The sequence below is a fragment of the Ascaphus truei genome, chromosome 1, assembly GCF_040206685.1.
Source record: "Ascaphus truei isolate aAscTru1 chromosome 1, aAscTru1.hap1, whole genome shotgun sequence".
Taxonomy (NCBI): Eukaryota; Metazoa; Chordata; class Amphibia; order Anura; family Ascaphidae; genus Ascaphus; species Ascaphus truei.
Window position 1 is genome coordinate 414,928,866 of NC_134483.1, and position 128,131 is coordinate 415,056,996.

Consider the following 128,131-nt stretch of genomic DNA (forward strand, 5'->3'; position numbering starts at 1 on the left):
TCTGTCCTGTACCGTTTACAATCTAGTTTTGGTGCCTAATACAGAAGGAGTGCTAAAGAATGGACATGGGATTCAAATCAAGTTAATGCCTAAGGTTTATGAAGCAGCAACAATTAGCAACCCCAACACATTACTTTAAACATCTATCTTTCATTTAATGGAACTTAAAAGCATTACATTTCTGTATTATTAACACCACATTGCATATTTTTTTTTGTAATTAACAATTTCATAATTGTAGTTCCAAAAAAGAGTTTTACTTAGGAAGTATTCGTGGATTTGCTTTGGTGTTCAGATCAGGGAATTAGTGTACATTCACACTCTCTGAGGTGCCTTAACATTGCTTAGGACATATTGTCGGCACATCAAAGGTTGTGTTCCCTCCTCAGGGACACTTTTTACTTCACTTCATACAGTGTGTCGATATGATGCAGCCTCTGTTCTGTTGACAGAAACTGCATCTATGCTGCTATTGCTCTAGAGCTGTGTATCACTCTGGGTTGTCAGTGTCTGCACGGATCTGTTACTTAGATCCTAGCTCACATATATTTATGGTACTCCATGCTATTATGTTTTAGCTATCTAGGCTAATCTGTATCTATGTATAACATAGCCTTCCGGCAGTTACTTCTTTTCCCTGGGCCTTTCCTCTGTCAGTCCTGTTAGTGCAGGCAGTGGAAAGGTTCATTCCTTTAAGCCTGTGTGTGTGTCTTACAGCCTTGAATGATGTATCAGTATTCAAGGGCGGGCCTAGCAACTTCTGAGGGTGTCAATCTGAGGGGTGGATATTGGTTGGAACGCCCCCTGTAGTGTGTGGGCCAATCTGTATATGGCTCTGGCATGCTATGAGTTAGAGACACTCCCCAAAGATACTAAATTGTGAAATCCTCCCAAATTAAGTAGTTTAGTTCTGGAAAGAGTGTTAGAAAGAGACGTTCAGTCAAGACAGAGAGAGAGAACAGTCTCTCCCTCCCACCCATGAGGGGTTGGGAGGGAAGGGAATTATGCTACCTGAGTCAGGGCTCTGATTTAGAGAAAAGGAGAGGAAGAAGCCTATGATTATGATGGATATGTAAGAACTCTAATCTATGTTCTTTGAGCTGACTGCCAAATAAACATCAGAAAAGACATGCTGTGTATTCCTGTCTCTGCTGAATGGAGAAGTGTCAGTAGGGGTCCATTCCCTGAATATCTAAAGGGGATTCCTACTGGCTGGAGGCGTTGCACCAAGTGAGACCAAGGTAATCTGTCCTTCCTGTCCTGTTTCTCCCCACATCACCGTGGAGCGCCCAGCCCTCCTGTTGCCTACAGGTACGCAGCCGACACCTAGAAGTTGCTGAAAAGAGCATACCCCCCCCCCCCCAATCTCACTTAGGGGTGGGGGGTAGATGGGCTACATACGTATCAGCTACAGTAATTTACAGTGATCTGCTGCCAACCACTCTCCACTTGGTTCTCCTATTCCGTTGTTGCTCTGAACTACTACTACAAGTGGGTAGACTTTAACCCACTTGTTGTACCTTACAGTCAATGTTTACCAGTGGTTTACCCAGACCAGCTCTCGCATTTTGTCCTTGGCTAATAAGTAATTATCCCCCCCCCCTTACCTGTACCTTATAATTCCTTGGTAGTTGGCCTATTGAGCCATACACCTATGCACAGTGTTTTAAATATAAACACTGTACTCAGGAATTATTCCTCACTTGGGGTTATCACACAGTGGTTTTCAATGCGCCATTGCATTATTTGTTTTTAAAGCCCTCTATTTTAGCAGTTGTCTAATAAAACTTTCATTTTAAACTCTACATACAACATCCAAGACTTGGGAGAGAGTGCTATCTAAATGGGGTTCCTTTTCCTTCATAGTTGTTATTCCCCCCTTGCCCCATAAGCACCTTCACCTCTCTACTACTTCACTATATATCTAGCTGTAGCGGGCGTCTCTCCCTAGTTTGTCCACAAAAAATATGGAAAGCCTTCCAGCTTTGCCACAGCAAACCCCTAAAGACAGGGCATACACTGACAATAAATATTTACTTTGTCACATACGCTGAATGTCCCCTGGTCCTCTCTTTCATTATTAATGTGAAGAACACACATTCCAATGATTTGATGGCTGCCAAATAGACGAATAAATAGGGGGATGGGGGGAAGAAGAAGAATAACAGTCCCTTCACCAAATAATTATATAAAGTTGTGATTAAATTAAATAGCCTTACTCAAAAACAGCAAGATTGACCCTACCTGTCTATCTAATTATTGCCCTGTCTCCCTCCTGCCTTTTGCTTCTAAACTCCGTAAATGTCTTCTCTCGCTTGTTCCATTTTCTCACCACCTATTCTCTCCTAGACCCTCTACAATCTGCTTTCCGCACTGCTCATTCCACCAATACAGCCCTCACCAAAATAACTCATGACCTCCATACTGCAAACGACAAAGGTCATTACACTCTGCTCATATTACTCGACCTCTCTGCAGCCTTTGATATTGTGGACCACCCTCTTCTCCTTCACATCCTCCATATTATTGGTATCCATAACAAAGCCCTGTCCTGGATTTCCTCTTACCTCTCGTATCAAAAACCTCTGAATGTATCTCCGCTATATCATCCTGGATGGCCCTCTGCTGACTCAAACTTAACATGTCAAAGTTGGAGCTCCTCATGCTTCTTCCCAAGCCTGGCCCTATTGTCACTCCATCATTCATTTTGGCAGTACTATCAAACATCAAGTCTCATTAACATACTGCCTAGGGGTCACATTTGACTCCTCCCTCACATTTGTCTTTCACATTTGCAATGTAGCTAAAACCTGTTGTTTCCCCCCCCCCCCCCCCAGTAGCATTGTAAAGATACACCCTTTCCTCTGTCGCTCTACTGCAAAAACTCTAACGCAGGCCCTCATTCTCTGCTGTATTGACTATTTTAACCGTCTACTGTCCATCCGTCCTGCCTCTCACTTGTCTCCTCTACAATCTAAGATAAACACTGCTGCTAGAATCTCTTTACTCCTAAATCTGTATCAGTATATCCCCTGCTGAAATCACTCTCCTGGCTTCCTGTTAAATACCGTATCACTTACAAAATTCTCCGCCTCTCTTTTAAGGCTTTACACTCTTCTGCCCCTCCTTACATCTCAGCCCTAATTTCTCGTTACACACCTGCCCGACTCTTGCGTTCTGCTCAAGGATTTCTTCTGTCTACCCCTTTTGAATCTAATGTCTTCTCCCACCTAAAACCTTTCTCACTGATTTCCCCACACCTCTGGGATGCCCTTCCCCTCAATATCATACTAGCACCCTCTCTCCACCTTAAGGACTTTTCTTAAAACAAACCTCTTTAACAAAGTATATGGGTAGCTCCGCTGGCTTATACTGTACTATACATCTCAAATGTACTGACCTTTGCCCCTTGCAGACGTTCTTACCAGAACCCCCTCCTGTTCTTCCCACTTAGATTGTAAGCTCTTCGGGACAGGGACTCCTTTTCCTGTTGTTTTATGTCTGAAGCGCTGAGTCCCGTTGTGTTATAATATTATGTCACGTGTACTACTGCTGTAAAGCGCTGTGCCTGGATGGTGCTATATAAATAAAGATATACGGTACTTACATACAATTGTAAATTAGACTCTCTACCACAAACTTAGAATATTGTCTCAGCTGGCCCCCCTAGTGTTCCTCTTTGTAATTGCTAAGACATTGATAGGGCTTTATTGAAAACCACAACTGAGACAAGCAGTCCCCATGTTCTCTCTCCTTGGAGGGAGATTGCTTGTCTCAGTTGTGGTTTTCAATAAAGCCCCCCTTTTTTTCCTGACCGTGGGTTTTGACTTTCAATCATTGCAGTCTTGTGTGCTGCTGCTGCTGCTGCTCCGGATGCTGGTCGCTTCTTCTCTGTCTTCCATTGATCAGATCCAGGACGCGCACAGGAGAGTGTGGGAGGTTTCATCACAAGCAGCTGCCTGGACGGGGCTGTCTAAGCCACAGTGTCTCACAATCATCCGCTTGTCAAAGCAATACAGGAGCGGGGTGCCCAGGACAGAGGTAAGGAGATGTACCCTCCATGCCTCTGGGTTCCCCTCCCCTTGTAAAGCGGCACCATATATTTACCTCTCCACAATTGGGCACTTTCACACAGGTAAGACTGTGTGGCAGCACTTACCCAGGGCGCAAGACAGTGCACACATACCAGTGGTGGCTTTTGTGAGCACATTATTTTTTTTTATTTTTTAAAGAGGGGTTTCAGGGCTCTTACTTCTTAGCATATATTATGTATATGCACAGGTTACATATAATTAAAGAAATTTGAAAGACTCCCTTATCTTAGTCATTATATACTTCTTTAAATGAAATACTATCAATCGACTCCATTGTGCTTCTGTTTAAATGTAAAGAACACAAATGCTCCAACTATTCCAGTAGCCATTAATGTGGACTGTAGTAGACACTTTAAATACAAAAGTTTAAGTAATATCTACTGTAAAGGCGTTTGATGGGAAGTAGACGTGGAGGTGAAATCAGGGCATAGTACCATCATGAGACCAGTGTTCTCCTGCCTCAGCACGAGAGACTCACTTACAGGACTGACACTGCTCAATAACAGCGCACACATTGTGTGAGTAATTAGTGTCTTCTTTACACAAACATGTGTAGTGCAGCAGTGATTTCCTACTGTGCTTTGGCACTCCCGAGGTATGACAATTTCCATTCATGGCATTTGGTCTACTGTAAAACAATCATTGTCATCACTGCTGTGGGTTGTGTGACAATTACTACATTTCCTAGAGTACTTTTCAATGAACTTGCCCTTTTCAAAAACATATAGTGGGGGCTCGTCTAGCAGAGGGTAAAGTAATACGAATACTAGCTGTCCATAATCAGTATATATTTAAAATAATTATGAACGGCGTCTATATACTATGCTGGTCCCTCTCTGGCAGCGATGTGACTTTAACATTGATAGGGTGGCGACCTTTAGGGGTCAAAATAGGTGAAGGGACTAAATGACTGGTCTCCGGATAGTGGCAGCAGCAGCAGCAGCCTGAGTGCTCACAGGAGCCAGTCTGCAAACGCTCCGGATTTACCTCCCCTTTCCCTGGAGGAGAGGAGCGCGGCGTGTGTTCAGGGTGGGATTTGAGGAGGGCTGGGGTTATGTGGGGTGGGCGTGTGACTGGGGGGGGGTGGACATTGAGGCCACCCAGCCCCTCCCCGTTATACTATTACCTGCAGCAGCTACCCCCTGTCCCGCATTGTACTCATGTGTGTCTCAGGGGAGAGACGGATCCGGAGCAGAAACACTGAGCCTTGATAGTCTCCTGCAGGATCTGGGGACTTTGGAGACATTATTTTGCAGTGTCCCGGGACCTTGCCGCAATACCCCACTGGGGATCATTCATAGGACTGTTTTTTTCTCCCGGAAAATTTCCTTCATATTGGGACTTGGACTTTGCCTAAGCAGAAGATCAGACTGGGCAGGACATGAGGATGACCAGGTGCTCGCAGCCTCCAGGCGCCCGCAGGGGATCCGCAGATTTAAGCTCCTTGACCATTGCTGCCCTGGCCCTTTTTGCCTCTGTGGCGGGGCAGCTGGACCCCCGCTTAACCAACCCCGACCACGTCCTGATCGCCAACCGCGGGATCCGCGTCCCCTTGGGCAGATCGGTCTCCCTGGACCCGGTGCAAGACCTGGTCATCCAAGTGCAGCCCGGCGATAAATGCGTCCTGAGCGTCCTGGACACTGATGCCCTGTCTCAGAGGCCGGGGTCCCTGATGCCCAAGAGGTTCCCCTGCGACTTCGGCCCCGAAGAGGTGAGGTACACTCACCTGGGATCCCGCAGCCCCGCCAAGGACAGGGTGAGGCTGCAGATGAGGTACGACTCGCCCACCGACACTCTCATTTTGCCCTTCGTGCTGGAGGTGGAGGTGGTCTTCCAGCAGCTGGACATAGTGACCCGCAACCTGCCCCTGCTAGTTGAAAGACTTCACGGGCTCAGCCATCCCATCGACAAGAAGACGCTGGGCTTCACCTACGACCCCTCCAGGGAGTCCTGCAAGGTCACCCCGCTGGTGGGCACGGGGGGGCTGCCCAGGTACGGCCACTTGCTCAACCTGACCACTGGCTACCAGCAAGGCGTAGACTGTCACACCTTCATCAGCTCCGGGCTGCGCTACAAGCACACCGCCCCCCACAACTCACCCAACCGGGACTACCTGCCAATGCTAGTGGAGCTGTGGGGTGGAGCTGGTCCCGGCAGACAGGAGCACTTCCACCTCACTGTCAGGATCAAAGAAGGTGCAGAGAACACCCCTCCCCGCCCCAGCTTTGTGTCGATGATGATGATGGAGGTGGACCAGTTTGTGCTGACCGCCCTCACCCCGGAGATGCTGGCAGCCGAGGACTTGGAGTCGGACCCCGGGGACCTCATCTTCAACCTCACAAGCCCCCTGGAGGCAGCCACCTCTGGCTACCTAATCACTACCGACGACCAGCACCTGCCCATCACATCCTTCTACCAGAGGGATCTCGCGGATTTAAGGATTGCCTACCAGCCCCCAGCCAGCGAGTCCGGACACGAGAGGATTCTCCAGCTAGAGATGCAGGTGCTGGACACCGAGGGTGCATCCTCCGACCACTTCGCCTTCATGATCGTGGTGAAGCCCATGAACACCTTGGCACCACTGGCCACGCGTAACGCAGGTCTGTGGCTGCTGGAGGGTCAATCACGCTCCCTGTCCGGGCCGGGGTCTGGAGTGGACAATCTGGTCATCAGCGACGAGGACAACCTGGAAGAGGTGAGGCTGAGCGTGGTGGAGGGTCTCCGGCACGGGCAGCTCTTTTTGGCCCAGGGGAGCAGTGCCAGGAACAGCGGCGCCAAGGGCTTCACCTTCACCCCTCACGAGCTGCACTCGGGGCTGGTCTTCTACCAGCACGATGGAAGCGACACATATAGCGATAACCTCATCCTGAGGCTGGACGACGGCAGGCACCTGGTGGAGCTGCTTTACCCCATCACCGTGTCCCCCACAGACGACGAGCCACCGGTGCTAAACGCAAACACCGGGCTCGGCTTGCCCGAGAAAGGCCTGGCCCTCATCTCCCCCTTCATGCTTAGCGCCACCGACATTGACTCAGAGGACTCCTCCATCCTATTCCTGCTGCAAGAGCCCCGCAGCGGGCTGGGGGAGCTGCTCCTGAGGCAGCCGGAGGAACCTGCAGAAGTGGAAGGCTGGACACACCTGCCCGAAGAAGGGCTCTACGAGAAGGTGGTGAGCGAATGGTACCAGAGGGACATCCTGGATGGGAGGCTCTACTACCGACACGTGGGAGCGCACAGCGCGCAGACTGTGTTGGATAGGGTGCTGTTCGTGGTGCTGGATGACAATGATCCACCCAACCAGTCGGTGGAGCAGGTGTTCATGGTGCGGGTGGAGCCTGTAGATGACATCCCTCCTGAACTGTATCAGGGCACTACCCTGCACATGACCGTCAAGGAGTATGAAGTAACCCTTTTCAAGAAAAAACACCTGCGTTACACAGACCTGGACACGGATGACAGATACATCAGGTACACCTTGCACAGCCAACCCAGGGATACCGACCCAAACCACCCTGCTTTAACCGGCCAGATAGTGCTGAGCGACCTCCAACAAGTGCAAGTGACCCAGTTCACCCAAGCCCAGATTAACCACCACAAGATCTCCTACAGACCTCCAGACAAGGAGCTGGGGATTGCCCCAAAGGTTCTGCAGTTCAACTACACCGTGGACGATGCTGCGGGCAACTCGGTGCAAGGGACCTTTACTATCTTCTTGCAGCCGGTGGACAACAAACCTCCTGAAATCACCAACACCGGCTTCACAGTTCCAGAAATGGGCTCCTTCACCATTACCAAAGCCGAGCTTGATGCCACAGACGAAGACACAGACACTGAGAACATCGTTTTTAGCCTGTCCCAAGCCCCTCGGCATGGGGAATTGCGGTATCATGGGGTGGCAGTGTCTTTAAAAGAGTCCTTTGTGCTACATGATATAAGCCAGGGTCGGGTATCATATATCCACAGTGGGGACGAGTCCAGAAGCGATTCTTTCTCCCTGGTGGTCGGTGATGGAGTGCACGAAGTTCCAATTACAATCCGGATCAATGTAAAGCCCGTTGACGACGAGGCGCCCATTCTGATGCTTCCAGGTGGCCTATTGGGATCTTCCATAGAGGTTTTGGAGAGAGGGGGCACTGAGATCACCACCAGTGTCATCCAGGGTACGGACCCAGATACCGACGACCTGATGCTCACCTTCATTGTCGAGGAGCCGCCCAGGAGAGGGAACATCTTAGTCAATGGGGCACCCTCCGAGAGTTTCACTCAGCAAGACCTCCTCAGCGGCGCAGTGGTCTATGCACATAACTCAGGAGAGATCGGACTCCAGAGGCAACAGGACTCTTTCAATCTCACCATCTCGGACCTCTCTAATGAGTGGGTTATCGGAGGCAACAAGGTGCAGGGAGTCAGGGTGCATGTCACCATCCTGCCAGTAGACAGCGAAGCCCCAGAGGTGACGGTGGGGGAGCAATTCTCAGTACTAGAAGGGGAGAAAAATGTCATTACTCCTCAGCATTTGGATGCAGAAGACGAGGATACACCCAACGACGAAATCCTGTGCACCATAATTGTCCAACCCACCTCTGGCTATGTGGAAAACATTTCCCCAGCCCCTGGTTCAGAAAAGTCCAGGTCTGGAACCCCAATCAGCGCTTTTACCATGCGAGATATTCGCCTTGGACACATATACTATGTTCAGAGCATCCACCAGGGGGTAGAGCCCTTAGAAGACCGGTTCACCTTCCGCTGCTCGGATGGAATCAGTTTCTCTCAGCGCCACTTTTTCCCTGTGGTCATCATTCCAACTAATGATGAGAAACCTGAGATCTTTATCCGGGAGTTTATAGTTATGGAAGGCATGAGCCTGGTAATAGACACTCCAATTCTCAACGCCGCAGATGCAGATCAGCCTGCGGACGAACTTCTCTTCATCATAACCAAGCCCCCACAACACGGTAGGGTAGTGCAGCAACAGACAACAGGCACCGTTCCCATTCTGAACTTCACTTTGGAGGAGATAAAAGAGAGCTCCAATATTGTCTATGAGCACGATGACTCAGAAACCAAGGAAGACAGCTTTGAAGTTATTTTGACCGATGGGCAGCACAGCGTGATAAAGAAGGTCCTTATCATGGTCATCCCAGTGGATGATGAGACCCCAAGAATGACAATAAATGATGGACTTGAGGTTGAAATCGATGAGTCAAAGTTAATCACAAATAAGGCCCTGAAAGCCACAGATTTAGATTCAGATGACAAATCTCTGACTTATGTCATTCGCTTTGGCCCAAGGCAAGGACTCTTGCAGCGCCTAGACCAGGATGGGTCAGTTGTAGGTAATATCACCTTGGGGATGAATTTCACTCAAGAGGACATTGACCAGGGATTTATCCAGTATACCCACACAGGTCAAGAAGGTATCCGTGACCTCATCAAGTTTGATATCACTGATGGGATAAACCCTTTCATAGACAGGTACTTTTACATTAGTATTGGCAGTATTGACGTTTTTTTCCCAGATGTCATCAACAAAGGGGTCACACTTAAAGAGGGAGGAAAGGTGACACTTACCACAGACCTTCTTAGCACAAGTGACATCAACAGCCCAGACGAAAATCTGAGATTTAGCATCACCAGGGCACCAAGTCGTGGTCACCTAGAGTGCACAGACATCCCTGGAGTTCCCATCACCTCGTTTACTCAACTGCAGCTGGCCGGAAACAAGATATACTATATACACACCTCAGAAGATGAGATGAAGATGGACAGCTTTGAGTTTGAGGTGACAGATGGCTATAACCCAGTTTTCCGCACTTTCCGCGTCTCCATCACTGATGTGGACAACAAGAAGCCAGTCCTTACCATCAGTGACCTAGGGGTAAACGAAGGGGAAAACAAGCTCATCACTCCTTTTGAGCTCACTGTAGAGGACAGGGATACGCCTGACACCTTTCTGTGTTTTACAGTCACCCAAGTGCCAGTTCACGGTCAGATTTTGTTCAATAACAGCCAACAGGTCACAACGTTCACTAAGCAAGACCTAAACGAGAACCTGATCAGCTACAAGCATGATGGAACCGAGTCTTCTGAAGACAGCTTCTCCTTCACTGTCACGGATGGGACACATACTGAGTTTTACAGATTGCCTGACGCCACTTTCGAGACACGAAAGCCCCAAATGATGAAGATCCAGATACATTCTCTGGATAACGGCATACCCCAAATTATTGTAAACAAGGGAGCACCAACTCTGAAGAGCCTCCACTCGGGACATTTGGGATTTATGATCACTAGCAAATCTCTGAAGGCAGAAGATCGAGATAGCCCACACAAGCTGCTCAAATACAGAGTTGTAGATGGACCACGGCACGGGGTTATTATCAATATGGTTCGCGGCAATGACTCTATCAAGACATTTACACAGGGTAAGTGCTATCAAATGTGTATTTATTCATTTGCTTTTAAATTACATTTAAGTGGTAAACGTGATTGAAAACAGCCCTGTACTGTAGTTATCAAACACAAAGTTTTATGGTTTTCTTTTTATACATGTGCTATTTGCGCCCCAGTTTATTTAGCAGTAGGCATTATTATGTAAACATCCTAGCATCATCTGTTACTGTAAGTAATGATGTTGCACTGATTGGGAGGCAGATGAGGTGGCTGCTACTGTATATACAAGAATATTGTGCATTTGTTTCGCTTCTCTTGGGGGAGATGAAAGGAATTCTGTGCCAATGCGTGGTTGATCAGCTAAGAAAGTATACATTGCCCTTTGGAAAGTTAAAAAAAAACTAACTAACATTTAATCTCATACAATGTGTTGACATCACTGTTAAATAACGTAAAGCTGTAAGAAAAACGTGTTTTCTTTGTTTCCATTTAAACACACATTTCCTGTTGTGTAGTATGTCATACACCCCAGAAGAGGCTTTGGTACTTAAATAACCAAGTACTATGTTGCTCTGTTTTTATCAGGTGATGTTGATGACATGAAGATCTGCTATGTTTTAAAAGATGGTGACAATGCCACAAATGACATATTTCATTTCTCAATAGAAGACAGTGGTAAGTTCTTGTAAATATTTAGCTTGTTTGTTGAACTGTATTTCTTTGTTATCAAGCTTTGGGGTTTTTTTCAAGCACGTTTTCTGTGGCTCTAATCTTAGTGCTGTGCCCCTTCAATGGCTTTTATATTTAATTGATAACTATCATACATTTCAGATCAGTCCTGCAGCAATAGATTTCATATCAGCCTCATATACAATGTATCTGGTAGAGACTGCACTTCAGTGTCATCTTGCTTCAAAGCCCTAACTTCATAACATATGTACTACATTTGATTGGAAGTGGCATGTCTGGGTTTGTAGAGGTGCAGTAGCTTTAGCCAGGGGGCAATACAAACTCTACTAAAGTCATTCATTACTTATTTTTGTATTGTGTTGTCATCTCTAATGTATGCACATGTCACATATTGCTTTATTCATATAGCATCATGTATGTAGCTATTTACAAAAATAGCGCACTAAACACAGTTAATCACTGAGACAGTGATACAAATAGAGATGTGTCCATAAAACATGAAACTAAACTTACAATGGGTATGACACAACAAAGACAGTAGTAGTGCACCAAAGTGTGTTGGGTCACAGACCTGTGGTGGGTTTATCACCAATTAAATGGTGTGTGTAAAAACTGAAATGCTCACGTAAAATGAAATAACACTGTGGACCACACAAGATATCAGTCTTCATAGTAGCATTCCTTCCAGCAGTTTCAAGACACTTCTGCTACTTACTTATATTCCATTCTGCTTCTGTCATAAACATGATTCAAGGGCAAGAAAGTAGGGAACGAATATGCAATATTTGTTTGTATTTTTAGAAGTAAGGATTTTACAGTTAAGTTTGAAAAAATAATTATAATAAACAGCTAATCAAATGTGGGAGGATGTTACATTCAACATACTGCTGGACCCTCTGCCATCAAAGGGGTTAAAATGTATTTCTCCTTACAATGCATGTCATACATATGGCTTGAATGTAAAAAAAAAAAAACTGTTCAGAGGAAGGCTATATTTTACAAAATATTTTGCCCTATCTAGAAATGAAAGATTTAAATACAGAACTGATATTTACACAGAGGCTGTTACCATGGTATCTTCATATAATTTAGTGCATTACATTCCAAGATTTGAGGCTTGGGAGGTTATTGTCACAGTGTTAGAAATGTGAATAAACTGGTGTGTTTACCACCTTTAACATGCAACTGACCAATATATTCATGCCTTGCTTGTGTTTTTTTCTTTATTTCATCTGATGATACAATGATGTTTGACTTGCACCATTATACAACGGTACAAATAAGCTAAACATCCTACATAATTAGGCTTAGTTTATTTAATTGAATTGACAGACAATATTAAAAAATAGTATGGAGAGGCTTATGTACATAGATCATATTTTTTTTAATTGTACATAAAAAAAAAGATGGGGTGTGAATGGCGCTGGCCACGTATGCGTATGCGCAAATGGCGCTGCCTGGTTCTGAGCAAGCGCGGGTAGCGCTGGCTACTTCTGCGCATGCATGAGCAACACTGGTCACTTCTGCGCATACACTCGGGCTGCGCTGGCCACTGCTGCGCGAGCATCAGGTAAGGGGCTAGTGCATTCGTGCATGCTCATGAACACGCCTGAACACTTTTTCGTCTTAAGCAACAATTTTTAGTGCTGTGAGATTAGCCTGTGGGGGTGCGCGTGCATGCGCCTTAGGCCTCATTCAGGGTGGAAACAGGCACCCTGGCGCTCCAGCGCTGCGCCCTGCTAGGCCGGGTGATTCCTGGCCGGCTAGGTGCACGCGCATCTGGGGGCGCAGCCATGATGTCACAGAGCTGGTTCGCCCAATGCTTGCAAGCAGCAAAATCAATTTTGCTTTCTCGGCAAGCAGCTGAGCACTGAGGAGGTGCACCCGCCCGCTCACGCAGGCCACGTGCATTGTCGCAACGTGTCCAGCATGAGCGCGTCCGCTCAGCACCACCCTGGGCGAGGCCTTACTTCCATTACACATTTTCGTCTCCATGAAGGGATTTTGTCCTATGAAAATTTAGTAGGTGCCAGCACAAAATATACAAAAACTATAGTGCGAAAAAATTGTACATAACAAAAATTGTACAAAACATCATAAAATATGCATTGTGTGTACAATATGAAGGCTTCATACATGCGATGCATTACTCGTTGTTTGAAATTCATTTTGATGCATTTAGCTATGATGAATACCTGGCACAAAATGTAAATTTAAAACAGAATTATGTATATTTTTCATTTATAACTAGTATTAGTAAATATAAATTATTTGTGTAATATTGAAGTGAAACTTCTTTGCTGGCACCTACTGTATTCTCATAGGACAAAACTCCTGCATGGAGACGAAAATGCATAATGGAAGTAAGGCGCGTGCACGCGAGCCCCCGCAGGCTATTCTCACAGCACTAAAAATCGTTGCTGGAGACAAAATGTGGTCAGACACGTTCACGTGCGCGCATGCACACGCTATCCCCTTACCTGATGCTCGCACATGCGCAGTAGCGGCCAGTGCTGCTCGAGCATGCACAGAAGAGATCAGCGCTGCTCGCATATGCAGAGAAGTGTCCAGCGCTGCTCGCGTATGTGCTAAAGCGGCCAGCTCTGCCCACGCTTGCGCAAAAGGCCAGCTCCACCCGTGCAAGTGCAGAAGTAAGAAATGCCGCTGGCGCATGCGCAGAAGTGGCCAGCGCCATTCGCTAATGCACAGAGAAATTTCTCTTGCAACGTACGTGCTCGGCACACACCCCGTCTTTTTTTTTTTTTTAATTTAATAATAGCCATACTGTGAAAAGAATACATTTTGTTAACCTATATAATGAAACATCCATACCGCATCAAATACATTTCTGGTTGATACATACTTTAGCAACTTAATTCTGTGCAAACATTAACTGACTTTTGAGGGTTTTTGCCCAACTTGAACTTGGTTGGCGATTTTGATTGCCTTTCTACTTATTATGTATACAGTATAAACCTTATTTTTTAGTACATAGCATTAACATCTGTGCCCCTAAGGCACTCCCCCCGAAAAATCTAAATCAAATTTTTGACACTGAAAGTTCAGGTTAATGATAGACACACACAAGCGCAATTTAACATGAAATCTCCATGTGCCTATTTTGCATTTAAAAAAGCTACTTGCAACGCTTAGTAACCTAGCCCAAAAGTTTTCTAACACCTTTTATTTACGCTTGTCCCATTAGATTGTGTTTTTTGTATAGTGTGTTCCCCTGTTACCCTGGTGGTTTAGAATACATTGCTGGGGGTGGGATAAGGGGAGTCAGTAGGAGTGACCAACTAATTATTGGAATGAGGCAAAACTGTCTTTGGGCTATTGTTCCCACTGACTTCAAATGCGCTGTTATTGTGTTGTACTGCATTCTTTCATGCTTACTTGTAGACAAGTAATATTATATTGCTTCATTTCTTTTTCTACAGTATATAACTAAAAATAGGGGCCTGGTGCTATTGGGGAACTCTCTTCTAGTACCTACATTCAATATGGCTGTAAGTCAGAAGTGAGTGTTGCACTTCAGTGTATTTTGTGCTTCAGATTCTCAAAGAAATTGCTGCCTGTGGTCGACTCACTGAATGTCTAGCTCCCAGGGTTCGTAAATTGTTGCAATGGAAAGATTTCTGCATTTGTGTGAGGGGCACTAAAAAGGTCTGTTCGGAATGGCTTTATTTCCTTAGGCGTGTTTAAACAAGCACAGTTCCAAATTCACAAGTTCCCATGAACAGCAAGAGTAGTGAGAAGAGTCAATTGCATTGTAGAATGTGTGTAGATAACAAAACAAGTGATGACGAGTGAGATGTGAAACTGATTTCTAGCGCCGTCATCAGTTACAATGCTTGTAATTACTGCTTTGCTAATTCACTCTCAAATGTAAACGATGGCCGGAAATAATTATATGAAGACCAGGAAAAAAAATGATCTATCATTCCCTTTGTTACTTGGGGAACTTGTACTTGTAATGACTTTTTGAATTACTCACCTGCATAAGTGTAGGGTTTATTGGAATTATGATGGAGAGGGCGTCAAGAAAGCATAACGGATAAAGGAAGTGTCCATAAGTGACATTATATTGGACACACGAAGGATATAACATTGAATAGCTTGCAGTTGTCATGTAATACAACTTGGTAAAATATCATCTTACAGTGCATAGTTTAGTTAGTGCTGAAAAATTAGGTTTATTATAATAATAATAGCATGTTCTTGTATAGCGCTGCTAGTTTTTTACGTAGCGCTTTACAGAGACATTTTGCAGGCACAAGTCCCTGCCCTGTGGAGCTTACAATCTATGTTTTTGGTGCCTGAGGCACAGGGAGATAAAGTGACTTGCTCAAGGTCACAAGGAGCAGACACCGGGAATTGAACAAGGTTCCCCTGCTTCAGACTCAGTGCCAGTCAGTGTCTTTACTCACTGAGCCACTTTTGGGAAATATGTGCATCATTTCCATTCAGATCCTTTTTATGTTAATGCGAAACAGTGCGTTTTGGCATATTGAATTAGTAAACGTGCTGAGTTAAATGTTAAATGTTGAATTTAGTTGTATACCAGAGATTTATAAATTGACTAAAGTAACACACTATTTCCCATTATTTTCATCGGGACAACAAAAAGCTTATCGTAATGAAATTATCACAAGTTTGCAAAAGAAAGAGAGGCGTCTTCTTCAAACTTCTATTACTCATGGGAAAAAAAATGTGTAAATTCCCTGCAGACCCCAAATGATCACAACCTGCATGATGTTCAAACGAAGAATAAATATTCTATTCAATAAATAATATTACAAGGCAATGAGGAGGATGAGCATCTGACTACATACTGTATCAGTTAAAGAATGCACTACACATACCACTGTGTTGGCATTTGGTAACCCTGGCTAAAGTACAGCTGGAAAGATATTCTCTTGTTGGAGCCAGTAGAGTAATCAATTGACAAAGCAATGACAGGATGCAAATGGCCTTTGGCCGGAACCTCCTATGATCGCAATTAAAGAGCCGAGTCCAAGCCAGCTGGAAAGGAATTGGCAGGAAACAAATACATTTCTTTCACCAGTTCTTTTACATCCTCTTCTGTGTAGCACACTAACTGATGCTGCGGCAGGGCTTTTAATGCACAGGCTAGGATTGGATGTGCTGTCACTTTTGCAGCTGTTGTACATTGGCACACTGTTAGGCAGGAAGTGAGCCACCATAGACCCACGATTAGTCCAGTATGCAGATTTTGCCTACTGATTTATTTTGCAGTTCATTTCCTCTGAGGCCCCTATATAATTTGCTGTAAATCCGCCTTCTCCATCTCGGGGAAGAACTTTCTCAAGTGATAAGGTTGCATAGGAAGAAGAAAACAGCTGTTGAATAGGAGCCTTATCTTATTGCTCCTAATAATATTAATAAAGTTATTTTCTTTAGATTCTTTACACCTGGACCTAAAGTATTTGACCTTTTGTGTCAGGGGCTCCTGCTGGACATTATTCTGCATGTAGTTTGATTCCAGTTATCACAGGGAGCTGCGATTTCACTCTATTTTTTACTCTAGATGGCCCTGCAACACGTTGTTGATCATATTAAATATTTGATGGGATCTAAAGTAATTTGCAATCCCTTATAACATTTGATAGATGTCATGCCTTATGATTACTTTTCTCAAAGGAAAATGTAAAAAATAACTAAATGTTTTCAAAACTACATTTCATTCCTGTGTTTTTTCAATAGTTTTGTGGAATGATTGCTTCTTTCGTCAAATAATAATAATAATTACAACTTTATTTCATATAACACTCTTCTCTGGATGGGACTCAAAGATCTTCACAATTACAGTATAGTGCACAGCACGCAGCACACAGATATTATTACAGACACAGTCCCTGCTCAGATGATCTTACAATCTATGTTTTTGGTGCCTGTGGCACATGGAGATAAAGTGACTAGCCCAAGGTCACAAGGAGATGACACCAGGAATTGAACCAGCTTCCGCTGATCCAAACTCAGTGACATTGTTTGCAGAGTCAGTGCCGTTCCTCACTGAGCTAATCCTGATATATATCAGTGGTAAAGGGGAGGAACAAGAATTCAGTAATCCCTTTCTTTTGCATTTTGGAACAAAGTGCTGCAAGGCTTGGTTGTATGTAAACCTCTATAAAGAAATGCTTGAATGACCTTGAAATTACTGGCAGCTAAAATGTCCACAATGCTCTTGGCATTAACTAAGGGAAAAAAAGTAATCATTATAAGTGCAGGATTCCAGTTTCATAGTTTTCACTTATTCAGAGGTTCTGGAGTTGTCTTGAAGCATATTCCAAAAACAATTCTGGTGGTTATTAAAAACTGCATTACAGCCATGTAATATGCATACTTGAAATCCTATTTTGTGCAGCCTGGGTATTTGGGCAGTTATTGTTTTTATTGTTTTAGCCATGTTTCTTTTGTGCTCTCAATCCAAATAGACAGAACCCCCCAACATCAGGAATTATTTTCTATCCTCTCTGATGTAAAATAGGTTAACAGCTTCACAACGCCTGGAGGTTTCACCTATTATTTAGAGTTTTCAAACCTTTGCACTCTTGACATTTGTATCAGCCCTGCCCCGAAGAGCTTGTCTTTCTTTATTTTAAAATGTTGAGAAGAGTGATTAGTATTATCCTGCAAGAAAGGTTAAAGGTCATCAGCAAAATCCTAGTGTAGGTTCAGACTAATCCACACATTTTCTACGCTTTGAAAATCTGCAAATCCCATGACATTTTGAGTTCTATATTGAATAAATGTTTCTAGAGAAAAAACACCTCTATTAAGTCGCCATGAAGTGACTGTGTCTGTATATTGCTGTAACGGTCATATTGTGATGTGATACAATAATTAAGCATGTCACCAATTTAACATGTTCCATTCCGGGGAGGCCAGTAGCACCTGCATGTTTTTAAGACTAGTTCTTTAACACGTGTTAGAGGATTGCTAGGCCCCAAAATTAAACCATCACACTGACAAACAAAATGTCAATTCCTTGTCAACATTTTGGAGCTCAACATTGCTTTTTTTTTTTTTCAAGACAAGCTGCACAGAAAACATGACCCTGGTAATTAACAAGAATATAGGTGACCCCAGGCACTCCTTTCAGATGTAAATAACAGATGATTATTGCTGGTGCTCAGTGCTTCAGGGGTCATTCTGCTGGATCCTCAAGAATCTTAATTAGGAAAGTAAAAGTTGAGTGGGACACAATGGACTTGATCCAAAGAAGATTTATTTAGCCATAAAAATGTAATGTTCCGGCTGACTGCTGCAGCCTTTCTGCCACTATCTAAGGAAAGCTGCGGTCAGCCGAAACGTTGGATTATCATGGCTAAATAAATATATCTTTAGGTAAAGTCCATTGTGTTCTGATAAATACCCCCACTTAAAAAAGAAAAGTGGAGGCAGAAAAGTCTTGTTGAAGTTATTGTGAAGTCATTGATACACAAAGCTAAAACACAACGGGACACAAATAACCAAAGCAAATAGTTCACAGTGAATACAAAACCACGGTTACACGTGAGTAAAAATGGAGACAGAAGTCTGGTTGCATAAATATTACAGTGACTGAAGGGGGATTGAAAAATACCTACATAGTATCAACTAAAGAACATGAATTATAACAGCAGATATACATTTTTAATACAAAGTAGAAAATTGGCAATCAGCATTTAAAGTAATATGTATCAACTAGGAAAATTGTAAATATTACATTTCTCTGAAACGGTTCATGCAAATTATCTAAAAATGTAGTACAAGTTGCAAAATAATAGATTTAATGTTTTTTTTTTATCAAGAATACAGTTGATGAGATGTATTTTTAATTCTATTAGCATAAAATAAATCCAAGATGGGGGCTGCACGGATGTGGTTGAAACTTCTGGCAGATCTAAGTTACCCTCAAAATTTCATCAGCATCAGTTATAATAATAGCATGTTCTTGTAAAGCGCTGCCAGTTTTATGTAGTGCTTCACAGATAAATTTTGCAGTCACAGTTCCTGCCATGTGGAGCTTACAATCTATGTTTTGGTGCCTCGGGCACAGGGAGATAAGCTGACTTGCCCAAAGTCACAAGGAGCTGACACCAGGAATTGAGCCAGGTTCCCCTGCTTCAAACTCTCAGTGTCAATCAGTGACTCTACTCACTGAGCTGCTCCTTCTCCCAGTTAAAGCCATTTGCCCTGTGGAGAGAGAACACACAAACAAAAACAGACAAAAAAAACCACATCCAAAGTGTCCACGGTCTAGTTGATGTCTTCGCTTGGCTCACTCATCCATTGAGCATGTAGTGAGGGGTTTCTCTACTAGGCCATGGAACCAATAGCTAAAACATCGAAAACATTCATTAAAGACATCAGATATTCCCTCCCAATGTTTAACAGGTTACATTTAGGTACTTTTCACCTTCAAATAAAAAGACAACTATAAATATTTTTAAATATAATTTTTTAATTCTTATTGTTTCCACGATAAACAAATGCTTTGGAGGGTTCTTACAAACTTTACCTGTCCTCTTTCAGTGACAGTCTGTCAATCCTCAAATCTTCATGTCAATTATTATATTTTATTCTTTAAGTAATTCCTTGTCTAGTCAAACAGATAAACATAAGTTTGTGTAGTCAGCGGTGCGCAAAGTGGGGGGCGGGAGATTTTTCTGGGGGGTGCGGACCGTTGCAGGGGCCCGGTGCTCTTCGGGGTCATGTGACATCACACGCGTCAAGTGACGCTGCGGGGCAGTGACATGACGTCACATGACCCTGCAGCGTCATTTGATGCTGCATCAAGGTAAGGGAGGGGGCGCAAGTACCAGCGGAGGGAAGGCAGATGGGCACAGCTGCCAAAGTGTGCACTCCCCTGGTGTAGATGATAATTCTTTATTCAGTGAAACCAGAAAAGCAACATAACAAATACATTCAGTTTTCTCAGGATACAGTACTAATAGTTGAAAATATCCCTCTGCATGGTACTGTTCTTTTAAAGTAGGATTCTTCTAGGTAAAACCCCTAGTAGCCGACCAAAAAACAACATTTTGTAATGTCCTTAAAGACTACGTGAATTCTTAATCATGTTGCTGCTTTTGTTTCTTTTATTAATTAAGCACAAAACCCTTTTCTTTGTGGCCTCTGGGTAGGGCAGTGTTTGTCAGTCACTAAAATTTAAGAAAGGAAGACTTTGCCCGGACAGTGACATCACACAAAGGGAATGGTCAGAGGCAATGAAACCCTTCACCATGTTCACAAGTCATACTTTAATACTTATAGTGAATAACTGAGAAAAACCTTCAGCTCGCTCTTAGATGTTTTAGATATTAATTTACCTTCAAATTTAAGCTTGGATACTTTGGTGCATAGGGAGAATAAAGACTATTTATATAACAACTTGTTGTATGAGATACTAGTGTGAGAGCTGTATCTCATACAACAAGTTGTTACTTTAATACTTATAGATATGGGTTTCGGGATTCAGTGTTTATTTTCTGTGTTAATTGTTTTTGTTTTCCCATTTGATTAAAAATCAGTGTTTATCCGTTTTAAGTTAATGGGGGGGAAATGGAGACATTTGAATTTGGTGTTTATCCTTTTTTTTCGTTTCCATACTCACCTTGTGGCGTCTTTGTCTCCTAACTGTGGTTGGGCTGCGACAAGAGGTGGAATTCAATGGATTATGCTACATTTCCGGTTTTATTAGTTTCAAATGGAAGTATTAGATCAGGACGGCCAACTCCAGTCCGCAAGGGCCACCAACAGGTCAGGTATTATGGATATCCCTGCTTCAGCACAGGAAGTTCAATCAGTGGCCCAGCTCATTTGAATGAGCCACTGATTGAGCCACCTGTGCTGAAGCAGGGATATCCTGAAAACCTGACCTGTTGGTGGCCCTTGAGGACTGGATTTGGCCACCCCTGTGCTAGATGATCAGTCTGTAGGGTCTCCCCACTGTTTTTTAGTTAAAACCTAAAACCAAATTCCTTCTTATAGATGTTGGACTTTGGAAAAAGAAAAAAAGGCATCGATCTCTCAGATGTAACTACCGTACTTAAACATGTCTCTGCTACCAGTACACCTTAATCCTAGAGGCACCGCCCCTTTAAATGAAACCCCACATAAACCTTTGCACCATTCAGTAGCCTAAATAATGCCATTGTGAGGCGTTCAGTGAGCCTCCTATAGTCACAAGCAGTGCCTGGGCTTCCAGTTTTTTCTAGATGTATCTAGAAATTTAAATCATTACTAATGTCCAAAATCCAAGTGCTGTGCATAATGAGGTCTATTAGGCCTCGGATATAGTACAGATGCATGGGCGCGACAGAGTGCATGATGTCACGCACACCTGTACTAGAAGCAATACGTGGCCTGTAGGGTTGTGCGACGGGGGGCGTTGCGAGGGTGTGCCGGAGGCGTGCCCGTGACGTTACATGAGCGGTTCACCCTCATTGGCTGAGCCGCGCATGTTACCCGGCCGCCGTGCAGCAAAATAAAAAATTGTCCTACCAAGCATCGTCCGCCTCGTTACTTTCGTACGCGCATGCGCACGTGCCCTCTATGGCCATGCTCATTGCCTTCCTGCCTTTTGTTTTCACTCGTGCCTTCTATCTTACTATGGACGGGCTTAGGCTTTCCCAGTCACTATACCCTACCTCAAATTTGTTGAGTAACATACAGTGCTATTTTCCATAGTATTAAAATGAAGGAATGTGAATGTTATCTTTTCAATAGCTTAAAGCCAGGCCATGGAGTCTTTGCTAAAAATCAGGCAAATATGTATCTTTAATCAATTTTGAAGTCAAGTCATACATGTATGTTTAATTACATTAACACTGGGGACCGGGACTGGGAAGTGAGTGGATGTGAGCTGTGTGTGCCCCAGTTGTTTACATATACACACACTTGTAGGTAAAGCATCCATCATTCAAGTAATGAATTCATGCAGTGCAATGCACTCACAGGGCCTGCGCACTGAAGGGTGCAAAGCTTTAGCACATATTAATTCCTATTCGTTACAATGGGAATTAGCATGTACTAAAATGTAGCACCATTTAATTCATATGGGCCAGAGGATATAGGGCTATATTCACGAAATAGTGCTACTCCATAAGAGACCTTCCAGCATGGCTTAGTAAATACAGAAAGGGATTTTTAGCTGCGGCCGTTTTTCCGCGGCCGCTCAACCACCGAGGGACAGTTGGCCGTGGCCTTTTAGCCGCTGGCTGTTTCGGCCCTGAGGTAGGTTATTAGTGTCGGGAGTATGGGGTTAAGCTTTTTAGGCTAAGGGGTTAAAGTTAGTGTTTTCGGGGTAAGGGGTTAAGGTTAGGATAAGGGGTTAGGGGATACATAACCTGCTGCTGCAAACTGCCCCTATGGAAAAATATCCCGGTGGAGAAAGGGCCATGGCTAATTGTCATAGACTGTAGTAAATATGTCTCTTTACGTCCCATTCAAGTGAATGGCCCTTTAAGTGTCTTCTGACATGGAAGGTGTCTTATAAAGTAACACTTAGTAAATATGGCCTCAATATGTCACAGTAATTAGTTCATTTTGATCCTATGTGGGATTGCAGCCTTACCTTGAGTAATAGTCATTATTTATCATTTTTGTAAAGATGGCATTAACCCACATTAGCCACATTAAGATACACTTGCCACTGTCATAGGCGGGTCTGCCCCTTGAAAAATAAAGCTATAAAAAGAGGCGTTTCACATTATTGGGGTATCTGCGATTGTCATTTTTGATGTAACCTAAACCTGCCAGCTACATTCATAGTAAACTGCATCACAAGACTTCATTTTTCAAGTACAGTATTTGCTTTCTGTCAGCAGGCTTTCAACTGGGAATCAAAGAGCAGGGCTAATTGGTGCTGTGCGTGCACTGCGCTGCTTTGTCTTGTCTGTAATCTCATTGTCAATCAGAATCTGTTATCCTGTCCTGAGCAAAGAAACTAAGTGGTTCAAAATCTGCTCTTCTCTGAGCTATTATATTTTAGAGTAAGACAATTGGAACATGTAATAGGGGAGATGGACAGACACCGCCTGTAACACTGACAAACAGCAAGTCAATGTTTGGAATTAGGCAGCATTAGGAATCAAAAAGTAATTGTGATTGTTCTTTCAATTTGGTCCAATCAATCGATCTGAGAAATCATTTTGTGGGTAGTCTCGCTGATCGGGTTTGAATTTGCTAATCGATTGAAATATTTCCATGTTATATTTGATGTTACAGGGTGTAAAAGTGTCACCTTTGATTAAAAATCAGCATGGGAAAAAGCGTTGAAGAGATCTATGAAAGATAAATGCAGAATCAATGCAGCCTTGTTTGGGTTTCTTTTGAGGGGGGATTAAGTCTGGTATTTAAACGGTCAGCTTTCTGCTCCAATGCTAAATCGCAGTAACATATTGGTAATATTAGCACACAGTTTGTAGAGTTGCAGTATGCAATGGTGTTTGTTTTGCTGATTGACAACATGTTACATACACTTTATTTCTGGGCTGCACTTAATCATTGTGTGCAGTATTGTTTCCTTTAAAATGACAGAGGATGAGCATGTGAAAACATCCAGGCATGCCTTTCATGACATTGCTAAATCGACCTGACGCTGTTTGAAACTTTAGAATCCATTGTCTCCAGTGACCTTATGATACCAATCCTGTGTGCTGGATACAATAATCATGGCTATGTGCCTGCAGGTAGACTGGCTGTCTGGAAGTGAAAACTGATTAGCTTTAAATGATCAGGATCATCACTTTGCCTATTGAACAAAGCCTCTATAAGGAAGTGTTAATCTCTGCTGTACTGTAAATATGCTTTTTGCACTCTAGTGCACAATTAGAGCAGATGGATGCATATTAGATACTTATTCTAATGGGTTAATGTTGTGAATGTGATTTATAAACTTGCTGTGTTCTAATTATTAGAGGCAATCAACTCCACATATACAGTACAGTATTCCGCAGAGGAATTAACAAGGGAAAAACACTAACCGTTTGTTTTACAAAGTTAGAAAGCCACATGTTGGTCAATTTAGGAATTTGATTTGAGAATCTTCTTCTTTGTGCCACAATAACTTTATAAGACTATTAGTTACAGATGTGTTCTTTGTGGTCTAGTGTAATTTAACTGTTTTACCATTGGCAATTTCAACAAATTACTTTGAAATAAAAGTGTTCAGCTTATGGATAATATTGTTTTATGTTACCATTTCTAATAGTCAGTAAAACACCCTCCTGTTAATAGAATAGTCTCGCTTATAAAAATTCATTATTTTAGTTATAGTATAGTACAGCTGGACAATACTCAACCCTGAGGTATACTCCTTCCAACAATCAGCAGCCACTTTACCCTTTATTTTAACATTGCACCTTATTCCCTATAGAGAAGTGGTGTTCAACCTTTTTTTATTTTTTTTGCTCAAGGAACCCTATAATTATATTGTGAAAATCTGCGGAACCCTAACCCTCTCTAAGGCTGCGTCCATAGTTAAGCAGACCTCGCGGGCACGTGAGCGGTTCGCCCAATGAGGGCACACCAGCTCCGTTAAGTCACTGGCCCGCCCATAGACACGCCCCCGGACGGCAAGCGTACTAAGATCAGGGTAAGCACCCGCTTTCCCTCAGCCTCCGCGCGCCTCCACACGGCTGCAGTGTCTATGGACGCAGCCTAATAGTGCGACTGAGATCACATGTACTGTAAGGAACCTCAACTTTGTCTAATAGTGTGTCTGAGATCAGATGCATTGTAAGGAACCCCAACCCTCACTAATAGTGTGTCTGAGATCAGATGCATTGTAAGGAACCCCAACCCTCTCTAATAGAGCGTCTGAGATCAGATGCATTGTAAGGAACCCCAACCCTCTCTAATAGCGCGTCTGAGATCAGATACATTGTAAGGAAACCCAACCTCTCTAATAGTGTGTCTGAGATCAGATGCATTGTAAGGAAAGGTATAGACAGCAAAAATGCCTCCTAAATCGTCAGTGTTTTGTTTAAATAAAATGTAATCGATTACAATTTAAAGCTGCCCCCGAGAAATCCTAATATACACTACAAAATCACTTTGATATCCTTTCAAGCATGGTGCTGCATATCTGACCAAGAATTAAAGAAGTTACACAAAAAATCTAGCAAGTGATAGTGTAATTTAGTAACATCTCTCAACCCATCTCAGCGCCATTGTGCTGCAGGACTCTCTGGAACTGAAGGGGTTAAGGATGTCACTTGATGCTGTTTCCCGTTTAGTAAATAGCGAATCCCCAATTGCTAGCTTGTGTAAACCTGCCCAAGTTGAGCCGTCCAGAAATGTGAAGAAAAAGGGCAGTGCACTGCCTAGAAAAACAGGAGGAGGCTCGCGGAAGCAGAAAAAATCTTTATGCCATAAAAAATGATCAGACAAGGTCCCCCAGAGCCGCAGCAGGTATCCCACCTACGCATTTCAGGCTGTATGCCCTTTATCACACAGCCCGAAACGCGTAGGTGGGATACCTGCTGCGGCTCTGGGGGACCTTGGCTGATCATTTTTATGGAATAAAGATCTTTTCTGCTTCCGCGAGCCTCCTCCTGTTTTTCTTGGCAGTGCACTGCCCTTTTTCTTCACCTGTTCCTGCTTTGCCTTGGTGGACTGCACGCTATTGAATTTACTGCTGCTGGTTACTCCTATGGACCTTGGATACAAACAGTGAGTTACTTCTGTGGGTATTTATACACTTATTTCTCACTGTATGGGACAATGTTTGTACTACTTATTGGTGCTTTATAGCATTAGGTACTAGTCCCCTAACCCTATTAGGGCAATTGTATTATATACACATTATTCACTGGGAGTGGTCCTGCTACAGACCTTTATATGTTCAAGGGACTTGTTCATTCGGGTGCACCGATACTCTACAAATCTTCCAGAAATGTGGTAAAGAGGCCTAAGACCAACATGTTTCCTGCACAATGCAATGGAGCATCAAGAAAGGTGTACATACAATATGAACGTGCCAACAAAAAGAAACAGCATCAAATAATATATTAATACCAACATACACAGATACAGCTCCTCTACAGTACCTATCAGATTAAAATGTTGCATATACACAGATAAAGCCCACAGGACTCCTATTCCTTGTATTCCTATGCTGACTTTATTGGTGTTTGCGCACAATTTAAGTTGCCATACATTGCCAATTTTTGGTGTCCTTATACTGTTGTTACTTTGGAGAGTTAGACTTCCTTTTTCTGTAGATAAGCTGCTCACTTGACACTGCCCAGCTATTAATATTGGCTCATCACCTTGAACGCAGGCATATCAGAGCGGGTAAACTGAACTCTGAGCCAGGGAAATAACAGATAAGTGACATACATTTTTACTTTTTTAGACCCTTTCATTTTCCACTGGCTTTATTTTCAATCCATTCTTGCTTTTCTGTTTTTCTTAGATTTAATGCTGGTTTATTTGGTGCTTTGGTACAGGTGCTTCCACAAAAGTATTTAATTAAAAAAACTCTCATACTCAACAGAATCAATGAAGAATTCTCATGTTATTCAAATACAATGTGTCATCAATTATTGATACTTAAAAGACTTATAGTAACTATTAAAGTATCCAGGAAAACACTTGCTGTATACTTTCTCAAACATATATAATCAGCCATCCGATACACCCCTTTAACATTGTTCCCTTTATAGTTATTTATTATTCTGTTACACACTAGGGATATTCATTAAACAACGTTGTTGTTTTTTTTTATCCTAGTCATTCTTAAGGGATTAAAACAATTTGTGGTACACGTTTATTCCATGTGTCTTATTCTTCCACTTTATTGGTTATTTCCAGGCCTTTTTCTGTATCTCTTTGAAAAACAAAGAGCTCTCCCAATGTCTGAATTGGAGGTGGTGAACGGGGTTAAACCTTTGATTTGTTAACTAGCTGGGATAAGTCCCTGAGCTCATTTCTCAGAGTGCCTGACACAATCAGTAGGAGTGGGCAGCATAGGCAGCCTTTTATCCGTCCTTGTCTCCATTTGACTCCAATCTATTGTTTATATTCAAAGGCCCTTATTGTAAACTGCTTACCAACACTGCTTCATTTGTCAGATTTACTTCCCTACCCGCTTTCATGAATCTTTATAAAAGTTTGTTGTTCTGCACACAATTTAGAGAAAAGACTACCTGAATGGAGATTTTAATCACCTTGACAAGAGGTCTGAGGGCTGTACCCTACAACTTGAATGCTAAATAGAGCACTTTTGTACAAAAATAACTGTGCACATTGAATCACATCTTAATATAATAAAACAGATGTTATAGAACATGCCGTTTATTAGTGTTTGCATTTCTGAAATCCCATATTTTGTCGCTGTTACATGTGTTTGAGAAAGTACACAGTAAAAATAAAATAGTGCGGAAGCGTAGGTCTTATACAAATTTTAGATTTGGCGCTCGCCGGAGCGCAGGACCGGTCACGTGAGCGGTTCGCCCAATGAGGGTGAACCAGCTCCGTGACATCACTGGCCCGCCCCCCGACACGCCCCCGGACGGCGTGTGGACCAAGGCCAGGGAAAGCACCCGCTTTCCCTCAGCCTCCGCGCGCCTCAGCACGCGAGAAGGCACCCTGGACAGAGAATAATAGACATTAAAGCAGCAAATGGCACCAAAATCAGATTTGTTTGGTTCTTCACCTCCGAAGCTCCGATGCCCCCCAAAACAAAAATGGCTGTGGGGGCATCTAGTCGGAAGCTGCAATGTCACCTCGTGATGATTTCACAGCTTTCTATTGGCTGCCAGAGCGAGGGTGATCCCGTCATATTGTTTTGTCCAGACAAGAATTCCTGCTAGACAATTTAAAAATAAAATATCACATCCTACCTCTCCCATCGTACTTTTAGTGTCTCTTCTGCTAACACCTCCTCCTCCTCTATTGATCTCTCTGTGGGGGTACCCCAGGGCTCTGTCCTGGGACCTCTTCTCTTTTCTCTGTACACACTCTCTCTAGGTGACCTAATAACATCTTTTGGGTTTAATTATCACCTCTATGCCGACGACACACAAATATACTTTTCAACACCTGACCATACACCTGCTGTACAAACCAAAGTTTCTGAATGTCTCTCTGCTATATCATCCTGGATGGCCCTCCGCCGCCTTAAACTCAACATGGCTAAAACAGAGCTCCTCATACTTCCTCCCAAACCTGGCCCTACTACCTCCTTCCACATTACTGTTGGAACTACAATCATTCACCCAGTAGCCCAAGCACGCTGCCTAGGGGTCACATTCGACTCCTCTCTCACATTCGCCCCTCACATTCAAAACATTTCTAAAACTTGTCGCTTTTTCCTCCGCAATATAACTAAGATACGCCCTTTCCTCTGTTGTTCGACTGCTAAAACTCTGACTCAGGCCCTCATTCTCTCCCGTCTTGATTACTGTAACCTCCTGCTGTCCGGCCTTCCTGCCTCTCACCTGTCTCCCCTACAATCTATCCTAAATGCTGCTGCCAGAATCACTCTACTCTTTCCTAGATCTGTCTCAGCATCTCCCCTCATGAAATCCCTCTCCTGGCTTCCGATCAAATCCCGCATCTCACACTCCATTCTTCTCCTCACTTTTAAAGCTTTACATTCTTCTGCCCCTACTTACATCTCATCCCTAATTTCTCGGTATGCACCATCCAGACTCTTGCGTTCTTCTCAAGGATGTCTTCTTTCTACCCCCTTTGTATCTAAAGCCCTCTCCCGCCTTAAACCTTTTTCACTGACTGCCCCACACCTCTGGAATGCCCTTCCCCTCAGTACCCGACTAGCACCCTCTCTAGCCACCTTTAAGACCCACCTTAAGACACACTTGCTTAAAGAAGCATATGAATAGCACTGTGGATATTCTAAACACGATACATAATGCTTGGCCCCCTGCAGACGCACTTACCAGAACTCCCTTCTACTGTCTCTGTACGTTCTCCCTACCTACCAATTAGACTGTAAGCTCCTCGGGGCAGGGACTCCTCTTCCGAAATGTTACTTTTATGTCTAAAGCACTTATTCCCATGATCTGTTATTTATATTATCTGTTATTTATTTCATTACCACATGTATTACTACTGTGAAGCGCTATGTACACTAATGGCGCTATATAAATAAAGACATACAATACAATACAATACAGGGACTGGGGGATCCCTGTAGCTTGAAGTGCCGTGGTTCAGTCTATGGTACTCCTTGTTTCAAATACGGTAATATATATGTATATAAAAAAAAACAAGAAGCACAGATTGCTGCTTTAGGGTAATTTTATTAACCCTTTTCATGCTGAAGAGAACATTGCCGTAAAATATACTTCAGGTTTCTTCATTGCTGAAAATATTAAGAAACTGGTGATTGGAAAGGAAAAATGGTAGAACTGTGTTCTCTTCAAAATATTATCATGTTTAGCATCCAAGTCAACGTAGAAGGAAAATTATCAATATCTTTTTTTTAATATATATATATATATATATATATATATATATTTAATATATATACAGGCATACCCCACATTAACGTACGCAATGGGACCGGAGCACGTATGTAAAGCGAAAATGTACTTAAAGTGCAGCACTACCTTTTCCCCACTTATCGATGCATGTTCTATACTGCAATCGTCATATACGTGCATAACTGATGTAAATAACATGTGTAACAGGCTCTATAGTCTCCCCGCTTGCGCACAGCTTCGGTACAGGTAGGGTGCCGGTATTGCTGTTCAGGACGTGCTGACTGGCGCATGCGTGAGCTGCCGTTTGCCTATTGAGCGAGATGTACTTACTCGCGAGTGTACTTAAAGTGAGTGTACTTAAGGCCGGGGTATGCCTGTATAGTATATATATACTATCTTAAATTGTTTACACATACGTGTAATTTGTAAGTTACTGTATATTGTATCCCTGCTTTGGCATCTACATTTCTGATTACACAGAACAGGAATGTCACATTTAGAAGTAATTATTATGAAAAGGTATTATGTTCATGTCGTTCCAATTAATTCATTACACTTGGCTACAAGCTCATTAGCATTTCACATTGATTTACAGTTAAACCAATGTAAAGATTTCAGGTCTTTTAAGAAGATTATTTCACTGACTGCCACCCAGTAATATAGTATAGACTACACAAGCATAATTAGGCATAAATATAATTAGTTCTGAAGTGGTGCTAAGAATTTGGTGTTCCAAGCCAAAGACATAAGTCTTCTGCATGGTATTGTAAAGGCCATTAATTGCCATGTGAATTCACAAACATATTTTCTCGGAACCCTAGTTATATTGAGGAATACCAATGAGTATGTTATATAATAATAATAATAATAATAATCCTGTTATATTTCATTTTCTGTGTATTAGCCCAAAATACATTTTAAGACGACAACACCATTTAAAGTATGTTTTTTTTCCCCAGAATCCCTTACTGCAGTGGAAGCACTGTATGCTAGGAGATAATAGTGAAAAGCAGGATTGCAGACCTGTCTTAAACATGTAAATATGCTCACAAGTGATATTTATAATAGCTGTTGTTTAATGAAGTTAGTTGGTTTGCCCCAGTCTTACAGATTGGAGACTTTGTCAAATAACCCCCAAACAGTTGTAATTTTAAAAAAAATGTTCTATTGAAAACAGCATGCTTTTTATGCTTTTTTTTATATACTAAATGTAATTGTATATTTGAACCCATTGACAACATGAGCCCCTGCACACAACAAATCTGCTAACATTTTCTTATTCCTATATATATATATATATAGACCATACGATACCGGTTGCAACACGACATCAAGGGACAGCACGCAGGTAAGTAAATCAAAAATGTTCTATATTTGATAGGAGACACAAAAACCGACGTTTCGGTCCCCCAGTGGGACCTTTCTCAAGGTGGTGCCTAGAGCACCATCAAGCACCACCTTGAGAAAGGTCCCACTGGGGGACCGAAACGTCGGTTTTTGTGTCTTCTATCAAATATAGAACATTTTTGATTTACTTACCTGCGTGCTGTCCCTTGATGTCGTGTTGCAACCGGTATCGTATGGTCTGTTATTGCTTTATGGGATAAGCACCAAAACTTATTTACTTGCATATGGTGTGCCGGCTGTGCATTGGATTCTATATATATATATATATATATATATACAAATATAGCTGTATGCTCATCTGCATGTCTTAGGCAGGTCTGCAACCCCGCCTTTCCCCATTATCACCCAGTATACAGCACTTCCACTGCAGCAAGGGATTCTGGGAAATGACATGCAAATGAGCACACAGTGTCACTTTTTGCCTCAATAACCATTTTTAACATGGTTCCCTATAGGCTTAAGCTTGCTGCATGGCCACAGCTTTGAGCACAGCCATATATATATAGCAACTGTAAATATTACTGTATATTCATTTGCATGTCTTAAACAGGTCTACAACCCTGTCTTTCCCCATTATTGCCCAGCATACAGCTGTGCACTGCAGCAAGGGATTCTGGGAAATGACATGCAAATGAGCACACAGTAACACCTTTTGTCTCAAGCTCGTATTACACAAGCAAATCCTCAAGTCAATGCATACTGTTTTAAACACAGCTTTTAAACAGAGGCTGGGACGAGATGCAAAGCCAGTAAACCCACTCACAGACATGTTTCAACCTTGATGGGTATCATCAGTGTGAGGTTGGTTGCTGGCTAAGCTGGTTCTCATCTCATCCCAGCCTCTGTTTAAAAGCTGTGTTTAAAACAGTATGCATTGGCATATTTATATATATATAAATAAATGCCACCCAATGGTGACTTTACAGATGTTTTCAAACAACTTCCTCGCAAAGCGCATAAAATAAATGCATTTCTATTGATCACAGCATATAGCATATAGTGATTTAAATAGCAGATATAAAACAAGTATCTATGTATACAATACAATAATTACCCGCTAAATGTCAGACTGTTTTCTTGCAAGCTTTATGTTTTAGATTTGTTTATGTCATTAACTGGAACCTATAATAATTCAGTAGATATTTAAAGGGACAGTCTCACATACGAGTCATAAATATATCAATGCATTGATTGACTACATTAAAAAAAAACACCCTTCAAATAAAATGTTTACTTTTTATTTACTTTCTTAAAAAGCCTAAATATGACAGAGGCTAGATAAAAAATAACCTAAAGCCTTTTGGTTACCATCAAAATATTACAAGTTTAAAACTTTCTTTAAAATACTTTACAAATATTTCTATTTGTGTATATTTTTTCTTAGAAAAGGCATCAATCGCCACCATTTAACCTATGAAACATGCCACTTCCATTAGTTAAGTGCGGTCCTAAGAGAAGCCATCTCTTTAAATGCACTATCCTTCTTAATTCTTCTTTTTTAGATTACACCGCCAATATTTTAGACTTTTAAAGGATTTGTTATTTGACATGGCTTATGTAAATACTTTTGTGAGGTTGTGATTTTTTCATTTTTCCTCTGAGTTTGTTAAGCATATTTACAAGTAGAATAAATAACGCTATCAGGAAGCATAATGGGCCAAATCCTCACAAGAATCGTAACTTTAATGCACATGTAAACAATTTTGGTTGACGCATGTCAACTGCTAGTAGGGGATGCATTGATATGTTTGTTTGAACAGACTCTTTGAAGGATCCAGAAGAATTAGACTACGCTTATAATGACGACGACGGGCGCGCAACCGCGTGACGTCACACATCACACATCGCCGTCGCTATAGCGATAGTTGCACTTTGGGACAGGAGACCTCTGGAGGGCAAGGGGGGGCGTGGCGGAGCCGTGGCCCATGACGTCACGCGAGCGGTTCGCCATTATTGGCTGAACAGCTTCACATGATTCTTACGTCACGCGCTGGCCACACACCAACACAAAATCCTCTGACTTCGGTGATTTTGGTTGCCATGTCGCTGCACAGCACTGTCGCTGTCGTGCCCGCTATGTGCACCCTGTCGCCGCTACTAGAAGTGCGGCCTTAATATTCTAAAGGCTATATTCTATTGTTCTTCCTAATTCCAAGTAATCAGTTTACTCGTAATAACATATAGTCAAAGACAAAGAGTTAAAGTCTTTGCTGCCAAAGGGGCCAGCTACAGATGGCACAGCATGCGCTAGTGACCCCTCGCGCCATAAAAGAGTTCACTTGTGTCAATTTAGAAGATGCAGTTGCCAACCTGGCTCCATGTCACTATTCTGGCTCCATCTCATCTAGTTCTGGTTTTCCACATCACCATTATGTATAGAGATAGAAGGCTATTACTAAGAACAATGCACTGGGGTTAGTATTAGAATACTAAGAATACTAAATTAGTATTAGAATAACTCTTATCCTGCCTTCCTTGACTTATTTTCCTCTGTCACAGAGGAGGATGTGTCGCTACTCATCTCCTCTTCTCCCTCTAACACCTGCCCTCTTGACTCTATTTCCTCCCATTTCCTAAAACATCTTTCTCCTACACTTACACATATTTTCAACTCCTCCCTCTACTCTGGTATCTTTCCCTCCTCCTTCGAAGCATGTAACAATTATACCCTTACTCAAAAACATCCAGCTTGACAATACCTGTCTCTGTAATTATCACCCGATCTCCCTCCTGCCTTTTGCCTCTAAACTCCTTGGGGCCGATTCACTAAGCTCCGATAAGTGGTTTTAAGAGCGCAAAGTATCCTTTTGCGCCCAAGCTATTTTTCCCACTTCAGCGCAAATAATCGGAGCTTAGTGAATCACCCCCCCCTTGAATGCCTTGTGTTCTCTTGCTTGCTCCATTTTCACACCACCTATCCTCTCCTAAACCCCCTACAATCTGGCTTCTGCACTGCTCACTCCACTGAAACAGCCTTCACCTAAATAACTAATGACCTCCATGCCGCAAAAGACAAAGGGCATTACACTTTGCTCATATTACTCCACCACTGTGCAGCCTTTGATACTGTGGATCACACTGTTCATTATGTGTTATATTATTATGTCACGTGTATTACTGCTATGTACATAAATGGCGTTATGTAAATAATGATATACATACATACATAGAATACAATTTGATGACCTGGAGACAGGTTGCTAATATTGCAGGTGTCCTCCCAGAGCAAACTCACCTCTTGAAAAACACTCATTGTAATGCTAATATGCATAAATATCAGACAATCAATATAGGGAATTATGAAAATGACCTTAAAATGGATTGGAATTTGACAAACACATGTACTAATAGCCAAACCATATGAGGACATCTGACAGTTACTCTCTTATCAAATCTTCCATACTTTTTAAACATGAAAATAATATGGTGTTTTTAAACTCCTGCTTGGGATATTATGCTGACAAAGTGTTCATGCAGCTCAGTATCTAGGAAAATATTTATTGTCAAACCCACAAAACATATGTGCAGTTTACAGGGCAAATCATTATTTTGAAGGGACAGTTGTAAATTGTTACTGTATAGTACAGATACTTTTATTCTAGAATAAAAATCTGAAATAGCAGCCAAATGTCTCCGTCTAATGTTAGGTGATATTAATATGAAACCTATTGCATATTGTGACTGGGATACAGAAAAGAAGGGGGAGCACAGGGTGAGGAACCCTACTGTGGTATGTTTAGCCTCTAAAGGATGAAAATGGGTGTAGTGAAAATATACAAAAACACTTACACGGCCTTGTGTAAATGCTATCACATCAAGGTATCTTTACGTTTTTCTTTTTTCTTTTCCTCTGCTGGAAAGATTTTCCTTCTTCCTTCTCTTCAGGTCTGGTTCTCTTCTTACGTTCGCCGACCGCTTGCAGTGGTAGTTTCCCCCTCAGAGCAAAATGAACATAAAAACAGATATGTGAGGGTAAAGATAAATCACAGACTATGATAAAAAAGGCAACCAAAGCTGCAATCACTCACACGGGCAAGTGTGAGTGCAATCCTGGGGGGAATGGTATCTTATCTTGCTTCTGGTATTTCAGCGTTTAAATGACATGGGGATGGTATATAAATAATAAAAATGTGTATACAGGATAATACTCACACAGCCCCGTGTGAGCAGGCACACATAAAAATATCCTTTTGTTCTATTTGGGTTTCCAGTGTTAACTCCCAAAAGTGGGAAGTATAACAGGTAGCACCTCCTTGATGATGGTGTAGAAATGAAGAAAGTCTGCGTTAAAACAGACTGCAGTTTATTAAACCATACGTGGCACTTAAAAACATATCATGAAGATTGATATAAAACCAGCAACATGAAAACAACCATAAAATAAAGATAAATAAATAAATAAAAAGAACAGCCAGTCATTCGGAGATGGATCGTGAGTCCGTGGAGTGCAGCTAACAGTGTCAGCGTCCCGAAATAGTGCTGCGTCCTCTGGATTCACTCCTTGACGGTGGCTGTGTAGGCACAGATTGCTTAGTGGAAAGAGCAACGCGTTTCGCCCGCTTATGGGCTTCCTCAGGCTCCGTAGAAGGCAGGTGAGGCTTAGAATGAGTATATATGCAAATATTAGCCATCCCCTGTCCAACTAAGCGACGTTTTTTCTGTTAAAGTCCATTTTCCAATAGATGCTAATGAGTGCTATCTTGCACTGCACTTTGGCAATAATGTTTTAGCCCCATGGTTCTGATTTCGGCTGAAGTTCCGAATAAAAGATATTTTTGCACATATAAATGTACGGAACCAATGCAGACTAGTATAATACTTATGTGAAAATCCTGTGTAATGTGTAACCCTGTGCTCCCCCTTCTTTTCTGTATCCGGGTACCAACAAGGATCCTGGATAGATCCGATTGGGGTCAGAGTCACAGGACGAGACGACGAAACCGAGGGGACCCTTGTACATGTTTTCAAGGTCGTTATTATCTGTTTATTTGTCCCCGGTCATACATCTTTCAGGGAGCGCCCGGGTTTCCCCCTGTCCTATTGCATATTGTGACTGTTACATTTCATGAAACATACAAACTCATTCAGCAGCATCAAGAAGCTTCAGGCTACGGCCATGGTGATCGCGACGGCGCGCAGATGGGCGAGCGCGGTGTGATCACATAGATGTGCCTCTATGAGGCTGTCCATAGAGTGCGCGAACGCGCCCGGGATCAGAGACGCCGGCGCTCGCGATGCAGGAGAAAACAGAAAAAAAATCTGTTTTCATGCGCAGCGGCTGGGGCGGCATCCGGGTCATGTGAGCGGTTCGCCCAATGAGGGCGAACCAGCTCCGTGACGTCAGAGCCAAGCCCCCCGACACGCCTTCCCGTCTCCAATGCATGCAGGACACAGAGCACTCCTGCAGCAGGCGGCGGGGAGAAGCCGAGTGAACGCAGGCGTCCTCTCCAATGTTCAACATGGCCGCAGCCTAACTGTTTAAAACATTTTTTAATAAGGTGGAAACTTGAAATTCAATGTTAATTATTATATGTACATTAAAACAACAAGACTTAAGACTGATTAAATTGCCCAAATAATTGTATTGTTGTAATATTTATGGTTCATAGCACCATCCGTTCTAATATCTGGGGGGAGAGGCGGGGTTCACTCAGCACCTGCTTCTTGAAGCAGAGTTATGAAAAGCAACACCATCATTACAATCATGTGTGTGTTATGATGACTTCCCATATTCCAGGTACATGTAAATGAATCCTACAAATGAACTTATTAAACAAAAACAAAAAAAGGAGTTTCCTTTTGCAGCTACAACCGCGGTATATATCCGTAGATCGTTTAAATACACCTAAAAGTGGCAGTGCAGCTGTTAAAGACTTTGTTACATGAGGACATCAGATCTCCATAATTAAGCAAATCTTTTTTAGCAGCAACATTCTCATCTGCTGATGTTTAGTATTCAATTTCAGCATGTTTAAAAATGTAATGACTATTTTTAAAACATTTCTTAGCAACACATGGACAAGATGACATTGAGCACACAAAGGTATATGTTGGCCTTTTCCAACTGTTTAGTTACAATAACCCTTAAATCAAACCAACGGTGCTAAAAAATAAAAAAAAAATAACATCTACAGAGCTATCCACACTCTAAACATAATTCGTGTAATGTTACCATTTGCAACAAAAAAAAGATAGTGACTTTTTTCTTTCTAGTGGTAACGCAGCCAGATTTTTGCAATAGGTCCAAACTTTAAAGCAGCAATCCCTCCACTTGTGGGATTTACCGAATTCAAACTTGGGAGTGTCTTGAAGCTGAACAGCACTATCCTATCCGCCTGAATCCCAATCATTAATTGCCGGGAAAATGAATGGAAAATGAAAGATAGCTACTGGGGTCGTCCAGTAGGAAGTTGCCTTCCCATGCTCGGATGATATTGCAACTTTCTGTTTACCCGTGGGATTGCCGCTTGGGTGTCAGCCATATTGAATTCCCAAAAGGGACCAGAAAGACTGATACATAAAGAGGTAAATATCTCATTACTAGGGGGAAGCTCCCAAGAGCTAAACATAGCACTACTTAGCTCCAGCAGATCAATCCATTAGAAAAAAATAATAAATAATCAGGGAACAAAATATTTCAGATGGGGTATTGCTGCTTTAAATAATTTTGGGGGGGGGAGTGTAAAATAAAATATGGGCTTGGTGTCATTCTATTATGGAGTATGGTTCCAAGTTAAACTGCTACCAAGCCCACATTTATATTAGAATGAATTTACAACTAAGCCAACTACAATGTTTCAGTATGTTAGATTAGGCTGGTGTAACATGCTGGGCCATTTGGAGAAGTGGATTTTGAAATAGACGAGGTGCTCAAGTCCTAAATTACTTTCATATTTCTACTTCTCGCTACATGAACTCTACTGCTCTCCCCATGTCAGCCTCATTCTTTTGACATAGTTGTATTATCATTGCAAGAGATACCATGCAAAGGGGAATGTACAAAGTAGTACTTTGGGATGCTTATTGCACGCAAGATTTATTATTTTAGTAAACTCACAAAGACAACTTTCACCACATTTAGTATTGATTGAAAGATGTTAGCAGAGAGCTTTGATATAACTGCCTGATCCACCCTGTATGGAACAATGGGCTTCCTGCACAGTGGTGACCAGTGAGCAGGTCAGTGGCCTGAAACCTGCAGCCTCCATACTGCTCCTCTCTCGCTTTATCATTTTTGCCTGTTCTTCCCAGTTCCAAATTGGACCTCACAACAGTACATCTCAAATTAATATCCAATAAATGATCACTGCTGCACAGACTTCTGTTGTGCCTGCATGCCAATATTGAACTTAGATTGCAAGCTCTTAGGGTTAGGAATTTCAACCTCACACTGTTCGCTTTATGTCTGGAGATCTTATTACTAAGGATATATCAAACAACAGTAAAATGCTATGTCCACACTCTCTCCCGAAGAAACAGAACACACAAAATAGTTCCAGAAACATTACGTGGCTGTGAATCACATATTTGCCACTGCTACAATCATAGAAGTGTATTTATCTTTTTGCTGTGCTAATATATATATATATATATATATTTTTATATACACAAAAAAGGAGAACACATCAGATACCTGGGATATGTGCTAATAGAGGTCATTTAAATATATCTATTAGCATATCTCCCATGTATCTCAGTTGTGCTCCTTTTTATGCACAGCTGTCTCTCCACGTGTTTGAAGGTGGATTTCTCTCTCTCTTTCTCCCTTCCATAATTAGTAGTTCAAATATTGATACATTTGTCCCATGTCTAAGCAGGAGACCTGCAGGGCACTAGGCGAATTGAAAGGGCTACAGGGGTGGGCGCTTGCAGGTTTAGGCTGCGGCCAGGTAGGGAACGGGTGCGCTGGCGCTTGTGCGCTGCGCCCTGCTCAGCCGGGTGATTTGTGGCCGCTAGGTATGCACGCGGGGGAGACGTCACAGAGCTGGTTCGCCCTCATTGGGCGAACCGCTCACGTGATGCGTGAGCGAGCGCCAAATTGAAATTTGCTTGCTTGGCAAGCAGGTAAGCGCCGCACATGCTCAGGCGCTTGCTCTCGCTGGCTACACACATTGCCGCAATGTGTTTCATCTCTGCCGGCAAGAGCGTGCCCGCCCGCTCAGCACCACCCTGGCCGAGGCCTAAGGAGCAGCAGTGCAGTTAATAAGTACATTAAGTAACTGGCAAATTGCCGGGTGTGCCCAGAGAAGTTTTTATAGTCATAGCATTAATATGGTTAAAAGTTTTATATTATATTTAAGTTTTGTGTAAATAAAGCAGTGGCTGTATTTTTCGCCAAAGAGGGCGTAATGGTGGTCATTTGCAGGTTGTAACATGGAGGGAGGTTAGTCAGGACCATTTGCTCCATAAGCTCTTTACTTTCAAAATGGCTATGGCAGGCATGAGCTATTGCTATTGATTGGGTAGGATTACTCTTAATGCATTGCAGACCCCTCTGGTAATAAAGGAGTTAAGCTGAATAAGGTGTACACATGGAATACATAGTTAGTATTAACTTGTGTCAGTGTTGTAGTTCCTATGTCTTTTAACAAATACTGTATGAATGATGAATCACTTAAGCTGACACACAGAAAGCAAGAGTCACTTTAGGCAACCTCAGTTAATGGCATACAAAGAATGCTAGCGCATACAAAGAATGCTAGCGCATACAAAGAATGCTAGCGCATACAAAGAATGCTAGCGCATACAAAGAATGCTAGCGCATACAAAGAATGCCAGCGCAGTTTCAGCATATCTGGGTCTGGAGCCTGTTGCCAAAATAGAAAGTGAGCCAGTCCAGCCTACAGCCACTAATATGAGGTCTAACAATATCCAACACATGCTGTAGCATCTAAGAAAAGAAAGTGTCAGCATGCTAGAGGCATAGCGTTAAAGCCAAGTTTAAAGTTTATTTATGTCAAGACCCACCCCTGATAGGATCCCGCTGCCATAAATCAAACACTGGATGATTATTTTAATTATTCATTCATTTGGGAAATATTTTACTGTAACTGAAATTGCCCCACAGTCGTATATTGTTCTTAAAGTGAAAAAGACATAGGCAACAGAGCAGTTGATAACTGCAGGATAGCCACAGAAAAGGCAATGGTTACATTTTAGCCTGAAATTGAGGTAATTTTTCCCTATTGATTAATATTGCTATTGAATTTGATGCCAGTGCTGACAACATTTACAGCATGTTATACAATTATTGTGAGGAAAGACACAGGAGGAGATGTATTAAGGCAACTTTGGAGCAAAATTGATGCAAATTGTATCACTTTTATCTTGAGTCTAAACGTATCAAGGTCTTTGCTTCAAGTTTTGTGCTGTGTGCATTAGCTCAGGGGTGCGCAAACTGGGGCGAGTGGTGATTAGAGGCCCCGCGCTCTTCAGCGCAAGGCCCCTGTAACTCACTTACCTGAATTGAGCCGACTTCGGGAACACGCGTCGCCATGGCAACATGGCGTCATTTCATGCCGCATTAAAGGTAAAGGCTGAGTCGCCAGTGCGTTCTGTGACACGCGCGCCCGGCGGGGGGGGAGGCGCGTGCACAGCGCTAACCGCAATCTGCTGTCTCCAGGAGAGAGGTAAGCTTGCGACGGGAGGGGGCATGGTCGGGGATTTGCAGGGGCGTGGCCATTACGTCACGCGGCTGGTTCGCCCTCATTGGGTGAACCGCCTGTGGGGGAGTGGCCACGCCTCCGTCGCAAGGTTTGAACTCAATTTGTTTGAGTTGTAAAAAAACCTTGCAGCACTGCGCGGCTGCACCTTCAGCGTGACGGTGTCTACTGGGCCCAGCCCCGTTGTGGGGCGGTGCCTACACGCACAGCGCACGCCGCGCCGTGCGCACAGGCAGTTACTGGGACTGTAGCCTAAGGGGGGGTGCGACACAGGGGGGCACAGTGCAGGAAGTTTGCGCACCCCTGCATTAGCTTACGATTTTAGGGGCGTGTCAATAGAAGGAGTTAGTGAGGAGTTACATGATGCACAGATTATAATGAGATACATAAACACTAAGGGGCCTATGCAGAGAGCAGCGGTAGAATAAAATGGAGAGTTTAAGAAAAAGTAGCTTTAATGGAGAGTTTTATTCTCCATATGCAGAAATGGGCGAAATCCGCTAGTTTTAGCATTACTGCATGTGGAGAATTGTAAAGGAGGAGATTCACGCAGCTGAAAGGGGGGGGAAAAAATCGCGCATTTTTTTTTTTTCCCTATAGCCGGCGACCTCCTGTTTCTTGCCAACTTTAGTTGGCGGAGAAAATTGACGAAAATCGCACCAAAAACAGCCGCTAGATGGCGAGCGCGCCTTTCTGAATTCGGCTATTTTTCAGACTGGCGAGATGTAGTTTCTCGCCAGCCGCGCGGCGAAATTTTGAAATAGAAAAAAAAAATGGCGCGTTTTCCCTAACTCGCCATTTTCAGCTGTTTTTAGCGCGATTTTCTCCTAAAAATGGCGAGATTGCAAATAGCGCTGCTCTCTGCATGAGGCCCCAAAGCCCTTATTCTGTAATAGGGCGTTCTGTATGATGGCGCTGGGTCAGTGCTATCACAGCTTACATAATAGGGGCCTAAGTCTCTATCCATCACTTTTATTTTATCTTGTGCTTGCATCAAAAAACAATTGCCAAGTCTGAGTGGGTGTAAAACGTTGCTGGTTAATGTTTTGCATCACATTTAAGAATCCCTTTCTAAAATTTGACACAAACGCAAGCAGAAATTGCAGCAATTCGTCAAAGCAAACTTTTATTCACACATTGATGCATCAAAATACAAGAAAGTGCATGTACAAGGCAGTGATACATGGGGGCGTGGGGGCATGGATATTTTTGTGGTGTAAGTCAGGAGAACTCTTTATTTAAAGTAAAAAAAATATGTATTGTAAACAAGATATAAACCAGAGGCATCTCTCCAGCACTAGAAATGAGTGTTATTCTAGCCTTACCTTGTGAGAAAAGACTTGCGGTGAGACTGGAGGGCCAGAGATTACAGGGCTCCTGTAACAGAGTTTGTAGGCAAGTTTCACTTGGCTCATGGGAAATGGAAACAGGGAGAAGAGAATGAGTGTTTGCAGTTCCATTGCCTGTTTAAAAAGATTGGGCATTGATTCACATTATCACTGCTTGTTTTATACAGTTTCAAACACTGTTAGGATGGAAGCTAATGTCTTCTGCACAAGCTCCCTCGCCAGACAAATAAATGAGCTTTGCATGATATTCTAGCAAAGAGGACTAAGCAAATGCCGTACATTTGTCACATAACGCCTGCATGAGGCAGCCACGGAATAAGGGCTCAGAACCGAAAGGAAGTCACAACCCTCATTAACTGTAACATCTTGGTGGAGTATCATCAATTAATTGTGAGCTTGTCAGCTGTCAGCTGACCTAATTTGAGTTACTCAGACGTGAGCTGGCAAGACAGAACGTGCCTCCTATTTATTCTAGTATTGTGGTTATAACTTGGCCAAACAAGACCAAAAAAAACATACTGGACTATAACAACTCCTCCAATGCTTAGGACACTTCATAAGCTCATATTTTGCAGTATCATTAATGTTGTACATTACTTCACTTAAGAGATAAGTTATCATTGCAGAAGCTTATACTTGGGTGACCACTAGTAACTTTGTTAGAGTGCAGTACAACAAATGCAGTTCCTGCTTGTCGGAGTGTGGATGAGAGAGGAATGTGCCCTTGTGCCTGCTAGAAAATAATGACGCTTCACTGTATAATGAATACCAAATATGCAATTTGAAACATTCCATTCTTATTATTTCGGCGACAAAGTGTAACTGAAAACTAGGTTTTCTCTCCAAATTTGGTGTCTCAGTTGACTAAATAATCCATGACCATTTCCAAAATACCTTCTCCTCTTGGCCAACCGCTACAAACCACTGCACTTACAACTGCTCCTACTGCCTCTGTAAATCTGTGAACATACCACGTGTAAGCCCTCAGAAGTAGGGATTCCTTATTTATAAGGTTTAAATTTATATTTAGTGCACTTATCTCTGTACTGTGTTATTAGTCTAATGTCTCTGTAAAGTGCTGTGTACATGGTTGGAACTATATAAATAAAATAGGTTTATAACTGTATGTGCGTGTTGTATGGGAGTTAAAGAGATGTCACAAATATCTTCTTCAGAAGGGAAGTCTTCGTCCGACATGCAGAAGAGAGTAAAATAATATTAGGAGTTTATATATCAAAAAAACTTCTAAGAAGAAAGCTGTAAAATGGGTTTAATCAGATTTGCAAACATTTGGAGATTACCAACATGAAGAAAAAAGTACAGCACATTAAGAGAACATATTTGTTCTGAGGTGGTAGACTATTGGTTTACTGTATGTTAATAGTTTCTTAAACTTTACTCCCACATTGCAAATAGTTAAATATTATCCATGAGCATATTACTACATAAAATATTTTTACATCACTTTATATAGCAAATCCTAAATCCGCAAGACTTTTATATGACAAAAAGTGGTACCTTTGTAGAATCAGCATAAACTCCAGGGTGAATTACCTATAAATTGTTTGGGGCAGGGACCTCTGCAGCACGTTATAAGAAAAAAATACATGTTGTATGCATATTATATGGGGCATTCAAGTATTTCATTATTTCTTTATGGTTATATCTTAGCTTGTATAATAATCCAATAAACCAATAATTGTCTACTGAATATCTCAGTATCATTTCTATAAATGTTTAACTTGATTGACTTACAACAAATTATTGATCTTAGGCCCAGATTAACTAAATGGTGCTAAACTTTAGCATTCCTTAACTCCTATTCCCTTGAATAAGAAATGTTGTGGGCTTTGATGCTTTTTAATTTAATATAATATAAAATATTAGCAATATATATATATATATAATATTGATCTGCAACCCCCTGTTTTAAAATAAATACCCCACCCTGCCTTTATTAGTGATCTTTGGTATGTTTTGAATATCAAAATGTGGTTGTTTTTTTTTGTTATTTGTTTTTAACTTTGGTCTGCTAATTTTCCACTTTGTAACAGGCAGATTTATTGGGGGGGGGGGGAGTCATGTGACTGCTTAGATGTATAAAAGTAACACCACTTTATGGGAGGCATTAGCAGGGTTTGGCATTAGCATCTTAAGATGTTATGCATTTTAAAGTGATCATCTTTAAGTGAGAATATATAGTTAGACTATAGTTTGACTAAAGGTTGACTGGGGACTGCATCTTTCTGCAAACTCTTCTACATGAGGCAACAAACGGTGAGCTTCTCTGACCACACTATGATCCCGTGCTTGTTAGCCTGCACACTTAACCCCCCTCCTTTATATCTTATTTTACTGCAGCCTCTCCCAACACTGACTGCACACAACTGCCCTCCCCCTTAACCCCTCACCCCACAAACCCTCTGCAAACCCTAATAGACCCTAGCATTTCAATGCAGCAAAACATTTTGACAAGGAAAAGGCACACTCCTGCTATTTAGTCTGCACACACTCACTTGGCTCACAACAGCTACATGCAACATTACCTACCTCTGTGATAATGAACCTGGTATGTACCTCAACTTTGTTCTTTCTCGTGGCCTCATTGAAATGTTACTCTCTCTATCCACTACAAACTCCTCCCTCCTGGCCCACACCCAATATCACCATACACTCTGGATTACTCCAAAACCTTGCACTATCTACTGAATGTTGCTGGAGAACTATGAAAACTAGCACACACCAACCACTGCTCATTCTAATGGCAAACATCACAAATTTACATCTTGCAAACAACTACTCAAATTTCTACTGATACTATTACTGCAATCTAAGTTCCTAAGATTTGGTGCCCCAGCAATTGCCAAACCAATTGCTTCCATAGTCAACTTTATTCTGTCGGTAGGCCATGTCCCTAAAAACTGGAAAACTGCCAAAGTTGTCCCAATCTTCAAAAGTGGGGACAAAAACACTGTCTCAAACTACAGGCTAATCTCTCTTCTCCCAATACTATCCAAAGTCATGGAAAAATGAGTTCACTCCCAATTAAGCGATTACTATACCAAGACACATTTCCCCAGCCAATTCCAATCTGGCTTTCGCTCCAAACTCTCCACGGTAACTACCCTGCTAAAAGTTTGCAATGAAATCCAGTGGATCGGGGGCAACTCACTGGTGCAATAGTCCTAGATTTTGCAAAGGCTTTTGATACTGTTGATCATGTTATCTTGCTTAACAAACTCCAGTGCTCTGGAATAGGGAAGCATGCTTTAAACTGGTTTCATTCCTACATATCAAGATGATCCCAACATATGTGCATCTCAGGCTCTAGCAAGGCTCTCTTCTGGGCCCCCTACTCTTCTCAATGTACATCAATGATCTTCTTACAGCTTGTAAGGGAGCTTCAATACACATGTATGCAGATGACACAATCTTATATGCATAAAGCCCTAGCCTCTCTGACCTTGAACACATACTTCAATCTTACTTTTTGAGACTTGAAAATTGGATTTCCCAAAACAAACTGTTTTTAAACACTGACAAGACTGTAACAATGGCATCCGGGACCAAGGCTACATTTTTAAAGCTTCCAGTGACTGAGCTCCAGATCAGAACCAATGATAAAACCACCCTAACTAAAGTTACTAGTTTTAAATACTTGGGCATATGGGTTGACTCCCATTTAACATTCGGGATGCACATTGATACCCTGACATCCAAAACCTACAGTATGCCAAACTAGGTGTACTTTACAGGAACAAATCCTCCCTAAGTCTGCTGGTCAGAAAGCGTATCGCACAGCAGATGCTAATGCCAATGATCAACTATGGGGACATAGTATATGGCTCGGCACCCCAAACCCACATTAGCAAACTTGACACCCTCTACAATTCAATATGCCGTTTTGTTCTCCATTGCAACTACAACACACATCACTGCGAAATGCTCAAAGAACTAAATAGGTCATCACTTGTGTCTAGGCGCAAAGTTCATCTTTCCTGTCTTGCCTTCAAATACTTTCTGGGCAAGATACCCATCTATCTGAACAAGCTCCTCACCCCTACCACATGCAGCACTTATCATCTGAGATCTGACTCCAAAAGACTGTTCATGGTCCCAAGGTTCAGCAAAGTAACCGTCCGCTCCTCCTTCTCTTACTGTGCACCCCAAAACTGGAACAATCTACCGGAGACTCTCATAGCAGCCACCAGTCTAAGTTCTTTCAAAGGTTCCCTAATGAAGTAGTGCTATACTACGAAACGCATAGGATCTAGTTTATACCTATGTGTAGTAGGTTTTTGCTGCTAAATCTCATTGCATTTTGGCATTTTTGAGACTATTTTCATCCCTGTGCCTTGGTTTTTCAAATCGCGATTGTGACGTCATTTTACGACGCACTACAACGGAGCAACGGCATCTCTAACCAGAGCCACTGTTGTGTGAGTGACCGCTCCCAGCTGTTGCTGTGCCGGTTTCTGAGCACACTCTGTATGGTTGGAGTCCCCCTCACTGCTCAATCTGGGGACCGCTGCCGTGCCAATACCATTTAAAGAACTTTGGACACTCCTGATACCATCCGATCAAAGTGAGGGTTTCTGCAGAGGCGGCATAACTATTCCCGGTTACTCTTATAAAGGAGAAATCCTACAGTTGCAACCTGAGATGCCCGCCAGAGAGACCAGTTCCTGATTCCTGAACCCCTACCTGTCGATTGGTAACTTGTGTGCTGTGCACACTCAATGCTTATGTTCTAACTTTTTGATGTACGCAGAATATTTATCCCTACTTTTTATGCAATAATATTTTAATTTACTTCACTATTTGCGTTTTGCGCTGTTTTTTGTTTCCATTTCTCCAGTGTTTAGGGGGGTGCCGAGCCACCCCCTTATATACAGCTGCAGACGCCATTATTAACCACTCGTCATGGTTATGTACAATTTTTATTTATCACACTGTGGTATTATGTGGTTTTAACTATTTAGTTTAATTAGAAGGGTTTATTGTAGTATTCACTTACCTTTAATCACTGTTATCACTATTAGTGGTTATTTAGTTGCCCACTTTAAATTTGTTTCATTCTTGTCACAACCCTTCCACAAATGACAACTTTTGTTTTGACGCTATGTACTACAGGTGGTAATAAACTAAGGAGCCAGCCGTTCCGTCTGAATTGGGCTTGGATTTCACTAGAGAGAGATTACTACATTGTAGATGAAGATGCCAAGTTCTTGGAAGTGACCCTTAGACGCCGTGGATACCTTGGAGAGACGTCTTTTATCAGTAAGTAACCGCATCTGAAGTTTGTACGGGCTGAAGAGGTATTTAGTCTTCTCGGCAATAGTCTATTGCCTTGTATCCTGGTATTAACTATATCAGACAGCAACAACATGCGTGTACTCCATACACTATCAATGCTTAACAAGAATAAAATAATTGCATGCTTCATGGTGAGAACAGAACACACACAGTAACGAGACATCACAAAAAATTACTTTCCAAGGTAAAATATCTTTGAAAGAACCAGCCAGAGAATTCTTTATAGATTAGCTTTTCAAACCTCGCGTTTTTCTTCTTATGTGTATGGTTGTAGACATTCAAAAGACATTCCACATATGACATATCTGTTCTTCTCCAGGATTACTAGAAAAAGCTACTGAAGATTTAACTGGTTTCCAAAATTCTGTAAAGCAAAATGCAGATGTACAGTCACGCCACATGTTTCAGCATAATCGTGGTCAGCTACTGCAGGGTAAACTAGCATCACACGAAACAGAAAACAGGAATTAAGACAATATTAAGACGAGTTCATCATATACATTGCAATTGGATGGATCTCAGGATTTGGTGTGTCTTTTTTTCAAACAGTATAGCAGAGGAAGCTGTAGATATATGATATATACTTTTTTTTTTGTCTTCACCAGCCATTTATCAATGGTTCTGATGTGTGTTGTAAGCAGAAAGAGACCTAAATCTGAACTGATTTCACACCTCAAAGCATTTAGAAGTTCTTTAGAGTATCATATTTTCCCATTAGCTGGTTAGGAATTCAAATTTGACATGTATTTATTGTCCTCCAACATAGAAAATAAAATGTTTTTATAATCGCTAGTGTCGAGATCCTATACATGTACCTTCAAATGGTAATTTTTTTCCCCAGACACTGCACAGTAATTCAATACTACAAGAACATTTACAACACAGTCACCTGCTCCATTGCACACATAGATCTCCTAAAACAGTACAATAAAAATAAAGAATGTAAGGACACATTGTGTAGATGTTGGTGGAAGTGTCATAGTATGGTGGCAATATGAAGCACTAAACGACTTCTTCTCTTGACCCTAGTACCCTTGATTCTTGCCCATTCTATTTTCTAACCCACCAAAACAAATACAACTTTGGTTGGAATAAATATAGACTATTTTGTTGGCTTTTATTAATGATAAACCAACACTCCTGACCTGTCAGCAAGTAGCCCCACCCATTGAACCTGATTATTCTCACCGCTGCTACATGACCCAGTGAGCACTCCTGGCCCGTAACAACTGTAGTCCCTCTTAGGAGTACACCCCTAGGCTCGCAGCACCTGACCCAGGAGTGGATCCTTTAGAACCCTCCCACATCTCAACATTGACCGCCGGAGAAAAACTGACCAGTCCGCACCTCTCCAAGTGTGACAAACGTAATAACACCACCAACACCTTTACCATATCCTCTTTTAATTCTTTTAAATATAATATAACATTTCCAAATACAATCATAACAATAAACATAAAACATAACATTATCCCATAAACATGAAACCCCTAAAGGGGTGGGTGAGGACCTTTTGGAGAGGCTTTAAGAGGATGAGAGAGGTAGGCCACATGATAACCTTAAATAACCTAGCCCTCATCCACCCTCCAGAGCAGCACTGCACAGCCCTCAGACCAAGGGACATGCTCCCTTTCCCTTATTTGGTCAGGGGTTCCTTTCTATAGATAACAGGGTCTTCCTTTCTCTTTCTAATATATAAATATAGCATAAACCTTTCACAAGGCAAGTTAAGGGCTATGTGACTGTGTTTAAACAGATTGTGCTCCCCTGTAATGACACTCAATACCACTATTTTCGTAATTGAAGAATTGAACATCTGCTCCCTTCTATCATATTACTTTAAATCAGACCTATCTTTATATAACTACAATAAACAGAAACCGTTCAAAGCAGATATTAATTTTATTTTTCCATGGTTGAGTCCAGTGGCGTAGCTAGACATGGACGGCCCCCCAGACAAAAAAAAATTCAGGGCCCCATGAATATTAATAGTGAATATTTTTTTTTATCCCTCCCCATCCACTCCCTGATCCTCTCTCTAATCATCAACTCATCATTGCCTCTGTGTTTACCAGGGAAGAATCAGGTTCAATAGTAGTGCTGCAGGAGGAAGCCACAACCTCCATATTAATGAACAATTGGTTAACTGAGGAAGAAGTTCATAAGCAACTTGAAAAAATTAAAGTTAATAAGGCACCTGACCCCGATGGCATACATCCAAGAGTTCTCAAGGAGTTAACCTTAGTAGTAGCAAAACCATTATATTTAATATTCAAGGACTCCATTTCCACAGGCTCAGTACCACAAGATTGGCGTAAAGAAGATGTGGTGCCTATATTTAAAAAGGGAGCTAGATGACAACCAGGAAATTACAGACCTGTAAGCCTGACTTCAATAGTAGGGAAACTACTTGAAGGTTTAATACGGGATAATATTCAGGAATACCTAATGGAAAATAAAATTATTAGTAATAGTCAGCATGGATTTATGAAGGATAGATCTTGCCAAACTAACCTTATTTGTTTCTTTGAGGAGGTAAGTAGGAATCTACACCAGGGTAATGCTGTTGATGTGGTCTACTTAGATTTTGCAAAGACTTTTGATACGGTTTCACACAAGAGGTTGGTGTACAAAATAAAGAAAGTTGGACTCTCTAATAATATATGCACCTGGATTGAAAACTGGTTAAAGGACAGACAACAGAGGGTTGTCATAAATGGAACTTTTTCAGGTAGGGCTAGTGTCGTGAGTGGAGTACCTCAGGGATCGGTACTGGGACCCCTGCTTTTTAACTTGTTTATTAATGACCTTGAGGTTGGGATCGAGAGCAAAGTCTCCATCTTTGCTGATGATACTAAATTGTGTAAGGTACTAGAATCAGAGCAGGATGTAATTTCTCTTCAGAAGGACTTGGAGAGACTGGAAACCTGGGCAGGTAAATGGCAGATGAGATTTAATACAGATAAATGTAAGGTTATGCATTTGGCATACAAGAATAACTTGTTATTGGGGGATATATATTGGAGATATATTGGGGGAATCCTTGATGGAGAAGGATTTAGGAGTGCTTGTAGACAGCAGGCTTAGCAATAGTGCCCAATGTCATGCAGTAGCTGCAAAGACAAACAAGATCTTATTTTGCATCAAACGGGCAATGGATGGAAGGGAAGTAAATATAATTATGCCCCTTTACAAAGCATTAGTAAGACCACACCTTGAATATGGAGTACAATTTTGGGCACCAATCCTAAGAAAAGACATTATGGAACTAGAGAGAGTGCAGAGAAGAGCCACCAAATTAATAAAAGGGATGGACATTCTAACTTATGAGGAGAGGCTAGCTAAATTAGATTTATTTACATTAGAAAAGAGGCGTCTAAAAGGGGATATGATAACTATATACAAATATATTCAGGGACAATACAAGGAGCTTTCAAAAGAACTATTCATCCCACGGGCAGTACAAAGGACTCGGGCCATCCCTTAAGGTTGGAGGAAAGGAAATTTAACCATCAACAAAGGAAAGGGTTCTTTACAGTAAGGGCAGTTAAAATGTGGAATTCATTACCCATGGAGACTGTGATGGCAGATACAATAGATTTGTTCAAAAAGAGGTTGGACATCTTTTTAGATGGGAAAGGTATACAGGGATATACCAAATATGAATACATGGGAAGGATGTTGATCCAGGGATTAATCCGATTGCCAATTCTTGGAGTCAGGAAGGAATACATTTTTCCCCTTAATGGGGTTTTTTGTTTGCCTTCCTCTGGATCAATAAGTATAGATATAGGATAAAGTATCTGTTGTCTAAATTTAGCATAGGTTGAACTTGATGGACGAAAGTCTTTTTTCAACCTCATCTACTATGTAATTATGTAACTCCCCATCACCAGCTCTCCCTACTCATCATCATCAGCTCTCTCCCTTCCCCTCAGCTTTCTCCAACACCCTCAGCTCTCTCTCAGCTTTCTCTCTTATCCTTAGCTGTCTCTCTCTCTCCCCCTCAGCTCTCTCTCTCTTCCCCTTCAGCTCTCCCTCTCTTCCCCCCATAAGCTCTCTTCCCCTCTCAGCTCTATCGCTCTTCCCCCCTCAGCTCTCTCTCTTCCCCCCTCAGCTCTCTCTCTCCACTCAGCTCTCCCACATGCCTACCTTTGGCGAGAGGAGATGATCAGAGGAGCAGCTGGTAGAGGAGTTAGGAGTTGCGCTGTGGCGGTAGATACCGGAAGTAAGAAAGACTTCCGGGTCAGACTTCTAGAGGGTACTCCACCCCTGCCGTCCTGCTCTGCCTTGCTGATTCCTCTACCGTCTTCTGTTAAACGCCGGTGTCCGCTGCTGCATACCATCTCCCCCCGCGTGTCCCAACATGGGGGGGGGGAGAGAGCGGGTCCCCTAAGAACACCGCCCCCCAGGCTTTGCCCGGGCTATATCTATGCCCCTGGTTGAATCTAGTCTATGTCTATGTATGTCTCTCAGGGGCTTATTCAAGGCACCATACATGACTGCACTCTAAAATTAGTATTATTATGTTTCCCCCACCCTGTGGGAGATTCTGCCATTACTGGTCGTGTGGTGCATGTTACATTCTGGTAACAGGAGGGCTGAGTCATCCGTTGATGGGGTGGGGACACAGGACTAAGCTTCTGAGGTTCATACCATACATATCTTTAGCAGTGCAGTGCCTCCATCTGCCGTAGGCTCCAGGGAACTGAAGATGATCTCCCACGGTAGAACCGATAACCTCTCCCCCCAGTAAGATCACACACCAGGACGGAGGTATAACAACAGGAACGTGTTATTGTCCCTACACCAACAACAGTACACGTCAATCTTCTGACTAATGTAGTCCCACGCTCAGCTAACCACTGAAGGATGGTCCCTGGACCTTCACTACAGGCCAAGGGCACCCGCAGCAGTCCCAGCTCTTCCCTGCCCCTCTAGCAGAGGCAGGGTATGGTCCACACTCACACTCCCCCAAAGGGAAGAGGACCAGAATAGTCAGGCTCTTGGCTGTGTGACCTGCCTCTCTCAAGGGGGTTGAGGCACTACCAAATTTGGGGCGGCACCTCCCTTAATTACAGCTAGAAAGAGGGCATCAGGTCTGTCCCATGATTGGACATGCTTAGGCCTGATGTCACCGCCTCCCCCTGTCACTCAAGTGCAGCACCAGTGAGTAGGGAAAACCCATTGTGACAGAAACCAGGGGATGGTAATAAATTCCGTATATAGGGCTCCCAGGATACTAGACAGTTTCTATCCTGTTTGGCCTGGGAGTGCAGCCTTATAATACATACACTCCATCCCACAGTTTGGAAAGCGCTGGAACTGAGGGATGAGAGATCCAGACCAGAGTTTGTCTGCTGCCTGATTTCTGTCACCTGTCATGCTAATTAGGAATCAGGTATGAAAGACTGATTTCCTGTTTGCTCTGGTCTCCCCACAAGAGCCAGGAGGCTGGAAGGCTGCTGAACTACAGAGGGGAGAAGCCTCTTCCCCAAACAGGTTCAATCTTTCTGTTCATTTGTGTAAGACTGCAAAAGTACCGTGTTTTGATGTTGGAAGTGGAAAAGCCACTTCCAACCCTGAGTCAGGGATATCTAAGTTAAGTTATCGCTCAGGTGAGCAGCTTTTGTTTTGATCTGTTTTCTGTTGTATGCACTGTGGCAGTCTCAGTGCCTGGGACTGAATAAACCAGGCATAGCCTGTTTAAAGGAACAGTACGTGACGCCTCATCATTTAACCTACCCTAAAAGACCGTGTTCTAAACAGTCCCGGACAAACGACGGAGCCCCGGAGTAAGCCGTTTGTCACATATGGTGGAGAATGCGGGCAGAGCACTAGGGGGTCTGCGGGTTGAAGAACTTTGAAAAAAAAAAAAAAAAAAAAAAAGTTTTTTTCATCCTCTGCAAACAAGATGGAAGACGTGGTGGGTGCGCTGGTACCAGAAAGACGCGAATGAAACCCAGCAACAACTGTTAATAGCCCAGCAAGAAACTAATGCAAACCAGCAGCAGACGAATGCAGCCCATCAACAGCTGCTAATAGCCCAGCAAGAGATTAATGCCAACCAGCAACAGGCGAATGCCAACCAGCAACAGGCGAATGCAAACCAGCAACAGACGAATGAAGCCCTGCAAAACGCGAATGCAAACCAGCAAGAGACAAACCGCTTGCTGAGAGAGGAGCAACAGCGGTTCGCTCAGGGCTTACAGCAGGAACTCGAGATCCTGAGGGGGACTATCAGTAACCTTCCACTGGCAGCGGCAGCCCCAGTACCGAAAATGACCAGGGCAAGCCACTACCTTCAGAAGATGGGACCCTCGGATGATGTGGAAGCCTATCTTCTCACGTTTGAACGCACGGCACAGAGAGAGGGATGGCCAGAAGCTGAGTGGGCTGGTCTAATCGCACCCTTCCTAAGCGGCGAACCCCAGAAGGCTTACTTTGATCTAGAGCCAGCCGAAGCTAACGTCTATGCAAAATTGAAGTTCGAGATCCTCGCCCGCCTCGGCGTAACCACGGCTGTTCGCGCCCAAAGGTTTCACGCATGGTCCTTCACGATGGATAAAGCCACCCGAAGCCAGATGTATGACCTCATCCACCTCGCCCGGAAGTGGCTACAACCCGAGATCAACTCAGCCAGCCACATCGTGGAACGGTTGGTCATGGACCAGTTCTTGAGGAAACTTCCCTCTGCCTTACGCTGTTGGGTCAGTCGGAGTGACCCCCACAATGCGGATGAGCTTGTGGCCCTCGTAGAAAGGTACAATGCAGCAGAAGAGCACCCGCAACCCACAGTCGTGGAGCAACCCCACTACCCGAGGTTCCAGGACTCTTCCAGAGACGGTAAAAGGGTACCGGGGTTAAGGGGCGCTGAAGAGCGGCGACCACCTTCACGCAGCACCAGCAACAGTGGTTCGCACACTAAGGGCAATAGCCAACATGGGGAGCCGGGAAAAGGCTCTAAGTGGGACACAGACTATGTACCTAAATGTGTAAATTGTCATGAGAGGGGCCACACAGCAAAAATCTGCCCACTAAATGATGAGCCCATGCAATGCAACAGCGTGGAACCTTATTCGCTGTTGTCCCAATGTATGGGCCCTAGCCCAGAGGACCCCTTGAATAACCATCTGTGGGCATTTGTAAAGGTTAATGGTAAGAGGGTTCGGGCACTTCTTGACTCTGGGAGCATGGTCACACTAGTGTCCGAATACCTCTTGCCCATTAAGAAGAAACAGGGAAACAGTTCACAAAGAGTGGCAATTTGTTGTATACATGGGGATAATCATGAATATTCCACTGTTGATGGTTTTTTTGAAACAGAGTTTGGTTCTTTAGATTTCAAGGTGGGTATTGTACCCAAACTGGCACATGATGTGTTAATAGGGACCGACTTTCCCCATTTTCTAAAAATGTGGTCCCCCGCTCAGAATAGCACCCAGAGTTCAATAGCGGACCATAATGAAGTATTAGAAGAAACAAATCCTTTCCCTTTTTCAGAAATGGAGGTTGACGAGGGCCCAAATAAGAAGGGGGAAAAGGAGGAGTGCTGTAAAATTCCCTTCCCCATCACTACTTTGGTAGGGAATACCCCAAATCAAGATGTTGAGCAGACACTTACCACCCCAGAACCGGATAAGACCCTCGCTGACATAGAGGTCAGTCCTGGGAGTTTTAAGAAGGCCCAGTGGGAGGACCCCACATTAGCGGTAGCAAGGGGAAATATACGGGACCAGAATAGTACTCCTGGCCAACCAGATAGGTCACTTGCTTACCCCTACTTGAGGTAGAGAACGACCTAGTATATCGGGTTGATAAAAGGAAATCAGTTACAACTAAACAATTGTTGGTACCACGGACATTCCGTAACGTAGTATTACACCTCGCACATAGTCATCCATTGGGGGGACACCTAGGGGTGGAAAAGACAAAAGAAAAGGTTCTTCGAAGCTTCTATTGGCCTGGGGTTCTGGCAGAAATTACGAATTATTGTTCCTCATGCCCAGAATGTCAGATCACCGCCCCGTTCAAGGCGTACCGCAGCCCATTGGTACCCCTTCCCATAATAGAGGTACCATTTGACCGGATTGCTATGGATCTAGTAGGACCCCTAATAAAGTCTGCTAGGGGACATCAGCATATATTGGTAATATTAGATTATGCCACCCGATATCCGGAGGTAGTTCCCCTACGTAGCACCTCAGCTAAAAACATAGCAAAAGAGTTAGTAGTTCTGTTTTCCCGGGTCGGGATTCCTAAAGAGATTCTATCTGACCAGGGAACACCATTTATGTCCCAAGTAACGAAAGAGCTATGTAAACTCCTAAAAATCAAGCATCTCAGAACCTCAGTCTATCATCCACAAACAGATGGTTTAGTGGAAAGGTTCAATAAAACCTTAAAGAGCATGTTACGGCGGGCGGTTGATAAAGATGGGAAAAACTGGGATTGTTTGTTACCGTACCTGTTATTTGCCATTAGGGAAGTTCCCCAATCATCCACTGGCTTCTCCCCGTTTGAACTATTGTATGGCCGACACCCAAGGGGCTTACTGGATATAGCCAAAGAGACTTGGGAACACGAGGTTACCCCTTACAGAAGTGTAATAGAGCATGTTGACCAGATGCAGGACCGCATTGCTGCAGTCCTACCCATAGTGAGGGAACACATGGAGAAAGCTCAAGAAGCACAGAGGAATACATATAATAAGGGTGCTAGGGTCAGAATTTTTTCTCCAGGTGATAGGGTACTAGTTCTGGTTCCCACCGTGGAGAGTAAATTCCTTGCTAAATGGCATGGGCCATATGAGGTCTTGGAAAGAGTGGGAGAAGTAAATTATAAGGTAAGACAGCCAGGTAGGAGGAAACCTGAGCAAATTTACCATATAAACCTACTCAAGCCCTGGAAAGATAGAGAAGTCTTGTTAACCCTAGTACCCCCAGGTCCGTCAGAGAATCAAGAAACTGACCCAGAGGTTAGCATAGCTGAAACCCTGTCTGTTCATCAGAAACGAGAGGTTCAGAATTTAGTGAAAAGAAACAAAGAAATCTTCTCTATACGGCCAGGTAGAACTAGCGTAATTGAACATGACCTAGTCTCTGAACCGGGGGTCCGAGTTAACCTTAAACCGTACCGAATCCCAAAAGAAAGGCTATAAGTTTAGAGGTTAAAAAAATGCTAAAACTAGGTGTAATTGAGGAATCCCAAAGTGGGTGGAACAGCCCTATAGTCTTAGTCCCAAAGCCAGATGGTACAACAAGGTTTTGTAATGACTACCGGAAACTAAACGCGGTGTCAAAATTTGATACTTATCCTATGCCCAGGGTAGATGAACTTGTAGAGAGACTGGGCAAAGCCCGATATCTCACAACCCTAGACCTAACAAAAGGGTACTGGCAGGTTCCCCTCACAGAAAGGGCAAAAGAAAAGACAGCCTTCTCAACCCCAGACGGCCTCTTTCAGTATAAGGTGTTGCCTTTTGGCTTACATGGAGCTCCCGCCACATTCCAAAGAATGATGGATAAAATTTTAAAACCACATGCTCGGTATGCTGCCGCCTACCTGGATGATGTGGTAATCCATAGTGAAGATTGGCAATCCCACCTTCCAAAGGTCCAAGCTGTGCTTGACGCAGTCCGGTCTGCTGGACTAACTGCTAACCCCGCTAAATGCACTATTGGTCTGGAGGAGGCCAAGTATCTGGGATATTCTATTGGCAGAGGTTTACTCAAACCCCAAACACTCAAAGTGGAGGCGATACAAAATTGGCCAAGGCCAGTTACAAAAAAACAAGTAAGGACCTTTTTGGGGTTAATTGGGTACTATAGAAGGTTTATTCCCAATTTTGCAACTAAGGCAACCCCACTAACTGACCTCACAAAAGCAAGAGGACCGCTAATGGTAAAGTGGTCCCCCGAAACCGAACAGGCCTTTAGAAGCCTGAAAGAAGCTCTCTGTGCCCAACCAGTGTTGGTCACACCTGACTTCTCCAAAGAGTTCGTAGTCCAAACCGACGCATCTGAGGTAGGGCTGGGGGCGGTACTCTCCCAGGAGTCTCAAGGTGAGGAGCACCCCATCCTTTATTTAAGTAGGAAACTAAATCCCCAGGAGAAAAATTACTCCATAGTAGAGAAAGAGTGTCTCGCAATAAAGTGGGCTGTAGAGACACTCAAATACTACCTGTTGGGGAGAAAATTCCGGTTGGTCACAGATCATGCACCCCTTACCTGGATGTGTCAAAACAGGGGAAAGAATGCTAGAGTGACCAGGTGGTTCCTAAGCCTACAACCCTTTAAATTTTCTGTGGAACACAGGTCAGGGCACAAACATGGCAATGCTGACGGGTTGTCAAGGATGCACTCCCTAATATCCATGGTCGCTCATCCCTCGAGGTCTGAGCTGGGGGGGAGGATATGTGACAGAAACCAGGGGATGGTAATAAATTCCGTATATAGGGCTCCCAGGATACTAGACAGTTTCTATCCTGTTTGGCCTGGGAGTGCAGCCTTATAATACATACACTCCATCCCACAGTTTGGCAAGCGCTGGAACTGAGGGATGAGAGATCCAGACCAGAGTTTGTCTGCTGCCTGATTTCTGTCACCTGTCATGCTAATTAGGAATCAGGTATGAAAGACTGATTTCCTGTTTGCTCTGGTCTCCCCACAAGAGCCAGGAGGCTCGAAGGCTGCTGAACTACAGAGGGGAGAAGCCTCTTCCCCAAACAGGTTCAATCTTTCTGTTCATTTGTGTAAGACTGCAAAAGTACCGTGTTTTGATGTTGGAAGTGGAAAAGCCACTTCCAACCCTGAGTCAGGGATATCTAAGTTAAGTTATCGCTCAGGTGAGCAGCTTTTGTTTTGATCTGTTTTCTGTTGTATGCACTGTGGCAGTCTCAGTGCCTGGGACTGAATAAACCAGGCATAGCCTGTTTAAAGGAACAGTACGTGACGCCTCATCATTTAACCTACCCTAAAAGACCGTGTTCTAAACAGTCCCGGACAAACGACGGAGCCCCGGAGTAAGCCGTTTGTCACACCATATTGACTACTGGCAGGCCTGCTTTACCAGGGCTTACTGCCAGGAGTAGGGCAGGTTAGTAGCCATAGGTGGCATGGCTACAATTAAAAGGTAATAATCCCGTAATACAGGATTAAAGTGCATGTTAAGAAGTTACATCAATTGATATAACAATGGAGGCGATTAAACAAATCAATTCTTTAATTATTTCTTCTTTCTAGGAATGGCTTAGTTAAATACACTTTCATTTTCCCTCATTTAGGCATCACAACCAAAGATGGCACAGCGATTAAAGATAAAGACTTTAAAGGAAAAGCCCAGAAACAGGTTCAGTTCAACCCTGGCCAGACGATAGCCACATGGAAAGTCAGGATAGTAGCAGATTATGAATATGAGGCATCAGAGACCTTTCAGATTATTTTATCAGATCCTGTCATGGGTGCACTGGAGTTCCCCAAAGAGGCAACTGTTGAGATTTTGGATCCTGGAGATGGTATGAATACTTCTGCTACTTCTTCTGGTGATAAAGACTCATATGTGGTGCTACTCTGTAAGACAACTTTCTGTGCTGGAAGATACCTTATATTGTAGCTCTCTTTCAAGTATTTTTCAAGTGTCTTATTGCATAGCCCCACTTGGTGAATATCGGTCTAAATACACTAATGACTCCATGTTTAGAAAGTGTGTCCTGTTTGGAATCTGCTAACAGAGATTAAATTAATCACACTGTAAAACAGCTCTGATTAGTGAATGAGGCCTTATAAAAAATATTATTTAATATGAAGTGGGTCACACTAGACATAATAAATAACAGTTGCGTATGAGTTTTCACAATGACAGAAGATCTTTCTTTAGATATAATTTCTATATTGTCTTAAAAATAAATTTCTGATGTATGACTTTCTTTTGTAGATTGATCCAGTAAAAGAACTCATGATTTTCAAAGCACCATATTTTCTGTGTAATCAATACGTGTACTAGTATTTCATGCCCATATTAATGCATATATTATCATCTCTTCTTTAGAATCCACTGTTTTCATACCTCAGCCAGAATATAAAATTGAGGAAGACATTGGTGAACTATTGATCCCTGTTAGAAGATCAGGAGATGTTAGTCAAGAATTTATGGTTATTTGCTCAACACATCAAGGTAAGTCACAACATCCCATACATAAAATGATTCCCCTTTTAATTAACTTAAGCCAGAAGTATGGAATTGTGGACACATTCTTACAATTCTATTGTAAATAAGTATAGTGCCGTAACATAATAATATTGAATACTATATATATATTGTATTATACAGTGCTCCAGTATAATCAGTGCTATACTTTATATATACTACTGTTCTATATCATTTTTGATGGGGTATAAAATGAATAGGAAACTTTCTAGAGGTCACAAGGACCAAACACCAAGCTCACCTGCCCCCAAAGGAAGTTACACACACTGATAGCATTACTGGGAGTTTAAAATACAATGGAATCTTCTCAACCATCACAGCATGTTCAATAAAGGTTGCAGTGCTTATGTGGAACCACTCCTCATTTTCTTCTCTAACATATAAGACACTACCTGTATGAAAGCATCGTAACATTCATGTTGAAGACAAGGTTAAGAAGCAATTAAAAACGACATTGACAACCCAAACATATTGTTGGCTATGTATCAAAGTCCCCACTTCAGAAGTGGGGCAAAACAATAGCACCAAATTTATCAAATAAACAACTCATCACTACTTTCAATAGAAATGTTTCCTTTGATAAATTTGGTTCACTTTTTTGCACAACTTTTGCTCAAATTTCATATAGAGGAGATGTTGCTACATAGCCCCTACTGCTTTATCTGAGGGTAACTCCCAATGTTTCTAAAAGGTTCATTGAAATCTAACAAATGGCAACTCTATGGCCCTATTCATTATGCCATGAAACTGCTTCCTAAATCCTGGAGAACACATTAGTCCCATTCATTTGAATGGAGCTGATCTGGTCCCCAGTCGTGGGAAACAGCTTAATAGCATATTTAATATCTGCAAATGTATCCACAGTATGACTGTGCCATCTGCATCATTCTTGACCTGTCTTACATGATCCTTCTCACAATGTACACAATGGGGTATGCTGCACACCAAATTGAAAAAACTAATACATACAGTTTACCGGTGCTGCTGGTTCAAGGAGTACCTGTCAGGATTATTCCAAGGCAATATTCAGGAAAAAGGGTGATCCAACACTCATCAAGAAAATGTATTGGTGCCACACAACGTTTCGACCTAGATAGGTTTTCTCAAGTGACTAGGCACTTGAGAAAGACCTATCTAGGTCAAAACGTTGTGTGGCACTAATACATTTTCTTGATGTCAAATCCGTAGAGCGTTGGATCACCATTTTTCCTTCTCACAATATCTCTGCTCTTTTTTTTGCTATATTCAAGAAAAAAACAAGAGAGTCATGGGAGGCTGTGAAACTGCCTGAATTTGGTAATGTCTCCCTGAAACTCAGGGAGCCCTTTTCGATATACAGAGAAGCAGGGTAATGTGCATTTAACAATGCGGTAACCTACATTTACTTGAAGGGATCTTAATGCATTATTAACTGTGGTTAGGCTCTTCTCATCGTTCTAAGGGCCAGTAAGATTTGCCAACTTTGTAATTCTATAATTTTCCAGCATATTAACATTATGACATTCAAAGTAGTCCCCTCACTCTGAAAGACCACATCATGTAACTCCATTGTTACTTTACATCATGTACGGCTGTTTTAAAATACACTACAATAAAGTGTGATGACAAACCGTGAGTGAGAAAAGACCAGGCGTAAAGAAGTGCAGCAACAAATAGTCTGCTGCTGAAAGATCTATGTCTCCAGACAGAGGGAGTCAGGCTGTGGAAGACAGGTCAGCTGCTGGGTGCAAGCGATAAAACTTTTGAAGTTTGAGCTAGGAAGGGATTGTGGTGGGGAGTACAACAGCTGTAGGCTGTTATGACAAGATTAAAGTGTTAGAAAAGTGTGCTACCACTCTGGAGAGATTAGGATAATTTACTATTATTGAGTCCTGCCATGGCATTTTTCCCAAGGACTTCAAAAAGGGCACGTTTGATGGCTTAATTTGCATTCATGCTTTCATTGTTCATAATCTTTCATAATAGCTGACTATTGAAAAAAGCAGTCTCTCATTTGTAGCCTTTACACTAAGCAGACACACACAGTGCAATATTTTAGCTTTTCTTTGTAACCTTGTTTCACTTGGACAAAGTAGCACTAAATACACCACATGAAAACATCCCAATATTTTCAGTTGACCAAGTAGACACCGTTTCCAGTGTTTGCATGATGATGGTCAGTAAATTGGCACAGTTTCACAGCCCAGAATTGCTGTGCCTCCAATGTACCATATGTACCATATGATAATCCATGTTCACAATGGCATCTCCACAGCATAGATGGGATCAAATAGCCCTACACATGTTGTCCTCTCAAATTCCCAAATATTTTCCTATAAGAGAACACTTGTGCAATACATATCAACTCAACACCTTTCTATCTCACAGAGAGAGAGAGAGAAAGACTTGTTGTCTCTGTTCTGTTATACCGTAGCCACCTCTCGCATAGCCGTCATGTAGCACCTTTTCCCTCCCTCCCGAAAATTGATTCTTAATCTGTGTTCAGATTAATGAAAATTTGTCCAGAAGCGGATTTCTCTCTGTCCAAAAAATACGAAATTGTGGATTGGCCGAGAGATCTGCGGAAATTCGCCGACCAAAGGAACTGGCGGCTCAAAATCTGCAAACAAAATGTGCACATCTCTTCAAATAACATTATGTTACCTAAATAGGTAACGGACACTATTTTCCCTTCATTTATTGGGATCCTCAAAGCTAATCATATGCATAAATAAAGTCTGTTAGCAAAACCACTATCCTTATGTTATGTGCGTCTTCCAATACACTGCACATGCGCATTGGTCAAACTTTAATGTGACGCTATTAACATAAGTTTTAATGTGTGTTACCAAAAGCTAAAGCAAATCTTATTATAATATTATAAATCTATCATTTTTAGACTAATTCACCTTAATATATGGTATATATAATAATAACTTTATTTCATATAGTACTTTTCTCCCAATGGGATACCAAGCACGTCACAGTTACAGCACAGAGGAATGTTACAGACACAGTCCCTGCACAGATGAGCTTACAATCTGTTTTAGTGCCTGAGGCACAGGGAGGTAAAGTGACTTGCCCAAGGTCACAAGGAGCTGATACCAGGATTTGAACCAGGTTCCCCTGTGCCATTGTTATCAGAGTCAGTGCCTTTAAGTGTATATTAATATAAATTCAATATGAATTAATATTGTTGGGGTATGTATGGATATACATTATTGTACACCCATACATTTTGTACAGTCATTATTACATTATATACCAGATTAGTTCACACAAACATAACCTTAATCAGTTAAAACCATAATATAGTTTATATGTTTCAAACATTTATATGATCCATCATATATATCTTTGTATGACACGTATAACTTTATGTAATGAAATAGTTAAGTCCTATACTTATTACATTGCTTTTAAGCTATTCCCAGAAAAAAGAAACTAAATGAATATCAGTATCTGGATGGGATTAACGGCAGCTTTTGAAAGGTTCTAAATATCGTAGCGTTCTTCCCAAGCTCTAACATGAACGGAGGTCTGAGGATTTACAATATTAGGTAAACTGTTCATTACCATATGATTTGCAAATGAGTAAGCCCATCGTCCGTTTAAATGTAAGGATCAGTTATTTTTAAGGAAAATGCCAAGACATTGTTGGGCTAAGCACTTTTGGGGATAGGCGTTACGGATATGGATACGTTAAATTGACATTAATGGAACATTAAAAAATTAGCGACATTCTGAGGATTGACCCCTTAGTTATAGTATGTGCCAGCCTGAGATAAAATTCAGCCGCATTTAATTCAGTTGCTCCCTACTCCAACAGGAGTATTTCAAATCCCCCCTTCCCCCTTCTGCCCCTCTAATTAGTCTATGTACACTGCTCTATTAAGGGAAGACTCGACTGGTGTTTGCATTTGTGCTATATATTTGTTAATACACCATCTATATTTGTTTGTTAATACACCATATATACATTTATAATGCCATTATTTAATGCTAGTGTTTAGATGATGGTGAAGTCTAACACCTTCGTTGTCAGATTCCCCTGGCAGGAAAGAGGTTAACAACACATTATTTGTTAAAAATGAATCCCAAGTTCAGATCTTGGCACTAAGCCTGGAGCAGTGATATGTGAAGATAATAGAGGGGATCTTGTTTCATGTTGAAGAGTCTTAGACATCTCTTAGCTAATCACGATCTGTGATATTAACATTCTACATGCTCTATGAGCAGGAAAAATGGGAGCTCTCTCTCTCTCTATTTTTGAAGCCTTGCTTATGACTACAGCTTCAGTATCCCTTTTCAAGTCTTCAATTCCTGTCTCTTCCTCTTCCCTTGGCTGCCACATTAGGACGGCCATGAGAGAACATGGGATTCAAAGGTCTTTTGTTCCCTTTTCAGACAGACGTTTGGGATTATGCATTTCTGTTTTATTCATTTATTGTAGTTGGGAGGGCAACAAATAAAAGTGACCCAGAGCCCTGCACACTATAGCTCAATGCCACTTTGAAGATCAGTTTATGGTTAGAAATACCTCGTTTTAATTGTATCATTTCACAAAGAAATCTACGATTGATATCAGGTGCTGTTACATATTTTTACATACTGGACACCTAACAAGCTCCTATTGAACATACAATACACATTGCTGTTTGATGTAATTGTAAACCTCCCTTTGCCACATTTTTATTTAATAAAGTAACATTTATAGCAATTTTATAAATAGTTTTTAAAAAGCATTAGAGCATTTTTTTCACTTTTTTAAACGTAATTTATAGCTTTGTTTTAATACATGTTAATAAAAGTTATGTTCTAGATCTGTTCCAAAATTGGCGGCAAAGAAAATATTTAACAATGTATCAATGTAATATGCTTCCCTTGGCTGAGCTCAGACAGGGAGAGTTGCGACGTGCGCGTGCTAACGTGCGCGCACACGTCCGTCGCACATTTGGGTTGTGCGGTGGGAGTTTTAAAACTGAAAACTCCACCGGCGGCAAAGTGCAGCCAGTGTTGTCGCTGCGACATTTTGCCAGCACAACTCAAATTGAAATTTGGGGCTACAGTCGCGTGACGCGAGCTGGTTCAGCCAATAAAGGCGAACCAGCTCCGTGACGCGCTCATTACACGCCCCTGCCACGCCCCCAAACACCGCGATCTGCCTCCTGCAGTTTGAGCACAGATCGCTGTGCTGCAGGAACATGCGGCGGGGGCTCGAACGCTAGCAAGCTGCCGTAGCAGCTGGTCTGAGCGAACCCTTAGAAAGATTGTCATCCTTAAAGTAAAGATTGCACTTGTTTGCATCCAATGTAAAAGGAATCTTATTTTTCCATAGGTCAGTGTAATTATAATTATATTTGATACTTATTGTTTTTCTCTTTATCTAGTTGGTTAATGATGGAAACATTTTTTTTAGTTTTTATACAAAAACCCAAAACATTGTTACATTTAATTTTTTTTTCCAAAGCACTTAGATACCATGGAGCTATTACAAGTTCTTTTTTTTTTTTAAATGGATACAAAAATACTTATATTTATATTAAACAGTATCCAATAGTATCTAATCACCATAGCAGAGATTGGCCAGGAATGTTATTATTATAAAACAGACATGGCCAGCTCTGCATCACACTACATTTTCCTAAATGTTACTGTTATGTCTGAAACACGTCTCCCCTTTGTGTGTTATTTATATTATTTGTTATCTATAGTATATGATTGTCACGTATATTACTGCTGTGAAGCACTATGTACATTAATGACGCTATATAAATAAAGACATACAATACAAAGTAGTTAAAGGAAACATATTGTTGAAGCTGCAGGCCAAGCAAAATCCTACATGTGTGTTTTTTTTTAATAAATCAGTTCTGTACTATGAGAAAATACTTGTAGCATTTAAAAAATTAAAAAACAACAACTATGAATTACATTTTTAATGTATTATGATGGAACAAGCATTTTTTCTTTCTATTGCAACCATTTACAAAGTCACATCCCCTTCCAATTCTGAAACAGGCTCTGGCACACCCTTTTTGAGCCCTGCCCTCTCTCTAGCAGTGCACCAATTGTATCTAGTGGCTGCCTGGTCACATGATCTTCCCAACAGAACTTTGCATCTTTGGTCCTCTTCTGCTGCACTGACAGCCATTTAGTGAACCCCTGAGCCGAATCTTCGTCGATTGATCACAAGAGAATGGATTGATCGGCAACTTAGCTAATTACTTATCATTGTGTGGATTGTATTGATGCACATATTACAGGGAATTTTTTTTTAATGGCAGCTTGGACTGCTGCTTTAATGGCTACATCCAATCAGGCCATTTGATTTTCTAACCTTTGCCAGGTTTTCAATTTATATTTCTTGGTCCCTTACATAGGTTCAGCTACCGGCACTGTTCCCTCCTCAGTGTTATCTTACTCTGACTACATCACCCGACCAGACGACCACACCAGCATTATTCGCTTTGACAAAGATGAGACTGAAAAAAGTTGTCGAATTATCATCATTGATGACTCCCTGTACGAGGAAGATGAGACATTCAATGTTACACTCAGCATGCCAATGGGTGGACAACTGGGAGCTGAATTCTCAAGTGCTAAAGTGGCCATCCTTGCTGACACAGATGATGGTAAGAGAGCATCTAGGACTGCTGGGAAAATTGATAGATAAATGTTATGTTCCAAGGCCAAGATCTTATGGTGGATTACTATAATGTCATAAAAATGTGGTATAAAAAGCCCCATTGTATTGCCATTTTTGGGAATTTCACCACAAATAATGAAGCTGGTTTAAGATTAACATAGTTTATCTCTTTAGCTATGTAAATCAATTTTATTGCACAAACATGCACATTATCCATATGTCATTATAACACTGTATATAGAGTGTACATAGTTCCTTTCAGTTCCAGAACACATTAAAATGACAATAGCCATCTACTGTGGAGGTTCCTTGTAGCATATTCATGGCACCATGATCTGCATAGCTGTCCATTGAGAAGTCTGAGTACATCTATTGTTATGTGAGTGGGACTGAATAACTCACCCTATCACAATATTTATTTTAAACATATTGCACTATATTTTCTCTTTTCTTTCTTTCTGTACCCTGGCAACAATTGCGCTCTGGAGTTTTTCTTATGGCTGTCCTTAAAGAAAATGTACTAAAGGCGGTTTCAAATCCTCACCTGTGATTCAAGTAAAATACTCTAACCACTTGCTTACAAATCCTCACAATAATATATTATAATATGTTTCTTATATAGTACTGACAATCTATGCAGTTCTGTACGTAGAATTTTGCACTGCCCTGGAAAACTTACCATCTCATTGTGGTACCCGAGGCACATTAAGTTAGTGTCTTGCCCAAGTTCACAGGGATAGCCGACACTGGGTTTACTTTTGAAATGGATTCAACCACTTCAAAGACAGTGTTCTTACCACTGAGCTAGTCCTTCACTCACATATAAAGAAGGGACCTCTGTTTTGATGGACAATTATTTACAATTATGTTTAAATGTTCATCCACTAAGTACTAGAAATACAAATAAAATATACACATAAATCAAGACAGTGGTTTAATTACAGTTTAAGAATATTAAACAATAATTTATTGGATTTGATGATATTCATAAAAATATAGAAAACAGTATCTGCAAGGTAAAACGGTTCATAAAACATTGTGTAATTAATTGTTCTTCATGCATACTGTAGTTTACTTTCTGTAAGAGTAATATTTGTATTATTCATTTGTAACACAACAGGCAAATCTATTTTGTATTTTTGCTGGGACTAAAAATAAAATATCTAGAATTCTTTCAGGTTAATATGGGAAATTAACATTCTAAAACACTATTATTTCATTTAAAAAGCACTGTATTAAATATAAAGATTTACCTGTTGGAAAAAGGAACACAACAGCAAATGTAATCAAAATGTCATTACATGGGAGGGGTGCGGGTGGCTAAGACATCATTATAACGTTCAAAGGCCAGTCCTTAACGTTATCTTGCTCTGAGAACAGGAAGAGGGAATAAAAGAGGACTTAAAGTGACAAAGAAAATAACTGTTTTTTTTTCCCTCTGAGCTAAATAGCTCATTTTGTTTTACATTTGTGAAATGAGAAATCCACTTAGCAGATCAGGAACTCCTCCAGACAGAGTCAGCTTCCCATGGCAAACTCTCATCTCAAGTCTTAATGGTATTACTGAGGAAGAAATAAGATCATGCAGCACAGAACGGCTGCCATTTGGTACCATACCTATCAACTCTCTTTAATTTGGCATTAGATTAATTCTATCAGCAGCTGGGATTAATATCAAACACTACAATTTCCTTAACAAGCTCCAGCCACATTTGTAATGTTTTAAAGGGCTGCTATTCATTTCCACAGACTGTTACTGCAAGCATATCTATACTCAAGCTTGTTTGTCAAATCCCCTTTAATCCGACATTCTTCCACCTGTGCAGCTTTCACATCCATCTGAAACAGCAGTCTCCATTTAATTCATATATTACCTCCTTCACATACTAACAGTCCTTTATTAATGGGATATGTGTCAGCATTCACCTCAAACTGTACTTTATATATACATTTACATAAAGTAGATATTGATAGAAATATCCATTGAAATTAATTGTTCTTTATGCATACTGTAGTTTAGTTTCTTTAAGTGAGTCATATTTGTATTACCCATTTGTAACACCACAGGCAAAACAATCTTTTTTTTTTTGCTGGGACTTCCCCCAAATACATACCAAAACACGCCACCATTACATACCAAACCACCCCCCTAATACATATTAACCCCCAATACATACCAAATCACCCCCCAAATACATATAATTTAAAAAAAACACCCCCCAAATACATATTAAAAAAACACCCCTCAATATTAAATTAATACATATAAAACAAAAACCCATGTCCCAAATACATATAAGCAGCAAATAAATACAAACTTTCCTAACTTGGGTATGGTCTCAGACCACTGCTGCCCGGCACTCCCCCAACTGCTTTGCCTGGCTGCCGGCCCTCCACCGGGCCCAGCTCTCCCCCAACTTTTTAGTGAGGGAAGGAAGAGGCTTTGTGAGAGGGAAAGGACTTGGAGAGATTCAAAAATAAAGAGGGGGGGGGATCTGTTTCCGAACTCTGATTGCTTTGAGAAATAAATTAAAACAGGACTGGCTTAGTCTGTTTCAGTTACCAGGAAACACCTGGAGAGTTATTTACTCTCTTGTTGCAAAGCTTGGCCAAAAGCAGGGGGAGAAAAACAAGCACCAGATTTATCAAGGAGAAAACTACTGTTGAACTTGCAATGCTTTCATTTGATAACTATGGTGCTGTGTTCTGCACTGTTCCTTTCCCAGGTTTTCAGCTAGGAGACATAAGTAAAAAAAAAAAAACATTTGTTTCTTAATAACAATGCAAAATTGTCATCATACGTCATGGTCCTACTATGAAATGTTCTGCAGGTGTCAAACACAGGGAGTAATTCATTAAACTGGGATAGTGCACTAGGGCAGGGGAGCGCAAACTTTTGAAGCTGCGCCCCACCGTCTTCCCTTCCCCGGCTCTCGCACCCCCCTACCTTGTATCCGCGTCAAATGACGCTGCGGGGTCATGTGACAATACGTGACCCGCGGTGTCATTTGTTGCGTGTGACATCACATGGCCCTGATGTCGCGTTGCCATGGCGACGCGCCACACCGCTGGCTGAATCCCGGTAAGTGGAGTGTTGCAGGGGCCTCACGCGTTCCCCCGGCATTTGATGAGCGCGGGGCCTATGCAACCGCCCGCGCCCCCCATAAAAATTTCCCGCCCCTATCTCACAGAAACTTACGTTCATGTGATAGTTCTGCATTTGCAGAACACTGTGCCCCCCCCTCCCAAAATGTGTTTATGGTTAACACATAAATGTACAAAAGACCTAATAGAAAGGCAAGCTAAAAGGTTTGTGTATCCTGCAGGCAAACAATAAAGGTAAGGTTTCCTAGGACTCTTTCATAGACTCATGAGCATTAGTGTAATTGACCCTGTAAAGAAAGAAAGACAAGGTAACATGAGAATACGCTGTAGATAGGTCACATGACAGCAGTGACATAAACTAAACTTGTTCCATAGAAGAACACGCAAATCGCACTCACTTCTTCCAACACAAAGACTGCAGAATTCCACAAACACAGGGGCCTATGCACTAAGCAGCGAAAGGCCACTTTTCGACACCTTATCGCAAAAAAGCCGACTGCTATTCAGTACGCAGCGCTAAGTCGGCGATAAAAGACTTTTTCGTCAAATCTTTATGCCGAAAAAAACCCGCCAAACGCGCGGCGATAAGCCACTTTTCGGCACTTATTGCAAGTTTTTCAAACTCGCTCAATTCTAGTAGCCCTGATTAGCTTTTCGAGGCTGATCACCGCTCTAGAATGGAGATTTCCATTCTCCACAAAAAGTTGGCAACAAGGTGGCGAGAAGAGGCGAGACGGCACTTAGAAAAAAAAATGAATTTTTCCTGCATCGGATTGATGCCGGGAGACTCCGGAGCTGATACCGATTAAGATCAGCACTGAAGATCCCCGGCATGAATCGATGCATGAAAAATGCATTTACAGGCGACTTCATTACCTTAGTGGCTAACCGCTAAGGCAATGAAGGGGTTAACCACCAGTGCCATGCTTATTGTGGGTAGCGGGGGTGGGTGAAGGTGGTATTTGCCCCTTGGTGGGTGCTTAGGCCTTGCGGGGGGCTTGCAGGTGGACTTAACCCCTTCATTGCCTTAGCAGTTAATACCGCTTAGGTAATGAAGGGGTTAACCACTCCCGTTACCCACTCGGTAGGCCTATAATTGGGGCTAATACCCCTTTCACCCACCACCGCTACCCACAATACAAAAAAATACACACAGCAGCCATACTAACCACCTCCTAGGCCACCAAAAAGCCTTACAATATTTAATAAACAATAATACACAACCCACCCCCAGTGCCCCATATAAAACCATTATTTATTTTTTTAGACACAGGATTAATACAACAGGCCAGTTGGGGTCCCCGGAGGGTCCCAACGGGTGTCTGGGGGACCTTGGGTGGTCCTTGCTAGGCTCTGTGGGCCTCCAGGTGGTCCCCGCAGGTGTCCGTGTGACCCAACAGGGTCAATGGGTGGTGACCGCGGGTCCCTGGGGGCCCTCGGGTGGTTCCCACGGGTGTCTGTGGGCCCTCGGATGGTCCCCGAAGGTGTCCGGAGGTCCTCAAGTGGTCCCTGGGGGCATCCGTGGGTCCTCGGGTGGTCCCCGTGGGTCCCCGCTGGCCTGTGGTACCATTCCTGTATTTAAAAATAACAAAACCATGGCCTACATTTCAATAAATACACCTCCCCCCCCACCACCAAACACATACAGTACAGTTATGTGCAAAATAACTATTATCCAGATATGGATAATAGATTATTTGCCCATTATTAATCACAACATTAGCCAGCCAGCATAAATAAAGTAATTAAAAACCGTTCTACATACCCATGCCAACATGAAGGGTGTCCTCGTCAGCATACTGCAAGGCCATGTCCTCTGATGCCAGCAACAATACATACCAAATATATAATCTAATGGCCCCTAACCCCTTAATCACCGTAGCGGTTAATAGCCGCTATAGTAATTAAGGGGTTAACCAACCCTGCCCCACTACCCACCCGGGAGGCTTAACCACCCATCCCGGACCGACTATACCCACCCTGTACCCATTGAGTGGCTTAGTAGTACATCATACCCATATAATATGGGCATGATAAGCTACTATAGCAGTCAATTGTCACACTAATACAAAAGCATGAATGTCAAAAATACACAATACTAAAACAGATACAACAAGCACCTAAATGCACAGAAACAAAAATTAAAAGCACTAGCCAACCAAGCAATTAACTAACTAAAATTGCTAGCCAATCAATTAAAAAAATAAAACAACTAGCAAATCAATTAAAGAAATAAAACCACTAGGCATTCAATAAAATAATTAAAACCACTATGCAATCAATTACATAAATCAAAACCAATACTTAAAAATACATTTAATACCTAAAACAGTACCAACACAACAATTAATTCATACAACCACTAGGCAACACATTAATTAAAACCAGTAGCCACCAAAATACATTATTAAATAAAATCGCTAACCAATCTGTATAAAGAAAAAAACAAGCCATTACAATTCAAATCAATTTAATCTAAACAATAAAAAGACATAGAAAATAAAACAGTCAATAGAAGAAATGCATTTGCCAAAAAATGCATTGACTCCCACTGTATTCATCTGTACCATAAACAGGAACAGATTAATACATTAGCAGTCAATGGGCAATAAAAAACATAAAAAAAAAAAAAATCCAATAAAAAAACCTTTAAAAATAAAACTACATACATTCAAAATGTATCATACCTTTAGAAGCGTTGGCCCTCCGAATCCTGGGGAATTAGCAAGCACGGGCCTGTATCTTGGGAAGCAGGGGTCTCCGCACCTGAAATCAACGCGGTTCTGCTCCACCCCCTGCTCATCTACACTTGTAATACAATTTAAATTAAAATATTTTTATTTCAGGTGAGATTTACTTAGAGAGAGGCGGCTTGTGCTTGCGCTAGCTGCGTTAGATCGCGCTGATTTTGCTGACCTTGTGATGAATGGCACGATGTGCTGGAGCGCTGTGATACATTCTCCTACTCTCAGCTTCCGTGATAGCGGTCAGCACGTGTCAGATCAATATTATTCTGTAAATCTCGTTCTTGCAGGCTTTCACCGGTATTAGTACGGGTTAAGCAGATGATGTGTGTCTCTGACAGCTCTCGGTAGCACTAGTGACCAGACTTTATTTGAGTTATATCCTGCTCAAGCTGCTTTTGATAATTACCAATGCTAGCAACATTACGTATTTCAAGTCTAGTTTTTTTCCAGGCCTTCTCTAACTTGTCGCTGTGCACGTCAATGTCAGCTTCATATTTTTCATGAGCCCTTTATGTAAGTGTAACTGTCTGCTTACGCCTTGCGCCTTCCTGAATCTGTTGTGGTTGTGTAGCAGTCTCAGCGTCTGAGTTGTCACTCTCATGCGTGGTGTCTGGTGAGGGTCTGAGTTCTGCCATGCTGCAGGTGTATGTAGGCCGTTAGCCAGTGCGTATGGCGTGCGGTCTGTTATCTGCGTCAGCGATGGACAACTGTCTCAGATGGTGACGGTCGTTGTCCTGCAGCGGAAGCTGTACTTACAGGTGTCCGTGGCTCTGATCCATGTCCTTGCGGATGTCCGATGGCGTGGCCCTTGGTAGCCCTAGCCATCAGGACGTAGCGCAGGGGTAGGTGTGAAGTCTGTACCGCACTGTGTAACTGTGCAGAGCTGCACACTCAGGCAGGATAGGAGAGTGACAGTGCTATGTATAATGCACAGATCTATGAAGCAGTGTTGCAGCTTCTGTGTCTGTGAAACTGTTTTTAAGGCTTCAGGCTCCTTATAGCTGTGTAGAGCTACTTGCTCTGTATAGCTGTCTCAGCCCGTCTCCTGTAGAGTTGATTTTGACTGTTTTGGACCAAGCACATCCTGATAGATCCGTAGGGACAAGCAGATTAACTCCATCCCATACATCAAGCAAGGGAACCTTCTTACTTGCTGAAGTGTTTATTTGGGGCATGATACAAATAACAAGGGGGGGAAAGTACTGAGGGAACACTGGGGCATGAGAGCAATGGAGGGGGAAGGGGGGCTATAGGGGAAGTGGGCTAAATGCAAGATATAGGGATAGGTAAAAATCAGTAATTTTACCAGGATAGGAGAGATGACTGCTCAAGATGGCTGCTGGTACTAAAAGACAGCATGCTGGTCTGGGGTGATGGGAAGTTTACTGGGGCAATACCACCTGGCAAGGGGAGGGGGATCAGTCCATCCTGGTAAAAGGCAGGGGGGTTGCCAAGGCAACTGGCTAAAGCCAAGAAACCCAGAAGGTGTCGCAACATTGTTGCAACAGCTAGGCTGAGGAGTGCTGACAGACTGAAGACAGAGAAAAAACACAATCCTGTTTCAGGACAGTTTTCCTTTTCTGCAAAGGTTAATTTGGCCTAGATGTCTCCGATTTAACAATCTGCATACAATGTAAAACATTTGTTTAATGGGTCTTATTTATTCATTCATATTTTTATTTACAAAAACTATTAAACAGAATTTGTACGTTACAGCAAACATGAAAACATTTTAAAATTCCCCAGTACATTTAATTTCAAATGTTTTGCAGTGCGTGCTTAATAAGAATCATGAGCAAGACACAAGCATATGAGCTTCCATTTTACAGGGATCAAGGTGATACTGTAACCAACAGGATTTAGACGATGATCCTGGAGTAAATACTATAGATATGATACATGTACTCAGTTCTGTACAACTAGCACCCAAATACTTCAATGGTTGGACATTAACCAACTCTGCCAATGAGATGGCTTAGGAAAGAAACTACATTGATATCATTGTCAATTGAGATTCCCTTTTGTATTAAACAAGCATTTAATCTTTTGGAGCTGATGGAATCAGCACAATTTAAATAGAGTTGGGCAAATAATTTTGGTGGATTTGGATCCGTGGCGGATCGGCCGGATCATTTGTTCTGCGGATTTCAGGAGATCAGTCTCAAAAATGGCAATTTGCCTTTTGCGGATTTTTTATAATTTTTTTTTTTAACACCAACAATCCATCCGCGGATTCCGCAATCCGCAGACGGATTTTACTAATCCAATCTGCGGATTGGATTCTTAAAATCCGCTAATGGCTGTTTTGGATTATTCCTCGCGGATTGAAATTGTAACAATCCGTCAGCAGATCTAACACGGTGCAACGGATTTTGAATAGAAAACTCGGGAAAAACAAAGAAACGGATTTGAACTTGTTTGCCCAGCTCGAGAGTAAGGCCTGGGACATAGTAAGCGCTTAGGTGCTGCTGCTCGCTCTCGCTTGCTGCCTCTCGCTCTACCAGGAGCTTTTTGCTGTCCTGACAGAGGAGACAGCAAGCGCTTGGGAGGCGGGTATCATTGTGTGTGTGTGTCACTTGATAGCTGTCAGTGTGTGTGTGTCACTTTGAAGTGGTCTGTGTGTTTGTGTGTCACTGGGGAACGTGTGTGTGTGTGTGTGTGTGTGTGTGTGTGTGTGTGTGTGTGTGTGTGTGTGTGTGTGTGTGTGTGTGTGTGTGTGAGTGTGAGTGTGAGTGTGAGTGTGAGTATTATATAATATTTTAAAAATAAAAAAAAAAGACATGTTGTAAGAATAAATTATTTATTAACATTGTGCAATTTTGATAAATATATTCACGCACGCGCGCGCACATGCATACACACACACAGGCACACACATGCATACACACACACACATGCATACACACACACACATGCATACACACACACACATGCATACACACACACATGCATACACACACACACATGCATACACATACACACACACACAATGCACACACACATGCACACACATATACATACACACACACACACGCACACAAAGGCACACACACACACACATGCACACACACACACACAGGAGACATGGATCGAGGCAGAAGGGGGACAGACCGTCAGGGGGCGGGCCGGGGGCGTGCGCGTCACTAGCCGGGGGCGGGCCAGTGACGTCACGGAGCTGGTTCGCCCTCATTGGGCGAACCGCTCACGTGACCGGCCTGTCTCGCCGGCAAGCGGGGGAATTTTAAATTCCCCTAAGACCTGCGCTTCCGCAAGCGCGCGGAAGCGGAGGTGAGCCCCTACTAAAGCCGCTCTAATTGCGGCTGTAGGGGCTCAGTGCTGAGCGGGAGCGCGCTTCAGCACGCTTCCGCCAGCAAGCGCCAAACATGGCCAAGGCCTAAGACAAGGACTAGATGTGGTGGATAATTAAGGTGTTTTGTTTGCAATGTGAATAGTGAAAGGGAGAGACACCCAAACCAATTACTGGTAAAGGACAGACAACTTCATAGTCTTTGTGTAAGTGCATGAGAGTGGTGGTTTTACATAACTTAACCTCTGAACTGCTGGAGGGAACTTTAACATATTGCTTCAGAATGTATTTGAACAGTGTGGATCGGAGATAGAAGAGAGTGTGTCGTGACAGCTGAAGTTAGATGACAATACTACATTTAGATTTATTTAACAATGTAAAAGTTGTTTATTTCTTGCAAATCCCACCCGTTGGTTTCAAATATAAAAAAGTGTAAATTTGTGCAATAAACAAATGACAACATTTGAACCACATGGGAGCTTAATGGCTGCAGAAATGTAACACCTGTGCACAAATGATGGTACCAATAAAAACAATAAACTATATGTGTAAGGAGGTTGCTGGCATGTGCTGTGTCCTCTGGCCCCCATAACTCTGCATTTCCCACTCTTCATCTTACAAACTCACAGTCAGGTATGATAATATATTTGCCAATGTATAAATATTTATCAAAACACGAAGATAGGTAAAACATATTGCACACGTAAATCTTACTGTAAAATGCTGTAAATGGCTCAAGCCATATGGAGGGGGAAAGTGTGTGTAGCAATTTTTTCAACCTCGTCCATTATGTAACTATGTAATATAGATTTATACCAAGCAAAATAATTAATGTAAAAAAGAGCACAAGAATTTAAAGTTACCTACGTCAATAGAACATTATGAAAGGAAACACAAAAAGTTTGGAAAAGCAAAGGTGTTGGGACTTATCCCATAATCCTGTCTTGAATATGAAATCATATCCCATTATTTGACATCTTCAAATATTACATATAACATTCATAATGATGTTGGCCACTTGGACACCCGACCCGTGCAGTACATTTATTACTTATACATTACCATTTGTAATCATTTATAATTAATTGTTCTGTACTAAGTACCACACAGATGGTCAATTAGAATCGCATTTGGTAAATTTTGTCTTGTGATGCGTAATCATGTTCTCAAAACAAAAGATTGGCCTCCCTGATCTGGCCTCCCTGATCTGGCCTCCATTTTGACCTTTTCCCAGACTGGAATTGTAAGGCTTTTCCTAATTATCCATGAAAACATTGGGCTCAATTTACCACCTTGAAATAGCAAGTGGGGAGATTAAGCCACTTCATGCTTTTAACTACATCACTCCCGATACGTTTGAGGCACGATTATCTCATGGCATCTGATTCTGTGACTGATAACTGTGTCCGTTTTTGATGTGATAATATGATAACAGCGGTGTTTATAACATTTAAAAAGCTCATATACTATTTCCTAGTAAGATCATTATTTTATAGAAACCATATGTGTAAAATACCCCTACCGTCAAAACTCACATGAGTAAAATAATGAAAATAAATAGACTCATAATTTATGGAGCCTGCAACTTCACTTGAGCAAGATAAACCAAACCATTCACTGTATTGCCAGTCTAACCCCATTTGCTCATGGTTCATGAGATTATAATCCAGGCCTCATTTTGTAACTCTGAACATTGTCCATTCAGCATTCTCATTCCTCATGGTGCACATGGTTCTCAGTGGAGAATATGTAATCCAGGACTGGCAAAAAAAAAATGTCTGGGTGACAAGGAGATGAGCATTACAGCATTCAACGTAAATGGACTAATGCAGATACGTCTTATTTTCATAGCCTTACTTTTGTTTAAAGTTAAAAACAAGAAGTCAGGACAAAACTAATGTTTATTCTTTAACATAACTGATGGTTTTCCTCTTTGTCTGTAGAGCCGGCTTTCTATTTTGCTAATACTGATTACCATGTTGATGAAAGTGCTGGATACGTGGATGTCCGTGTCTGGAGAACTGGAACTGACCTTTCCAAAGCGGCCACCGTCACAGTGCACTCCAGGAAAACGGAGTCGCTGTCTGCTGAAGGTGAGCTCTCAACTGTGCTTAGAAAAGAAAGCCAACCAGTTAAAAATATATATGCTTTTCTAGCGAATGAGTATGTGAAGCAGCACTTTTGAAATCTTCAGTACATGGAAAAGAAAATATGAGTAAGAAAATGATTGATAGAGGAAAGCTGGATGAAATACTGAGCAGTTCTGTACTGAGGACCCCTTACGCTCTGTAAATTTGCTAAATGGTTTTCAGATTTGAAAAATACACTTGACTTATCAATGCTGATAGGAGACTTCCTAAGTGCCTGCACTTCACAACTGTGCAAGGCAGGATTCCAGAACTAACTAAGCACTTGTTGAATTATGGTGTAAGAAAAGGGTCTCATTCAACACACACCTTACAAATGAACCATTGTGCCTCCAATTCTCTTTCTATCCAGCGGGCACAGATTACGTGGGCATTAGCCGAAATCTTGACTTTGCTCCTGGTGTAAACATGCAGAGTTTCCGAGTGACAATCCTGGATGACTTGGGACAGCCAGCTTTGGAGGGCCTTGAGAAGTTTGAATTGGTTCTGCGTATGCCCATGAATGCAGTGCTCGGGGGGCCTAGCAAAACGACTGTCACCATCAACGATACCACTTCTGACTGTAAGTGCCATCCAAAGTTTCTGTGCAGTCATGTTACTCATACTGTACTTACAGGTGTCAGTCTCTTACACTGGAAGTAAAGCACAAGCAATTAGTCTAGCAAATTGCACGTGCATTATTTGATATAATAAAAGGAGAGTAGCTTATGCATTTTAGTATTAGTTAAAGACCAGACAAACAATGTGTACCGAGAGTGGTACACCAAAGAATCCCCTTTAAATAGGCGCACCGCAGACCTAAAAATAAAGACGGTCAGGGGTGGATGTGGTGTATGAAATGAAACTTTATTAAATATCCATGTAATGGTGTAAATAAAACAGTATATAGTGCTGTGCTGTATACTGAATAAAAATAGACTACTGTTGGTCTATCCAAATTCCGTCAAGCGTCTCACTGCGCTCCAGGTAATTGAACTGAGTTGTGTCAAGACTATATTTGCTCACTAAATTCATGTACCAAAAGGATCAGTTTCTAGAATAGTGTAGGTATACACTGTAGGGTCACTGGGGGTGAAAACCCCCTTAACTCTAGCAAATGCCTAGAAAAAGTGATGACTACAGTTGTTTATAGGGCATCACAGTATCATGGGGAGAGACCTATGAACGGGTAGGCAGAATAGTTAGTATGTTAAAAATCCTAATTACTGGCAATAGTAGTGTGCACTAATTCTGTCTCCCTGTGAGGTTTCAATGGATCTGAGTAGATGCTCTAGATATCATCAGTCTAAATGGGTATATTAACCCTGTGACCTATTTGTCAGTATAGGCTCTACAGATACTTGCAATATATCCACACAGCACATCCACGCAGTGTGTAAACTGCGCATGCGTCATATAAGTTGAATGTGTACGTATCTGTTTAAGCACGCGTCTGCGCATGCGCCGGAACAGTGCATGAAGTTAGCTGTTTGAACGGCCCGTTTATAGGTAGGTAACGGGCACAGGGAGTACTGGGTGTATGATAAAAACGTTTAATAGTGGTTAGACATAGTGACACACAGTACGCTGTGCCTATGGATCACATATTAAAGAAAACCCAGTGTATTGCGGGTTGCGCATGCGTTGTATATCAGTGCGTGCATGTGTCTGTTGAAACATGCATTTGCGCATGCGCCAAAACAGTGCATGAAGTTAACTGTTTGGGCGGCCCGTTTACAGGTAAATAGCGGGCACAGGGAGTACTGGGTGTATGATATAACGTTTAATAGTGGTTAGACATATGTACACACAGTACGCAGTGCCTATAGATCACATATTCAAGAAAACCCAGTGTATTGCAGGATGCGCATGCGTTGTATATCAGTGCGTGCATGTGTCAAAAATAGTACTGTAGTTGCTCCAGTTATATGTCCACTGGTATTGTATGCGCCTAAGTCTGGGCGCAGGTACGAGGGTGCTGTACACCTATAATCACTAGAATGGTAAAGGTAATAAGCGCAGTGCTGGGCTGTTTAGTGATACTAAATCGGGTAACGTAATGCCCGTGTGGCCGCAGAGCTGCTTACTCGTATACTGCTGCACTGAGGAGATATGGCATACCATAAGGGACCAAGATATTCGGAGCAGCTGTATCTATACAAGACAGTATAGACATATACGCACGGTTGTGTCTGTTGTATTAAAACAAAAGGATGTGAGCAGATAAATAATTAATGTACGCTGTCTCAGTAGCAAGTAGCAAGTGCTGCCCTGTGGCAGCACTGACACCTCTTTAATTGGGTGTAACACATGAAAGGTAGCTGTGACACAGATCAGCGCACTAAAGGAGCTATTGGAGATGGCCGACGGAGTTAGTCATGAGTCATGAATCAGCAATAAGACCCGACATGCCGCATGTTTCGTCACTTCCTGTGACTTCCCCGGATGAAGTCACAGGAAGTGACGAAACATGCGGCATGTCGGGTCTTTTTGCTGATTCATGACTCATGACTAACTCGGTATGCCATATCTCCTCAGTGCAGCAGTATACGAGTAAGCAGCTCTGCGGCCACACGGGCATTACGTTACCCGATTTAGTATCACTAAACAGCCCAGCACTGCGCTTATTACCTTTACCATTCTAGTGATTATAGGTGTACAGCACCCTCGTACCTGCGCCCAGACTTAGGCGCATACAATACCAGTGGACATATAACTGGAGCAACTACAGTACTATTTTTGACACATGCACGCACTGATATACAACGCATGCGCATCCCGCAATACACTGGGTTTTCTTGAATATGTGATCTATAGGCACAGCGTACTGTGTGTCACTATGTCTAACCACTATTAAACGTTATATCATACACCCAGTACTCCCTGTGCCCGCTATTTACCTGTAAACGGGCCGCCCAAACAGTTAACTTCACGCACTGTTTTGGCGCATGCGCAAACGCATGTTTCAACAGACACATGCACGCACTGATATACAACGCATGCGCAACCCGCAATACACTGGGTTTTCTTTAATATGTGATCCATAGGCACAGCGTACTGTGTGTCACTATGTCTAACCACTATTAAACGTTTTTATCATACACCCAGTACTCCCTGTGCCCGTTACCTACCTATAAACGGGCCGTTCAAACAGCTAACTTCACGCACTGTTCCGGCGCATGCGCAGACGCGTGCTTAAACAGATACGTACACATTCAACTTATATGACGCATGCGCAGTTTACACACTGCGTGGATGTGCTGTGTGGATATATTGCAAGTATCTGTAGAGCCTATACTGACAAATAGGTCACAGGGTTAATATACCCATTTAGACTGATGATATCTAGAGCATCTACTCAGATCCATTGAAACCTCACAGGGAGACAGAATTAGTGCACACTACTATTGCCAGTAATTAGGATTTTTAACATACTAACTATTCTGCCTACCCGTTCATAGGTCTCTCCCCATGATACTGTGATGCCCTATAAACAACCTTAGTCATCACTTTTTCTAGGCATTTGCTAGAGTTAAGGGGGTTTTCACCCCCAGTGACCCTACAGTGTATACCTACACTATTCTAGAAACTGATCCTTTTGGTACATGAATTTAGTGAGCAAATATAGTCTTGACACAACTCAGTTCAATTACCTGGAGCGCAGTGAGACGCTTGACGGAGTTTGGATAGACCAACAGTAGTCTATTTTTATTCAGTATACAGCACAGCACTATACAGTATACTGTTTTATTTACACCATTACATGGATATTTAATAAAGTTTCATTTCATACACCACATCCACCCCTGACCGTCTTTATTTTTAGGTCTGCGGTGCGCCTATTTAAAGGGGATTCTTTGGTGTACCACTCTCGGTACACATTGTTTGTCTATCTAGCCTATCCCTAGGCAGCACGCCTCTACCAACTAGGGGTCTGAGCGAGGTCTCTCTCTATAGTTTTTAGTTAAAGACCATCATGTCAACAGTACACATTTTAAAGACTCTCGTAATATGGATTCATACGTTTTATCCATACATAAAATTATTCCCGTTGCATACTTTTTATACTCTGTATTTTAAAAACGAGATTATAGTTTTATGCTTTTTCAGACTTAATAGCACAATTCAAAGATTACATATTAAAGATTCAAAAGATCGAAACATCTTTATTCTGCTGATGTTTGCAGAATTTAATCACGATGTTCTTTTGGCAAATGAGCCATAACCACTGAACATCCTCAAAAAAGAAAACAATGTAAATATTACTTTGAGATCATTATATAATACTGTAGGCATTACACATTAATGCCAATGGGACTGCTGACACCAATTGTATTATTGCCAGTATTCAGATGTAGGACATAATCCTGAAGTCATAACTAAATGTTTTGTTTGTAGTACCAAAAGTCCAGTTCAAAGAGCCGTCTTATAACGTGAATGAAAAGGATGGACAAGTATCTGCCGTCATATACCGCAGTGGTGATATCAACCATAAATCCACAGTCCGATGCTACTCTCGCCAAGGTTCTGCCCAGGTTATGATGGACTATGAAGAGAGGCCAAACACGGATGACTCTGTTGTTGTATTTCTGCCAGGTAAGAGATAATAAGGAATCTGCACAATAAATAATCAGGGTTTTATTTAACATGCCAATCTGTTTTTTGTGATATTAAAGCTTGTAGAAAATAAATATGACCATGGTGAACATTGTTCTATAAGTCCCCATATTGTAGAGGTATTAATAATCTTTCTGAACCTGGTTTAGATGCACATATCTGCTACTAACTTTTTTTGCCCTGCAATGCACTGGAGTTTGCATTTCACTGGTGCTTTACAGTGACATATTTATTCATTTAGATATTGGTAGACATTTTTTTCATACCCAGGGAATACATTTAAATAATATTGTGTCCGGTATTGGAGATGTCCAAGAGTAATAACCAGTGAGGTTCAGCGACCTCCCAGATGCCATGGTTCTGATCTTTAAAAGAAAGAAAAACAGTCAGACTGCCATAAATTAAAAAAAATCAGATGTATTCTTATGGACAATGCTGGAGTATGATTAATGTTATCCAGCTAATTGTATGTAACACCCCTAACCCCTCAAGGGAGATCTGTTGGTATTGGTAGTGTTATGGTGCTGTAGTGCTCATCGGTGGGATTCCAGGAGGTCTGAGTCTCTGCGTTGGTATGGGGAGTAGGCAACGGGACAGACTTTCAGCTATGGTGCAGTACCTCCATCCTGCAGAGCTCTGCCACAGTCAGGGTTTCATCCCCACAGGAACCTTTGGAGTAAGTTAAGTCACAGACCAGGAATAGTACAACATGATTTATTAGCAGGCCAGCTCACACTTCCTATTCTTCTCCACATTCCTCCCATGCAGGAGAGGTTGCATTCCCTGGACTAGGCCCCCAGGAGCTTGAGGCCCCTGGGCTAGTCTCCCCCCCCCCCACATCCTGATGGGGTGAGGTAGAATCCTGCCTACTCCATAAGGAGCAGGCTACATTGGAACACCAACTCACTAAATTTAAAAGGAATCCATGTTTTATACCTGGGGAGGGTCCCACTACTAGCTCTGGTAACTGGGCAGCACTCCTCCATTGAGCCTAAACCCCCTGGCACATACTCTAACGGTTTCCAGACTAGCACCTGGAAACTGTAACAAATTATCATTCCAGTGGGGAGACTCACATGCTGGCCCATGTGAGAGGAATTTAACCCCAACACTGCCTGCTCCATACCAGGACTTATAGTTTTAGGGCCAGGGAGTATATAGCCCGGGGCACTGGGCTACATACTCCCTCTGGTGAAAATTCCTCACATTACCGCATGAGGTACATAAATTTATATACCACCAATAAATTTATGAAATAACACAATAAAGGGCAAACAATAAAGTAGAACAGTGTGTAACCCGTAGCAACACATTGGTTTAACAGGGCACTCCTATACAGGAGAACCCATAACCTTGCAGCACATCTCCTGCTCTGTTAATAGCACACAGTATCCATTGCAGCACCGCTCCTGCTCTGTAAATCAATAGTATTGGACCGGATCAGGTTTGCGAACCAATTTACCATTTCTATCCGGTACTGTGACCGAATAGCACCTCTTCAGGCCCTTCTCACTTATATATATTCCACACGGTCTATGGAGATATTTCTCCCCAATTTCCACACTCTCATTAAATAAGATACTCTGTCCTCATTGTAATGAACCTGACTGCTGCAGCTGTCCAAGACAGCATCCCTGACCCATTCCTCCCTACACTCCTACGCTTCCCTCATTAATGGCTCAGGAAGATAGGGATAATCAGTCCCGTGGAATTTCCGGTAATGACAGATTACTATCCTATCAGCTCTGCCATTCTTCATTAAATGTTGGCCACTAGCCTGCCTGGTCAGTACCCAGAATAATGGCTCTTCTGGTATGGCTTCATATTTAACTACCTCCAAGCCTGAAGGGGAGCATAGCCCCATAGCAATATCCTTGCTGCAATTCCTCAAAATTTCAGCCGTTTGTTCTGGTGTGAACTCCCCCTCTTCCCACCACTGATCTACCTCATCCTTCTGAATTAATACAAATCTGGTCCTTTTCATGTACGGAACGTATCCCTGGAAAATAGGATCCCACCATTGTATTATCTTCCCTACATCAGATTTAGGCATTACAGGAATTACACGGCCTATAGGAGATGGTGGTTTGGGAGTTAAAGGCCTACAGACCCCACCTACTACAGGTGTAACGGAACTAGGCATTGGTATCACATTAGTGAAAAAATAAGGGATGGTAAAGTGAAATAACTGGAAAAAATGAGTGATTATTAAATTAGAATCTGTGTTAAGGTTTCCTCATACCATAGAGATTGATGGGTCCTTTAAGAAAATTGACGTTCCGTAGCCAGAGTATAGGGGATCTCGATTCCCCTATGAACAGGAAAACAAGAAAAAACTCTGACACATGAACCCAATGATCTCTAATAAATACAGAGCTTACTGTGCCGAGGTATAGATTGGAAAAAACCTGGCGCTTAAACTAAGGGCTCTATATTAATAGCAGAACTCACCATGCCGAGGTGCCTACGGATAAAGTATTCAAGACATATACATATAGTACAAAATATACATTTATTAAAAATACAATATAAAATATAAATGCACAAACAAAATGTTCAGCCCCAAACCTTGATTACGATACATATATGCTAACCGAGAGGAATGTAACCCCAACACTGCCTGCTCCTTACCAGGACTTATAGTGTTAGGGCCAGGGAATATATAGCCTGGGGCACTGGGCTACATGTATATTAATCTCTAAGTAAAGATTTTCAACGATATATCGTGCAACTTCAAAGGAAATTTCCATATATTTACCTACCTTTTCCTCTCACCCTTATTCTGTCAAATTTACACAAAGGGACCTGCAGATGGAGCAAGGAGACAAAAGTAATCAAATTGAAAGACATGAAAAATCAGGTTGAGCAGGTTGTTGATGTACTGTATATACATCAGTAGATTTCTAGAAAATATACTGAGAAAAGATAACTAAGTCCCCACATCTAATAACATTTTCCAAGTGTCTCCCATGGTAAACACACTTTGCTTGTATTTGGTCGTCATTCTATTTACATATCTAGCCATATTAGCTGTTTTTAAATCTGCCACTGTTAGCTAAGAGAAAGGCCCATAGTTAAGAAAAGCATGTAAAACAGTTTTTGCTTTTATTTTGCTCAAATTGCCTTTGATTAATAGAATACGTTATTTATTTGCCAAGAAATTTTGTTATTGGCTTTCAATAATATTTTTAACATTAGACAATTACAGACAAAGTATGTGGGTGGGGCGACCATTTTGTGAGCCACGCATGCGCATAGCTGCAAGGGCGCATGCGCAGAGTAAGGCTGTACTTATAGTGCACGCGACGGCGCAACGGAGCGACAGTGCTACCAAAAATCTGGTAGTCACTGTTATTTGATTTTTTTCTGCGATGGTCTCCCCTTGCGGCCAATCAGGAGTTTCTCCGTCCCTCTGCCTTCCCCCTTTATGACGTCGCTGGGATTGTAGCCAGCGACGTCGCCTAAATTTGAAATATAACCATCGCGGCGACGGGTGACGTGATCGGTTGCGTTGCCGGCACTATGAACGTGGCCTAAGAAGTGCGGCGGTCATCTTAGGTGAGCTCCGCACAGGCCACCACGCGACTACATGTCCCAGAATCCCTAGAGGGAGGGACTGTCCACGTTGGGTTGCCCCAGCCAATAGGATGCACGTAGGAGGGAGAGACAGGATATCTTCCGCATGCAGGGAGCACGCAAGGCAGTTCTGATGGAGGCACCGAGGAGACAGGTAGTGTCCAGGGAGCAGTAGCTTCCAGGGCTAGGCCAAGACCTTGCCCCTAGGCCCCAGTTAGGCCCTGAACCAAAACAGAGGAGTGTTGCAGGGAAGGCCCTAGATAGGGACTCTTCTCATTAGTGTGATTAATGCTGCGCTAGTGAAAGAACGGCCACGCGGCGCACTGCGGCCTGGGACCAGGCCACAGGACCCTGCGACATTGTGTGAGACCCTTCGGCTGGAGCTCACAGAGGAAGGAGAATCAGGACCCTCAGGAGAGAGGGGATTTGTGTTGGTGACCCCGCTACATAGGACCCACTCCAACCCATTGCACCAAGCAGTACCTGGGTACTGGAGTACCCAGGCAGGTACCCAACATGCACCTACATCCACAGGGAGAAGCGCTACATCCCATTTGGGTGGGACTTGCTGGGACAGGACACCAGGGGTATTGATGCCACAGCCCCCTGAGTTCTTTGGGGGAACCACCAAGTGTTGGGTCACTGGAGTTATACTGTGGGTACAGTTGGTATATGTTTTATATGTGTTAGTATGTGTGTACAGTAAAGTTTAGTTATATACTTTGTGTGGTGTATTATTCTTTACTGTGTATTGGTTCCTGTGAGGAGTTATACCGCCAATGCTGGAATCCCTCATAGGTGGAGGCGCCGCACGCACAGAGAACTCACCCCAGGCTCCCAGAGACGGAGGCTTATGCCTCCTGTGAGCAACCGATACAGCAGCCAAGTAGTTTCCGCATAGTTCCCTTAGGCATATGGAAAGGGCGCTACATTTGGAGGCACTTGGACAGACTTGGGGTGCTCGAGTTAGAAGAACCAAATTTAGGGAAACATGTTCGTACCCTCCAAACAAGAGGTCAGTCAGTGGGCCGTGAAGTTCCAAAAACCTCCCCGCCATGTGGTCGCGGTGGGGGACGTCCCGGCCAGCATCCCCCCATCAAGTATGCACCTCCCTAAGGCGATTTCCTGGTTTAGCTGGAGCCTGGCCACTAGGCCACAAGTGGGATCCTACCTACCGATGAAGTGTAGTCAACGTTACCGCCGACAACGTGTTATGTGAAGATGAGGGCCCCGGGCCCTGCATTTTCCAGAAGCCCTACCTACTGGTTGCCCACTCATATACCTTGACCTACCCATACTGATGGAGTTCAGTCCCCGACCAGCATCAGTGAGGCCTGCATGGCCATCCCCTGAAAATAGCCCCCGACAGAACAAAGCTAATCCAGAGGCAGTTCACAGCAGATGGTGAGATTGCGTAGTCGACACTCATCAGAAGGCACGGACGTCGAGGAAGTATTACAGAGATTGAATGACAAATTTGCACAGTCATCACTATAGCAAGCTGAAAGCCTTCTCTGTGGTGCGGCCCACACCGCTGGGAGAAGAGGAGTTTGCAGAGGGGAGAGACCATGCGTTGCAAGTACACTCTGACATACTCTCTCTAGGGCACCTAATAACATCTCTTGGGTTTAAGTATCACCTCTATGCTGACGACACACAAATTTACTTTTCAACACCCGAACTTACACCTGCTGTACAAACCAAAGTTTCTGAATGTCTCTCTGCTATATCATTCTGGATGGCCCTCCGCCGCCTTAAACTCAACATAGCAAAAACAGAGCTCCTCATACTTCATCCCAAACCTGGCCCTACTACCTCGCTCCACATTACTGTTGGAAATACGATCATTCACCCAGTAGCCCAAGCACGCTGCTTAGGGATCACACTCCACTCCTCTCTCACATTCTCCTCTCACATTCAGAATGTTTCTAAAACCTGTCGCTTTTTCCTCCGCAATATCACAAAGATACGCCCGTTTCTCTGTTGCTCGATTGCTAAAACTCTGACTCAGGCCCTCATTCTCTCCCGACTTGATTATTGTAACCTCCTGCTGTCCGGCCTTCCTGCCTCTCACCTGTCTCCCCTACAATCTATCCTAAACGCTGCTGCCAGAATCACTCTACTCTTTCCTAAATCTGTCTCCGCGTCTCCCCTCCTGAAATCCCTCTCCTGACTTCTGATCAAAACCCGCATCACACACTCAATTCTCCTCCTCACTTTTAAAGCTTTACACTCTTCTGCCCCTCCTTACATCTCAGCCCTAATTTCTCGTTATGCACCATCCAGACTCTTGCGTTCTTCTCAAGGATGTCTTCTTTCTACCCCCTTTGTATCTAAAGCCCTCTCCCGCCTTAAACCTTTCTCACTTACTGCCCCGCACCTCTGGAATGCCCTTCCCCTCAGTACCCGACTAGCACCCTCTCTATCCACCTTTAAGACCCACCTTAAGACACACTTGCTTAAAGAAGCATATAAATAGCACTGGGGATTATACTGGACACATGATACATAAAGCTTGGCCCCCTGCAGACGCACTTACCAGAACTCCCTCCTCCTGTCTCTGTACGTTCTCCCTACCTACCAATTAGATTGTAAGCTCCTCTGAGCAGGGATTCCTTTTCCTTAATGTTACTTTTATGTCTGAAGCACTTATTCCCATGACCTGTTATTTATATTATCTGTTATTATTTGATTACCACGTGTATTACTACTGTGAAGTGCTATGTACATTAATGGCGCTGTATAAATAAATACAATATAATACAATACTGCCAGAATGAACTTGTATGGACGCAATCAAGAGACAGAAAATCGTGGAGTGTCTGCCGCCCACGGCAGCCAACATAGTGTGATTATATCGTGAGTGCCATGCCAAGGCTGATGCCCACGCTCTGATTCAGGCCTTAACCAAAGCCTATGGCACTAAGGACGACCCCACTGCATTGCTAACTCAGTTCCATGCCCTCAAACAAAAGGAGAGGGGAAAATTATCGGAATCACTGTGGTCCCTGCCTAACAAGAAGGTCACCTGCATGGCTGATCTAGATGATTTTCAAACAAAGCAATTCCTGCGGGGTGCATCGTTTACACACACCCTCATAGCCAGGATCTGCTGCACTCTCTCTCTAGAGAATCCTCTTAACTTTGAGGACCTAATGGATCATATACAAGAGCAAAAGGTCACCCTGCAGTTTCAGACTCCCAAGACACCCCCAAATCATCCAAAGGGGAAAGTAAAGCAACTCCATCCAAGAAGTCTAGTGCGAAGGAGAATCCTGAGGAAAATACTCCCCAGGGTCCCTCACGACTGACCCCCTCGACTCCTAAGAGTTTGGTTTCAATGCGACCCCTAAGCAACCATTGCATTAACTGCCATAAAGAAGGTCACTTCGCACGGGATTGTCCGAATTCAGACACACCTACACCGCAGGAGCCATGGCCTTCACTGTGCAGTCGGCAGAACCACCGTCCACATAATCAGATAGTGCCCCTGCACCTAGCCCCAACAAGGAGCCCCAATCAGACGCCTACCATCGAGTGGGACCTGCGGCTATAATACGAGTACTAGTGGAGGGTATCTACTCCTCCGCCTTGCTGGATACCGGGTCTCAAGTGACCATCATCTGCTGGCCATTTTACAATCTGCACCTCAAGCATCTGCCTATGCAGAAATTGTGTGGCCTTAGTAGCAAAGTCTACCCCATCGATGGTGTGATTCAAGTGAGGTTGGATATAACACAGTTCAATACCAACAAAACCCAACCCATGGAAGTGGAAGCCTTGATATTTCCCGAGCCCCGAGAACACCCAAATTCCCCATCATATTGGGGACCAATGTGGATGTGGTGAGAGCCCTGATCCAGGAATATCTGCAAGAAGCCAGCGAACTCCCACAAACATCTTTGCAGATTCACTCTGTATTCAAAGAGGAATGCTATAGGACCTCTGCCCAAGAAGGATTTGGACAATTTTCCAACATTGAGAAGGGGTTGACAGAGATTCCACAGGGGGAGAGAAGCACATGGCCACTGTATCCAACTACCCGGGCCACGACGAGGCCGACTGGTACTTTTCATTAGAGACCATGCCTGAAGAGGATGCCAAGAGAGGGTTCAAGGTGGTGCCATAAATGAAAGAGTGAAAGTCTGCACTTTCTCGCCGGTTCAAGGTGAGAATATCTCACCCCACCATATACGGTTTGATGTTAGTCAAGTACTGGGTCGGATATACCCTGTCACTCACATAGAATCCTTGACTCATGTGAACACGGCTACCATGTGAGAAGCCCTTCATGGCTTGTAGTTCGACTTCATGGAATCGTCCTTGCCAGCGGAGTGGAAGAAATGGCTAAGCGACAAACTGGCAGAACGCAATGAGGTGTTCTCCACCAGTGAGATGGATGTGGGCTGCAGCAAGAGTGCTCAACACACGATCCAATTGATCAACGCCACTCCATTCCAGGAGTGTTCCAGATGCATAGCTCCCAGAGACGTGGAGAATATGAGGGACGTCCAGAAGGAGATGAAGACAGCGGGTATCGTAACAGAGATCCACAGTCCCTATGCCTCTCCTATTGTGCTAGTGCAGAAAAAGAATGGATCCATGTCACTATGCATGGACTACAACCCTGAATTGCCACACCGTCCCAGACCAATATACCTTGCCCCGCAAGAGATCCTCAGCACCTTATCAGGCAGTCAGTGGTTCAGCGTGCTGGACCTGAGGTCTGGATACTAGCAGGTACCCATGATTTCCGAAGACCAGGAGAAGACAGTGTTTATCTGCCCCCTGGGATTTTACAAGTTCACCCGCATACCCCAAGTCATTTGTGGTGCACCTGCCACGTTCCAGAGGTTAATGGAAAAGACAATTGGTGATATGAATCACTGGGAATGTTTGGTCTATCTGGATATCATCATGTTCGGAAGAACGTTAGAGCACGAAGGACACCTTCTGGAGCGAATGGGAAAAGAAGGCCTGAAGTTGTCCCTAGACAAATACCGCTTCTGCCGCACTTCAGTCACCTATGTGGGCCACATAGTGTCCGAAGAAGGAGTTGCTACAGACCCCGCTAAGGTCGAAGCCGTAGTGAACTGGCCCAAACCAGATAATGTGATGGAATTACGATCCTTTCTGAGGTTTTGCTGAGACAACCGAAAATTCGTAGAGGGGTACTCAAGCAAGGCCAAAGTCCTCAACAATCTGTTGAAGATCCGCCCAGAAGAGCCTTTGCAAAAAGCCACAACTCCGTGAACACGATCAGTTCACGCTGAAGTACAAGCCAGGGCCATTGAACATCGGAGCCGATGCTCTGAACTGAGTGCAACGCCAGACGATGAACCATGGGAAGAAATTCCTGGCCCTGGGATTTGGACCATGTGCTCCACAGTGGCTATCTTGGAGGACAACGTAGCCTTTTCCAAACTCAGAGTAGTGGACTCACTGGGGTGTCCGTCAAAGGCACTTCCTGCAGCATACTGCCATCCAGAAGGCATGTCCATCACGCAAAATACCATAATGAGGTAGAATAAATTAGTGATACACCAGATGCAAGACCGGTGGCCAAAGCCATACATCGGGCCATCTAAGAAAACAACCCTTCCGTGGTGAAGCCTGCTCCCGTCGACCTGGTCGTCGTCATCATGAGGGAATGGGACAAGTTCTGCATGGACCGTGGCCTTCTCTACCGGGTTGTCCCCTATCACAACCATTCCGATAGGAGACAACTCGTCCTGCCCAGAAGCTTGCAGTATCATGTCCTACTAGTGGACAAAACATTCAGACTAGTAAGAGATAGGTTCTTCTGGCCCAAGATGCAGGAATCAGTGAACATCAGTGGACTAGCAGGTCCATCTGGGACCTCTGACGTCAGCAAGCCAAACTGCCGGTTTGTTGATACGGTGGCCTCCAACGTCCAAAAAGCCCAATGCATTTTGCCAGTCTGTCGGCTTCTTCTGGGGTTGTGTTCGGACTCTGGAGTCGATTCTGGAGTCCTAACAAAACCCCAGAAGAAGCCGACAGACTGGAGAAATGTGTTGGGCTTTTTGGACGTTGGAGGCCACCGTATCAACCCACTGGTGGTTCAGCTTGCTGACGTCAGAGGTCCCGGACGGTCTGCTAGTGAGAGAAGCAGACAGGGGGAACCATACGCATGTGAATGCACAGGATGGGCAAGACGAGCAGCTGTAAAGACCGGAGGAGAGTTGGAGTGCGCCCCAAGTCACTCCTTGCTTATTACCATTGGGGTCATTGTGAGTTTGCATTTTCCCCTTTGTGTTGTTTGTCTTTGGAGTAAAACGTTAATGCACCATCTTTTCTGCATCTGTGTTTCTTCTTTACATGATATCCACCATGGAGGATTAACTCAAGATGTCCTTGTTCCACGATGTGCTTTGTGACATTTGATTAAGTTCTGGTATCATCCACTACCTTTATTCACTTATTGTATTGACTTAGTGTATTCACTATTATCAGTTTGCGTCACAGACACCACTTTTTTCACTGTTATCTTGTGCAGTTGGGATACTTGTGTATGTATATATAAGTATATATTTTTTGGATTGTCACTAATATCACTAGTATATAAGTTTGCACCTTAATATATCACATTTGTGTGGCTCCCTTAGGCATAGGGAAAGTGGGCTACATACATATAAAACTCCCTTCTCAAAAGAAGCATCCCAATAGCCTGGACTCATGGCTACTGTCCCACACCTACAGTAACTCCTACCAACCATTGTGGCCATGCACTGCCATCTCAAACACTTATTCCCTCACCTGCTGTCTCTGTAAGTCTCCCAATATACCACTTAGATTGTAAGCTCTTCTGGCAGTGATTTCCTTTTCTATGGTCTGATTTTGCTGCACTTATTGTATTATTATCATTTCCTGTATTGTCTTTGTAAAGCGCTGGGTACCCTGTCAGCGCTATATAAATATAGATATATATACATAATATTTATTTAGCGTAATACCTTGGAAAGAAAGGAAAGAAGAGAGACACAGAAATACAAAAAAATAACAAAATGCAAACTAAGCAAACCCTTCTTCTGTTCCAGAGGGGTCAGAAGTCAAGCAAAGGAAAATAAACATCAATGATTCTTTATAGCAAAGTGTATTCAGGTTTATGAAATAATTTGTTATTTTATACTTAACCAAATTTTGAATGCAACTAACAGATGATTAATGATTTGTAATCAAGCAAGATTGGGACTTGAGTATTTTAGACCAGCACACCTAAGTATAGAGGAAAGTAAATGTAATCTAAAATTGGTGAAACAATTATTTTACATAAAATGCAGTTTGGAAGATCATGCACCGTCCGGTTCATTAGAAGTGTGGGCATTGCCTAACTGATTATTTTAAGCGCGAGAAAATGACATTTTGTTAAGTTGGGGAACTGCACACAAATACAATCGCGTTATAATTGGAGGATTCACCTGCATTCCTAGGTGAGATTGAGAAGCCATGTGTGGTGACTCTGGAGGATGACACCACTTATGAAGAAGAAGAGGAATTCAGGCTGGTTCTTGGAACACCAAAAAGTGACTCACCCTTTGGAGCTTCAATTGGAGAACAGAAAGAAACTCTAATCAAGATTAAAGATATGGAGGACAGTAAGTGTCTACCATAGGCAACATCAATAGTCATACATACCTTTAAACTGATGAAGACAAACACATTGTACTTGCAGTGCTGAGAAAAAAAAGGACTTTTTTGATATTTGATGTGCGATGCACTAATGAAACCTGGGTTCTTCCGAGGATCTATATTCTTGTCATAGTAAATGCTGAAATTATGGAGATTCTAATTATGACAAGGTATGATAAAATAGAAAGAATAGGTGAGGTCAGGTTAAGTGATTGTCACAAGGATTTTATTCTCCATTGCCACTAGGTATGTCTACCTGACTGTCTTAGGTAATGGCATGGAGTATGTGACACGAGTCTGTAACTTTTCTGCAGGCTTCTATATCCTGTAGGTTACCCAATTAAAATACTCCCTAGTCAACTTTCATTTAGGAGGCATTCGACCTCCTGCGGCCCCCTAGACTGTGCAAAAGCAACAGTATTTTGTTATGATAAAGTCATGTTTTTCACCCCCTAACTATATGTTACATTTATTCACAGAGCCTATCATCAAGTTTTCAGAAATCAAATATAGTATCCAAGAGCCACAGGAGACTGGTGAAATAGCTGTGGTAAAGATCCCTGTGCTGCGCCTCGGGGACACCTCCAAGGTATCCATTGTTAGAATTCACACAAAGGATGGCTCAGCTACCTCCGGAGAAGACTACAATCCACTGTCTGAAGGTATGAGACATTGAATTCTCCAGCAGCGCCACTGGATGAATTTTCTGTTTCTATTCTGAACTCTACAGCATTTCTCTGTTTCCACAGACATTGAATTTAAAGAAGGAGAAACCGAACACTTTGTCAAAGTCGAGATATTACATGATGGTAAAAGGGAAATGCGTGAAGCTTTTACTGTTCACTTGAAGCCTGATGAGAACATGGTGGCTGAAACACAGGTAACGAGACTTGGTGACTGAACTGGTGCTAGAACTGAAGGTCATATGAAAGTTCAAACAAAGGCCCATATCTACCAAGGGGCTATTGCATAAAGCAGCTTATGGGCCACTGACTTCAATAGGCCATAAGGTGTCCTGTAGTGCTAAAAGGGGTATTATGTGAGGAACTCCTAAATGCCTATTCAGGTTTATATTTGTATCCTCTAAAATAACCTTTATTACAAACAGGCATAATCAATACTACAATACGTCTTTCAAGTTGTGTTATGATTAATAGAGCAAAGCTGAAGGAATAGTTTAATATTAAGAGATCACTGCATTTGAAGTGTGGTGCTGTGTCGGCTCTCGTTGTATCTTTGGACAGGTTCCTTCACCTTCCTGTGTATCAGGCAAGAACATTTGATTTTAAGCTCTTCTGCACAAGGATTTATTGTGCCTGCCAACTAATATGTACATTGCTGTAAAGTAAATCTGATATCTTCCCAAACAAGCTGAAGAAGGCTTCATAGCAATTTGAATAGGGATCATTGTGATGATAAAGACTGATTAGCAGGTTGTAAATGAATGTACTTCAGTAGATTTCCACAAACATACTGTCATCCTCCCTTTCCAGATGAGTAAAGCCATTGTGTACATTGAAGAAATGGACAGTGTTGCCGATGTGACCTTCCCAGCTGTACCCCAAGTTGTTTCCCTTTTGATGTATGACGATACTTCTAAAGCCAAGGAGAATCCAAATCCCCCAACTGGTTACCCTGTTGTGTGTGTAACGGTAGGTGCGGCAAATTTTTGTGTTGTGTAACTTGTTGCCATTCCTCAATGTAAATGTAAGGATTGTATTTTTCATTCAAATAGACTCCAGAGTGTGTGTTAGTTTTTAAGCCATGTTTGTTAAGGATTTACGATATGAGTACGAATAAACCAACGGTGCACAGCAGCAAGAACGAGGAGGGCTAAGGTGTGGAATTGATACTGTATACAAAAAACATATGAATTGAACCAGCCATAAAATGAGACACAACAAATCCTCCAACGCGTTTCACGCCCACATGGCGCTTTATCAAGAATATGGATTTATTAAATGTTGTTAAGGATTTATTCAAATGGATTACTGTAGCCCATCTCTCTCAGGAAGGAAGAGGGGAAAATGCCAGGTCTGTTTTTCACTACGATCTCCTGGGAATGCAGAGAGCAGATTACTATTTGGAACTACTGTCCCTTGGGCATGATAACCTAGATTAGAATCCACAACCATAAAAGACTGTTTTATGGAGCCTACTGTAAGGGGTCTGGATTCAAAACGTCACAGTGGCTGCCACCCAAGAAGCCTTATGATGTGCACTGTACATCATGCTGTAACTGCTTGTTTTCTAGGGGGGAGGAGGGGGCCTGCCGTCGGTCTTCTGGCACTCCAAGGGTTAAAGGGTTAAAAACAACAACAAAAAACACATTTTTGTACCTATAAGTAGTTTAAATCCATTTTCAGAGTTACTTGAAAACATGTTAAACTGAAATCTTGACTTCCATTAGCAGTTCCTTTTTGTGTAATATCACGTTTTATGAAAGGAGCCGTTACCTCTGCATGTTTATTTAAAGAATTTTTGTTATTATTTTTATTTTTTGTGACAACACCGCCACTTTTCATTGCATTTCTCTCAGATAAAAAGCAGGAAATGTAGGGTACGCTTATCAGGTTTATTATCGACAGAGCACAAAACACAAACAAGAACAAAACACCTATATTTCCTCTCTGGAGCGCCAACTAACACTTTTTTAACTACTATCTACAACACAGCACCCTGTATCTATGTAAGCTGTAGCACCCGTAGAGTCTCTCTGTCTGTCTCTGTCTGTCTCTGTCTGTCTCTGTCTGTCTCTGTCTGTCTCTGTCTGTCTCTTTCTGTCTCTGTCTCTCTCTGTCTGTCTCTTTCTGTCTCTGTCTGTCTCTGTCTGTCTCTGTCTCTCTCTGTCTCTCTCTGTCTCTCTCTCTCTCTCTCTCTCTCTCTCTCTCTCTCTCTCTCTCTCTCTCTCTCTCTCTCTCTCTCTTTTATTAAAGCAGCAGTCCATTAAATAGTCCCCAGGTGAGGAGAAAGATTACAGGCCTAGGAAAGTGTTTGGTCCTAAATACCTCCCTTCAAGTACTTTGCCTATGGCTACATCACATATCCCCCCCCCCCCCCTTTGCTCAAGCGTGGTTGGTTGAGCAAGTGTACAAAAGGAGGCATACACTCGGGATAATGCATCTGCATTCCCGGCTTTGGAGCCGGCCCTACAGTATGTTCTACCATAAAGTGTTAACAAAAATTACTAAACTAGCGCTAGACCAAATGTGTATATGTGCAGTGCATTAAAGCGTGTGCTAAAGCTGCCTGGTGATTCTACTAAGGGTACAATCTCATGTGAACCCTAAAAACAATATATTGATACAAATGTGGAATTACAATACCTGGCGCATACAAAACGGTAATTACAATACAGTATAATAACAATGAATAATTGTAAAGTAAAGTATATGTGACAGTGAAGTGAAGTCCTTTTCCAATGTCTATAAGTGAAATGGACTCTGTCCTCGACTTGGGTAGAATAAAGTCACTCTCATGCAGCAAGTTATATTCCTATTGTGTGAGACAAAAACAGAGACACCACATTGCGCAGTATTGACTTGACAGCAAATGAAGTCCTCCCTTATATGCCTCTAAGTGAAATGCCCACTTACTAGATATAGAGTGGGTCTCATGCAGTTGAGAGAATCTGTATCCTTGTCTCTTCTGATCCAGACGTTCACAGGTTAACCCGAACCCCACGTGATGTTCCTGTCTTTCCTGGATCCTTGAAGAAACTCCGTCTCTGGAAAGTGCTTTCTCCTTCTGTGCTGATCTCCTGTATGTACCTCCAGCATAGGGGTATACAAAAAACAGAGGATTGCGCAATAGTATAAAAAGCTTTAAGGACGCATCCTAACTAGCTGCAGAAATATACTCACAGATTCCGTGAGTTTTAAAAACAATTCAAACGCCCGACCCGGCTGTCCCACAGCACACCCCAGTCTCTGTCAGCTCCTGCTTCTGGTCGCGTGTGTCTCGCGCTATCCAGACTTGAGCGTGCTGACGTCACTATTCAGTGAACTGACCGGAGAGTGGATGAGAGTCCTGATTGACGTTCGTTTAGGCTCCTCCCTACGCGTTTCGTGACGGGGAACGTCACTTCGTCAGGGATTTGTGGAGCCTATGCAATCCCTTGTACTTAAATAGCTCGTTCTTAACTCATTGCGGGTCGGAACTTACTTAGACACTTAAACAATTAAAAGCACCACAGATGTATTCACTGCTGAATTAGTTGCAGTGGGGTTGAAAACCACCGTGGTGAAATACATTGCCAACAATGTTCAATTACAATATCATCATTACTCATATACATTCTGATGATTAATAATGAATATTAAAATGATAACTAATACAAATAAAATGTGTAAAAATTGTTATAAAGGAGGAACAGATATACTATATCACATGATTATAAAATCTAAATCTTAGAAGGTTAACAAGTAGCTCCAGTGAGGAATGAAACCACTATTTGAATAATCTGACCTCTACAGCATATGATTGAGTCTGGGGGCCCTCATAGGAAAGAAGCTAGATCAAAATCTATATTTAGACCTTTTGGGGAGAGCGTCTTTAGAGTGTAGATCCAGAAGCTCTCTTGCTGAGATACCTTCTGTAATCTATCTCCCCCTCTGATTCCCACTTTTGGGCTATCTATCCCTATGCACGTAAGACCCTCTGGTAACATGTTATGGTGTATCTTAAAATGGTTTGAAACACTATGTGTCTCCAAACCTTTTTTAATGTTGTATACATGTTCCGCGAACCTTCTCTTAAGGGGTCTTCCCATCCTCCCCACATATTGTAGGCCACAGGGGCACTCTAAAAGATACACACAAAAGCTTGTTTTGCAAGTAATGAGACTTTGGATGACATAGCTTTTCCCAGTCACTTTGGATGTAAATCCTTTACATTTATGTCCAAAACTACAGCCTATACATTTTTTACAAGGATAGTAACCCTTGAGGTCTCCCAGCCACATAGTAGGACCCGATCCCTGGTTCTTTTTTGGGCAGCTTGGAGCTAGTTGTGATTTTAAATTCTGAGATTTTTTGTATACTATTTGTGGTTTACTTGGTAAAATAGATTTAAGGACAGGATCCCTTTGTAAAATCCCCCAATGTTTATTTAACACTTTTGCAATGCCTTGAGACATCCCATTGTACTGTGTGATAAATGGGATGAACACTTTATCAGTGTTCACTGGATTCTTTTTCTTAGATCTAATCAAGGCAGTTCTATCTGTGTCATTTGCGTTTTTTATCGCATTTTGCACCAGTACTGATTGTATTTTCTGTCCCTAAATTTTTCACCCATTTCCTTAATCTGCTCTTCATATACCTCTTGTTGCGAGCAGTTTTTCCTAATTCTTAAAGCTTTCCCCCTCTGAATATTTCTGATCCATTTTGAGTGGTGGTGGCTAGATGCCAATACATATGAGTTAGCGTTTACTTCCTTAAAAAATGTTTTAGTGTGTACCTTGTTGTTGACTGTGTACAGGGTGAGATCTAGGAAATCTATAGACTGATTGCTATAGTTGAAGGTGAATTTGATATTATAATCATTATTATTTAGATGAATCTTGAAGGCCTCTAGTTCATCGATAGTGCCCCTCCAGACGCACAGCACATCATCGATGTAGCGCTTCCAGAGCACCAGGTTTGCACCATATGGGTTGTGGTTCCAAATATAATTTTCTTCCCACATCCCCATAAAAATGTTCGCATAACTAGGTGCAAACCTGGTACCCATTGCAGTGCCGCACGTCTGGAGGTAGTATCTGCACTCATGTGAAAAATAGTTGTGAGTGAGGATATATCTTATAGCCTCTAAAACAAAAACTTTGACAGAGGCTTCCATAGTGCCATCCGTATTTAAGGCCCACTCAACAGCTTCCAAACCCCTAGAGTGGTCTATGACAGTGTAGAGGGACACTACATCGCATGTGACCCAAATCAGGCCTTCATCCCATATGAGATCCTGAATGATCTGCAGCACATGCGATGTATCCTTGAGGTGGGATGGTATTTTAACCACATAATCCTGCAATAGATGATCCACAAATTGCGATAGGTTCGACGTCAGGGACCCGATTCCCGAGATTATGGGTCTTCCCGGGGGTCTCAGGGGATTTTTATGTAACTTGGGGATGAAATAGAAGAGAGGGAGTTTAGGTTGTTTCACGGTCAGAAATTCTAACTCTCTTTTACAGATAATTTCTTCTTCATGACCTTTTTCCAACCATTTTGATAGCGTATTTGTATACTCCATGGTGGGATTACCCTCCAATATGGCATAGGTGTCCCTGTCAGCCAGTATTCTCTGGGCCTCTTCCTGATAGTATTCCCTATCCATGATTACTATCCCACCCCCTTTGTTAGCAGGCTTTATCACTATGTTGTTGTTTTTAGCTAGTGATTTGACTGCTTCTTTTTCCCTTAACGTCAGATTTTGTTTCTTACACTTGAAATCCTGACTTAAAGTCTCCAAGTCCCCTATCACCATATCCGCAAATGTCTCTATGTGGTTACCCCTACATGCTTTTGGATAGAAGGTGGAGGGATTTTTTAGTGTGGTGAAAGGAGGTTTTCTTGTAGCTACAGGTATGTTATTCATACACTCAGTTCTAGAAACAGCATCCTTAATGAAGTATTTTTTAAGGGTTAACTTCCTAACATACTTATGCACATCAATATATATATGAACATGTTAGGCCCTTGGACTTGAGCAAAGATCAAGCTCAGTCCTTTTTCTAATACCTTGCTTTCTACTTCTGTAAGTTGATGCTTACTGATGTTAAATACATTTTGTTTTTTTTACCAGTCTCTGTCTGCATTGTCTAAATAATAATGATTATAATATCAAATTCACCTTCAACTATAGCAATCAGTCTATAGATTTCCTAGACCTCACCCTGTACACAGTCAACAACAAGGTACACACTAAAACATTTTTTAAGGAAGTAAACACTAACTCATATGTATTGGCATCTAGCCACCACCACTCAAAATGGATCAGAAATATTCCGAGGGGGCAAGCTTTAAGAATTAGGAAAAACTGCTCGCAACAAGAGGTATATGAAGAGCAGATTAAGGAAATGGGTGAAAAATTTAGGGACAGAAAAGACAATCAGGTACTGGTGCAAAATGCGATAAAAAACGCAAATGACACAGATAGAACTGCCTTGATTAGATCTAAGAAAAAGAATCCAGTGAACACTGATAAAGTGTTCATCCCATTTATCACACAGTACAATGGGATGTCTCAAGGCATTGCAAAAGTGTTAAATAAACATTGGGGGATTTTACAAAGGGATCCTGTCCTTAAGTCCATTTTACCAAGTAAACCACAAATAGTATACAAAAAATCCCAGAATTTAAAATCACAACTAGCTCCAAGCTGCCCAAAAAAGAACCAGGGATCGGGTCCTACTATGTGGCTGGGAGACCTCAAGGGTTACTATCCTTGTAAAAAATGTATAGGCTGTAGTTTTGGACATAAATGTAAAGGATTTACATCCAAAGTGACTGGGAAAAGCTATGTCATCCAAAGTCTCATTACTTGCAAAACAAGCTTTTGTGTGTATCTTTTAGAGTGCCCCTGTGGCCTACAATATGTGGGGAGGACGGGAAGACCCCTTAAGAGAAGGTTCGCGGAACATGTATACAACATTAAAAAAGGTTTGGAGACACATAGTGTTTCAAACCATTTTAAGATACACCATAACATGTTACCAGAGGGTCTTACGTGCATAGGGATAGATAGCCCAAAAGTGGGAATCAGAGGGGGAGATAGATTACAGAAGGTATCTCAGCAAGAGAGCTTCTGGATCTACACTCTAAAGACGCTCTCCCCAAAAGGTCTAAATATAGATTTTGATCTAGCTTCTTTCCTATGAGGGCCCCCAGACTCAATCATATGCTGTAGAGGTCAGATTATTCAAATAGTGGTTTCATTCCTCACTGGAGCTACTTGTTAACCTTCTAAGATTTAGATTTTATAATCATGTGATATAGTATATCTGTTCCTCCTTTATAACAATTTTTACACATTTTATTTGTATTAGTTATCATTTTAATATTCATTATTAATCATCAGAATGTATATGAGTAATGATGATATTGTAATTGAACATTGTTGGCAATGTATTTCACCACGGTGGTTTTCAACCCCACTGCAACTAATTCAGCAGTGAATACATCTGTGGTGCTTTTAATTGTTTAAGTGTCTAAGTAAGTTCCGACCCGCAATGAGTTAAAAACGAGCTATTTAAGTACAAGGGATTGCATAGGCTCCACAAATCCCTGACGAAGTGACGTTCCCCATCACGAAACGCGTAGGGAGGAGCCTAAACGAACGTCAATCAGGACTCTCATCCACTCTCCGGTCAGTTCACTGAATAGTGACGTCAGCACGCTCAAGTCTGGATAGCGCGAGACACACGCGACCAGAAGCAGGAGCTGACAGAGACTGGGGTGTGCTGTGGGACAGCCGGGTCGGGCGTTTGAATTGTTTTTAAAACTCACGGAATCTGTGAGTATATTTCTGCAGCTAGTTAGGATGCGTCCTTAAAGCTTTTTATACTATTGCGCAATCCTCTGTTTTTTGTATACCCCTATGCTGGAGGCACATACAGGAGATCAGCACAGAAGGAGAAAGCACTTTCCAGAGACGGAGTTTCTTCAAGGATCCAGGAAAGACAGGAACATCACGTGGGGTTCGGGTTAACCTGTGAACGTCTGGATCAGAAGAGACAAGGATACAGATTCTCTCAACTGCATGAGACCCACTCTATATCTAGTAAGTGGGCATTTCACTTAGAGGCATATAAGGGAGGACTTCATTTGCTGTCAAGTCAATACTGCGCAATGTGGTGTCTCTGTTTTTTGTCTCACACCATAGGAATATAACTTGCTGCATGAGAGTGACTTTATTCTACCCAAGTCGAGGACAGAGTCCATTTCACTTATAGACATTGGAAAAGGACTTCACTTCACTGTCACATATCCTTTACTTTACAATTATTCATTGTTATTATACTGTATTGTAATTACCGTTTTGTATGCGCCATGTTCTACCATAAAATTGAGCATTTGTAGACTTAGGAACCAGTGAGTCCCCGGGCATTCCTTTCTCTATTCTGGTGCATGTACTTTAGGGGGGCATGATTCATAATAAGCGTACATTTCCTACCAAACAATTAGTATTTTAGGGACTCTAGAGCCCACGTAATTTCCAAGCCCTCTTGTTCTACAATTTCACATTTTTTTCTCCGCTCCAAGTCTCTATGAGAGGCCAGCACCTATCCCTACATCGGAGGTGTCACATTGGACCTGGAATTCTTTGGAAAAGTCTAGACCAGTGTTTCCCAACTCCAGTCCTCAGGGAACCCCAACAGGTCTGGTCTTAAGGATATCCCTGCTCCAGCACAGGTGGGTCAGTCAAAATGACTGAGCCGCTGATTGACCCACCTGTGCTGGAGCAGGGATGCACAGGTGTCTCAGTCAAAATAACTGAGCCGCTGATTGGCCCACCTGGCTGGAGCAGAGATATCCTTGAGATCTGACCTGTTGGTGTTCCCTGAGGACTGGAGTTGGGAAACACTGGTCTAAAGTCACAAAGACGGGTTGTGCACACAATGCATCTTTTAACTTTTGGAAGGCTTGCTCTGCTTGGTCAGATCCACTTTACCTTGACCAAACTCCTCCCTTTTATTAAATCAAACAGAGGTGTAGAGATGGTGGAAAAATCTGGTATGAATTGGTGGTAGTAGCCCAGCTAAACCAAGGAAGGCTCAAACCTGTTTTTTATTATGTGGTCTTGGCCATTCCTTAATAACCTTGCGCTTTGAGACTTGAGGTTGTACCAACCCTCACCATCCGTTTTTGGGCAGAAATGGATCAAACTGTATTGAATTAATACATTTTACTCTCATTCATATTTGTTTGGATTTCATCTGCTCTAGGCATGCAATCCCAAATATTATGACTATGACAAAACCGGGTCCATCTGTGCTGCTGAGAATATTAATGACACGCTATCTCGGTACCGCTGGTTGGTGAGCGCTCCAAGTGGCAGTGACGGGGTCACCAGTCCGATGCGTGAAGTCGACTCCAATACTTTCTTCACGGACACCAAGTCAATCACATTAGATTCCATCTACTTCCATGCTGGGTCAAGGATTCAGTGCGCAGCACGGGCTGTTAATGCCAATGCAGATGCTGGTCTGGAGCTGCTGAGCCCCATTCTTACTGTCAGCAGAGATGAAGGTTAGTAGCATTAAACTTCTACACCCACTTTTTGTAGACAGCAGAAGCTGATGTGGGAAGAGAGTTTTCATATGCATACACATTGTAATGTGAACATAACCAGCAGGTGCAGCAATTATTGAAATCAAATGGAACTGAAGACATTTTTAGGTTTAAAAAGATAACACTGTACAGTATGTATGTATGTGTTTATTTATATAGGGCCACCAATGTACAGTATGCGGCGCTTGGCAGAATTAGGCAGACAGTATAGGGAGATCATGTACAAAGTTTCATAAATGCATTTAAGCAAGAAGTTAAGCAATTGGGACTATGTAACCCCAACTCTACAGAGTTTTCCATTTAAATGGAATATCATGGGAGATTTACAGAATACAATGTAAGCAGTATACTGTGTAGAACATAATTGGAGGGGGAAGTGCATCAGGATTGCGAGTATTCACTGATAAGTAAATTCACTTAGCCAGCAGAACACCAAGTATATTAACCTCCAACACCACGATTTTCTATTCTTGCTGAGCAGTGCCACTCGTAGGGCAACTTGCTTTATTACAGCAATACAATTCCCTGTGGATTTAGCAAGTATGTATTTTTGCATGTTTCCTAAAACAAAGGTGTCTCTTCTTCCTAGGACTTTGCCAGCCGCGTGTTCCGGGAACAGTGGGCGCTGAACCTTTCTCTGCAAAAATTCGCTACACAGGCCCTGAAGATCCTGATTATTCCAATCTGATAAAGTTGACAGTAACAATGCCTCACATAGATGGTAAGCATTGTGTAGAAGCCATTGCCTTGTTCATTTCGATACCTAAAACATATAAACCCCCTCAATCCCATAGTTTTTGTAATCATGTTTTATTACAGGAGTGGGATAAGTGATGAATAATTTACCACGTTGGCAGCATACCTGGCATTAATGCCTTTGCAGATGTCTGTGTAAATGCTCAAACATGCATTCACTTCCCCAAATGATGTGGGCATCGAGCTACAGGGGTACATTTTGAAGTCAAAGTGTAGACAAACATTAAATATATAAAGGAAAGGGGTTCATGTATGCAATGGCATAAGAATGATATACAGTGTAATCATACATTTTATTTGTATTTTTTGTGTGTGTCAGGTATGCTTCCAGTCATCTCAACCAGACATATGTCAAACTTTGAACTCACTCTTAGTCCTGATGGAACCCGAGTGGGCAACCACAAGTGTTCCAACCTACTGGATTATAATGAGATCCCAACCAAGCATGGCTTCCTTATGGACAACACGAAGAACCCAGAAGTGATTGGGGAGACATCTCCTTACCAGTACAGCACTGCCCTGCGATCAGCTAGAACTCTGCGCTTCTATCGTAACCTCAACCTAGAGGCCTGTCTCTGGGAATTCAACAGCTACTATGATATGTCAGAGCTTTTAACGGACTGCAGTGGCAGCATTGGGACAGACGGGCAAGTAAGTGTTAGATGGGAAGCTCTGATTTCAGTCTTGTTGCTTAGTCTATACAGAGATATGATTTATCTAACACCATTCCCTTCTGTAACCTTTTACAAGGCGGGTACCTGCATAAATCCACTGTAAGATATGCCTTGTGCTTTGGGCGGATCAAGCACATCCTTGTCTCCAATTTTCAATGTCTGTTTTAGATAGAAACAAGGGGAACACTTAAAAAAACATTATTTGAAAATATTGCTTATATCTAATATGTTTTGGGGATAGGCCTGTTTGTCAGTCCTCAACTCAACAGGTTGAGTGTTTCTTTTTGTTTTGTTCTTTGTTTAAGTTTGTATAGTAATTTTGATGCCATCATTAGTCACATAGATAAAAAATAAATAAGTAGCTGATATGCTTGAATTTAGCAGATCCAGATAAAAAGGAAACACTGATTTTTCACAGTATACAAATAAGTACCACTGATACTTGAAGGGGAATTGAATCTTTCTAAGGAAGCCACTTTTTAACTATTATGTTGGATTGTCCCTTTAATCTCCCTCTGTCTCTCTCATTCTTCTCATCGCCACTATCATTAACCTTTCAAGCAATCCTGCTCTGCTGAGTGATATGTTGTAAGACAGGGAGGGATCTTTGCTTCTTAGCATTTAGTAAAACTAGCAAATCCCCCCCGCCAGTGCCATGCATACTCATTTATACTAAACTATGTAATGTTGGGGGTATATCACTTAACACAAATATTACAACCAATCCCACACTATCAAGAACGATACAGAAAGTTCGTGGATGGCGGTGCAGCTGCCTTGGAAAAAAGCATAGGACCAAAATTGCAAATTACTGGGTACAAAAAAGATTTATTGGCACATAAAAACAGCAACAGCAAGTACTCTGACGCGTGTCAGCCGCAACTATGCTGTGTGTTTATGGAAAGACAATTGAACTGTTATAAATCTTTACATGGACGTTCCCTGTGAGCATTGCATAGGAGTTTACTCTCCTATTCCTTCACCTATCAAGAACAATAGCCTATTAGTAAACTTCAGTTAGAAGAAGTCTTGTATTTCCACTCCCAGGCTGAGTTGTATGAGCTGTGTAATTCTGCTAACTTTGTAAGGCCCATTTATTTGCAAGGATCTGTAAGATTAAAATCGGGGTTCATCTTAATCCATTCTTGAAAAAAGGGTGTTTATAGAAATTGACTTTACTCTCCCTCTTTTGTCTAAACCACATAGTGAAATTACCCAGTATTTTTCTCTATGGAGAAATAATGATGCAAAGAAGAATTTGACTCTGGAATATGTCTATACAATAACTCTGCTGTGGTCACTTGCACTTTTTCAGTATTTGGATGCAGTGTTTTTAAAAAAAAATATTATTATTATAATATTTTGTTATCAAGCTTTTTGCAGCTAATTTGTCAGTCAAACGTTGTAGTCTAAACTCTTCCACACAGGATGAGCATTCATCATCAGCAAGTCATAAACGAGTCTAAGGTTGAAAAACGACTTCTTTATATGGGAGCAATTTTAATCTGCTAGGCGCAGATTATAATTCTAGTGGTATGGTTCATTATTCCTTGTTTTGGGGCTGCTCCCTGGAGAAAATGAGCTCTTATTGTTCCCTGAAATGTTTCTGCTTTTGGCTGAAGTTTCAGTCCCTTTGTATCTGTTTTCATGAGATGAAAAGAGATTGCATCACCCTCAGCCACCTTTCCATGTAGTGCTGTAGGTGTTGATGATGAGTCTCTGCTGTGCCTGTTTAACTATAAATGAAGTTCAGAGAACACAGCAGGCATGTATCATAACATACTGGTGTCTTGGATGCTGAAGATTAAATATACCTTCATGCATAATAGCCAACTCTTGAAGAATAGAAGCCACTTTCTCAAGGCTTAACATGATGCAGTCAAAGGCATTTGTTTGTGCCCAGCTGTGCTAGTGTCTGACAAAAGCCTCCAGTGCGCCCTTATGTCTGTGTGTAATGGTATGAAAACTGGCTGCAGAAAGGTGTTCTTTGTATTCCAAGAATAGGACTCCGGAAACGCATTCTCATAATTATAACCTATAACATCCAGCCAAATCTGGACTGCATGACTTGCAGATAAATATCAGGGGGAAGCATTACTGGGAAGTCATTTCTAAGGCAAGAACTAGGACACAAAGATCAATAGTACTCAAACATATATTTATAAACATATTCATAAATAAGTAAATCATTTACATTGGAAGCATGATATATTCACCATTTGCATTTTATATATTTACATTTTTATATATAGATACATTACATTTTATTATAATCATACTATTTTCCTTTAACCTATGTATCCTCTTCAATGCTGGAGACAAGGATTTAGCAGAGCAATAAGTTACAGGTTATAACAAAGTCACAACTTTATGATAGTAGATATATTTTGGCAACACAAAGATATTGCCATATAAAGCGTGCTTTGTGTTAACACTTGTAACATAGTTTTATCAGAAAAGTTCATTTTATAATTTCATAATGTTTGCCAAACAGTGAGAACATGACTTGTGAGCGCTGCTAAAAATGCACCACAAATATGTAATGAGCCTTGTCCATGTTCTTGCAGGTATTGAATTTAGTGCAATCCTATGTCACGCTGCGAGTGCCCCTCCACGTGTCCTATGTTTTTCATTCGCCAGCTGCGGTTGGTGGGTGGCAGCACTTTGACCTGCAGTCGGAGTTGAGACTGACCTTCGTCTATGACACAGCCATCCTATGGAACGAAGGCATAGGCACACCCCCAGAGTCTGAGCTGCAGGGTAAGCTCATGGTACTTGTTCTGTATCATCTAAGCTTATGTAAAGATGCTGAGATCCAAAATGCCATTGAGGTTTCATGTCATCATAATGCTGACTGATTGTGAGTTCTGTATCAAAGGCTATTTAGTACAAAACTGGGGTAAAAACCAGCACCACATGTATGTATGTATGTGTATAAACCTAGATACACCTTTTATAAAGCGCTGTATACAGTACACTGTGGGTGCTTTATAAATTACAATTTACACACATACACACACACATACATGCTTACTCTAACATCACAAACATTCAGGGACCATTTAACACCTTAAGTCATAAATCTCATACTGCACAGGGGGGGGGGTTAGGCTTAACCCACGGAGATAATATTCCTAGCTGTCCTGTTTGAAAGTAAATTATTTGGCTTAATCAATTGTAACATCACCCGAAGAAGAGATCACTGCATCTCAAAAGCTCGCACAAATAAAAACATTTCGTTAGCCACATAATGGTATCGATTATTTGTTTTCGATTTTATATATATATATATATATATATATATATATATATATATATATATTTATATATATATATATATATATATATATATATATATTTGCATTAAAGGGTAAATGTGGAAATAGTTTAATTATTTAATTAAATAGGTTTCAACACTTCAACAATTTATCATAATTACCATGTCCTGTGCTTTTCTCTTCAGGATCTCTCTATCCAACAAGCATGCGCATCAATGAAGAAGGACGCCTGGTGGTGAACTTTAAGACTGAGATCCGCTTCCGGGGGCAGTTTGTGATGTCTCACCCAGGTAATGCTCAGTTACTTTCTCTCACAAGAGCAGGAAAGAAGTAGGAACAATGGACAAAGAAGGAGAGCTGGAAACATACTAGCCTACCTTATGTAATTTATTAAAGAGATGATACCTATCTGAAAATGTACAATCTTTCAGCTGTCTCCTTTCAAAAAACAAAAAAAATTATAAAATAAATTGCAATTATAAAATCAAAAGATCTCCTTAATTTCCCTCCCTTTTCACATCTTGTCTCATATAATGAAAACAACTACAAAACAGGAGAGAGGATACACAAAGGTTGAAGGTTACTTTTCTCTTGTTTCTCATGCAACACCATTATCTTGCCCTACAATACTGCTCCCTATAATTCCAAGTAGGACTCTCTTTTGCTTGTTTTGATTAGATGACATTGTAGTATCCTATGATGTGAGTGCAGACTGAAACTGATCCCCTGTATTATTTTATGTAATCATCTCCTTTCTGCTTCAGGTACATCTCTGTCATCTATGGTAATATCTGTTGAACACCCTGGGCTCACCTTCACATTGAGCCTTTTACGCAGTGAGCCAAGCTTCAGCCAGCCTGGGCAGCAATGGAGCTTCATCTCAGACTTTGCTGTACGTATTGAGTTAAAGGGTTTTTTTTTTTTTTTTTAATTGTCTGGTTGCAGGCATTGCGAGGCATGGAGTTTAATTGAATCGTTTAAGTAGATTATCTTTCTCTGTATACATTGAGCAAGTGTTTATGTTTAGACCTGCAAAACAAATTAAAGTAATTAAAAAACGATTTATTCAGACAAAGATATATGTTCCCTTTTACTGAATTTTGGATCCGAAATTGCCCACTGTTTTCTGCATTTAAATGCATTGCTATGCTAGTGATACGCACATTTAGTAGCTCTCTTTTTGTTTACTAAGAGTTCCTATTTGTCGAAATCTAGGATTTTAAACACCATCTTCTTTGTATTTTTCATAGAAACATAGAATTTGATGGGAAATTAGAGCCAATTGACCCACCATGTCTGCCCATTTCCCTAACTGCTGTAAAGCCTCACACCTTATTTGATCCTTGGATTCCTTACATATTGAGGATATGTCTATCCCAAGCATGTTTGAATTCCCTTACTCTATTAGCGCCTACCACTTATGTTGGAAGTCTATTCCAGCCTTTCGGTGAAGTAGTACTTACTCACATTCCCCCTTTAGCCTGCCACCCTCCAACTTCTGAGAGGACCTCTCGTTCTAGCACTTCTATTTCTTTGGAATATGCTTTCCTCCTGTACTTTGTTGCATCTCTTTATATTTGACATTTTCTATCATATCCTCCCTCTCCCTTCCATCATCTAAGCTGCACATATGTAGTCTTTCTGGACAAGCCTTATGCTACGGTATGTAGATATTGCACCATCTTAGTAGCCCTTTTTTGCACAATCTCCCATTTATTTAAGTCAGTCTGGAGATCTGGTTTCCAGAATTGAACACAGTACACTAGACGAGGTCTCACCAATTATCTACAAAGGAGCATTAACCCCCCTGTCTTTCTGCTGCTAATACCTCTCCCTATACAACTTAACATCTTGCTCGCTTTCCACACTGCTTTGTTACATTGCTCGCCTACTCTGACGTCTGCTGAAATAATGACTCCCAGGTTCCTTTCCTCTACAGTAGTTGACATTATAATGCCATTAATCCTGTATTATGCCTTTGTACATTTTGGCATTCAATTGTGATTGCCAAACTCCTCCAATCTACCTAAATCCTCAGTCATTTTGTTTACCTCCCTTCACCCCTCACCCTGTGCAGGGTTAACACAGTTGCAGATCATTATCACTAAATAAAACTAACATTGTGTTCTTTGTATATATTGCGCTCTTCAAATGGGAAGGGAGAAAAATAAACAAACACCTAGATTTTATTTACTTTAAAGGATTTATCAATCATCAGAAATAATACAAAATACAAGATAAACAGACATTTGTCTAAAAACTATGTAATAGAACTGTATTTTGTGGGAGGTTTTTTTTTCTAGTATTTGTACTGGTCCTCAAATTCTAGGCAAAGTAAAAGGAAACGGTGCATGGTTACAATAAGCAATAAATAGGGTATCTCAATTAATTATGGGGATATAAGCATATGTAAAGTATTCACTGAAGTTAATGGGAGTTTTTGGCTAATAACTGTATGATCAGCCGTTTCGAAGTATATTGAATGAGACCCTAAATCTTCTTGGGGCTGTGTGTGCAGCACACTGATGGGCACAAGGCGTGACATTCATCTCTTGCCTTCTTCTAACATCTGGCATTGTTCTACAATTTGCTAGGTACGTGACTACTCTGGCACATATACAGTGAAGCTGATCCCATGCAGTTCATCCCCTAACCAGGAGTATACCGTGCCAATTATCTGCAATCCCCACGAGCCTATATCCTTTGATATCGACATTAGGTTCCAACAGGTAAGGCAGATGCTAATGCTGGAATATACATGTTCATCGCAAATTTCTTTAACTTTTTGATATACACTGAACTATATATAGGTAATGGACCTTTGAGATTTACATATTGGTCTTTGTTTTCTTTATAGGTTAGTGACCCTGTAGCAGCAGAGTTTAGCCTCAATACACAAATGTTTTTATTGTCCAAGAAGGAACTGTGGATATCAGATGGCTCAATGGGATTTGGAGAGGGAACTGATGTTGCATTTTCTGAAGGTAAGAACACATGAAACACGTGTGTAGAACCCTATATGATGTAGGAACCCTATATGATGTAGAAACCCTATCAAATCTGAAGCGTACATTTGAAGCAACCACTCTGCAAGTTTTCTACTGTAATTGAAAACAATATTTTACACTATTGAGTATTCATTAATTTAGGAAATCACTTCTTGTACAGATTGGATTCGGTCCCGTTGTGTTGTATCCTCTATGAAATACTGCTTGTCCCCTTATCGGCAGTGCTTGCAGGTAATTGATGTGGTTTATTTTCTAGGCTCTTCAATCTACGGGCGAGTCATGGTGGACCCAGTTCAAAACCTCGGAGACTCTTTCATCTGTACCATTGAGAAAGTGTTCTTATGCACTGGTGCTGATGGATATGTCCCTAAATATAATCCAGATAACAAAGAGTTCGGATGCCTTGCAGACTCCCCTACCTTGTTGTACAGATTTAAAATCCTGGTATGTCACAAAGGATACATTCATACAAAAGCTGGGGTATACAATGTTGGACTATATTATTGTGTATTGTATCCTTGAACTCAGGATATTGCATTATTTCTATTGGATAGAAGTGCACAATCAGCTTCTTACACAGTCAACAACATCAAACTCTAAACTTTCTACACTTGTTTCACATGTATAAACTTGCTACATACAGTACAGGGTATCTCAAATATTTGGTCTTCTTTTTAAAGCATCGCTCGTCTATCATACTAGTAGCCAATGATTTTACCAGAATCCCTTTAACCAGTACAACTGCTAATCCCTGCTGTTCAACCACCTTTAATCCCCAACAGAAAAAAAGTATGCCCTTCATTGGGGAAAGGTTCCCCTGTTTGTTATTACTGTGTTTTAAAGGACAGCAGCATGTGGTCCTCGTCATGCAAGCATTAACATAACAAAACTAGTAAAAAATAAGTTTTGGGTGCTACTTTAAATTACATTGTCTCTAAGACACAGAGATGTATAAAATCAAGGAATTGTTAATATTATAACTCTCCATCAACTGGAGAATCAAACCATGGGCTGGTCTAAAGTCCCGCTGAGATCATCTTTGGCTGCAAGGACTAACCGGGTCGAGATCAGATGAATATCAGGACATGGGGAAAAAAGGCAAAAATAGAAAACAAATGGTGTAATACTGTATGTTGAAGCGATGTGGGCAGAATAGGTCCATCACGTGCAGGGACTAAGGGAGCAGGGAAATTGTATTGTATTGTATGTCTTTATTTATATAGCGCCATAAATTGTACATAGCACTTCACAGTAGTAATACATATCATATAAATAACAAATAATATAAATACCAGGTCATGGGAATAAGTGCTTCAGACATAAAAGTAACATTAAGGAAGAGGAGTCCCTGCTCCGAGGAGCTTACAATCTAATTGGTAGGTAGGGAGAACGCACAGAGACAGTAGGAGGGAATTCTAGTAAGTGCTTCTGCAGGGGGCCAAGCTTTATGTATCATGTGTCCAGGATTATCCAGTGCTATTCATATGCTTCTTTAAGCAGATGTGTCTTAAGGTAGGTCTTAAAGGTGGATAGAGAGGGTGCTAGTCGGGTATTGAGGAGAAGGGCATTCCAGAGGTGTGGGGCAGAAAGTGAGAAAGGTTTAAGGCGGGAGAGAACTTTAGATACAAAGGGGTAGAAAGAAGACATCCTTGAGAAGAACGCAAGAGTCTGGATGGTGCATAGCGAGAAATTAGGGCTGAGATGTAAGGAGGGGCAGAAGAATGTAAAGCTTTAAAAGTGAGGAGGAGAATTGAGTGTGAGATACGGGATTTGATCGGAAGCCAGGAGAGGGATTTCAGGAGGGGAGATGCTGAGACAGATCTAGGAAAGAGTAGAGTGATTCTGGCAGCAGCGTTTAGGATAGTTGTAGGGGAGACAGGTGAGAGGCAGGAAGGCCAGATAGCAGGAGGTTGCAGTAATCGAGACGTGAGAGAATGATGGCCTGAGTCAGAGTTTTAGCAGTCGAGTAACAGAGGAAAGGGCGTATCTTTGTGATATTGCGGAGGAAAAAGCAACAAGTTTTAGAAACGTTTTGAATATGAGAGGAGAAGGAGCGAGAGGAATCAAGTGTAACCCCTAGTCAGCGTGCTTGTGCTACTGGGTGAATGATCATATTTCCAATAGTAATGTGGACGGAGGTAGTAGGGCCAGGTTTGGGAGGAAGTATAAGGAGCTCCGTTTTTGCCATGTTAAGTTTCAGTCGGCGGATGGCCATCCAGGATGATATTCCAGAGAGGCATTCAGAAACTTTGGTCTGTATAGCAGGTGTAAGGTCAGGGGTTGAAAGGTAAATTTGTGTGTCGTCAGCATAGAGGTGATATTTAAACCCAAAAGATGTGATTAGGTCACCTAGAGAGAGTGTGTAAAGAGAAAAGAGAAGGGGTCCCAGGACAGAGCCCTGGGGTACCCCCACAGAGAGATCAATAGAGGAGGAGGAGGTGTTAGCAAAAGAGACACTGAAAGTACGATGGGAGAGGTAAGAGGAGATCCAGGATAGAGCTTTATTCCGAATACGAAGAGTATGGAGAATGTGAAGGAGAAGAGGGTGGTCCACAGTGTCGAATGCTGCAGAGAGGTCGAGTAATATGAGCAGAGTGTAATGACCTCTGTCTTTGGCAGCATGGAGGTCGTCAGTTATTTTAGTGAGGGCTGTTTCAGTAGAGTGAGCAGTGCAGAAGCCAGATTGTAGAGGGTCTAGAAGAGAATAGGTGTTGAGAAAGTGTAGCAATCGAGAGAATACAAGGCGTTCAAGGAGTTTGGAGGCAAAAGGCAGGAGGGAGACAGGTCGATAGTTAGAAGGACAGGTAGGGTCAAGCTTGCTGTTTTTGAGTAATGGTATAACGGTTGCATGCTTGAAGGAGGATGGAAAGGTACCAGAGTAGAGGAAAGAGTTAAAGATCTGTGTGAGCATAGGCATTATAGAAGGAGCAAGAGGTTTTAGGAGATGGGAGGGAATGGGATCAAGAGGGCAAGTAGTAGAGGGAGAAGAGGAGATCAGCAGTGACACATCCTCCTCCGAGATAGCAGAAAAAGAGTCAAGAAAGGCAGGAGGAGAGTTGGGAAGCAGTGTGGGATGGGAGGAGGCAACAGACGGGATGTTCTGACGTATGGATCCCACCTTTTCCTTAAAAAAGTCAGCAAAGTCCTGAGGTGAGATGGAGGAAGAAGAGGAGGCGGACGAGGGTGGTCTGAGTAGAGAGTCAAAGACAGAAAAGAGTCGGTGTGGGTTAGACTTGTGTGTGTTGATTAGTGATGAAAAGTAGGTTTGTTTACCCTGAGAGAGGGCAGAGTTGAAACAGGACAGCATAAATTTGTAGTTATAATTGGGATGGGGGAAGGGAAAAGGCAGAAAAAACAAGGGAAAGTGGGAACAAAGGTGCAATTGGGTAGTACAAACAATTTGTTTTTACTAATAATAATAACGCATTAGTAATGACGATGATCTGGTCGTTTGAGGGAAAATTTAAATCCTACTTACAAGAAGTAGGTATATAACAGCCAGAAAACACTGAGGATATGCAGGTAACCCTGAAGTCTGGGCAGGTCCCCAAAATATCATGAAATTGGCGTATGGTGTAACCCGTCTCTGTGACGGAGTGGGGTTGGCATTGATGGTGAGACCGGGGTCTCCTACAGCTAGGGAGGACGTCTCAAGCACACAGGCATGTGCAATTGTCTAAACATATCCAGTATTATTTTATACTGAAGAATAATAATTTTCAGAGCACTACAAAGAGCATGGACTGGAGAATGGCTAGCTTTACTAACAGATACCAGGATTATTTTTTTCCTTCACTCAGGATACTGTGTAGTTGCACAGATATGTGCCAAATAATAAGGGCTCCTACATCAGGTACTGATGCTTGCCTCCATCTATTGAGGCCAAACAGAGTAACAGGAGCAGAGCTTGTATACAATTTAATCTAATTAACTTTTTTCTTGTATTTATTTATCTACACAGGACAAAGCTCAGCCAGAAACTCAAGCAAGGTCATTCGGAAATGTTCTATTTGATGCCAAATTAGCTATCGATAGCCCTGATGCTCTACCCTTGGCAAAACAACCAGGTTCTGATGGTTTTAGCATTGCATCTGCTGCATTATTCCAGGTGAGTAGAACCACCATGGATATAGTGTCCTTGCTCTTATCACTAAGTGGTTCGACAGAGGTGAACAAAAAAAAAGATCATTATTGTGACAATGGAGTTGTAAGTACTATTCCACCGAGCAACATACAGTGGAGGTTCAATAAGTGAAAACACTTAGTCAACATTTTTACTAAGTGCTTTAAATTCAGGCCCAAAACAGAACAACCACAAGCGCCATCAAAAAAAATACACATTGTTTTAATCAGGTGCTAAGAGGCAGCAAGTGCAAAGTTGCAGTAAGTCGACAGATAAAGCAATTTACAGGCAAATCATGATGGTGGCCATTTTTAAGAATCCACAAAAATATTATTTTTACATCTACCAGAGGGTACAATAAAGACATATGTAATTGTGATGAAAAGCAGATGTGTCATAAACAATATACTAATGTAATTAGGTTCCTTAATCCTTTCGCTAACAGGGGGCCCAGTGACGCATTGCTGTACTGACCCTTCTGGTAGTGAAAGGGTCAAAACAGTTAAATAATTTTGAAAGTAAAGGACTTTGGTACTGTTTCTTCCAATTTGCCGTGTTTGGCATCAGGCCATGATATCCCCATCATAATCAGTGGTCAGACAGTGATGGTACGAGAGGGAACAGACTCATTACTTTTTTATACACACCAGAGTACCAATCATTTTTATTATTTATACACCTACAGTTCCACTTTCAAGAAAAAATGATGTATTTTAGGAAGATGTATCTGTTTTTATTGTAAGACGAGGGAAGAGATAAAGCAAGTTAAACCTTCCAACCATTGAAACTTTGTAGGAAATGCTTAGCGTTCTTAACATCAGTCAGCAACTTTATGGTGACTGCCATGACATAATTTTGGTAAAATGTAGGACTTTAAAGTTTCAAACCTGATTAAACAAGGATAGTTGTCAGGCTTTCAGAAATGTGTATCTTATTCTTTTTGGCATTCATCACCAATACTTGAAATATGAAATATATCTCTGCTCACTATGGGGGAATACAATTTAAATTGCATCTTCAAAATAAAATAAAGTTTTCGTATACATAGTTACATAGCTAGATACACGTGATTGCCAAGGACAATTACTATGTACAGCAATACGTTCTTAACCTTTCGTACCTTCATCACCATTAAGGGACCAACAAGGTACCCAATCACCCATTACCAATTATTTTATATATGGTACCGGTATATGGTATGCTATATTATTATTTTATAATGGTACCGGTAACATTTCAATAGTTTTATTTCATATGCCAGCAAAAGGAATAGTTCAACCACACCAGTAGCTCGACTAAAACGTTTAGTATAGGGCCTCTCTTTTTAGTAAGTACGTGAAAATAATGGGTGGATAACTATCGACCACGCATTTATGTGGCGGGAGATAAAGAAGCTTTCACACGATGTATCAACCATGTGTTATTTTAACAGAATAAAATGTTACAAATGAAGGATGGAAACGAATGTTTGACACTCAAGTTAAGATGATTTTTAATATTCAGAAAATAAAATCTTCAACAAATTCCAGCACTTTCTCAATCACCCCCTGAACCCCCTTCATACCCCCCCCCCCTCCCCCGGGGAGTGAAAGCACCCCTGGTTAAGAACCTCTGATCCACAGAATCTGTATTCCTCTTTAACAGATGGTGGTTTTATTTTCAGGCACTAAAAATATGTTTCTTCTACATTTCCATTCATTCAGGTGGCTGCGGGACGTGAATGGTTCATTCATACAATTTATACAGTCCGCTCTAGAGAGAATGCAAACAGAGGAATTGGAAAGCGCAGTGTGGATTACCATCATGTCTTGAGTAGTACTGCTAATCACCATGATAACTTGCTATTAAAGAGGAACCGGAGGGCAAATCCAGAGGCTTCAGCCCTCACACAAGACATTGGAGTTGAAAAGAACAGAGGGACCAACATTCAGCACATTGCTCTTGAACGTTCCAGCAAGATCTCTGGTAGTCAGAAGGACATCTTGCCTGCTGGTGGACAGTACCAGAAGCCAGTCTTAGAAGTCACAGGCCATGACTTAGAGGGCAGCATGCTGCCTCTTATTGGGGGAGCAGCCGCTTTACTACTCCTCATCTGCACTGTGGTCATTATTGTCGTACTCCTGAAACATAGAGGACGTTCACACGAAGAGAAAAAGTCTCCATCCAGCAGTCATTGCAGTAGCCATGAAACTATGACCACGCGGCATAGTGGTAGCGACAGCTCAGAGGTCTAGGAGTTTTAGCAAGCCTTAAATTTGACATACCAACAGGTGTCTTGGTGCTTTATTCTTTTCAGTATTGTCCAGTCCCTTCACGCATTATTTTAACCTTCCCCCATAGGGTCTTGGCTTCACTACAAAAAAGTATTGACAGCTACTCAATTTGCATATTGGGTAGTACCGATAAGTTTTGGGGGTTCATGTCTCAAACACGTTTTGACAAAAAAAATGGTCAGAGGAGTCTCTTTAAAAATGTGAGTGGATATTCATGGTGTACAGGTTTCCACACTTACTGTATATTTGGAGAATAATTATATGGAGCTAGCAACTCAACTTGAAACGTATTAAAAAGGTCTTACATTTGAAGCAGACACTAAAATACAGAAAAGTAAATGACTCAAATGCATAGTGTTCCACTTGTCTGATTCAGAGCCCCTTTTTGAGTTCTTGAACATATTCACTTGCTACAGTAGGTGCCAAATCGTGTGAATACTGCTTTAGTTTCAAGCATAAGTGACTATTTATGTTGCTCTATACCGTCCTTCCTAAATAAAGTGCACTGATAAGGACTTACAATAAATGGGAATCAAACATATTTTTGTTCAAAACACTGCTTAAAGATGTTATACCTTGTGCCTTAAAACCAATTTAACAGCCTTTTTAAGGGATTACTGTGTGTACAATCTGCTTTCTTATACTGTTTGCTTTTATTGTTATTGTTAACGTAAGTTTGTTCATAGAATTCTAGAATCTGTGCTGTGCCACTGCTGCCAAAACAATGTTACAAGCATCAACGTACTGTGATATTCCAGAGAGTATACTCTGCTTGTCAATAAATATTTATAGTCATTAGTGATCTCTAACAGCCATCCTTTAACAATCACTAATGACTATTATAGGCTAAAGCAGTAAAATTCCGGGCATTACTGAAATCCCTGCCCTCTGATTGGTCAGAATTCCGGGCATTATTCATTAAGTAATGGCCGGAATTTTTGACAACTTGCCAACTCACATCAAAGCAGAGATGCAGGGGCTCGCGCTGAGAAAGAAAACGGCAAGTTTAAATCTTAACTGCAGCAGCCCTGCTCTCCTCACTGATCACACTGAACAAGCAGCTTCTCCCCCCTCTCCCCCCCTCTCTCTCACAGCTGCTAGTGCTGTCAGAAGCTTCCCTGTCCCAACTGGTAACTTTGTTGCTTGCAACAAAGTAATGTTTCTAACCACATCTATTGCCTGTGCTACGCTAAGGTAATTTGTATTTCTTTTTATTTAGTTGTAGTTAATATCAGAGTCCCCCCACTTCTCTCCCATGTCCCCCCTCCATCCACCTCTCCCCCTCCTTTCCCCCCAATTCTCCCCCTCACCCCTTTTCTCCCCTCTCCCCCTCACCTCTCTCTCCCTCACCCCCCTCTCTCCCCCTCACCTCTCTCTCTCCCTCCTCACCTCTCTCCCCCTCCCCCTCCCCCTCACCTCTCGCTCCCCCTCACCTCTCCCTCCCCCCTCACCTCTCTCTCCCCCCTTCACCTCTCTCTCTCCCCCCCCTCACCTCTCTCTCCCCCCCTCACCTCTCTCTCCCCCCTTCACCTCTGTCTCTCCCCCCTCACCTCTCTTCCCTCCCCCTCTCCTCTCTTCCCCCACCACCACTTCTCTTTCCCCCCTCCTCCACCTCTCTTTCCCCCCTCACCTGTCTTCCCCCACCTCACCTCTCTTCCCCCCCTCACCTCACTCTCCCCTCCCCTCTCTCTTAACCCTCACCTCTCTCCCTCCCCCCCACCACTTCTCTCTTTCCCCCCTCCTTCACCTCTCTCCCACCCCCCTCCTTCACCTCTCTCCCCCTTACATCTCTCTTCCCCCCTAAACCTCTCTCTCCGGCCCCTCAGCCTTCTCATCTTCTACTTTACTTATTTTTCCTACACAGGTATATACACTGATAAAAATCAATGACTACAAAATTGTATCTTTATTATAAAAAAATTAAAAAAGCCTACATTTAACCTATAATAGTAATAATCCCCTCAGAACAGGGCATTACTGGCCAATAATGCCCTGTTCTTCGGGGATTATTACTTAATTACTGTTCATGTACAAAGTCAACAGCATCTCTCTTTGTACTGTTTTATATGGGTGCTGAAGTGCAGCAGTATTCGGAATAACTGTAAGGCTTTGGTCCCGCTGCGGCCGGCGGCGCACGCGGCCGCGGGCCACCAACTGCTTGCCTCCGTTCTGGATGTCCCCGCTGGCTCCTTCCAGCATGGTTGACTGCGTGCCGTGACGCGTCAGCCAGCCGGAGCTACACGGAGCTTGTGGTTTCGGCGAGTGTCGCGTCACGTGTGTGTGAGTGTGTGAGTGCCTGTGTGTGTCATTCCCTCTGTGCCTGGCTTCAGAGTGCGAGGGGCTCCGGGAGTGAGAGAGGGAACTACGGGGGGTACGACAGCACGAGAGCCCTCCGTTCAAACCACGCCCCCCCGCTCAAACCACGCCCCCCCCCCCCCGCCCCCGCTCAGGCTCCCTACAGACCGCAGGTAGCGGTCAATTGCCTCTCAGCGCGCTGCCTGCATGCAGTGCGGGCACGCTGACTGAGGGAGCGGGGCCTTAGCCTTAATGACGAACACGGTGCTAAACAGATGTTCAATAATAGGAATGAAAATGTATTTTGACCCCAGCAAACTTTTGCAGCTGAGCCTGTGATATTCAGCAATTCTTCCATATATTTACACAATACTAACTTTAGTGCTAACTAAAGTAAAGGAAAATATATTGTTAAAAAAAAAATATTAGTTGGTGTTCCAGAACAAGACGTTACTGGTTATTGGTTACACAAAGATATACAGAATCTCATTTTTTTTTTAAATCCATTTTAATTATTTGACATTTAAAAAACTGATCTGAGAACCATGAAGTATTTTCAATGTTTTTATGTTTTTTTTGTGGTGCATTTGTTTTTTAAATGTTTTGTTTTTATTTGAAACACATATCTATTACTACTGATTTAAAGGAGAATTCTCTTGAACATTTGAAAATGCTTATTTTAATGTAAATAAATATTATCTTTAAAACATTTAAATAGAACCCGTCCTCTTTTCAGCTTGCTTATTTGTGCAAAAATATATATATTTCAAAGTCTTACCACTTAAGAAGCAGATAACACCTTCGATATAATTCTCAGATACTTGCGGTTTGGGTAGTGCCAGCAGAAGGAGCTAAGTAGGAGCTGCAGAACGTACACTTTATAATAAGATGCATAATATGTGGCAGTCACAAGCAGAAAGAGTTACAGTGCATCAAACCAAAACTGATAACAAGACCCCTATGAGGAATATTGAACATAACATTTCAATCTACAAAACCAGTGCAAAACCCGAACAATATACAATACAATGTGAAACCCCACAGGGGGTCACGAAAGAGTTCCCTCTTAGATTGCACTCATACAGTAAGTAATTGAATATATATTTTGGTGTAATTAACCCAGAGTGTTTAACTCAAAATCAGGTATACATGAGAGCTACCATAGCTCATAGGAAAACTCCACTAAAAATACAAATAATAAAATGTTATTAACATATATGCAAAACCAACAACAATGTGAATAAACTATTTACATATGTGAATAAAAGTGAGTGAGAAATAGTGAGAAAAGAACAATATATGGATAATGGATACGCTAGGAAGGTAGGTATTCCTAGGGTTAATCCAGAGTATGTCTCAAAATAACAGTTCTGATTAGTATAGGACTAACCTGTGGGGTTTCACATTGTATTGTATATAGTCTGTTTATTCCCTTATGCACCACCAGTTGTACTATGATATCACATATCAGTGCATTAGGTTGAGTGGCAGACCCTGTTTGTTTGTATCAAAAACAGAACAAGAAAGATTGTATGAGCCTGGGTAGGGGAGAGGGAGGGATGAGCCTGGGGATGGAGGGAGGGGGGGGAGAGAAGGAAAGAGAGGGGTTTGGCCTGGGGTGGTGGAGAAAGAGGTATGGGCCAAGGGGTAGTAGTCTAGTATGGAGGGCAGCACAGAGGCGTCACGCAGGCTTACCTGCGGCCCGCAGATGTGCCTTGCCGGAGACCCGAGAAAGGGGGGCCCACACCTGAGGGGTGGTGGCTGACAGAGGAATTAGCCCTGTACATGGGACTGCAGAGGCCCACAGAAGGGGCTGGGCTTAGAGATCCAGCCAGTGGAGGGAAAGGGCCATGCATGGTAGTGTTAATGGAAGTGAGGCCCAGGCCCCTTGACTGACCATTCCCAGGACAGTCCAGTGACTGACCAGTCCCAGCTCTCCCTCTCTGTCTGGAACCCTGGTTACACACACAGTGAAAAAATCTTTTTGCATTCATAAATTTCACTGAAATAATAAAAAATTAGGAATTTATAAAACAACATAACAATGTATGCTCAATGCAACATGGAAATCCACAACAATGTATAATAGGTGGATGATACATTCATTCAAAGTGAACTGCCAATGTTACAGGAAAAGTCAACTGGGGCCCATGTAATGAATAAAGAGGGTGACCAGATGTCCCGGTTTAGCCGGGACAGTCCCGGTTTTTTAAGGTCTGTCCCGTTTTTTTAGGGTCTGTTTCGGCTGCCTGACATACTTTAAAATGTCCCGTTTTTTTTTGTGGCTGTCCCGGCTTTGACCAGAGAAGGTGGGGGCAGCAGAGAGCAAGAATGCAGGGAGGAGAGCAGAGGCCGGTCTGACTGCTGCTGCAGAGGGTGGGGGCGGGGTTAGTGATAGCGGAGCCTCAGCAGTGAGAACCGGAAGTGAGGTGGCTTCCCTCCCAACCAAGATGGCTTCCCCCACCCCCAACCAAGCTCACAGTGAAAGGTAGGTCACACACATCACCCCCCCCCCTTCTGCAGCTGCTCAGAGCTAGGGTCAGTGTAGGCTCATTACAGGGTCAGTGTCTCAGTACAGCGTCAGTGTCTCAGTACAGGGTCAGTGTGTCAGTGTCTCTGTGTAGGGTCAGTGTGTGTCCGCAGGGTCAGTGTGTCAGTGTCTCAGTGCAGGGTCAGTGTCTCAGTGCAGGGTCAGTGTGTCAGTGTCTCAGTACAGGGTCAGTGTGTCAGTGTCTCAGTGCAGGGTCAGTGTGTCAGTGTGTCAGTGTCTCAGTGCAGGGTCAGTGTGTCAGTGTCAATGTCTCAGTACAGGGTCAGTATGTCAGTACAGGGTCAGTGTGTCAGTGTGTCAGTGTCTCAGTACAGGGTCAGTGTGTCAGTGTCAATGTCTCAGTACAGGGTCAGTGTCCCCCCGCAGGGTCAATGTCGCAGTGCAGGGTCAGTGTGTGTCCGCAGGGTCAGTGTGTAAGTGTCTCAGTACAGGGTCAGTGTGTCAGTGTCTCAGTACAGGACCAGTGTGTCAGTGTCTCAGTACATGGTCAGTGTGTCAGTGTCTCAGTACAGGGTCAGTGTCTCAGTACAGGGTCAGTGTGTCCATGTCTCAGTACAGGTTCAGTGTCTCAATGCAGGGTCAGTGTGTCAGTGTCTCAGTGCAGGGTCAGTGTGTCAGGGTCAATGTGTGTCTGTGCAGGGTCAGTGTGTGTTTGCAGGGTCTGTGTGTCTGCAGGGTCAGTGCCTATGCAGGGTCAGGGTCTGTGGCTGTGCATAGGTCAGGGTCTGTGCATGGGTCAGGGTCTGTGCATGGGGCAGGGTTTGTGCACGGGGCAGGGTCTGTGCTCGGGGCAGGGTATGTGCATGGGGCAGGGTCCTTGCATGGGGCAGGGTCCTTGCATGGGGCAGGGTCTGTGCAGGGTGAGTGGCTGTGCAGGGTCAGGGTCTGTGCAGGGTCAGGGTCTGTGCAGGGTCAGGGTCTGTGCAGGGTCAGAGTCTGTGCAGGGTCAGAGTCTGTGCAGGGGCAGGGTCTGTGCAGGGGCAGGGTCTGTGCAGGGGCAGGGTCTGTGCAGGGGCAGGGTCAGTGCAGGGGCAGGGTCTGTGCAGGGGCAGGGTCTGTGCAGGGTCTGTGCAGGGTGAGTGGCTGTGCGGGGCAGGGTCTGTGCAGGGACAGGGTCTGTGCAGGGGCAGGGTCTGTGCAGGGGCAGGGTCTGTGCAGGGGCAGGGTCTGTTCAAGGGCAGGGTCTGTGCAGCGTGAGTGCCTGTGCAGGGGCAGGATCTGTGCAGGGTCAGGGTCTGTGCAGGGCCAGGGTCTTGCCAGGGGCAGGGGCAGTGCAGGGGCAGGGTCTGTGCAGGGGCAGGGTCTGTGCAGGGGCAGGGTCTGTGCAGGGTGAGTGGCTGTGCAGGGGCAGGGGCTGGGCAGGGGCTGTGCAGGGACAGGGTCTGTGCAGGGGCAGGGGCAGGGTCTGTGCAGGGGCAGGGTCTGTTCAAGGGCAGGGTCTGTGTAGGGTGAGTGCCTGTGCAGGGCCAGGGTCTGTGCAGGGCCAGGGTCTGTGCAGGGTCTGGGTCTGTGCAGGGTCAGGGTTGTGACGATGGAGAGGATTTGGCCCGGGATTAAAGGGGTTACACCCCAATTGGCCACCCTCTAACCTCACCAGGGAGACAAGGGGTTAACTGGGCTGAGGCCCAGACGTGTGATTTAACCCTTGTCATAACCTGAAAATGTATATTCCCTGTTCCCCCATGTTTTATTGTAAATCAGTGTCTGCATCACACACACACTGGGATCCATCCGGGAGCACAAGGGTTAATAGTGGTAAAGTGATTATAGCCCTTTGTGTAACTTTCCCGCCTTTTCAGGCACCATTTTGCAGGTTCCCATAGGCCGCCATTAGGGCTCAATGCATTTCAATAGAGAATTGTGCTGTTTTAGTCCTGTTTCCTGTAAAGACCAGCAGGTGGCGTCCGAGAGGGAGAGCGGCGGTTTCCCATTGAAAGTCAATGGGCCCATTGACTTCAATGGAGATTCCTCGAGGTAACTTTCGAAGAACAAGTTGGCAGCCATCCAGACCGCAAACCGCAAAGCGGATACAATGTCCTTTAAAAGAGCTAAAATCACTTGAGTCAAGTTCAACGTCAATTGGCGTGGGAATAAACCGTTCTAGGGCACCTAGAAATAAAATTCTTTTTGCCCCTAGTTCCTAGGCTTCCCCCCACTCGACCACAACCGGGTCCCCGAATCCTGGACCCCCAATAAGGGCCGAACCAGATAGAGCGGGTCGCGCCATAGGCTTTGCCGGCGGCGGCAGAAACGGCTCAGAAAAATGACTAAGTGTGAAATGCTGAATTTTAGGAATCCATATCTCCGGTTCCAGAGGGACCAGAGGATCAAGGTTTGGGGTATCTGTAGTCACTGCTCCGGCATCACTGCAGAACTATCCTTGACCCTCTTGGACCAACCCGACGGAGTATGGACCCCCTTGAAAGTTCGGGACTTTTACCATTGATTCTAATGGGGGAAAAGCCGCATGGTGAAAAAATGACTAAGTGTAAAATGTTGAAATGTGTAAGTCCATATCTCCGGTTCTGGAATGCCCAGAGGGATGGGATTTGGGTGACATGTAGCCAAGGTTCCGGCTTTAATGCATGCCCATTTCCAGCCCCCTCAGACCAACCAGACGGAGTATGGACGACTGTAAAGATTTGTGGATTTTCTCATAGACTTCAATGGCGGCGGTTCCCCATTGAAAGTCTATGGTAGGAAACTCCATTGACTACAACAGCGGAGTTGCTCCATTGAAACCCATGGCGGCGGAGCCCGTTGTTTTTAATGGGGATTTAGTGAAAAGCTGAGATTTCTTTTTTAGCGGAGATTTCTGTATTAAAGTGAAAAATGATTTAATGTGCATTTGTGTATCTCCGGTTCCGAAGGTCGTAGCAAGTCGCTTTTTGGATCATATGGTGTCCCAGTTCTGGCAATGAGAACTGTGAAGTTTGGACCTGCTAGACCCAACGGAACTGGATATTTTAATACGTTTATGTTTTATGTTTAATACTGTGTCCCAAGGTATGGACAAAGACTCAGAGGAAATTCTTTTGCATACCAGGATAGCAGATGGCCCTAGAGGCGACCCAATGTCTAGGACTTAGGTATTGTTCAAAGGGTTTTGTCACCCTCCCTGTTTACCTAAGGGCAGAGGAGGCTCAAACCAGAGCAGTCTTTAAGTGTCCCACTTCACACCTTTCAACAAAGGTTTTCCTGCCAGAACTCCAAATGGATAGACTGGCTGGCATTCCTGATGCAAATGTGGGGCGTCAGAAATGAGACCCCAGAGCTCTACTGCGCATGTCCCAACAAGCAGGGGGGCATGGATTAAAATGTGTTCCCAGGCTAGTGAGTTGCTGGAGGTAATTGAAAACCAATCACCTGTACTTAAGGTTAAGGATAGGGCCACAAAAGGTATATAATCTGTGGTCAAGCCCTTATCCAGTGTTGTTCATGTTCTTCAAGGTCTTCATGTGTTCATTGTCTTCATGCCTGCATGTCATCAGGCCTGTTGTGCTATACCATCTTGATTGCTGAGAAGAAATGCCATGCAATGTCTTGGGCTGATTGCTGTATGAAACTGCCAGTCCAGATGGGACTGTTTTCATCATTTTCATCTTTTAAGTAAGTGTCTATATTTTGCTGTTATTTGTACATTTTGTGTGTTCACCTTTATCAAGGAATAAATTATATTTTATCATATCTAAGTTACGTCCCAGTTCAAACCCAGGTATATATATTTATATATATTTTTGGTGTAAATTACAGCCTGTCATAAGCTACCGTGACAAGGGTCTGTGCAGGTCAGGGTCTGTGCAAGGTCAGGGTCTGTGCAAGGTCAGGGTCTGTGCAAGGTCAGGGTCTGTGCAGGGTCAGGGTCTGTGCAGGGTCAGTGTCTGTGCAAGGTCAGGGTCTGTGCAGGGGCAGGGGCAGGGTCTGGTCAGGGTCTGGGTCTGTGAAGGGTCTGGGTCTGTGCAGGGGCAGGGTCATTGCAGGGTAAGGGTCTGGGTTTGTGCAGGGGCAGTGGCTGTGCAGATCAGTGGCTGTGTGTCTGTGCAGGTCAGAGAGAGAATGGGGGGTGGAGAGAGAATGGACGGGGGAGAGAGAGAATAGAGGAGGGGATTGAGAGAGAGAAAATGGAGGAGCGGAGGAAGAGAGAGAGAGAATGGGGGGATGGGGAGAGAATGAGGGGAGGCAAGGGAGAGAATGGGGACGGAAGGGAGAGAGAATGATGGGAGGGAGTTAAACTGGGGGGGAGGGAAGGGAGAGAGACTGGTGGGGGTGAGAGAAAATGAAGGGGGGGAAGGATAGAGGGAATGGGGGAGAAGGTAGAGAGAGAATGGGAAGATGTAGAATGAATAATGCAGCATCAATGGTGACACTATTAGATAAATATCATAATATTCATTTTTTTAAACATGTAATTTGTTGTATTGATAATTTTTATGTGTCCCGGTTTTTCATTTTCAAAATCTGGTCACCCTATGTATAAAGCATCACTAAAAGTAGGTTTGTTGTAAAAGTGGCGCACAGAAGAGTATCAAATTCAGGCATCTTGGTGCGCCGATGTATAAAAAAAACGGTTTACATGTGTTGTATAGCACGTGTTTCAAGTATTTTTTCTACTTAGAAACATTTTATTCGAGGGAAAGGTGGAGTTTGGAGATTGTCAGAAAAATGGCAAGTACTTTTCGCTTTTCTGTGTCAAAATGCATTAAAATTGTCCATCAACTTTTTCTTGGTGTAAAAGAGAAATGCAAGAAGAGCAATATGGAATATAGTGTGGAGTTTAACAGGGAAGACTAGTGAACTCATCTCTTAAGATCCGAACAGAATGAATTTCTCTTCACTTCTCAGGTACGCCATCTTTAATCCTGTCTTCATCTCGCCTTTTGCTTTGTGCATATTTTAGTAATTTCATCTGCTAATACCTGGGAATGGGAACTGTCTGATTACAAATTACATTCGTCTTTTGTGTCTCACATGCGCTAATTGAGCTGCCTGGGGGAAATGTAATTAAGTCAGCTGACTTCTTAGACCTTTATAGCTAGGGACAGCAACGGGTGTAAAGAGTCCGTTTTTAAGTGGCATACAATGTGGAGATTAACACGGAATTCACCAGAAGTGGAACAAGAAGTGGTAATCTACTTGGCCTGGATTCTGCATTTGAACTGCACTGGAAGGAGGAGAGTTTCTATCACAGACTCAAGAAGACACAGCTCTCTTCACTCTATAGCACCTCCACTCATATATTGCATTTCTCTCAATTTCCACTTTATTCTTATCCTCGATTTTCACTGCCCAGTCCTCACTCACCTCTCAACACCTCAACACTAAACTATTATCACTGCCATGCCTCCTCTGCTATTTATATTTGCTCTGACCTCACTTCTTTTCAAACTACACATTTCTACCAGTCTTATTATTCCCCTAACTCCATTCATATATCTCAGTGTTTCCCAACTCCAGTCCTCAGGGAACTCCAACAGGTAAGGTCTTAAGGATATCCCTGCTCCAGCACAGGTGGGTCAATCATCAGCTCAGTCATTTTGACTGAG

General features: G+C 42.5%; 1 protein-coding gene across 1 annotated transcript; it reads left to right on the forward strand.

The window, feature by feature from the left end:
- Positions 1-5,219: 5,219 nt before the first annotated feature.
- Positions 5,220-119,011, forward strand: FREM3 (FRAS1 related extracellular matrix 3). Its single transcript, XM_075614370.1, has 24 exons — positions 5,220-10,519; positions 11,073-11,162; positions 47,193-47,339; positions 58,660-58,890; positions 59,424-59,549; positions 65,945-66,196; positions 77,313-77,462; positions 77,869-78,078; positions 81,894-82,091; positions 93,140-93,304; positions 93,818-94,000; positions 94,088-94,218; positions 94,832-94,990; positions 103,285-103,588; positions 104,220-104,351; positions 104,706-105,037; positions 107,628-107,820; positions 108,524-108,628; positions 109,103-109,230; positions 110,933-111,067; positions 111,196-111,322; positions 111,603-111,790; positions 115,308-115,454; positions 117,173-119,011. Exons 1-24 carry the CDS (start codon positions 5,476-5,478, stop codon positions 117,701-117,703), a joined length of 9,408 nt encoding a protein of 3,135 aa, XP_075470485.1. The 5' UTR covers positions 5,220-5,475; the 3' UTR covers positions 117,704-119,011.
- Positions 119,012-128,131: the final 9,120 nt, after the last annotated feature.

What these genes read in the sequence shown, in the direction of transcription:
- FREM3 (XM_075614370.1), top strand. Translation starts at nt 5,476, where the DNA reads ATGAGGATGACCAGGTGCTCGCAGCCTCCAGGCGCCCGCAGGGGATCC. An exon ending in AACAATGCCTCACATAGATG is followed by an intron (nt 104,352 to 104,705) that starts GTAAGCATTGTG and finishes TGTGTGTGTCAG; the next exon opens with GTATGCTTCCAGTCATCTCA. An exon ending in GCATTGGGACAGACGGGCAA is followed by an intron (nt 105,038 to 107,627) that starts GTAAGTGTTAGA and finishes ATGTTCTTGCAG; the next exon opens with GTATTGAATTTAGTGCAATC.